This window comes from Microtus pennsylvanicus, chromosome 1, assembly GCF_037038515.1.
Source record: "Microtus pennsylvanicus isolate mMicPen1 chromosome 1, mMicPen1.hap1, whole genome shotgun sequence".
Lineage (NCBI taxonomy): Eukaryota > Metazoa > Chordata > Mammalia > Rodentia > Cricetidae > Microtus > Microtus pennsylvanicus.
Genome location: NC_134579.1, coordinates 39,362,720 through 39,484,615, shown reverse-complemented (window position 1 = coordinate 39,484,615; position 121,896 = coordinate 39,362,720). Strand labels below are relative to the sequence as shown.

At 43.3% G+C, this 121,896-nt stretch overlaps 4 protein-coding genes across 12 annotated transcripts; 1 reads left to right on the top strand and 3 right to left on the bottom strand.

Annotated features, from left to right (window-relative positions):
• Positions 1–1,063: 1,063 nt before the first annotated feature.
• On the top strand, positions 1,064–22,472 carry Fbxo40 (F-box protein 40). Of its 4 annotated transcripts, none has more exons than XM_075962120.1 (6): positions 1,064–1,160; positions 1,275–1,390; positions 11,787–11,814; positions 13,462–15,378; positions 18,026–18,240; positions 19,426–22,472. In XM_075962120.1, the coding sequence occupies exons 3-5, from the start codon at positions 11,812–11,814 to the stop codon at positions 18,236–18,238; spliced, it is 2,133 nt and encodes a 710-aa protein (XP_075818235.1). In that variant the 5' UTR covers positions 1,064–1,160; positions 1,275–1,390; positions 11,787–11,811; the 3' UTR covers positions 18,239–18,240; positions 19,426–22,472. The 4 variants fall into 4 exon arrangements, with proteins under 4 accessions (XP_075818235.1, XP_075818219.1, XP_075818228.1 ...); XM_075962127.1 differs by adding an exon at positions 13,008–13,082 and having other exon boundaries at positions 1,066–1,160; positions 18,026–22,472; XM_075962104.1 differs by having other exon boundaries at positions 18,026–22,472.
• Positions 22,473–22,592: 120 nt separating this feature from the next.
• Hcls1 (hematopoietic cell-specific Lyn substrate 1) lies at positions 22,593–48,289 on the bottom strand. Its single transcript, XM_075962142.1, has 14 exons — positions 48,181–48,289; positions 45,815–45,898; positions 45,217–45,290; positions 34,160–34,289; positions 32,088–32,198; positions 29,456–29,510; positions 27,435–27,545; positions 26,860–26,915; positions 25,830–25,899; positions 24,685–24,896; positions 24,191–24,307; positions 23,578–23,779; positions 23,367–23,429; positions 22,593–23,172 (listed from the first exon to the last, which is right to left on the bottom strand). The coding sequence occupies exons 2-14, from the start codon at positions 45,896–45,898 to the stop codon at positions 23,039–23,041; spliced, it is 1,419 nt and encodes a 472-aa protein (XP_075818257.1). The 5' UTR covers positions 48,181–48,289; the 3' UTR covers positions 22,593–23,038.
• A 1,882-nt stretch (positions 48,290–50,171) lies between these two features.
• On the bottom strand, positions 50,172–68,521 carry LOC142843931 (golgin subfamily B member 1-like). Of its 2 annotated transcripts, XM_075962084.1 has the most exons (9): positions 66,805–68,521; positions 66,530–66,700; positions 65,249–65,380; positions 63,361–63,487; positions 62,710–62,847; positions 58,552–58,646; positions 57,894–58,025; positions 51,037–51,189; positions 50,172–50,863 (listed from the first exon to the last, which is right to left on the bottom strand). In XM_075962084.1, exons 6-8 carry the CDS (start codon positions 58,602–58,604, stop codon positions 51,081–51,083), a joined length of 294 nt encoding a protein of 97 aa, XP_075818199.1. In that variant the 5' UTR covers positions 58,605–58,646; positions 62,710–62,847; positions 63,361–63,487; positions 65,249–65,380; positions 66,530–66,700; positions 66,805–68,521; the 3' UTR covers positions 50,172–50,863; positions 51,037–51,080. The 2 variants fall into 2 exon arrangements, with proteins under 2 accessions (XP_075818199.1, XP_075818208.1); XM_075962093.1 differs by lacking the exon at positions 62,710–62,847.
• A 13,233-nt stretch (positions 68,522–81,754) lies between these two features.
• Positions 81,755–111,688, bottom strand: Tfg (trafficking from ER to golgi regulator). 5 transcript variants are annotated; one of them, XM_075962063.1, is made up of 9 exons: positions 111,552–111,688; positions 106,847–107,078; positions 103,760–103,843; positions 99,537–99,683; positions 94,286–94,453; positions 86,719–86,859; positions 85,179–85,268; positions 83,292–83,332; positions 81,755–82,561 (listed from the first exon to the last, which is right to left on the bottom strand). In XM_075962063.1, exons 2-8 carry the CDS (start codon positions 107,028–107,030, stop codon positions 83,298–83,300), a joined length of 849 nt encoding a protein of 282 aa, XP_075818178.1. In that variant the 5' UTR covers positions 107,031–107,078; positions 111,552–111,688; the 3' UTR covers positions 81,755–82,561; positions 83,292–83,297. The 5 variants fall into 5 exon arrangements, with proteins under 5 accessions (XP_075818178.1, XP_075818187.1, XP_075818159.1 ...); XM_075962072.1 differs by having other exon boundaries at positions 86,731–86,859; positions 111,552–111,652; XM_075962044.1 differs by lacking the exon at positions 83,292–83,332 and having other exon boundaries at positions 106,847–107,064; positions 111,552–111,682.
• Positions 111,689–121,896: the final 10,208 nt, after the last annotated feature.

Sequence of the window (121,896 nt, the reverse complement as noted above, 5' to 3'; positions counted from 1 at the left end):
TTCCCCTCAGGAAAGAGGTGGAAAGAACGGTTTTGAAGTGGCTAGGATAAAGAATACCAGGCTATCAGAAGTCTTTCCTTTGGCTCTGAGCCTTGTGATTATGGATGAGTGTTTACCTTGCCTGATCCTGCATCTTCTTATCTGTAACAAGAGGGAAACATAGGAAATGATAGCCAGGCTGCCTACCACCTCTAATGCTCTCCCTTGAACTTAACTCTGTGCTAGGCTTCTCCTGACAAACGTTCCCTTCTCCCAGCCACCTGGGAACGGCAAAGGCCAGAGTGGGCAGATGCTGAGTGGTCATGAGAAGAAAGAGAAACAGGAGCACCAAACCATGTCACTCACACGAGTTGCTCTTGAGGAATATTAATTTAAGATGTGTTCCATCCTTTTATGCTGTGGAACATTTGTTTAATGATGCAAAGATGTGATGCATTCTTTAATGTTGCATTTGTTTAACTCTACAAAGCTGTGTTACTTTGCCAGCCCTAAAACACCTGATTGGTCTAATAAACAGGTGAACGGCCAATAGCTGGGCAGGAGAGGGATAGACGGGCCTGGCAAGCAGAAAGAATAAATAGGAAGAGAAATCTGGGAGGAGAAATCAAGGAGTGAGAGAAGAAAGAGAACCCCAGGGATCAGCCACCAAGCTACACAGCAAGCCACAGAATAAGGAGTAAAAAAAGATATACATAAATAGAGAAAGATAAAAGCCCAGAGGCAAAAGATAGATGACATAATTTAAGAAAAGCTGGCTAGAAATAAGCCAAGCTAAGGCCAGACATTTATAAGAAAGAATAAGACTTGTATAATTTATCTGGGAGCAGGGTGACAGGCCCCCCAAAAGAGCCAAAAAGCTAAAGACAAAAACAAACAAACAAATAAACTACAAGTTGGGACTTGGGTGAAAAACAGGGTTATAATTAGAGTAGGAACCTGGCTGCTCCCCACTCCACCCCCCTCCACCCCCAGCACAGCTGGACCTGCCTATGGCACACACAGGATCGTGGCTGTGCTGGACTTGCACTGGCTCTTCTTCCAAAGACTTTCCTCCTTGCTCTGGTGAAAGAAAGTCCGTTGGTACAAAGATCCACTTCCCCTGGGCTCGGCTCTGCCCCGCTAGCCCTTAGACACCCGAGTGTTGATAACCTACAGGCGAAGTAAGTCGTAAGCTGAGCCTGGTCACATTGCCCTTGTGATATAGTTTTATTTTTAACTTTGAAACACTTGAACTATGTCAGTTGACGTTTTCTCCCTTTCACTGGCCTTTGCAGCAGAGCTCGGGACTTCTGCAGCAGCAGAGGCATCAGCAGCCACCTCCTTGAGACCTCCTTGTTCACCATCCAAGAGCACGTTAGCTGCAGATGCTGAGCCGGCTTGGACCACTTCGGTAAGATTTTCAAACGTGGGCAGGTGCGTCCCAGATCATTCCTTGTGCCCTGGAGACACGGGTTGTTAAACAAACTTCGGTATGTGTGGGTGATGGGGGAAAGGCTGGTACTAGAAATCCTCAGCCCTGTGTAAACTGTTTTGCATTTAAAATCCTACGGCAGCTTGCGGTGTCAGCAGCCCTCTGCAGGCTTAGGCCGGCTCTTCCGTAACCAACCAGACAGTTCAGTGTTTTCTTAGTTACAGAGCGGCGAGAGGAGAGGGCAGTGTGGTAAGGAAAGAAGTGGAGACCCAGAGTTAGTTCAAATGCTGCAACATTTTCTCCGACCATCTTTGCTGCTCTAACTGCAAGTCATCGCCACCAGGCTTAAATTCCATCGACTGTGGCGCACGGCACGCTAACGGACCGCAGCTGTATTCCACTGCTCTAGCTTCTCATACTCTGCCTGCCAGCTGAAACCCGGTGGTTTTGCCTAACAAAGCTGCGACTTCTCTTCTGCACACTCTTTTTTATTTTAAATTTTTATTTTTAATCCAAAACGCAGCCATGAAAGGGACAGTGTTCTGTAAGCTGAGAATCCTACACAGACTTATGTGCCTGAACTCACAGCGGTGACTGACCTGAATGTGCGCTCAGAAGAGCAGAAGTGAGGTGAAGAGAACCATCTAGGCTCTTAAAAGCTAGGAAGGCAGATAAATCACTCCTAGCTCCTGAAATAACTATACCGTTGTGTGTGAGAAAAACGTTGGCAGCAGCAAGGGGGCCCTGTTTATTTTCTTCTATTTCTTCAGTTCAGAGTTCAACTGAGGACAACCTGGGAAGTGGCCTGAGCAGAAAGGGATCTGGGGTGCTTGGGTTCAAGCCGCCAATGCTGAGTCAAAGGAGATCGAAAGTGACTACTCGGATGCCCTAACTTCTGGCTCCATCTTGTCACCGTCTGTAACCTCCACTGTACCCCCAAGTCTGTAGAGCAGTCTATGTTAGGATCATACCTATTTGCTTAGGACAACCAGTCTCACTGTGGCCTTGTTTAAATGCATTTAATTTGGTCAGGGTTCCTTTCCCATGGCACGGAGGCAGGAGTGTATGTTGGGCTGCCGTCCTCATGAGACTTGGGTGTGATAGCTTTGAAGTCTTCAAGGGAAGAACCTACCGGTTTTTTTCCCCCCACCTCCAGCAGTTCAGTATCGACTGTGAGAATTAAACGCTAATAAGTAAAATACTTTAGAGTGACTTCTAGAGATGAAGGCTGTCAATTGCAAAACTGACAGGATCTGGGGAAACTCATTATATTTTAGTGTGTGGTGAAGTTGTTGGAAATACAGTCTAGAGGACTGTGGACCATATGTGGGATTTATCCATAGATACCTAGGTGAGTTAAAACTTCAAGGGACAGGGAGATGAATTGAATGGTTAACTTTACACATTTTCTTTCTCTTGAGTGAAATATCTCCACGGCAGGGAATTGAGTGAACAAGGGATCCCTATGTGACTGGTTGGCGAGTGGTTAGGAGTTAAGGAATACATTTGATCTTCGCCTTTTCTCTTTCCCACTTTCACTGAGGTTCGAGGTCAGAAATCAATTGTCATTTTGAGTGCTGGCCACAGGAGGACCCAGAAGAGCCACAGCGTGTAGGGTGGCCACTGAAAGGGCCACTTGCCTAAAAATACCTTCCTGAAATCAAACCTCTTTGTCACTAACTTTAAAACCATAGCAAAACGTGTGAAAATTAGTGTTAATCCCATTCTGGCTCACTTGATATAAATGCAGCTGCTATATGTGACCTTATTGTGACGTTGTGGTCCCCGTCTCCTCCAATCCCACTTTGCTCTTGGCACACCGCGGCCATCTCCACTCGGGGGCTGGCTGTGTGGTGCTGGGGTGTCTACAGACTTAATGGCATATCTAAGTGTAGTGAGAGCAGAACGTGTGACTAAAAGCACAGTGTGTCGGAACACAGGCGAGACACGATCCACCTCAGAGCCTCAGGTTCTCCTCTGAAAACTGAAGAGGGAAACCTTGGACCATCAGCATTGCCTGGAGCTTTATGGGAAAATTCCAGGCTTCCCTCCAGCCCACTGAACCACAGTCTGTTAAAAGACTGATCTAGAGAATGGTATATGCCCTGAAGTCAGACAAGCCCTGGAAAAGGGGGTTCCTGGTTTTCTGCCTGGTATGGAAGTGTCTGGATATACAGCTGCAGGGGTTCCAAAGAACACGGCCTGGTAAAAATTCTGGCAGTGCTCAGCCTGTGTGTTCCAAGTCAGGCCCACTCACTCAGGGCAGGTTTCATTTACCATAAGGGGTTGAAAAGCTGTCTTTGCCTGCCCCTCTCCTCTTTAATAAAAGACCTTAAAGTGACAAATATCCACCATCACTATAGTTTCCCCCTAAATTTGCTTCATTTTCAATTCAGGGCTTTTTTAGAATGCCACTTACTTTTAGGTTCTTTCTGGTGCGCTACAATTCAGTCCTATTCCATAAAGATCAGTTGAGGAGGCCACACAGCCATCACTTTACTAGACCAGCATTATCACTAACTGCATCCTAAAGACAGAGCTACTGAAGTACATATGCTACTACTACACCCTAAGGGTTATCATGCCATGCTGGTCATTATTGTGGTTCATTGGCACCATAGTATTCCACAGTGTAATGTAGCACATTATCATTCTCCAGTTGTCAGCTCGAGGACATCTAGGTTGTTCCCATTTTTCAGCTATTGTGACTGGAGTAAGCAAGTGTTTGTGGAGTAAGATGTCAGTTCCTTGGCCATTCACTAAGAAGTATAGCTGGGTTGTATGGTAGATTTATATGGTTTTTGAGGATTCTCCACACTGATTTTCAGAGTGGCTACAACCCCACCAGCAGCGGACGAGGGTTCTCCTTTCTCTACCTCTTCCCCAGCATTTGTGTTAGTTATTCTGTTGGTCTTTGGTGTCCTGACTGGGATTGGATGAAATCTCAGAGTTGTTTGATTTGCATTCCCATAACTGTTAAGGGTAGCGGGTGTTTTCTTAATGAATAGGTCAATATGGATAAGCTCTAAAAGCTGCAAACTTCAGCCGAGGAAAGAGAGAGAGGGTCCTTGAGTTAACTCTGTGACTTCTAAGTACCTGATCTTCTTTCTGATGACAATGGGAGACCCTAGACACAACACATCAAAGGCATGAGTGTACTATCTGCGGTCCTTCAATACTTAAGGAATGTTTTGTGGTGACCTATGAGGGAGAGGACGTGAATTTCTATTCTTTAAAAAGCTAAGTAAGATTAAGTGGGGTTTAAGGATTATTAAGTGGGGTTTAAGGATTTTTAAGTGGGGTTTAAGGATTATTAAGCCACCCCCGGTCTGTAAAACATTGGAGCAAGGAGGTCCTGCAAACTGAATGAGTAGCCAAGAGCTACAGAGATGATGCAATGAGCAAAAAATAACCTTCTCATTCATGATGGATTAAAAAGGTGACCCGGGCATGAGAGTGGCCAACAGAAATATCAAACGAGGATCAGGTCTGGAACCCTAGAGAATGAAGAGGGGAAGGGGGTGTGATTTTATGTTTTAAGACACTTCTTCATTTTGTCTCGGGTTACCTCCTCGGGTTCTGTGGGGTGCTGAGATCCACTTGTTGGATAAATAGAGTAACCTTGGGAACATCAGATAAGCACGTAGGTAACAAGGGGAGCACTAATTGGTTTGTCTGGCACTAGAGCTGTCCCCTAAGCTTCTCTGCAGAGGTGACATATTCACTGAAGTACAAACACCAGGAAGGGGCTCATGATACAAGTTGGGATGAGGGGAGCATGGTCCTGGTAGAAAGAACAAAGGTGGTCCCTTGCTAGAATCAGTGACAAGCCAAAGCAAAAGGTGCAAGATCAAAGGTGAGGTGAAAGGGTCAGAGACAGTTCATGCAGGGGCTTGTGAGCCACAGAGATAGCTTGGCACTTTCTGCCTTGTCTTGGAATGACTGAAGGCATTAAGCAGAGGAGTGATAGCATCGTGTTATAGGTTGTTAAAGTCATTATTTCTGCCGGGAACTCTGGATTATGGGATGCAAGAAAGAGAAGTGACCCCGATTATATAGCCATGGTGTTAGAGCAGGTAAGGATCACAGACTTTGGCAGTGGTGCTAGACACAGAGGTGAACAGAGTGCCCACCGCCTTTCTAGGTCTTTCATGAAAACCCTTCACCTAGCAGGCCAGCCTGGGCAATATTGCAAGACTATCCCAAGAAGGAAAATATAAGCCTTTCTGCTTATTTCCACAAACTCAGCAGTGGCTCCCTTGTGTTTTAAGCACTGTATTAAACTACCTATAATTCAATGCTTATCAATTTGAATTTCTATAAAATTAGTGAGAATAAGTAGGTCTGATTCAGTAGATTTGGGTTTGAAACTCAAAAGAGACTTCTAATGAGTTCACAGAAAATGCTGCTGCTTCTGCTGCGGGGACCTCTCCTTAAAAGCCTTAAGAGCCCCTGCTCTACTTCCCTTGCCTTGGCTTAGCAACTTTGTCACTTTCTAAGGGATCTATAGAATGCCACCACCAGCACCTGGTTAAACTACTGTCCCTGACCCCACCAGCCAGGTTCTATCTATCTATCTATCTATCTATCTATCTATCTATCTATCTATCTACCTACCTACCTATCATCTATCATCTATCTATGTCTATATATCTATATCTATCTACCTATCTACTTATCATCAATCTATACTCTTTATCTATCTACCAATCATCTATGTCTATATCTATCTATATTTGCCTATCTATATATCTATTATCTATTATCTATGTCTATCTATATCGACCTATCATCTATCTATCATTTGTCTATATATCATCTATCTATATCTATCATCTATCATATATCTATCTATCAACTATCTTAGATAGGGTCTCTCTTTTTAGCTTTTATTGTCCTAGAACTCCCTCCATAAATAGACCAGGCTGATCTCAAACTCACAGAGATCCACCTGCTTCTGCCTCCTGAATGCTGGGATTAAAGGTGTGCTCCACCATGCTCAGCTCCTGCAAAGTTCTAAATGCTCCATTTCTTTATAGAGCTACTCATCCTTTAACACACACCTGCTGCCCTCAACCTCACTCAGATCATATCCAATAGAGCCAATAAAATTGAGTGTGTATGTATCGTTGGGCTAGTAAAGTCTAAATCATGTTAGTTATTACCTCTTTTGGAGAGGGGAAATTTAAATTCCATATTTGATGAAGGCACATTGCACACATTTTGACTAAATTTAGTTTGTTAGAAGGTCGACTAGAGAGTTTAAGGGTGAACACAAGAGCATAGAAAGGGAAGGGGTCAGGGCCACCTGGAAGTCACTGTCTCGGGTGTATCTTTTTTATCATCACTCCCATAGTGAAGAGTTTCTATTATATACATAATTGATACAGCAGGTGTTTCACCTCAAGTATCAGAACCAATATTGTAGTGTAGCATTTTAAAGCTGAAAGTTTCTCTTTCACATCTGTGTTCTCTGAAACACGACACCAGCAGACATAGATCATTCTCTTGTTTGTTCTGCTCAAAGGGGATACAATGTAAGATCTGATTGAAATATCTCCAGGGAGACAGAGACGGTTCCTAATAAGGATCGTCTAGCTCCCTTCTACTCTGGAAGGATTACACATGTAAACACTGTACTTGACTCAAGCGAGAGTCATCAGAGAGGAGGGAGCCTCAATTCAGAAAATGCTATAAGCTCCAGCTGTAGGGCGCTTTCCTTTCTCCCCCCCCCCCTTTTTTTTCTTTTTTTTTGTTTTTCGAGACAGGGTTTCTATGTGCAACAGTCCTGGATGTCCTGGAACTCACTTTGTAGACCAGGCTAGCCTCAAACTTAGGAATCCACCTGCCTCTGCCCCCCAAGTGCTGGCATTAAAGCCATGCATCACCACCACCTGGCTGTTGGACATTTTCTTAATTAATGACGGGGAGGACCCAACCCATTGTGGGTGGTGTCACCCTGGCTTGGTGGTCCTGGATTCTGTAAGAAAGCAGGCTGAGCAAGTCAGTAAGCAGCACTCCTCCATGGCCTCTGCTTCAGCTCCTGCCTCCAGGTTTCTGCCCTGTTTGAGCTCCTGTTCTGACTTCCTTCAATGATAGACAGTGATGTGGAAGTACTGGCCAAATGACCCTTTCCTCCCCAACTTGCTTTTGGTCACATAGTGTTTCATCACATCAATAGAAACCCTAACTCAGACACTTCGCTTGTCTTCAGCCGAGGTAAATCAGACAAACTCCAAACAGAAGCATCTAGGCTCTGAGCCCTGAATCAGAGGATGGGATGAGAGCAGCCTTCTTACATCACAAGGAAACCGATGCTGTATCTAATTTCATTCATTTGGGGCCAAACTCCCTGTCTGAACTCAAGGTAATCAATTCACTGTACAAATCTGCCTGCCCCTTCGGGGGTTTCCTGGGATGTGTGACTGTCAGTACTAAACCAGGAGAATCTCAGGCAATAATTTAGACTCTCAAGAGTTCTGGCTTGGCCTTTGTCCCAATGAAAAGAATCTCCCCCAAGTGTGTAATGAAAGGTTGAGGTGTGACATAGGTGGGCTACGTCGGTCTTTTTCCTTTCCTTTATGGCCAAGCTTCTCCAAGGTGACCTTTGCTCAACAGTACTCTTATCTCAAGGCCACTCAGCTGGTGACACTCTAGGGTTTGGAATGAGGTCTTTAAATAGTGCCATTTAAAAAGGAAGGGGAGCATCTTTTTTGGCAGGTGTGCTGTTTTCTCTTAGAGATATTTTCAAAGAACCTCACAGGACTAGAGAAAGACAATGTATATTCCCACCTTCACTGATGGCTCCTCAGAACTCTAAAACACTTAAGGGGAAGGGTTGGGCTTAGAGCCCATCACAATGCCTGTAGTGGAGGGCATCCTTGGTGGGGAGCATAGTTCTTATGCTGGGCTCCAGTAAACTAGCCAAACTCTTTGCTTCTCTTCCCAGAATTCGAGCTCGGCATCATGACTAACGACATTGCTAACAAGTATTAAGTATTCCTGGTGTTAGTGGTTTTATACACCTGTCCTCCCACCCTTTGTGATCGACATTTTTTTCTACCGATGCAGGGTGTTCCACACTCTATCCTTACTGACCAGCTGCTATTCGGAACAGGAAAGAGATGGTGCCGTTCCTCCTGAGAGGCCACAGTCCTGTCACCATCGAAGTATATGCTGCTCCCCTTTCATCAAATACCAGTTTCAAATGGGCGAGGGTCCCACAGCTGAAATGCCACGAGAACTGTTTGGGAATTGCTCATAAGCACATGTAGTCATGGCTGTCACCATTTTTTGTTTGTTTTGTTCTGTTTTTTTTTTTTGCAGTAGTATAGGTGGCATTACTACATTTCTTTAATATCTAGGACAACATAACCCTAATTTGCTGAACATTTGGTCTCTCCTCTATCTGCCCTTCTTCCTAACGTCCCCAAAGTGGTCACATGTGGCTGGTATTAATACTTGATGTCTCATATCTATTCAGTGTTCTCATTTCCCACTTAGAGCTTTCTCTCTCACTCGGGAACTTCCAACATCGTCATCTCTGCCTCCAAGTTCCTCTTCTCGCTGCAAGATTGCCATCACCTTGAACAACTTACATCAAACTTGTTGGACTCATCTTGCCTCCTCAAGTAGTTTCTTTCTAGACTTATATTTTTCTCACAACATGTGGCCAATATCCCTTTCTCTTGGATTAAAATCTTGACATCAACTTTAACTCATTTCCACATCTCCAGTCAGAAATAAACCAGAGTCTCCTTTGCAATGCCTTTCCTCTGATTCATCTTCCTGTTTCCATGGTCTTCAGCCCCACTGTGCAACTACGGCACATTCTCGACAATAGTTTCTAAGTCTAGATCCTCTTACTCCATCCCACTTAGCTCCCAAACCACAAATAAAATGCTGCTTTATTGTGTACCAACTAGTTTGATTCCTTAGTCTAATATCTAAGAATTTCCACATGAAGTCTGCCATGGACTTTTCCCTCTAGAAATGATCCCAAATATGGCAGGAATCAACGACCAGTTAGGTAGACAATTGCATACAAAAGGTGTGCTCTCTGCACAGTCTCTCTTCTAGCTCAGTCTATCATAGTTCATTTTGGTTACTATGACAAAACACCAGGGGCTAGGTAACTTATAAAACAACAGCAATTTATTTCTCACTAGGAAGTCCGAGATCAAGATTATGGCAGATTTGCTGTATTTTGAAGACCTGCATGCTGGTTCACAGCTATCTTGTTTTTCTGTGCTGATAGGACAGAAGTCTTGAGGGTCCTTTCTCTCAGGCCCCTTTTACGAGGGCACTGATTTCATTTATGAAGACCCAATCACTCTCTCAAGACTCAATCACTTCCCAAAGACTCCACCTCCAGATGTGATCACAATGGTGATTAGATCACAACAGTAAAAGCTTTGGTGGACGTAACATTCAGGCCATAATGAAGTCCAACCCTCTCAGCCCTCTGACCCCACCCGGCTTCTCTCATGCCTTTGGTTTTCTACTACTGGGCCCTGAACCCATTGATGTTCTGAGCCATAGCTTCTTACCTGTTCCCTGGCTCGAGGTGATAGGAGAATAGAGCACTCTGGGATGATCCCCCTTCTGGATTGCCAGTGTGCCTGAACAAAGGTGCAGGGGTAATCAGATGGAAGTGTGTTGCCTTAGTTTGGTTTCTACTGCTGTGATTAACAGCAGGGCCAAAAGCAGCTTATGCAGGAAAGTGTTTATTTAAATTTGTAGTTGATAGCTTATCACAAGGAGAAATCAGGGCAGCAACTCAAGACAGGAAACTGGAGGCAGGAACTGAAGCAGAGACTATGGAGAAATGTTGCTTACTAGTTTGCTCCTCATGGCTTGTTCAGCCTTCTTTTTTACAGAGCCCAGGACCATCTATCCAGGGGTGGCCCTATGCATAGTTTGCTGCCTCCCCACATCAATCATCAATCAAGAGAATGCCCTATAGATTTCCTATAGGCAATCTATAGAGGCATTTTCTCAGTTGAGGATCCTCTTTCCAGATAACTCTAGCTTGTAACAAATTGACAAAACAAAACCAAACAAAAATCCTGAAAGAACACCAGGACATGTGTTGAGGGAATAATTCCAGTATTGATCCCACACGCAGCCACAGGGGCAGTCAGATTCTACAGTAGCACAACATAACTCTCCGTGAACATGGAAATGTCCTATTCTGTGTCATCCAACAGAGTAACTGCTTGCAGATGTGGCTACTGAACACTAAAACACAATTGGCATGAAGGAGGAATTAGTCCGTTTTATTTCATCTTGATCAAATTGAAACAGTCACATGTGGCTGACTACCAAATAGAACAATGCAGATTTACAGGTCCACGAGGGTCACAGCTGATTCTTATTAAAGTGTCTGAGACTCTGTTTGAAATCAGCTTGTGTGACTCATGGGCATTACTGACTTATAAGGTACAATCAACAAATATTTATTGGATGGATAGACAGATAAACAAAAGCAAAAAGGAAAGTCAAAGTAAAAATTCCTTGAAAATGTAGGGGATTAATGAAGACTAAAGATAAAAAAAAGACTTCCCCAAGTTCAATACATTGGTACTGAAAGGAATTCTGTTTCAAGTTAGGTGCAGTGGTGCATACTTTAATCCTAGCACTGGAGAGGTAAAGACTTTTGATCTTTGTGAGTTGAAAGCCAGCCTGATCTACATAGATAGTTTCAGGACAGCCAGGGCTACATAGGGAGATCCTGAAACCCTGTCTTGTGTGTGTGTGTGTCTATGATGTAAGATGGTTGTTTTTAGATTTTTTTTTTGGATGAGATAATGGTACCATAAATTCCAGAGGCAAAGGTCCATGCTGAAGAGCTTAGGGATGAAGTATCATTAGCATCTTATTATCATGTGGGGTAACTCTAGCCATTCAAGGAGGAGACACAAAAAATGTCAAGATTCTAGCAACTGTTACAGTGGCGTAGGACTGCACAGAACAGAAACTTCCATCTACACCCTCCATAGACAGGAAACTCCGTGGGGCAGCAGAGGAGATTGGGGCTGGATGGACGATAGAAGGCAGACAGTAAAGAAGGGTTTCAAGAATCAGAAGTCACAGGTTCCATGGTTGGAACCCCTCAGAGGACGTGTGGGTCAGTGGAGAGACCCTGGGCTAGCATGGCCTGACTTGGAAACCTGACTCCATACTTAGAAGATGAGTGACCTTGGGTAAGTTAGCTTCTAAGTCTCCATTTTCTTAACTGTAAAATTGGACAGCTCCTCCAAGGCGGTGAGCAGAATTTAATGAAGACCATGTGAAGTCTCTTTGACCCTTGATCATATAAATAATTACAACACATTTCTTACTAATCATTCATATTTTCATATTTCCTCTACAGCTAAGAAGCCAGACGTTGGGAAGCCATGGTAAGTATCAGGATCTTGTTGGAGCTTCACTGTTGGCAGGTCCAGGTCCAACTCTATTTATCCTGGAGCCCTAGTCAATGGTTATAGATGTGGCTGTGTGAGTTAATGATATTTGTTATTGAAAAGTGGACACTGATTAAGGGGAAAGATGAGAAAGATTTGTGAGCAAAGATTTGGTTAAAAAATGAAAGTGAATTGCTCAACACATAGAAATAATGAGCAATGAGATAGGAATATTAGTTACTCTGATGTGGTAACTAATATTAGCCATTGTAATATATGTACATAAACAGAATTATTATGAAATGTCAATGAAATTTAAAAAAATAATAAAATATAAAAAAGCCAAAAAGAATCTAATTGGCTAACAGTTGTTCCTTCATTCAGGAAGTATTACAGAATACCTTAAGTAGCTTATGTCAAGTGCTAGATGCCAGAGAGGAAAATGTAAGCAAAACCAGATTTGGTCTTGGCCTCTGGAATCGTTGGCTGAATGAGTAACCTCATATTCAGGAGTGTTACATGCACCACGGTTATAAAGAAAGCTCACAAGGAATAAATACTATTTTGGTGTTGAATTAAGTTATATGCAAAATATAATCTCAATATATTGTAGATCAAAATGGAAAATAAAAATAAAATAAAGACTCTCAAAGCTACATAAATCTATATCTCCATGACCCTTAGGTAGAAATTTATAAATAATACCTTCATTAATTCTTAAAGCATTTCATACAACATATCTTCATCATGTTTAGTGTTCCCCATCTCTTCCTACATCTACCCTCTCCCCTTTTCATATCGTCTTTTCTTTGTCTTTAAAAAGGGTTATCACAGAAAAAAGTAATAAGTATAATGAGAAATATAGGTAAATTGGAATCCAGCCTTGTGTCTAAAAAGCAGTGTTCAAAATCATATTGACAATTGTGCTGGCTAAGACTCTCAACTTGGCACAAGCTAGAGCTATCTAAAAAGAGGGAACTTCAATTGAGAAAATGCCCTCATAAGATCCAGCTGTAGGGCATCTTTTAACTAGTGATTGATATGGGAGAGCCCAGGGCCTTGTGGGTGAGACCACCCCTGCTCTGGTGGTGCTGGATTCTATAAGAAAGACCAAGCAATCCATGGGGAGAGGCAAGCCAGTTCGCAGAGGCAAGCCAGTTCGCAGCACTCTTCCATGACCCCTGCATCAGCTCTTGCCTCCAGGTTCCAGCCCTGCTTGAGTTCGTGTCCTGACTTCCTTCAGTGATGAATTACAATGTAGACATGTAAGTCAAATAAACACTTTCCTCCCCAACTTGCTTTTAGTCATGTTGCATTGCACAATAGTAACCCTAAGACAATAGTATTATGAATGTGTTACAAATCACCCCTAATACATGGTTTGGAAATAACAGTTGTCAAATGTAGTCTGTCAGGGCCCAATCTTTGGGATCTGTTTTGAACATACTTACCACTTACACAGCATAAACTACTGCAAAGACTGTTCTGGACTGCTGTGTTTCCGATTGCCTCTGCATTAAGAGGTTGCCACAGAAGTCTTAAAGAGACATGAGATAAGTGCGTCAAAAGCCACTGCAGGGGTGTATTCTGTTCCCCCTTCCTGCAGTCACCTGTCTCCTCTGCCTTTGTCCCCACTGTGTCCAGGGCTGGGCGCGCAGGCCTGCACCTGAGCAGCACAGACATTGTGAAGGATGCATCAACCGCCACTGCCATGTTCCGGTGGAACCCAGCATCTCCTGCCCGGTGGTAAGCTGCCACCTACTCTGTGGCGCTACCTTCCACATGTGCAAAGAGGCAGAGCATGCACTCCTCTGCCCTCTAGAGCAGGTTCCGTGCCTCAACTCGGAGTATGGTTGCCCACTCTCCATGGCGCGCCACAAGCTGGCGAAGCACCTGCAAGTGTGCCCAGCCAGCGTGGTCTGCTGCTCCATGGAATGGAACCGCTGGCCCAATGTGGACTCAGAAACCGTCCTTCATGAGAACATCATGAAGGAGATCCCCAGCGAGGAATGTTTGGACACTGCCCTGGCCCTCCGGGACCAGAACGTTCTCTTCAGGTCCTTGAAAATGGTAGAGCTTTTCCCAGAAACCAGAGACGCCACCGAGGAGGAGCCAGCCACGAATGGTGACACCAGTTGGGAGGAGACCGGAGGTGCGGTGGGGGGCGTGGATGCCAGGCCAGTACCACACTGTTGTCTGCCAGCAACCAACGGGCAAATGATGGAACTCAGTCAGGAGGAACGAGATGCACTGGCGAAAACCAAAGAAGGGATGGACCTGGCCAAGTTTGGCAAATGGGAAAGTATGTTCAGCAAGGAGCATGCGGCCTCGGTTTTAACGGGTTCCTCGGGGAAGAGCGCAGATGAGGGTGGGAACGTGACTGGGAGAGAGCAGTGTTCCCGTGATGGTAGCACGGGTGATGCAGAGGCATCTTCAGGAGGAAGAGAACCACAGGAAAGCCCGCAGCCCCAGGATCTTCCCGCTGCCTTGGAGATGACAGGGCTTGCCCCCTGGCAGGATGGTGTTCTGGAAAGACTAAAAACGGCCGTAGATGCAAAAGACTATAACATGTATCTGGTGCACAACGGGCGGATGCTCATCCACTTCGGGCAGATGCCAGCTTGTACGCCCAAGGAGAGAGACTTTGTTTACGGCAATCTCGAGGCTCAAGAGGTGAAAACGGTTTACACCTTCAAAATCCCTGTGAGCTACTGTGGGAAGCGAGCTCGCCTGGGAGATGCCATGTTGAGGTGCAGACCAAGTGAACACAAAGCCGTGGACACGTCCGATTTGGGCTTCTGTGTTGGAGACCTGCCCAAATCCGATCTCATCAAGACCACCCTCCAGTGTGCTATGGAAAGAGAACTCAAAGGCCACGTCATCTCGGAATCCAGGAGCATCGATGGGCTCTTTATGGACCTCGCCACCCAAACATACAACTTTGAGCCAGAACAGTTTTCCTCAGAGACAGTGTTGGCTGATGTCCTGAGCACTGCCCAAGCCACAGGCCTGCACGTGGAGCTCCACAGTGAGTGCGTGACCCGGAGACACAATAAAAGCAGCTCGGCCTTCACGTTCACCTGCAACAAATTCTTCCGGAGGGATGAATTTCCCCTGCACTTCAAGAACGTACACACAGACATTCAGTCGTGTCTCAATGGCTGGTTCCAGCATCGATGCCCTCTCGCCTACTTGGGATGTACCTTTGTCCAAAATCACTTCCGCCCCCCTGGACAAAAAGCCAAAGTGATCTATAGCCAGGAACTGAAGACTTTTGCCATCAAGCCAGAGGTTGCTCCGGAGCTGAGTGAGGGATGGAAGAGCGACCAGCTCTCGGGCCATGGTAGGAAAAGCAGGAATTCTCTAACCAGTCTGCCCCTGGAAGTTTTGCAATACATTGCTGGGTTTCTGGACAGTGTCAGCCTGGCCCAGCTTTCCCAGGTGTCGGTGCTGATGAGAAACATCTGTGCCACTTTGTTGCAAGAGAGAGGGATGGTGCTCTTGCAATGGAAGAAGAAGAGGTATTCTCATGGAGGCTCCTCCTGGAAAGTTCACAGTCAGGCAAGTAAACATTTGTTTTTCTTTTTCATTCATCCAATAAATATTTATTAGGAGCTCTCTTGGGGACAAGCACTATACCAGGCACTGGGACAGCTGTGAAAATAAGAATCACTCAGAAAGTTCAGTCCAGTAGGAAAGTGGACATAAACATGTGTTCTGCAGTGTAGTGCCAATGCCACGTCTGCTTATATACAGGCAATGTCTCTCATTGGCTCGCCCATTCTATACTGGTTCTCTCCAGTCTCCATCCTTCTCGATCCAGGTCTATTCCAGAGACTTATCTCTGCAGCTTGCCTCTGCTGCCTCCCCTGCCCTCCTGCTTCTAGTTAGGCTGGACCAGTGTGAATGTTTCAGGAGAAGGGAGGAGGGGGAAGTGCTGACCGAATCACTCTTTAGCATGCCCTCCCCTCCCCTTCAGGACACCATGAAATGGCTGTGTCCCTCCTCTGAAGGTGGCTACACCAGGTGACTTGATCCTCACAGCTGTTTGTTCTGAGTGTAGTGACCAGTTTCCCTCTTTCCATGAAACTTTAGGCTAATAGCTTTGGATATTGCCCCCAAATTTGCAAACCATGCCTCCCCAACCCACCCAATTCTAGTGTACCACTTGCTCCCAGCTTGGCTCTGATTGGTGTAGTAGACAAACAAATTCCCCTCAGTCTCATGCCAACGGACTTTTAAAAATAGATTTTATTTTGTTTTTTTTTTGTTTTTTTTTAAAGATTTATTTATTTATTATGTATACAACATTCCTTCCATGTATGTTTGTATGCCAGAAGAGGGCACCAGATCTCATTATAGATGGTTGTGAGCCACCATGTGGTTGCTGGGAATTGAACTTAGGACCTCTGGAAGAGCAAGCAGTGCTCTCAACCTCTGAGCCATCTCTCCAGCCCCCTTTATTTTGAAGTTGTACTTGAGTTTAGTCCACCCACTTCCCATGGTCGAATTGCTTATTTAATATAAAACACCGACCGCAGTCTATGAATCAAAGACTCTTTTCCTTCTGAAAAGCTATGTTCCTTTTCTCAGTTGAGTCATCTTCACTGACTTACTTCTCCAGAAGTTAGGCTCCTAATTCATCATATTCAAAGTGTCTGTGATATCTTTTATTATAACAACTGTATATGAACCATGAATGTATATCTATTGAGTTCACTAACACCACTGCTCTGTTTGTCCATAATACATGGATGTTCTCAAGTGTATGGAGGAACTAGAGTTTTTGCATCTATTTTTATTGATTATGTCCAAAGTATTATGTATCTACTCCCTTAATTTTTTTCTTTTTTTTTAAAGATTTATTTATTTATTTATTATGTATACAACATTCTGCCTCGATGTATGCCCGCAGGCCAGAGGAGGGCGCCAGATCTCAGTACAGATGGTTGTGAGCCCCCATGTGGTTGCTGGGAATTGAACTCAGGACCTCTGGAAGAGCAGCCAGTGCTCTTAACCTCTGAGCCATCTCTCCAGCCCCTTAATTTTTTTCTTAAACAGTATTTCTGGAAAAATAATTTTAAGACCCCTTTATGTATCTGTGCCCACATCCATGAAACCACGTTGGTGATAAACATTCATGAGAACAATACACTACTCTAGGAGTGCATCTGAGACCAGTAAACATATCTTTCTCTATAAAATCAGGTGTCAATTGTAGCATGACTAATAAAAACCCAGAGACAGGCATTGGGGTTCAACCTGAAGGTCAGAAAAACAAAATAGCTAGCCACTGGCTCTTACCTCTACCTTAGTCTGAAATGGCGATCCTGCCTCCAGGAATCCTCAGAATGAGACAGAGCTGTCTCCTTCCATTTTCTATTCCTCTCTAGTGCTGGGATTAAAGACGTCCACCACTACCACCCAGTTTCTATGGCAAACTAATGTGGCTACTGGGATTAAATATGTGTATCACCATTGCCTGGTCTATAGTGCTGACCAGGGTGACTGTTTTACTCTCTGATCTTTAGGCAAGCTTTATTTATTAAAATACCAATGAAATATCACTACAGTCAATAATTAAATTTATATACTAAAAGAAAATCTCATTTTGAGGGGCTCAATTTTGCCCCAAATTCAAATATGTCTGGTCACTTTTTTAAAAAATCAAAAGGCTTCAGGTAAGACTTACCCTGGCAGCTCAAAATGATCTTTTTTCTTAACCCCACTTCTGGAATATCGGCTATATTCTTAGGCAGTTCTCCCTCAGTGTTCCTGGTAGCTGCTGGGGGCTCCTGGGACCTCAGCTTCCTCTTAGTGCAAGTACAGACAGAAGGGAGAATCTGCTCTTGGTGCCTCACTCAAAAGTCCCAGAGCGGAACCTGTTAAGTGCTATGCATCACCATCTGTGTGCAGACCCGCTTTTCATTGCTCAATAGGGGTACTGGGGAAGGTGCCTATCAATTGTAGGTTGGCATCAGGCATGATGATCAACCGAAAGGCTGGCTGGGAAGATGATTAATTAGCAAGGCATTGGGCATTAGATGCAGGAACAGGAAATAACGAATGTCCAAGCAGACACTGAGCACCGTGGAAGCTGGACACAGAACGGGGCCAGCTACCCCACACACTGCGCAGAACCACTCAGCCTCGAAGCACTCAGTGCTCATTGCGCATGTTCACCTTTGAGCTTTCTCTTTCCCGGCAGACCTGGCAGTTCAGCAGCCTCTTCTCCAAAATCAAGAGCTGGGAGTTTAACGAAGTCACCTCCATGTCTGAACACCTGAAAACCTGTCCTTTCAATGTCGTGGAGCACAGGACTGAACCGATCCGTTTGACCAGCATGTGTCAGTCCCAAGAGCAGACCCGGGAGAGCTTGGTGTCCATGTTTAGGGCCCGACCACGGGGTAGACGCACCTAAAGGTTTGCATGCCACTGCTCCTGGCTTCTCAGGGTAACGGAAAGTGGGACACTACGGTGTGAGGACATCCCTCTGAGGCCCACGTATCTGCTTCACTGGGTCGCGAGAATGTGTGAGATCCTTCAGGCTTTAGCGACTGCACTAGGACACTAGCTTTCTGAGCTATGGCTTGTATGATGGTGCCTTATCTTAGCTCTTTCCTCTTTTCATTTCCTAAAACAGGTCAGTCTGAGAGAAAATAAGTAACTGAAGGCCATTTGAAAAATGAACCCATCCTTGGTTGACTAGAGGGTCAGGAAATTCTGCAACCATCATAGTCTAGTGATTCTACACTGTGCTATCTAGTTTACAAACCACCTTCAAGTTCTTGGAGCAGGCAATATGGCAACAGGGTCGGAGGTACAATGGCCTCAGGGTATCTCAGGTGGCGGGAACCCAACTGGAAGGTTCTAGAGTGTGGTCTTTCTTGAGAGTTAGTGGCCATTTAGTAACTCTACTGCATCAAAGCCCAGATGGTTCCAACACAACCCAACAGGATGGACCGCACTGGGTGAGCATGGCTGTTTCATGGAAACCACAGGCCAAAGCAAAATAGTCAGTTGCGTAGTGTCTTGTGTAAGAAAGAAAGTCCTTAAAATGAAGGAAAGGCCAAAGGTCTCCGAGAACAAAGTCACTGCTGGTTGGCAGCCACTGTTCTAAAGGATGCTATACCAGCAATGCTAAGTCAGGACGTGCTCCCCTTTTAGTGGGACAAATCAGATCTCACGTAGCTACTCAATGGCTATAATTCAATGCGACTCTTACTTGTTTACAAAATAAGTTTTAAAGATGTGGTGATGCTAAATTGAGAACCACATGGGGCTGATCTACTCAAGATGGCTTTGTGTCCTCTGGCCACAGTGAAAGAATATAGTCTCCCTCCCTGGCCTATTTAAGGAAACTGGAAACCTGGAACCAGAAAAGTAATTTATCTTAGGTTAAGTTCCTATTCCCTTAATAGGTGCCATTTCCCAGCAATCCTAGAAGTTCTCAAGCTAATGGAAAACAAGGCAAAGGGAGGCCAGAAATCACAGGGAACCGGCCAGGCAGCACAGGGAACCACTAGCCAAGAATGCAAATAATGGAGACTTGCCAACCTGTGAGCTTGTTGTCTGAGCATCTGTCTGTCTGACCATGGTTCGAATCAGGGCAGAGGAAGAAGCTGGTGCAGAGGAAGAAGCTGTGCAGATGAAGAAGCTGTGCAAATGAAGGAGCTGGTGTAGAGGAAGGAGCTGGTGCAGAGAAAGAAGCTGGTGCAGAGGAAGAAGCTGGTGCAGAGGAAGGAGCTGGTGCAGAGGAAGAAGCTGGTGCAGAGGAAGGAGCTGGTGCAGAGGAAGAAGCTGGTGCAAATGAAGAAGCTGGTGCAGAGGAAGAAGCTGGTGCAAATGAAGAAGCTGGTGCAGAGGAAGAAGCTGGTGCGGATGACGGAGCTGGTGCCTCTGCAAGGGGTCAGGCAGGCAGCAGCAGAGCGAGCCCAGACTGAAAGTGTGCTCACTGTTCACTATGTTCCTCTCATCCCATTGTTAGCACGATGCTAGGACTCCTAATCTTTATAGTTCGGTTTGGATTTCACCACTTTTTTGTGAGTCATCATTTTCTAAAACTGTATCTAGAGTGTTCTCTTGATACTTTGTTCAGTGAAGACGAGTAGCTGAAAACAGCTAAACAAAAAGTAGGCAAAAAGAAAGCAAGGTCTTCAGGCATCAGTTCTGGCTTCTTCCCACGCAGCGGAATGGAGTTCTCAGAGAAAGAGAACTACAGAGCTTGGAAACAAACCCAGAACTCTATCTCTATGAACTAGGAGCTGCAGAGAGACAGAGAGGCCACAGGACTCTGACCTGACAACGTGCACTGTGGGAGGCAACCTGGCCAAGGAGAGCAGTCAGGGCCCCCACCCCGATTGGGGTGTGGATGGGTCAGCCACACGTTCCCCCCACCAATTCCTGTCTCAGAGCAGTACAAAGATGACATCATCAGACATTTTATAAGGGAATTCATTGTTTATGTTAAAGGAAATCAAGATACCCCAGGCATTCCGTGATCCCTAGAGATACGCTCACTTGGTAAGAAGAGGGAAGACATAGCAAAAAGGACCTTTTCAGAGGCACCAGGCTTGATGAATGGACATGAGCGGTGGGTTCTCTGTGGTGGAAGCAAGGCAGCTCCATGTGGCTTTGGTTTAAGCAGCAGCTGAGGAGGAAGAGGGATGTATAGCAAGCATAGAGCCTAGGCAGGAAGACATCCCTGAGCAGAGTCTTTGATGAACATCACCCTTGGGAAAGACAACTGAGAGGTGGAAAGTAGCAGAATGTGGGGGAGGGGGGGTAGATAGAGCCACAAATGACTTGTTCCCTGAGCAGCATAGGGACTTGAGAAGGAAACTTGTCTAAGAAGAGAAGGTCAAATGAGAAGCAAGGTGAGAATTAGAGGGAGATTTAAAGCAACAGCAACAACACTGCACAGTCTAATGTATGCATGATGCCAAATCAACTTGAAATGGAGAACACAGTTTTATGTATCTATGGTCACTTCTATACACCAGCAAACCCACAGTCTCTCTATTGGGAAATAAAAGCTGCTTTGTACTCTGAAAGGGGTTATGGGAATTTAACTGTATGAAGATGAGTTATGCTTGTTTATACTGTCAAATATTACTTTAACTGTGTAAAGATGTGTTCCATTTGTTTATGCTGCCTTTGTTTAACTATGTAAAGATGTGCTGCTGTTTTACCTTGCCTGCCTAAGGCACCTGACTGGTCTAATAAAGAGCTGAATGGCCAATAGCTAGGCAGAGAAAGGATAGGTGGGCCTGGCAGGCAAAATAAACAGGAGAAATCTAGGCTTGAGGGAAGAGAAGAGAAAAAAGAAGAGAATAAAGAGAAATAAAGGGACACTCCCAAGGCAAGAAGCCAGGCAGTCCACCAGCCAGACACAGAGATGGCAGGATGCTCAAGGAGTCACTTTTTGATGATCGTGGCTGCCTGGGTGTCCTCATCTCTTTTCCTATCCATTCTAACTCTGGACCGCACAGACTGTCTCTGTCTACCCTTTCCTGGACATGGGCTCCAACGGTCCTGGTACCAGGGAGTCTGGACCTTTCCCCAGTCACACTTCAGCTCGCTTGATTTTGTTCAACTCACTCTCCTTTGGTGTTAGTCTTTTCTTTCTTTCCTATTTTCAATTCTCTAATCTGAATCTGTGCTTTTGCCTCAAGAACTCACCATGTTCCAGGGGGTGAGGGAGATGGCTCAGCTAGTGAAGTGCTTGCCTACCAAGAATGAGGACCTGAGTTTAATCTCCAGAACCCATGTAAAATGCCACATGGTGGTGGCATTTGCTGATAATCTTAGAACTAAGGAGGCAGAGACAAGAGGATCCCTGGGGCTCCCTGGCCAGCAGAATCTAGCCTAATTGGTGAGCCCCAAATCAAAGAGAAATCCTTCTTTAAAAGAAGTGGGTTACATTCCTGAGGACTAACAGCCAACGTTGCCCGCTAGCCAACACACACCTGTATACACTCGAACCCACAAGTGCACCTGCACATATTTACACACTTACACACACGCATGCACGCATGCACGCACACACAATCACCATGAGCTGGAAAAGCCTGGTTGTTTTCCCAGCTGGGAAGCTAACTTCATACAACTGCTAAAGCCTTAATCTGGATGTCCCCTGACCCTGCTACTCCACATTGCTGCCATTGGGTGTGCTGGTTTTTCTCAACTTGACAGACTTAGACATACCTGGGAAGTAATGTTAATTGAGAAAATGTCTCCATAGGATTCCTCCATAGGCAAGTCTGTAGGACTTATTTTCTTAGTGGTTGATGTGGGCAGTGCCCCGCCCACTGTGGGCGGTACCATTTCTGGGTGTGTAAGAAAGCAGCCTGGGCAAGCCATAGGGAGCAAGCTAGTAAGCAGCATTTCTCACTGGTTTTTCCTTCAGTTCTTACCACTAGGTTCTTGCTCTGAGGCCCTGTCCTGACTTCCCTCAGTGATGGAGTATGATTTGAGAATTGTAGACTGAAATAAACCCTTTCCTTCACAAGTTGCTTTTGGTCATGTATTTTTATCACAGCAGCAGAAACCTTCAGTAAGGCAGTAATAGGCTTGTCTGTTTTGGACAGACTAAGGTACAGCCACATAAACAGGCCTAGCTCCTGACCCCTAAGGCACAGGATTTGGGCAATGGTAAGAGCACCACATCCTAAACACAAGACTAGAGGGAGTCTTCTGTGTTCATGTGGATGAGGGATGTAGAGTCAGGGCCAGAGAGGCCTCACTAAGAGCACCACTTACCCCAGTACAAAGTGTTCAAAGCCACAGTCTTGCTTTATTCTCAGTTTTATGTCTAAACGGAAAAGACAGTTCCAATTTCTATCTTATGGGAAAAAATGAGCAAAAAAGCACAACCAGGCAAAATCAGGCTGCCTAGCAAGAGCTTCCCTGATGGCTAGCATACAGGGGAATGCCAGCACTCAAGAGGGAGGAGAGCAGAGGGCGGTGTTGGGAGGGAGGCAGGACCACAGATGATGCTATGAGTTATCCCAGGGAAGAGTGGATGCAGAGGGAAGGCCCCTGCCTTGTGCTGCCTCTACCTAAAGCTCTTAATAAAGCAGGAGAGGGAGGTCTGTCTGAATCCAGGTGCTCCATGGCATGCTATTAGGTCCTTTGCAGCAATCCTGTGGAATGGGTAGGAGGAGGCAGAGCCGTTTTGAACCTGGGGAATTGGAGTAACAGAAGACAATGGGGCTGCTCACTAGAGGAGCTTGACATAGTTTGCAGGAAAGAGTCCAAAGTAGCCATGGCAACGGCCCCGCCACCAGCCTTCATCCACCATCTCAATGTCAGTGATGATGTCATCTGGATCAAAGGAGAGCTCATCGCTTCCCTCTGGGGAGGAAGTTGAGGAGACATTAGGATGGTTAGACAGGAATCCCCTAGTGCCTGTCTGTGCCAACTCTAAGCCTCAGGGAAGGAAACAGGCCCAGTCTTTTAGGCTCTTCCTTGACCCTCAGAACCCACCATTTTTCCTATGTATCAGGGGACACAGGTGTGCCAGGCCCTTCAAGGGGCTTCACGCTTACCTCCTTGGTAATCATACAGGGCTACAGCAGAGGTCCCTGTACCACCAGCCTCAGCAGATGATTCTGAATAATGAGAAATATAAACATTACATGGAGAAAGCAAAAAGACATGATCTCACTGGGCAGAAAGGGGAGATTCCCCCTCCATCTCTGATGCCCAGAAACTGACCACATTTTGGAGCTGCTTTCCCCTCCCCATTACCCCACTCACCAGCCTGGTAGGACAGAGAAGGGGTGATCTCGGGCTCCAGCACATCCTCATAGTCTCCCTCTTCCTCCTCCCGCGGATCGAGCTCCCCAACGTCCTCATAGTCGTTCTCAGGCTCCTGCTGAGGCTCCGCTTCATACACTGGCTCTTCCACCACCTGGAGGCCTTCGGGAGTCCTAGGGGGCAGGGCTGGAGGCTCCTCGTCCTGAGGAGAGATGTGTGAGCCAAGAGGATTCAATGATGACCTAATGGGGTTGCCAACACCCTTGCCACCCAACCTCTTCCCTCCTTTCCTCAGAAACGGTCTGCTCTTCATTCCCAGTCTCCTAAAACATTTGCCCTCTCAAAGGAAGTGACAGGAGGGAACTCAAGGTGTGAGGTGAGGGGTATGGAAAGCAAGGCAGAGCCTTTGGAAAACCAGAGGAACATCAAAGCAAAAGCACACTGTTGGCCTACCACAGCTAAGAGAACCAACTGTCCAGGTTTGCTCGGGACTAGGGAGTTTCCAGAATGCAGGACTTTCAATGTTAAAACCAGAGTAAGATTGGCTGCCCCTATACAGTCCAAGACATAACAGGATGGTGTAGGGACAGACACTCTCTGGGACACTGCTTACCTCCGGGGAATTCTGTGGTGGAGTCTGCATCCTGGGCAGAGAGGGAACGGGGTGTTCTTTTCTGCTTCTCATGGGTTCAGGTTCTGGGGGTGGGTGACTGTCTGCTGGAGGCCAGACCTGAAGAACAAGGGGATGATGGCTCCTTCATCTTTAGTTGGTCCAGCAAAGGGTACCTATTGCAGCTGGTAACCACTTGGCACAGCAAAGGCCACCGGTTGTTGCTGGTGACCTGCTATCTGTTAGACTCTTATTACAGAGACTCTAACGGGTAGAGTCTATAAATCCTGATGGCTTTGTTGTTGTGTTGTTGTTTTCTCTTGACCTTCTGCTACCTGGGACCAATTACACACATGGAATCTTCGCAAAGACAAGCACAACAGACTCTGCTCAGACATCTGCCTTCTATTTATTTATTTATTTTTTGCCCATCACTTGGACACCTGGGACACCAGTCAGGTCAAGAGATCTTGGACCCCCAATAAGCATGCACTCACCTCTGAGGAGATCTTCTTGGGCACTGGGGCTGGCACTGCTGGCTCTTCCACAGGCCTCGGTGGCTGCTGAGCTTCGCGGCTCATCTTCACCACAGCCTTTCGCTCCTGTTGCTGCCTGGCCATCTGCTGGGCCTTCTCTTCTTCCTCTCGCTTCCTCTTCTCCTCAGCCATGGACTCAAATTTTGCTTTCAGCCCACGGGCACCACTGGAAGCTGCAAACACAGATGAGGAAAATTAAGGGTGTCTTGGATTGTGAGTGGAGAGAGGAAATAGAGCTTTTAAAAAAAGAGAGAGATCTGTTAACTATACAGGAGGAAAGAAGATGAGGAGGTGACTCATGGAGGGTGTTGGAGGCGGCAGACCCCTGGCCCCTTGACTTTCTTTGCCTGTCTCAGACCCTTTGCCTGCTGGACTGAACGGAGTAAACAACTTGTTCTCCTGTGCCTGCAGCCGCTCTGAGCACGAGACCCTCACGAGTTCCTGATGGCAGGGGAAGTGGCTTCTGGTGGGTTTTACAGCTGGAAATCCCAAGAGCTGGGGCGTGGCTACCAGTTAAGGATCCCAATGGAAGCTTCCCTGGAGCTAAATAAAGTTGGCGTTCTTGTATCACAGATGATCCATGTCTCCATGTCTCTGCATGTGTGCATATGTGTTTAAATCTCCAGCCCCTTTCCTGGCTCGTATAAGGTCCTGTAGTGCAGGTGCTACAGGAGGGGAAGGTACAGAGGTTTTGAGAGGACACTAGGACTTGGGCATCACATGGCACTGAAGCTCAGGTTCCCTATGACCAAAGCACCAGCTGTCCTTTTAAAATTATGAGTTCCTGAACCAGCATCTTTCTCAGCCCATAGTCTTTAAATCTATGTATCTCCACCCGCCACCACCCTATCCCCCATCCCAAAGGTCTACTCTATCTGTATTCCCCAGCTAACGCCTCACTCTTGTCTCTCTGTGTCTCTGTCCCTAGTTTCTTCCCGAATGCCGCTCCTCTTGCCATCCAGTAGGTCTGGATTTTCTCGGAGACAAGACCCTGGACTGGTGAGAGTAGTGCTCTCATCCTCCTTGGCTTATCTCAGTGGCCAAAGGAGGAGAGAGTCAGAAGAGAAAAAACACTGAAGGGCACTGAGAAGGGAATTAAGACTAACCGGCTTCTATGGGGGTGGTCTTCTTATAGGCTGTGGTTGGGGCCTCCATTTCATTGAAGCCAACGGCACTCTGCAGGCAGAAGAACAGTGTATATAGTCAGGGGAAGCAGAAGGGTAGTGATCCATGAGCCAGCACTGGGGGAAAGAGCCACCCTGGGAGGCATCCGTAGCCATGTAGTAGGTAACAGTTGGACTGGGTCTGCAATATTATCTGGTGGGAGAGTGATATAGGAATAGGCGTCATTCTGTAGTAATAGGAGCGGCGGGCCGCTTCCCGCCACCTGGCTCCCGCACTGGCTAGCTTTACCCGAAATAATTACACGGAAACTGTATTCTTTTAAACACTGCTAGGCCCATTAGCTCTAGCCTCTTACTGGCTAGCTCTCACATCTAGATTAACCCATTTCTAATAATCTGTGTACCACCACGAGGTGGTAGCTTACCGGTAAGATCTTAACCTGCATCCACCTTGGAGAGGAGAGCTATGGCAACTGCCTGACTCGGCTTTCTTTCTCCCAGAATTCTGTTCTGTCTACTCTGCCTACCTAATTTTCTGTCCTATTAAAGGCCAAGATAGTTTCTTTATTAACCAATAGACATATGACCCTCCTCCATCAGAGAGAAGGGTAAAAAACTCTACTGGCGAGCTCAGCTCCCCCTTTGAAAGCTCAATGGACTTAGAATTGCAAGTTTCTGAGCCCATTTATACCCAGAATGGAGCAAGGTCCTTGCTCACACAGGAAGAGGAGTCACTGAACATACAGTATGGTAACACAGAGCAGGAAGAGACCAGACAGGACTAAGAAATGCCTGAAATGTCATGTCCAATCTCCCTAGTATCTCCCTTTCCGTGCTAACTCTCTGCCCCCTCCACTCTTCTCAGATAAACCTCAGGTTATAGAATTCATGCTCCTTGGTGACCCAGCTCCAAGAGTTCCATCTGGCTTCTGGCTTCTCCTTTCTCTTGCTATCCTCCGTGCAGCTCCTTTACCACAGAGAGACTCCCGAGACCATGGTATCCTCTGTTTACCTTATCCACTCGGTCCTTCTGGATTCCATATTGGCCACCAAAGCCCTTGGCATAGTCTGTGGGAAAGAAAATTCTGAGAGTGAAAAATAGGAGATTAGAGTGTTGGGAATGGGTCTGGGAGAGGGAGCAGACGGACAGGGAGACAGGAATGTGGAAGGCAGAGAAAGAGGAAGAAATGTCAGAGAGAGACAGGGATGCCAGGAAGAAAAGGAAGAGTTGAGGATGGAGGTGGGGGACTCGGGAGAAAAAGAAGAGAGAGATGGAAAAAGGAAAGACAGTAGAAGTGACAACTAAGGCAAAATACAAGGAAATAAACAGGAAAACAAAGCAAGCCCTCCAGCCATAGCTGCTGAGTCCCAGGGAAGAGCTCTCTGTCCCCACTAAGGCTGACTGGCTTGTGATCCTCACACCAAGCAGCCCATTACCCTGCCTGGCTCCACTCCTTCCTCAATCCCTTTCCTCCTTGCCCCATTCTCTGCCCTGCTTCCAATTCTGCTGTCCTTTCCATCCGTGTTGACTCTCCTTGTCCCTCTCCTTATTCTGGGACCTCCCTCCTCCCAATCCAACCTACTTACCTCGCTGAGACTCGTGCTTCTCCGTCTCTCCCTTGTAGTCATATCCTAGAGCTGCTTTGTCCCGTTTATCCTTCTCTACTCCATAGCGGCCACCAAAGCCATGAGAGTAATCTGCAATAGACAGGGGAGGCCTGAGAGCCTGGCCTCAGCCCGCTGGAAAACGCGCGCATGCGCGCATAAGAAGTCTACAGGAATGAGCGCAGGGTGGGAGGGCAGGGAAAGTTCGGAGCTCAGATAGTGGTGAGCTAATTTAACGGGGACCACGCCCTCACCTCCATCCCAAGACAAGAAGATCCCCTTGATGTTTTCCAGGAAAGGCTGTGTATAGAGAATGTGAGAAGAGATCTCTCGGATAAAAGGCAGACATGGGAGATAAATGCTGTCCCTCCACCCCCATAGAAACCGAGAAGTCTCAGCCAAATATAGTAACTTTAAAGTGGTGAAACTCAGAAAGAAGAAGGAGGAAGAGAGGGAAGAAAGGAACAGATACAAGAAAAGGAGGAAAAGAGGAAAGATGGGGGAGGATGAAATAATTCTAGCTCCAGAAAGAAATACAAGAATTGGAGCTACATAAATAAGTACGAGAGTAACAGTCAGCGCACGTCACAGAAGCCCCAAGGGGTTTTCAGTCAGCGCTCAGCGAAATGGGATTAAGACCTAGGGTCTGTGGTTCTAAAATCTACTCGAGTGGGCATGGGAGCTGGAAAGGAGGTTCTGCCCAGTCCTAAGAAAAAGATGTCTAGAAAAATGCTGCTCACTTGTACACAAAATGGCAAGGTATCTTGTAGTCTGTTCAGATTTGACAAGAGGAGATTTTACCAGTAATATTTGGAACTCTAGTTCTACATCTGAGCGTGGAATGTAACTACTCATTTTTTCCCAATTAATAGGATTTAGGAATTCTAAGGGAAGAAAATAACTTAAATACTGGTCTCAGAAAATACATACTGAGAGGGAGGGTTCTAGGAGGTGTGTCAGTCAGTACAGTTCCATGTAAATATGAGGACCCGCGTTCGAGTCCCAAGAGTGCAGATACAAAGCTAAGTGTGACAGTGTATGCCTGCGACTCCAGAGTGGCAGAGACAGGGACAGGCTGTCTGGAGCTTGTTGACCTGCTGGTCTTGTCAAATCTATGATCTCCAGGTTTGGGAGAGACCCTGTCTCAATAGATAAAAGTGCACAGCGATCAAAGAAAATAGCTAACACTGACCTTTGACTTCTGCATGCCCCAGCACATACTTGCACTCACACACATGAGCAAGCACGCACAGAGAGAATATATATGCGGAAAGAATCTCATAAGAAAGGTAGCGTGAACACAACACAAAGTAGACTTCAAGAAAGAATGCATTCTAAAAGGCAAGGGGGACAGCATCGTCCATCAGGAATAAGTACAGTGGAAGAAATCTAATTCATGAAGCAAAACCTGAGAGAAACAGTAAGATAGATAGACAAATTTATGGTCATTGTTGAAAATTTGAACCTCCTGAGCAAAAAGAGCCATCAGTAAAGTTATAGAAGATCCAAACAACTTTGTCACTAAGACCTAGTTGGCTAAATGACTAAGAACACTCTGTCCCAAACTACACAATCAACTCTTTGATCCTAATGCACAGAGGTCATGTGCAAGACGGAAATACTGGAAATCATTTTTTGATCTCAATAAAATTAAAAGCCAATATCAATAAAATGATATGGAAAATTTCCTCAACTTAAGAAATAAAAATACATAGTTTCAGTTTACTAGACACATGGCAGGCTCCATGTTCTAAAGCCAACACAAGTTGGATTCCATGGTTTTGTGTATGTGTGGTTTTGTATTGTTTGTTTCAAGAGAGAGAGCATGAAGTTGGGTGAGCAGGAAGGATCTGAGTAGAATTGGGAGGGGGAAAGAATATGATGAAAATATAGTTTGCCATGGCCAAAACAGTGGGGGGCTGGAGGGAGCCATGATAAGCTGCTGGAAGGGAGCTGTGATCAGGGGAGCGACCCTCCAGGTGGCCAAGGCACTGGGTACTCACCTTTCTGAGATGCGTGCTTCTCCACTTCTCCTTTGTAATCAAAGCCCACTGCTGACTGAGGAAGAGAGAAATGATTGGTCACCTCTATGTGCTTCATACCCTTGCCTTCACTGCAGTCCCAGAGGCAGTGTTGGGGACCCGTGGCTAAATTTGGAAGTTGAAAGTAGGAACAATGCTACAAAGCAGTCATCATGGCCTCTGGACCAGACCACTCCAGATCCAAATCCCACTTCCCTCATTTATAATTGGTTAGCTTTGGGATTATTCAACACCACTGAGCACTGGTCTCTTTAAATGATATTAAATGTGTCATACCCACTACAGTGGCAAAATTGAGAGAAATGCTCTCTCTTCATTTGGAATAATATGACAGCTCCAGAGAGCAAGGTATAGTATCTGCTGAGTTAGCAAGGAATCAGCATCCCCCCCCCCCCCCCACGTGAGCCTCACAAACTAAGATGAGGCAATAGGTAGCAAAGACCCTGCAAACTAAAAGCTATGTGTGCCTCTGGGCGCCTATGGGCTAGTCACCTCACTCCCCCTGAACTGTGCTGATCTCAGCATGGCCTCACAGGGATGCAAGGCACAGATTTTGGTGGGATGGGATCCAAGTTGGTCCCAAGACCTAATCCATCCTGGGACCTGTGTCCCCATCTGCTCAGTAGCTCCAGGTTTCTAAGCAAAGCTTGGCTTTGTATCTTAAGAACTGGTCTCTTGGTTTCTCTGCTCCCCTCTTCCTTTCTCTCCCTCCCTCTTTCTCGGGGTCTCCTATACCTGAGGCCGGCCTCAAACTCCCTCTGTAGCAAGGATGACTTTGGACATGAGGAAGACAGAAGATAGTTAATTCTTAGATAACCAGAGACAGAGGGAGCGATCAGGCTAATGCCTGGGGGCCTCCACTTTAGATCCAAGGCAGTTTACTCCAGGACTCTTGTCCAGAAGAAATCCCCCTATTGCTGAGGCTTTTCCTCTCTGACAGGCCACTGGCCTCACTCCCAGCCAGTAGGCTGATTTCCTCCTTACCCCACTGTGGGCCACAGATAACCCACCAGGCAGGTTTGGCTGGGCAAACTCCATGTCAGGAGGCTAACTGCACTGTGGGTTGCTGAAAAGGAGGCCCTGTAGAATCCTGTGGGGTTTATTCTCTGCAGTTTCAAAGGTCCCCAAGAGTGTCACACCTAGTCAGGGTTGTGATGTTAATAAGACACAACCAGCTAAATGCATCGTGCCGAGACCAGTTCAGGCAGAAGTGGAAGCAGCTTTGCTCCACACCCAGTTGAGAAGTAAATAAACCCAGGCTCCCTGCACATCAAGCCGATCATGTTCTCCCTCTAGACACACACCTATTCATCATGCGGGGGCTCTAACTTAGTGTGTCCTATGCTGTCTCTGCTGCAATAAATCTTACATATGACAGACATGGCAGGCATACTTCTGCTGTAACTCTTGATGGACAAATGGACTTGTGGGAGGAGGGCTAGCAGGCAGCGCATTTCTGACCCTCTACTTCTACCTGGGAGTGAGTATGTCCAACATCCCTGGTTTATGAGGCACTGGGGTGGTCCCCATACCCTAGGCTAGCAGCTACCAACTGAGCTACTTCCCCATCCTCTAGTCTTTCATTCAGGGTTTATGGACATGTGAACTGCTTAGGTGATGCAATTTGTGCTTGTAAAATAACAACTAGCAATAAGGGCTGGGCAAAGACCACCAGAAGGAAGCCAAGACCCAGGAAATCCTCCCTTGTTTCTAGCACCACATATGCTGCACGTGACATTATCGTCTTTAATGTGTTTTCTGTACTTCTTTTCTCTTACAGCATGTTTTGAACTTTCTCAGTTTTGTTCGGGGTGTATTTTCTCCTACAGTGCAAACAATTATCATCCTAACACTTTGCAGCTTGGATTCAGGCCTACCTGCAACAACAACAACAACAATAAAAATAAAAATAATAAACCAGATGTGAAGATTCTCTAGCCCATTCCTCTCTCCCTCCCCCTCTACTCTCCCTCCATAGCTCCCTTCCCCTTTCAGATGAGACTCTAACCTGTGCCGTGAAAGGATTCAGCTCCTGATATCCCAAATTGGAATTTAAAGCATTGAGGATCGCCAGCCTTGCTCCTTCCACAGAATGAGCTGCACCCATTTAGAACTGCCTTTTGTTCTCTTTAAAGCTACCCTTGTACACAAAGGAGTCTCCATCAACACCCCAGCTTCAGGGATCATTGCTCAATCCTTCCCCTTCTCAGAGCATTGCCATCCTAATGAATTAACCGGCTTACTTGCTGATTTGAGGAATTCTTCTCTGCTAATGCCTTGAGACATTCTTACTCGGAATCTTTGCCTATTAACTGACTAAAGGAGGCTTTGCTGATGAACCCTGGGCCTCTCCTGGGCGAGGCCAGAGCTGCACTGCAACCCCAGCCCTAAGGAACTTAAGTGGATGATGATGTTACACACACAGCCTCCCCACCAGCTGCTGAGACCGGTCATGAGATCTGTCCTGGACTCAATGCCAGTACCAGACACACGTGGCCTCTGCTGAAGAAGCATGGACCTACATTTAGGACTGAGTGTTGGTGAGGCCCACATAATGTAAGGGCTATGGCAGAGGGGGAACGTTGTCACTTACCTTGTCTGCCCGGTCCCTTTCAACTCCATATTTGCCCCCAAAGCCTCTGGCAGCATCAGTCTGAGAAGAGTGTTTCTCCACATCAGCGACATATTCGTGGCCCACGGCACTCTAAGGAAAATCAGGAATGGTGTATAAAAGATCGCAATGACCTTAAGAAATCGAGATGGCAAATGGATGTCAGGATACAAGAAATTCCCTTCCGGGTCAGATCTGTAGCCTTTGACAGGGCCGCCAAGGAACCGATGATGGGGGACACAGTAACTTTCTCTAGAGCGGGGCCCATCCTAGAATCCTTTTCACATCACAAGAGAGCCATTGCTCAGAAGCCTCCAGGAATGTACTGGAAGTCAGAAGATAGAGAAGAGATGGCCAGAGCAGTATTGAGCCAAAAGAAGCGAGAGGAGAGCTCAAACAGGGGCACTGCAAAAAAGGAGCAAAAAGGAGCAAAGCTTGGGTGCATCTAGAGGCACTGACTAGATGCCCTGACCGAATGACGTCTCCACTCCAGCAACCAGGTATCTCTGTCCTAGATCTTTAATCATTGGAACAACCAAAGTTCAGAAGTGAATTCTGAAGTTTTCAATGTACATATAAAACATTGCTAAACTGGGCAGTGGTGGTGCACACCTTTAATCCCAGCTCTTGGGAGGCAAAGGCGGCTGGATCTCTGTGAGGTCAAGGCCAGCCTGGTCTACCAAGTGAGTTCCAGGACAGGTTCTAAAGCTACAGAGAAACCCTGTCCCAGAAACAAAACAAAACAAAAGATTGCTAAAGGTCTGAGCAGTGGCTCAGTGTATAAGAGTCCTTGTTCTTCAAACATGAAGACTTAAAATCAAATCTCTGGCACCCACCAAAACAGTGAGGCATGGCTACATGTACCTATAACCCCAGCATGGGAAGGTAGAGACAGGTGAATTTTGGGAGCTCCCTTCCCAGCCAGCCTGGGTGATGTGATGAGCTTCACACTCAGTGGGAAATCCTGCCCCAAGGCACTAAGGCAGAGAGCTGCAGAGGAATACATTTGACATCTTGCTTGTGCACATACAAGTGCACTCACTGCCCCCACAACCTGCATGCACGCATACACCACATACAACATATGCATACAACACACATACACACATAATCACATAATACACTAAGGCAGTGGTTCTCAACCTTCCTAATGCTGTGACCCTTTAATACAGTTCCTTGTGCTATGGTGATCCCAACCATGAGATTATTTCATTGGTACTTCATAACTGAAATTTTGTTACTGTTATGAATCATAATGTAGGTATCTAGTATGCAGGATATCTGATTTGTGGACCCCAAAGTGTTGTAACCCACAGGTTGAGAAAAGAAAATAAGAGAAGTTGCAATACAGACAGAATACACAGCATTTAAAGGCAACAAATAAGTCTATAGCTTATTTTCCCTCCTCCACTAATGTTCCCTGCTTCCTCAGTCTGAGTATGGCATAGTTTCATTTTGTTTCTGTGATTACAATAGCTTCCAAAAGAAGCTTTAAAGGAGAAAGGTTGTATTTGGCTACAATTCCAGGTCAAGGCAGAAACTTAAAGGAAACAGTCACATTCACAATCAAAAGCAGAGAGAATAAATGCATGTAGAATTGCTGATTAACTCGCTGTTTCTATTCTTATATAACACAGGACCCAAGCCCAGAGGGTGGTGCTGCACACAGTGGGCTTCTCACATCAATTAATGTAATTAAGACAACCCCCAACAGACATGCTCAGTCTGACCTAGACCGTCCTTCACTGATGCTCTTTTCTCAGCTGGTTCCAGATTGTGTCAAGTTGTCAATTAAAACTATCCATCACCCAGGGTCACAGTATACCTGGAGCTGCAGAAGGCAGCTGCTCTAATGTCTTGACTCTCTTTCTGCCTTCTGTATTTTGTGTGTTGAGATGGGGGGAGAAAAAGATACTAACAGCACATAGGTCATTCTCCTTTAAAGCCCAAATGGACATCATATTTGGAACAAATTTTTAATCAAAGCCCCAATAAGATAGTACTTTGCTTTTGATCAATTTTTCTCTAAAACAGACCTCTCCTTTTCTACTCACCTTGTCCATCCGGTCCCTTTCCACTCCAAACCGGCCTCCATAGCCATGGGATGCTTTAGGCCCCGACTCCAATTCCTTCTTCTTTAGAATGTCATGCTCCTCGGACACTTTGTTCCTCAGCTGGTGGATGCTGCAAGTAACCACACACTTGATGCTCACTCACCTCGTACAGGGAGGTCAACAGTCCCTTTCCCAGAAAAGTGGAAATCTTTTATAGCAAAACTCTTGAGACCCCCAAATGTATGAGTGACAGGTTTGGAGTAAGAAGTTGGTATTCTCTAGAAGCCAAGATCCTGTGATCTCTTATCTTTCTCACTAACATAACCTTGTCATCTTTAGTCCCATTTTTCATGTTCTCATGTAAACAGATGATACCTATATACTTACTGTAGGAGCCAGCCATGATAAGCTAAATATGAACATATCACTCAAAGGAAGTTCTTTACTTCCAACCATTATCACCTGCCAGAGTAGTACTCAGCCATCCATAAGTTTAATAAGAGGCCTGAGCCTCAGTGGTTTACCCTGAAGCAATGTCTAGCTGCAGGAAGAACCAAGAACTGAGATTACCCACGCACCACCCAAAAACAGACCATCCAAAGGAAATGCCTAACATTTCGACTGCTGTAGATAGTATTACCTACCAGCACACTCTCACCAGGACGTCCCTAGACAAATGTCAGCCAATCAGGGGTCCTGAACTCTAGGCCCATATTTCTATATGATATGGCAGCCAGGCTCTCAAGCCATAGTTTGTACCTGAAGTAGTCATGTAACCTTCCAGACTGGCTGTCACTACCCTAACAAAAGGTTAGGATGTTGTTTTGCTCCTTCCTTTGGAATTTGGAGGATTCCTGAAAAGAGGTGCTAATTCAGCCTAATTCAGAGCTGGGGGCTCTCCATTTATTACAGTACGTTGGACATGTGGGGAGACCAAGTTTGCAAGCTTGCATAAAATAAAGGCTCTTTGCTTTTACATACGAGACTGGGTCTCCTTGTTGGCTTTTTGGGGGACTTCGCAGATTTGGGCATAACACAACTGAGAAGTTATCGCTCTCTCTGAAAAGGCCAGCCTTCAATCACTTAGGTGGTCTGTCTCAAGAAACATAAAAATATGCAAATGCATTTAGACCATGGTTCTAAGAATCTACCCCAGAAAAACATTTTTAAATATGGCAAAGCTTAAAGTCTAGTGATTGAAACATTACAGACAGTAGCAAAAATAACTAATCCATATACCTAGTAATTGGGAAATAGCTAAGAAAATAGAAATGCTATCTTTCAAACAACATAATGGAAGTCATTAAAACTGATGCTTATAAAAATGTAGATTTGAGTAAGTTTATTTATTCATTAGTATCAGTGTAGTTTTATTAGTGTATTTTTTTTGTCAAGCAATAACATTCTGCAACCTAAGCCTGATAATTTTTGAGAATAACAAACTCTCTTAGAACAGTTAAAGTTTGATGGAGGAAGGTCATTGGCTAATAAAGAAACTGCCTTGGCCCATTTTATTGGTTAGAACATAGGTGGGGGGAGTAAACAGAACAGAATGCTGGGAGGAAGAGGAAGTGAGCTCAGACTCGATAGCTCTGCTCTCTGAGACACACGCAATGAAGCTCCAACCCAGGATGGACGTAGGCTAGAATCTTCCCGGTAAGCGCACCTTGGGGTGCTACACACATTATTAGAAATGGGCTAGTCCAGGTGCGAGAGTTAGCCGAGAAGAGGCTAGATATAATGGGCCAAGCAGTGTTTAAATGAATAGTTTGTGTGTTGTTATTTCTGGTGTAAAGCTAGCCGTGCGGGAGCCAGGTAGGATGAAAAGCAAGCCCGCAGCACCTTACAACAAAAGGTCCCATAGTTTAGGACCAGAACTCCACCTCTGACAGTGACACTGGCGGGGGAGGGGGGACAAGGGCACTCACTCCTCTACTAAGTCCATGCTCTTTTCTATGTTTACTACCATGGAGGCTGCAACACCGAGGAGGGAGGAAGCCACAGTCTGTTTAGTCTGAAGATCTGAGCTGATCGATCAGCACTATGCCAACAAACAACAGCAAGAGCTCACAAATTTGGAAAATATGCAAGGACCCTGGACCATATAGAAATATCTGGGTGTCCAGGGACTCCACAGCTCAGACCCAGCAGAGACTGGTTTCAGGCAGAGTGACTGTCTCACAGTGGAGATGTTCTCCTTCTGTGGAAGATTAGACCCATCTGCTGGTCTAGCGGGATAATCTTGCTGAAGCCTTTGTAAAAGCCTTTCAGCCTTAGCCACGGTTTATTTTGGAGAGCTGGCTAGGAACCAGATGAAATCAATCCTCCCGGCCCACAGGCACCCGGTGTTCCCATGCCTCACCTGACCTCTTTGGCAGCAGTGAAAGCAGAGATCCAATGAGCCTGCAAAGGCCTCAGAGCTGCCTGGGTCTGAAATGGATGGACGGGGCTTCAAGAGGCTCCCAACTGAGGTATTCAAGGGAGAAATGGAGGGCTGGGGACAAACATTGTTTGCAATTGAGAAAATATGCAAATCTGCCTACTGAATGGCTGGCTAGTTAGGGGAATGTACCAACAGATGACCTTATTTGAATGAAATTTTTTAAACAACAACAAAAATATTTACAAAATTGGTTTTGTTTTGTTTTGTATCTCATTTTTGTTTGTGAGAAACAGTTTCACGTAGTCCAGGCTAGCCTCTACTTCAGGTAGCCCAGGTTAGTCTCTACTCCCTGTGTAGCCAAGAATGACCTTGAACTCGTGAGCTTCCCACTGTTTCCAAGTGTTAGGATTACAGGCATCTGTAGCCACATCCAACTGAAAATCAAACTTTTTATAAATTTCTTTACCATATAGCTGAATCTATCTGAGTGGGTCTTAATATATAATCATTTTATTTGGTAAATATCAGTTAAACAACTCTGAGTGTAAAACATTGCCAGGCTCTAAGAACACAAAAGATCTCATGTATGGCAACAGTGGACAGATGGAAGAGACACAAAAAAGCAAAACGTTACAGCCAGGGTGCCAAGTGTCACATCTAAGGGGCTTTTGACACGCTGTCTCCGCTCCAAGCTTTCAAATGACTTGTATTGACAGTGCAAGAGAATCAAGCAAAAATTCGGGACTTCAGAGGTAAAAGGGAGAAAGGGCAGCACTGTTGAGTTTTATAAGGAAATGAAAATAAAGGTATAAAGCTGAAATAATTCAGACCATAAAGTCTTTATTCCCAAACAATATGAACATGTGCTTAGGAAAGCCTAAATAATCCACAAAGTTACCGAACTATTAAGTACTTACAGCAAGGTTACAGGATGCAAAGACTATCAAGGTCAACTGCATTTATCTACCAGCCAAAGACATTTGAAAACTGAAAGTCAAAAGTAAGTTATACTCATGACACAACACGAAATGCTTTAGGGGAACTTTAACAAAATATGAGTAAGACGGGAACATTAAACAATACTTCTAAAAAAAAAAAACACCCTCAAAGAAGACCTGTATAAGTAGAAGAATAGCTCAGGTTTGTAGATCAGAAAACCCAATACGACCAACATGTGCATTCCCCCTTAAATGACCTCCACCTCCAGTGGAATCCCAACAAAATCCCAACAGGCTTCTTCTTTTTCCAGGAGCTGACTTGCTGGTTCTACATGTATAAAATTATAAAAGTCTGGGATAAACAGGTCCTTCCTCTCATAGTTCAGGGAATTCTGAGGAAGAGAGGAAGGAAGAATTGTAGGAACCAGAGGTGTCAAGGGCACCAGGAGAAGATGGCCCACAGAGTCGACTGAGCAGGGCTCACAGGTACTCACAGAGACTGAAGAGGTGATCAAGCAGCCTCCACAGGTCTTAGCTAGGCCCTCTGCATAAACGTTCTGACCGTGGAGCTGGGTGTTCCTGTGGAACTCCTAACAGCAAGAGTGGGGAGTGTCTCTGACTCTTTTATCTGCTTAGGGCCCTTCTCCTCCTGCTGGGTTGTCTGGCGCAGCCCTGAAGTGCGGGTGTGTGTCTAGTCTTACTGTATCTTGCTATGCTGTGTTCCCTTGATGTCTCTGGGAGGCCTGCTCTTTTCTGAAGGGAAATGGATGAGGAGTGGATCTGGGGGAAGGGGAGGTGGGAGGGAGAACTGGGCAGAGTGCAGTCAGGATATATTGTACAAGAGAAGAATTAAGAAAAAAAAAGACTAAATAGGAATTACGTTTTTGTATCAAAATAAAATAAGATAACATAAAATCTTGGGATAGTAAGAAAATATTTTTAAGGAGTACACTGTTGGAGTCCGGTTTGGTTTCAGCGACCTACCACACAACTACAACAGTCCCTGCACTGTGGTAACTACGCTGCCAGGGCAAACACACTGCTTAGTGAGGCAGAATCAAGTTCAGAAATCAACCACACAGAAGGTCAAAGAAACCTGCTAAGTCAGTGGGAAAGGGACAGTTGGAATTTTGTTTGGCAAATGGATATCCATAGAAAAAGACGAAACTTAATTTCAACTTCATATTGCACATAAATAATAAAAGATAAAATCTTAAATAGAACCAAATGTTAGAGACAATCTTCACACCTTTTTTAAATAGTTACTTTTTTAAAAGATTTATTTATTTATTTATTATATATACAACATCCTGCCTCCATGTATGCCTGCATGCCAGAAGAGGGCACCAGATCTCATTATAGATGGTTGTGAGCCACCATGTGGTTGCTGGGAATTGAACTCAGGACCTCTGGAAGAGCAGCCAGAGCTCTTAACCACTGAGCCATCTCCCCAGAAACTTTAAGAGAACTTTTTTCTTAGACAAAAAGACAACAACAAATAAAAAAACTAACCCAGTAATTATAAAAATCTTTTAAATAAATTAGACTTCCTCAGAATTCAAATCTTGTGCCTATGAAATAATGCCATCAGGAAATTAAAGAAACAATCATTACTCTTGGATAAAATATTTATAAAACATACATCTCACAAAATATCTATTTCTAAAATATATAGAGAACTCAGTAGGAAAATAGTCCATTGTAAAGGTGAGGAAATATTTGAACAGACACTTTATAAAGAAGATGGAAAAAGAGACATTCATGACATGCAAAAAGCACTTGATGAAGTTTACTTATCCAAGAAATATAAATTAAAAATACCGCATACCCACAGAGTGACTAAAATTCAAACTACCAACAATAATAAGTGTTGACAAAGACATGGACCATGTGAAACAAATACATTTCTGGCAGAAATAAACTTGGTAAATTCCTATTGGAAAACAGATTGGCAGTTTCTCAAAAGTAAACACACACTGACTATATGAATAAGCAATTAGATTTTTAAGAATACCCTGGGAGATATAAAAATATATGTCAACAAAGAGATTTGTGTTCAAATGCTCATAATATGTTTGTAATAGACTTAGAAGTCCAACAACAGAGCAATGAATAAACCAAACTATAATGTAGGTACACAGCAGATACTATTTGACTACAAGAAATAAAAGACCAATATATACAAGGCTCTAGCTAGATTCCAAAAACATTATAAGTAAAAGAAGACCAACACAAAAGAGTATAGTCTATGTTATCCATTTACTGAAGCTCTCGAGACACCAGGCTAACCACCCTACAAGATACAGGTCAGTGTTTATGTGTGTACTGGCCAAGGAGACCCTGACTACGGAGACACGGAGAAGTTTCAGTGGTAACTGAAATCTTCTATGTTCTGACCGTACTGGTGGTTACTTGTAGTATTATCAAAATTCATCGAACCATTTGTTTATAATCATTACACATTACAACAACAATTTCTTTTTAAATAATAAAATAATTAAATGAATGATAGCTTTTATGTCCTCATAAATAGGCCGCTGCTTATGCGGTGAGCACGGCATGTCAGGAAGGCCAGACTGTTTTTGTGAGATCGTTGATTATACTGGGTAAAGATATGTCATTGTGATTGTTTAATAAAAAGCTAAACAACCAACAGCTAGGCAGGAGGTATAGACAGATATTCAGGACAGAGAAAGCTCTGGGAAGAAGAAAGAGGGAGTCGCCAACCGCCAATGTAGACGAGGCGGGACATGCAGGAAGAGAGGCAAAGCCATGAACCATGTGACAGCAAGGAGCTGAATAGAAATGGGCTAATTTAAGTTATACGAGTTAGTTAGACACCAGCCTAAGCTGAGGCTAAGATTTTATAATTAACAAGAAGTCTCTGTGTTGTCATTTGGAAGCTGGCTGGTGGGCAGAGGAGACTTATTACAGACTATAATGTACTTGGCTGCTTTAAACAGAACAGCAACCTTAGGGAAAGAGGTAGTGGTCGTGGGAGGTCACATTCCATTTTAAAAAGAGAAATGTGGGCATGACAAATTAGGTCTATGAGAAATGATATGACATAGGGACTAAGGCCCATAGACCCAGGCTGAGCTGAATTCAAAGCATTTGTGTGTGTGTGTATATGTGTGTGTGTGTGTGTGTGTGGTGTGTGTATGTGTGTGTGTGTGTGTGTGTGCGTATGTGTGTGTGTGTGTGTGTGTGTGCGTGTGTGTGTGTGCGTATGTGTGTGTGTGTGTGTGTGTGCGTGTGTGTATAATATATATATATATATGTCTACATCCTTAGACAGATTGTGAAGATCAAGAATGAATACCTTACTTCTCTGTGCTATGAGAATGATATCATCGTCTATTAAAGACAGGCATGTCTGCATGATGGGTCTCAGCTCAGTTCATGTTGCCATTTATTCTTATCCATAGCTGTGGTTTTCTTCACAGGAGCCCTGTGAGGTAAGGAGGCTGGTACTATTAACTCCAGTCACATGGTTAATGCCCCGAGTGCTGGCATAGCCGAGCTGGTTGCCGTCCCTGGACCTCCAGGGTTCTACTTTGAGGTATTGTCATTCTTCATTTCTACTCAGCGTAGAATGGTAGGACCCAGAAATCAGGTAAGCCACTGAGATGGGTACCTCTAGCTACTTCTCAGGAAGCACCGAAGGCCTTGTCCAGTGCAGTGCTGCCCACAGTACTGTTCATAGTACGTTCTGGGAGCTGACTTGTTCACAGTGCATTTTGGGAGCTGACCTGTTTCTTTTTACAGCGAAAGAAGATAAAAATCAAAAGTTTGATTTTAGAAACACAAGCAAGAGTTTTGCACGGTGACCTCATATCTGTTGAATCTAAAAGTAAAAACTGTGCTTATATCTTTGATGTCATGGCTTTTCAGTTGTATTTTATTTTACAAAAGTGTCAATATGTTACGAATTTGATAATAGACACGCAGAAGACAAAACCCTCGGTCCTCTCCCGCAGTGAGTTTAAGAATCACTGTCTGAGGGTGATAAGGATGCTTTACTAGTCAAGGGGTAAGACAGCAGGCAGAGGAGCAGGCAAGCATAGGAATGGGGAGACAGCCCTTGACCACTGGGCCATTTCTCTACACAGTTGATGAGGGACGGAAAAATCACTTAAGCTGGTCTCTGAATTAGAAAGCCACCCCCAGACTAAACTAATTCAAGGCTGACCTGAAAGATACGAGTGGTGAGGGGGGTAGGCAGCCCGCCTACTAAGAACCACAGTCACTTCCTGTTCCTGTTTTGAGTCAGCTCAGTCTGGCGAGCCCTCTCCACTCCAGTTTCCCCTCCGCTCCCAGTGTCTTGGTGATTCCCACTTGACCACGGAAGGTGGCTCAGTGGGCCCTGTCCAAAGAAAGAGGCTTCACATTGGCATGTTCCCTGGAGGACTGTTTGATCTGGGTAGGAAGACTGAAGATCAGAGAGGATAAAATGTTTGCCCAAGATCACCTAGCCTGTTCCTATAGGGGATCCAAGCTTCTGTACCTTGAAGGCTTTAACAAATGCACACAAGTAAGCCTTTGGGGAAGTATCTCCAGTTATTCCAGTGGTTATGGATCCAGTTAGTTGGATATGTAGAGTTACCACAATGTACGGCCTCAGGGACCCAAGTCAGAGCTATATGTACAGTGCTATGCCATGTAGGGAGCCATTTAGGGAGAAGGAAGTCTTGGCTGTTGCATAGTTGTATTAACTTTGCGGGCTGGGACTCTGATAAATCTCTATTAACGGAGCATAGAGATAATATCACCAACATGCTAAGAAGTGCTACGTACCAGCAGACGCTCAGGTAGACAACTCAATGAACTCTCAACATGAACCTTCGGGTAGCTGCTATCATCCCCGTGAATTAATAAAACGAGCTAACTAAATTCATACTGCTAGTAATGACAGAGCTGTGAACTGAATCAAAATCTTCCAAAAGCAAGCTCCTGGTGGCAGGACTCTAGAAGTCCTTAAAAGGCTCTGCTCTCACTGAACATGCAAGATGCAGGCTCCGGGATGGGAAAACAGCGGGATACTGTTTCCCCATCTCAGCAGGTCTCAGAACACCAGGACAGGTGGCTTTCACTCAGAAAAGGAAAAGCCTCCCTCAACCTTCTTAAATCTGTGAGCTTTCAGGGGAATGAGCATTAAAGAAGCTTCTGGAAAGGCCCTGTTCCTATTCTTTTTCTTTGTCACACTGTGTACTTTCCAGACTTGGTTGATTTGTTAAATATTCAGTTGGGGCTGGAGAGATGGCTCAGCAGTTAAGAGCATTGGCTGCTCTTCCAGAGGATGTGGATTCAATCCCAGCACCCACAAGGCAGCTCACAGCTATCTATAACTCCAGTCCCAGGGGATCCAGCATCCTCTTCTGGCCTCCATGAGCACCAGAACCACACATGGTACATGGCCATACATACTGACAAATGACCCTTACATATAAAAGTAAATAAAATATAAAAATAATATTTAATATAGCTACTTAAATCAAACCATTTATGTCTGAATGGTGTTCAGTAATATTCCAGATCTGCCCAAATGTGTGCCAAGTTTCCTAAGACTATGGCAGCTGCAGTGTGGCCGTCACTGACACCTTTAAAATCCAGGGGGCCAAAATATTGTTAGAGTGTGGGTGGAGGAGTTGGGAATGAAGCCGAAAATCGTCTTAATCTTGCCAAATTTAGGAATGGCATTGATTAATTATTTTTCAGCTTTTTTTTTCTTAAAGCATTGCATTTACTTTGCTACTAAAATATGACAGCCTAGTACTACAATGCAATAGTCCTGGTGAGATGGTCTAGACTAGTCTGTGGAAGAGAAGTATGTCTCTAAAGGGCCAAGGACAATAGTCCACAGAAAACCCTAGCTATGCCCATATTTGCTTCTCTCTTTTTGAGACATAAGAGTCTCATGTATTGTGGTGATACGATATTCTAAAAATATCTCCTACATCTTAAGAGATTAAAACTTTTGCTGGCCCTCACAGCCAAAGTTAATAGGCCTTGAAATCACTTAACACTTAAGACTGCAAGCCTGTTAAACCTGACTCTAGGAGAACAGTGTAACAACCAAACTTACTTGCCATCTGATCAATTCTTACAACCTAAACTAATGCACAGTTGCGATCTTAAATCATGTCCTCTTCTATGCCCCTGACCCAGATAATGCGTGTGCATCATTTGCTGAAAGCAGCAAATACAGAAGTTGAAAGCAACTTCCTGAAAAATGCCATAACGGTTGAAAGTAACCATTGTGGATATTGGTTGATTAACAATGATATTTGTTTATCTGGGTCAGTTGGAGCCAGAGACTTAATCCCATGTTAAACTCTGTTAAAGATTTTTGCCAGGTGTTCCTCATTCCTTTCCCCACGTAAAGCTTTCTATGCAGTTCAATTGAGATAGAAGAGAGCTTTTAGTGAGGGGGATCCAGAAACCAGGTACACAGTCACAAGGCAATCATCTGCGAGACAGATAGACACACAGAGACAGGAACACACAGATTCACAAGTCAGCCTTCACCCAGTCTAAGGGACTGAGACACATACAGCAGACCAACAGAGGAAGGAAGACAGAGAGAGCATGAAGCAGGGAATTCAAATCTAGACTCTCTGTTGGTTAAACAAGGGGAAGTGCTTTTATTTCTTTCCTTGATGGGATACCAATGCATTATTGGTAACTAACACACAGTGTAACCTAGCCTAGCCTTGACATTGAACTTCTGACCCTTCTGCAGAAACCACTCCACCAGCAGCCACCTCCCTCCACCCTTCGGTGCTAGGATTACAAGCATAAGCTATCACGCCTAGTTTCTTTGGTGCTAGAACCAAACACGGGCCTTCGTGCATGCTAGGCAAAATTGTTTCCACTTGAGCTACATTGCCACATTTATTTCAGATAAAAAGAAAGTTGGATCATTGTCTTGAAGACTAAACATCATTACTAAAGTAGGATTAATCATGAGTTTCCAAATGCCTTGTTTCTTTATAGTAGCAGTAATGGTTCCCAATTTCCATCGTGTAGTCCAATGCAAATTTGTTTCTCAAGTCACTGCCCCCACTATGACAGCAGATATTATCTTCACTATAGAATTTATGGGGGAGTCCTTAACCTTGACATTTTACTGATGCCTTCTCTTTTTGAAACAGGGTCTTATTATGTAGTCCTGGCTGACCAGAGATCAGCCTGCCTCTGCCTCCTGAGTGCTGGAACTAAAGATGCGTAAGACCACACCCAGCACTGAAGTCTTCTTAACTGAAGTCTTCGCAACCCATTGGCAGTCACCTTACACTCTAAACACATGTTCTACATTTATGTAAAGGGATAGGTGAATGGCATTTTATAGATAACTGATAGAGATAGATGGATGGATAGATGGATGGATGGATAGATAGACAGACAGATAGATCTTCAGCATTTGTGCCTCTTCTCTGACTATCTCATGTCTGATTGAAGGAAGGGAGATAGCTAATACAGCAAACTGCCGGGGGGAGGTGGTTCATAGAGCTGTCATACATAAAAGACAGATAATAAGACAGATGATAAGAAGAGAGAGATGAAGCAAATACACATGAAGACATAGAAACACACAGAGACTGATTCTAGAACAAACAAATAAACAGAAAGATTCCTAGACACGGCTATTTTCTTGCTGCACACTGCCCAGAGCCCGCAGGCTTTTCATCAGCTCTCCATAGACCACCCCTCCCTCCCAGTCTCCCAGCACCTACTTGATGTGCTCTGTCCGTCCAGAGCCCTCGATGGTCTTGGCTCCCCACCGCTGCTCCTTCTCGGAGATGTCATTCTAAAACAGACAGCAGGCAATGTCGTCAGCAAGAAACGGGCTAGACTGCAAGGAGCCTCCCAGCTGACCCTCCCCATCTCCGTCCCCTGCATTAGATGCTTCTTCAGAGTCTCTACTGTCACTCCCAGCTGCATTTATCCTATCTCAACCCGCATGAGAATTAAAGTTAAGCTAATGATCCTTGGCTTACTCTGAATCACCCACCCTTTCCTCCTTAGATCTCTCAGGACATCTCAAATCAAGCACCATAGGCCAGAAGAGTCCCAGGTTCAACTGATCTTCAACTTCAGGATGGAGTGACCTAGTCTCTCAATTTCACTACCAAATACACTCGCACCTGGGCCCTTCTATGTTCAACACCAGTGATCACGCATTCCTAATAATGTCAGCTAGTGGTTCTGCAGATCTGTCTCACCACGAAGACTATCCTAATCTCAGATACTCCTTCCTAATCCCTCTCAAAGGCCAGAGTGGCTGAGGTGTCCCACACCCCATTGTCCCAGTGAAGTTTATGCCCTACTCACCACAAAGTCAGGGTCTGTATCCCAGTCATCACCCTGGGTCTCCACGGAAACAGACACATCATGCCCCACTACAGACTTCCACATCTGAGGGCGACAGACAATGGAAATAATTAGGAATGATGGAGGAATCAAGAGGAAGGATGATCAGAATGCTGAAGCAATCAAATGTTTCTCGCCATTCTTAGAAGGAAACAAGAGCTGAAACAAGCAGATAGAAGTTCTAGGGAGAGTTCTTAGAAGAGAAGGGAGCGGGAGTTATTTAAGATTTCAGAGTGGTCTGAGTCCACCCACATCTGGAGGGAAGTCAGTGCAGATGTAGGCAACACTGAGCAACCTCTGTCAACGCGCCGTGACCACTCACTGCATCCACAGCTTGTAGTACTTGACAACACCTTCTGCAGGATTGGGGTGGCATTTCCCTCAGATTTCTCCATGGTTTCCTTTCTAGTTGTCAGAACATAAATGAATCCAGGGTGCCTGCTGTCTGTAATCTGCTTAGCTACATTGAAACTGTTTCACCTGTCTATGGGATACTGTCCTACGTTCACTCTAAGACACACTCACAGAAGAGCAGTCGGGACAGTTGGCTGAAAGACCCACACTAGTTGATGCAAGGGGAAACATTGACGGGAATCTCAGTTTCCTAAGGGAGAAAACACCGAGGCTTTATGTTTTAGCACTCAATTGAAAACACTGTTCAACTGCATTTAAAGATATACATATTCAAACACCGCATGTAACAGATCCCCTTTTGGAACACATGTGGGATTTACCAACCAAGTAAGCAAGCGTTGCGGGGGTCTTTGGAGAAAACTAATTTGGCAGGGGAGCAATCATTCCTCTACTGGATACCCGTGTTTTCCTGAGCCTTGCCAAGGGAGTGTGAGGAGGAACTGCCTAGTCACACTGTGGACTTCTGAACAGTGGCGTGGCAAGGTAACAAGGGGCAGTGCCCACCTGCTCTGGTAGTCTTTGGGATTTCCTGGCTCCGCTCTTCCCTACTGGCTGGCAAGTCCCTGCTTACCCTTCTTTCTCAGAGACTTCCACCACCGGGAGGCCGTTCTGCTGTTCATCACTGTTTCCCAGAGGAGACACTCTTCAGTTCCTATCTGCAGGACTCTGTCCATTTAGGCCCCAAGTCTCCACTGAAATGCACCTGGAAACTTCCACCCTTGTCTCTGTTTCCTAGCAACCCCCAGAAGATCATCCCTGGGGAATCTGAGGAGGGGAATTAAAGATCTGCTAAGGGGCAGTAAGGGAAGTGGTGAGCTAACCAGGCCAAGGGTCACTTGAGCTGCTAAGAACATTGCCTTCCTTACTTAGCAATAGCTACTGATAGGGCTTAGCACAGGTAAAGATGACCTGTGAACCACATCCTATGGCCTCTCTTTGACATGACCTAGCTCTTGCGCTGTTCTGCAACAGAGTGAAACTGGAAAGGAGAAGTCAACTGTATTCATAAGCAATAAGGAAGCAGTGAGGTCCGATGGTCTCATCTTCTGTCTTATCCCCTGCCCCCAGGCCTCAGCCATCTCTCCCATCAACCTCACATACCCATTTTTAAGATCAAAATAACTTAATATGCTCGTACTCTTGATGACTCATCAGTAAGGTTGCTAACTTGAAGCAGAAGGCTGGAGAATAACCCAGTGAAGGACAGAGAATGCCAGCACATCCAGTGCCTGAGGACTGTGTTGACTTATGACAATAGTCTACAGACACCTCAATAATGTAAGAGTAATGGGACCACAGCCAGTAACACAACACTGAGTATGTACCTCTTAACCAGATACTAGACTAAGCCCTTCACAAATATTAAATACTTTGACAACTCGCTGATTCCTGTAATTTTGTTCCCCAATGTTAAATAATGAAGGGCTTAGCATAGCTGTTTGTCTCTGACACTCTGGGATTCCCACAAACACAAAGTTACCCCAGCTGAATAATCATGCCTGCATTTGTCCCCTAAAAGCACTTGGCTCAGCACCAGTGTTCACGTGGGTTAATTCCTGTTCCCTTACATTTCCCATGTGCCGTCCCCATAGACCATACAACAGTCTTCATCTTCTGTGGGACTCCTTTAGCTTAGTGCCCGGGGCCAACCGGCCCTTAGAGTGGGATTTGTAGATCCTCAATAGAAGCCAGGGTATACTTAGCTGGGCCCGCGGTCCTAGATGGCTGATCAATCACGTCCCTGAGTGCAGGCCATTTCCTTGTTCCTATCTTCCCATGCTCATTGTCAACCACTGCACACAGACCTGATGGCCGTCACAAGTTCAGCACCAATTAGCAAACTAAGGGCTGTGTGGATTTCTATTCCACACTTCCCTGTGTCCCCCAAGTCTCCCAGAGCTCTGAGTACCCACCTTCACTACTGTTTGTTCAAGCTCCCAGCTCCGGCTCTTCAAATCCACACCCGGCGGCCCCCGCCAGCTGCTGCCACTTCAGGGCAAGAAACTGAGCAGCGGCTTTAGTTCCGTTTTCAGGTTTTCTGTCATTTCCTGCCACACTGTCCTCACAGCTACTTCCTGAAGTTTGAGTCAGTTCCTTAAGCTTTAGGTACTTAAAAGGGTTAAGTGTTTCTGTGTCTAGTATTTTGAAAAGTTTTTGCAAGTCATGGGATAGTTATAAAAGTGACCACATCAGAGCCACGTCCCTAAACAGTTAAGACACGTTCAAGAATGTTGTAGAACTGCTCTGTGTCCTACGTAGGACAGTTGCATCTAGGATAGTAAAAGAATTCAGAACAAACCAGAGGGGGATGTGGTAGCAAACATCTGTGATCCCAGTACTCAGGTGAAGCCTGGGCTACAACATGGTTTTAGAGGTCTAGTCTGAGAGAGGAAAACAAAAACAACATTTGATGTGGGCTGGAGCAATCAAGAGAGGCTTCCTGGGAGACTGATCTGTATGTGAATCTTGAAGGGCAAGCCTGTAAAACACCTCTTCATTACCTGTAGCACACACAGAACTGATGTCAAAAGGATAAGTCACGGGAAAGGAAGGAGGAAGTCCTAGCTTGTTGGGAAACTGTGTGGAGCCTGAGCTCACTGACAGAAGTCTGACTCCAGATGAATTCCTCCAAGAAGCAGGAGCTGTGAACTCTGACACACTCCGTGCTGTTAAGATCTGTGGCCCTTCCCTTCTATCTTCAAGTTGGACATGCTCAGGTGACTTGTTTGGGCCAATGAAATAGACCCTTTCTGAGGTGAAGGCCACTGAGAGTTTGGAGGCGTTTACAGTTGGCTGCTTTACAAACAATCCCCCAGGGGGACTCCTCTGGCAGCCTGAGGCCCTCAGTGACAAAGAGGATTCAAAGAAACTCCCAAGATCATCCTAAGACTTTGTTATAGAATCTGACCCAGGCTCTTCTTGGAATTGTGACCTGATTGCCCTAGAGATAATGAACCCAGAAAGGGTCCCAGATGGGTTTCTCCGCTCTTGGACTGTAGAGAGCATTTCTACAGAAGAACAGAGCGTTTCTACAGGAGGACAGAAAGCTCCTAAGGTCCCTTCCAAATGGACGCTAGACTCTGGACATTTCATTTGTTCTGTTAAAGCTGTTTTAAAGTAGAGACAATGTAGAAAAAGGAAATCTTCTAGCTAACCTGGAATTCTAATTCAATGTCGGAATTAGAGTATCAGAGCAGACATTCTAGCACATCATATGGCAATGCAGTTCTCTGGAGAAACTGTAGAACTTTAGAGATGAGACCGAGAAAACTCATTTCCCCTTTACAGATACCCCACGTTCGTCCCTTGAGTGGAGTGTAGCACGCAGGAATAACTTTGAAACCAGAGTGTTCGGGTTCAAAATCCACTTGTTCAATGAGATAGCCAGCCAGCTTTTCCCAAGCAGCAACTTCATACAAATGCGTAATTATACCCACCCTACCTGCATGAGCTACGAAACCCCCACACTGCGTGTCCTGGGAGACTGATTTGCTGTTGTGTTCTGTTCTCCTGAGACAGAGTCTCGCTATGTAGCACAGGCTATCTTCAACTTACTATACGGACAAGACTGACCTCGAACTTACGATCTCCGGTCTCAGTCTTCTGAGTGCTGGGGTTATAGGCAAGTGCCCAACGTTTTCCAGTGTTCTCTCAGCACTATACACAAGGCTTCAGGACTTCACCCTGGCACTCTGCTCCTTTAACTCAGTCTCGGGATGGCTTTCTTCACCTTGGCTCCATCAGCTGAGGCTAGAAGGATGCTCACAGCCCTCTGAGGCTGGTCAGTGAGAAGGGAGGATTTTCAGGACTCTAGTACTCCGGGAACTATCCCTCCACCCTCCACTCTCCAGAGTGCAGACCCAGGTACGTAACAACTGTGCCGACAGACAGCCTCACACAAATCTCCATTCCGAAAATAACGTTTTATTATTTTACAATAGTTCAGGAAAGTCCTTGGGATGTTGTGACTAAAATGTAATCACCATAGACGGTAGAGCTGATCAGTGAACCACCAGTCCTCTCCCTTCTTCAGGTGATGAGCACAGAAGGGAAGACATCATGTCCACAATGAGAAAGCGGCGGTTAGCAAGGGGAGGACAGGCACAGTGATGTCACTCGTGACCACTGCTCTCAGGTCTGGATCAGCTGTTTTGTCTTCTCTTCCCATTGCCTCAGCCCTGTTTGCAGAGGCAGGTGACAATGGCGTTGAAGACAGAATAATTCACACCGCATGCTGTAGCTCAGGGGGTTCTCGGGGCTAGAAATTGTGATGCTCTGGCTCCCTAGTGGCTTCAGGACCCCTATGGAGGGATGCACTAGGCCTTGTGTTCTAACCTGTCCTCACAGCCACCTCTGTTGTCATGGGAACTTTCCAAAAAGATGCAGATGGATTGGAAGTGGGAAGGCTGTTCTAAAAACTACAATTCTGACATTAGAGATGAAGGAATTACAAGTTCTGAGAGCTGTGGTGGAGTGAGGAGTTTATAGATGACCTGTGAAACACAGGATGAGGAGGACGTGAACCATCAGGAAGTAGATGGTTGCAAGCAGTGGCACTCGGGTCCGGAAATGGCAGAGCTTCCATCCACTCCGGGTCTGAAACAAACAAAACAACAACAAGATGAGGAAGTCAGCTCCACCTGAAGACACTTTCTCTTCACCAGTAATTCTGCATCTCAGCCCATTGATCCCACCCTCACAGCAGAGGGGCATCCCGGGAGAAAGTTTCCTCAGTGGCTGACCACCAATAACACTGCCCATCTCCGTACCTCAGCCCGTTCCCACCGCAGAGCTCTCCCTGCGTCCTTCCCTCTTATCCTTCGGCAGCTACTGCCAGGATGTCTATCCACATTGACGTCTCCTGAGAGCCACGGGCACCAATGATAGGAGTCCAGGCCAAATTCCATTCACTCGGCTCCAGCCTGTGTTGAGAGAAAGATACAACACGGTGTCTGCTGCATGAGAATCTTCCCAGTTGGTCTAGTCTAGATAGGTCTATACTGATCTGAACCACTTGAGACCAGTCTAAACCGGTCTGCTCCGGTCTGGACCCATCTGAACTGGTCTGAACCAGTCTAAACTGGTCTGGTCCGGTCTGAGCCGGTCTAAACTGGTTTGAGCAGGTCTGGACCGGTCTGATTCTGTCTGATCCTGTCTAAACTGGTCAGGACCGGTCTAAACCGGTTTGAACAGGCTGAGACTGGTCTGATCCAGTCTAAACCAGTCGGGACTGGCCTGAACTGGTCTAAGCTGGTCGAGACCAGTTTGAACCAGTCTAGACCTGTTTGAGCCAGTCTGAACCGGCTGGGATAGGTCTGATCTGCTCTAAACCAGTTTGAACAGGTCAAGGCCAGTCTAAACTGGTTTGGACCGGCCCAAACTGGCTTGAACTGGTTGAGACCGGTCTGATCCGGTCTAAACCGGTCAGGACCAGCCTGAACCGGTCTAAGCTGGTCGAGACAGGTCTGAACGGGTTTGCACCAGTCTAGACTGGTTTGAGCAGGTCTGAACCAGTTAGAACTGGTCGAGACCGGTCTGTACTGGCTTAAACTGGTCTGGTCCCATCTAAACTGGTTTTGAGCCGGTCGAGACTGATCTGGTCTAAACCAGTCTGGTCTGGTCTGAGCCAGTCTAAACCAGTCTGGTCCAGTCTAAACTGGTTGGAAACGGTCTGGTATTTGGCAGAGCTTTTTGCAGGGAGGAGGTGGTGGTAGATGAAGATTCTCAGCTGTGGGGGAGCACAGGGAGCACTATACCCAGAGCCACATGAGTTGGTCTGGTAGTGTCACTCCCTTTTGGACAGCCTATAGAAAAGCACTGTGTCACTGACAGCCTCACAAGGAACTCCAGAAGGCAGTGACATGCACAGGAGTAATGCAGACCAGGGTTTGAAGCCATAAGGATCCATCCCCGGTCAGAAAAGCTGCAGATGCAAATTTCCAAGCCAGTGGGTCACATCTGGAGCAAACTCAGTGCGCATTATACGACAGGTTTGTTTGTGTTGTTGTTATGAGTCTTCGGAGCAGTTCAGCTTTGCTTCTGTGGAAGTAAAATCAGTGGCTCTCTGTTCCTGTGAGTTCTGTGGGCCAGAGCGTCTGTCGATTGCTGTAACTTACTCACTCCTTTAGGACTACTGAACACTTACACAATTTAACATGCAATTTCAGTGAATTAAAAAAAAACAGTATTAACTGGTGTGTAGGACTTGGCTATCCCTGGGATACTTTGTATCTCCTTTTTCCTTAGGAGATTTAAAATTGACTCACACACAAAAAATCCTTCTCAGCTTTGCCCTTTCCTGTCACAACTGTGATAGCATCCGCAGTACTCCAGTTTCAAAGGGATTAAACAGGCATCTGAGGGCTCATTTGAAAACTGCCTCATTATTTACATAAATTAAAAAAGATCTTTCCATGGGACATGGGAGAGGAACATTGTTGCCTCAGAAATGGCTTCTTCCAGCCAAGGTCACAGAACTTTCTGGCCTGGAACAGGAGGAAAAAGGGAATAAGTTGGTTGAGCAGATTGTCTCAGGGCTGTGCAGTCATCCATTGTGGGACCCGCAGAGGGCAGCTGGGTGCTGGGGAAGAGAGGTGTGAAAGAAAGCCCTCCCTCCCCAGGGCCATGAAAAGATAGAACTATAGGACCATATCCACAGATGTCACAGATGCTGACTGTGTTCGGGACTGTGCTCTGCAGACAAAGTCCAGCGGGATTCCAGCGTCTGGAGTAAGGAATTGAGCATTAGCAGTAAAGAGGCTGATGGTACGTACGGCAGAGCCACTACTCGAACCAGAGACAAAGCATTAAGTTTTACAGTTGTATCCTGGTGTCTTAGTTTGGCTGGTGACTTCCGAGAGCTCAGCAGTTAAGAGCATTTGTTCTTACTGAGGACTCAGGTTCAGTTCCTAGCACCAGCACGGTGGCTCACCACCTCTGTAACTCCAGTTCCAGAAGATCTGATGTCCTCTTCTGACCTCCAAGAGCGTCAGGCACACACATGGTGCGCATGCATGCAAGCAAGCACAATACTCACATGAAATTTAAATACATATGTAAGTTTAAAAACAACTGACCAAAACTAACTTGGAGAGGAAATTTGGTTTACATGTCTCCATCACGGTCATTGAGGGAAAACCAGGATAGGAACTCAAGGCAGGAACTGAAGACTATGTAGAAACAGGGCTGCATATCAGAACCACTGGGGAATCCTGCAAAGGCTGGTGGCGGAGTCCTGAACATCTGCAGCTGCCTGTGAGCAGCCGCGTCTCTGGAGCTCCTAGCTCAGCCTGAGAAACATTGCCCAGACCTAGCGGTGTGCAGCATTGGTTTCCAGGTGTCCATCACACCGTCCTCAGCAGCTGTTGAAATGGATATGAGTGTGCGCATCTCAAAAGTAAACTTTCATCTCACTTAAAGTGTAGATTTACATTGTAGGGTCTGAGTGGGAACCGGCTATGCTTCTAACAAGCTCCTTGAGGTGCTATCCCCATCTGAGAGCAGCAAAGGCCTAGACCAGTGTGGTTCCCAACCTGGGAGTCATGACCCCTTCCATGAGTCATGATATGGGGTTGCATATCAGATATTTATATTGCGATCTATGACTAACAAAATTACAGTTATGAAGTAGCAACAAAAATAATTTTATGGTTGGGGGTCACCACAACATAAGGAACTGTATTAAAGGGTCTCAGCATTGGGAAGGTTGAGAACTACTGTCTTAGACTAACAAAACGTGTTCCACCATTTGTAATTTTCTCCTTGCTACCGAGACACACTTGTCATATCGGCATGTCTTTATTCTAGCCTAAATTGAGTGCGTCTCCTGTGCCCAGTCTTTTATTTTCCTCTCCCAGTTCAGCATTGCGGCATGTAAGATAACTTCAAATTCTCTGTAACTACTTTCGAATGAAATATCAATACATAACATCTTACGTAAGTATTAGGTAAAGACAATATGCTATGAGTTGTTGTTGTTTGTTTGTTTGAGACAGGGTTTCTCTTTGTAGCCCTGGCTGTCCTGGAACTTGCTCTGTTGACCAGGCTGGCCTCTAATTCAGAAATCTGCCTCCCAAGTACTGTGATTAACTGTGTGCCCCTGACTGCCTGGATCCTCACTTCCCACCCCAACCCCCACCCAAGTAATACTTGTCGTGAGTCTGTAAACAGACTGTGTCAGCTGTCTAGGACATTGTAGAAGCATCCATCCTCAGGTCCACCCAGATCTACGTTATGAGAAACTTGGCAGAGGGATCCAGCAGCTTTGTTTTTGTTTTGGTTTTTTGGTTTTTTTGAGACAGGGTTTTTCTGTGTAGCCCTGACTGTCCTAGAACTCTCTTTGTAGACCAGGCTGACCTTGAACTCACAGAGATCCACCTGCCTCCGCCTCCCGAGTGTGAGAATTAAAGCCCCCACACCTCTTGAGAACCTCTACTCCTAGAAATAACCAGCAATGTGCTCATCAGAGCCTTCTGGGCAACCATGAGGCTTCATTGGACTTCCTGCTAGGGCTCTGGGGACTGAGCTCTGGTCAGCCAGGGACCGACAAGGCTTCTCGTGCACCGACAGGGTTAAAGGGCTGTTTTTCTTTTGTTTTGTGTGTTTGTAATTTTGATCCACCAGAGAACAGAAAATTTCTGTCCTGGATATCTTGGGCTATGTGTTTTATCTCTTAGGGACCAAAAAGGAAAGTCTTAATGAAACTTGGCTTCTTTGTGCTCTCATTTTGATTATAAAATCAAAACAGTAGCTCACAACTGTCTTCAGTAGTAGTGACATTTAAAAATTATTTTTACACTAGTCTGTTACATTTCTAATATGTGTAATTGATCATATGTTCATCAGCATTTATCCTTTGGAGAAGTAGAAGTTACTGACCTAGTGTGAAGTAGCAGTGAGGAAAGTCGGGGAGATGTTTCTGATCTAGGTCTTCAAACCCCAGCCCCACTTTTGTCCGGGGTACCTCTCTGGTCTCATAGTCTCTCCCATCGTTTACCCCCTTCTGCTTTCTCTGGCCCCTTCGTGGTCCCTGAAGCTACAAGTAACATTCTCAAAGAGACTTTCCTGACTAAAGTATCACACACTCATTTCAGACACATACATGTCGTGTCCCAGGGTCCTCTTTCATTTATATTTTTCCTTTCTGGCACTTAACTTCTGACATATGTATATATGTATGTATATATATACACATATATATGTATATATGTGTGTGTGTTCACACTAGAATGTAGGTCATAATGGCACAGATTATTATCTGTTCTATATATTGCCGAAAGTGTCTTGTACATACATACACATAGTATATTCTTTGTTACTATCTGCTGGGTGAGTGAATGACTTTCTCCACATGCATTTCTGTTGCTGATAACTGCCAAGTACTCCATAGGCTGGTGTTTTTGCTTTTATTATTACTGCTGAACTGTGTGAGTGGCCGTCTGTCTTCTGTTCTCTTTGGAAAGGAGCTGCTGAGGAAACAGTTGCTGCCTTTCCCCCATTTTCCGTTTAGAGAGCAAAGTCTGTCTAGTGAGCTCCACTTAACGTGCTCCAGTCTAGCCTTGCAAAGAGTGTGTCCTTATAGGTCACTTTAAATCAGTGGCTTCCTGGTTTAACCAAATCTACTTGGTACAGCTGGGTCAGGCACTTAAAAGAGGTGAAATGGCAAGTTTAATGTTATATATATATATATATGTGTGTGTGTGTGTGTGTGTGTGTGTGTGTGTGTTTTATATATGTAAAAAATGAAATTTAACATATGTATATATGTGTGTGTATATATGTGTGTGTATATATATATATATATATATATATATATATATATATATATTTGGTTTTTGTTTGATTTTCAAGGCACGGTTTCTCTGTACAACAGTGCTAGCTGTCCTAGAACTCACTCTATAGACCAGGCTGGCCTCAAACTCAGAGACTGCCTACCTCTGCCTCCCGAGTGCTGGGATTAAAGGCATGAGCCACCACTGCCCAGCATGCTCTATAGATTTTCCCACCACTGGTAGAGGTGGGGTACTAGATTCTCAAAGCACAGTTCTGCCAGCAGTGCTCCTACACCCTAGGAGTTGTTAGAATTGTACATTTCCCATGAGTATGCCAGTTCATTCTGCTATGCCAGCACTGAGGGGTATTGCTGTAAGTTCACAGTCAGTGTGGGTTCCATTATGAGACCCTGTGTGATAAGAGAGGAGAAAAGAGAAGAGAAGAAAAAAATGAGCGGTCACTAGCTGTGTAGTATGTTTCAAACAGGCCTGCAGCTAACTCGGGTTCCACTGAGCTTTGAGGATCTGAGCAGTGTGTGCTTTTGTCTGTCCGATGAAGAAGAGAGCGACCCACAGAGAAGTGTTCACTTGATGGAGATTCCCTGTGTGGGGAAGAAACATGAAGAGAAAAGGGGCTTTGCATGCTCCCCACTCCAGTTAAAACGTCTGCCCTGTGGGCAAATGAGTGACGAGACACGCCTTATCCTGTTGTTCTCAGAGGCCACTGAGTAATGGCAGTTTCTCCTTAGATGGAGAATTTCCAGAATGAAGTAATAAGCACATCAGTAGACATCAGAGCAGAAGCTGCAGCAGCTGCAGCTCAGCCCATGCTAAGAGCCTGACAGAATTTCTTGAGTTCTTTTGCCTATTATAAATTGAAAAAAATATCGAGTGTGATGGTGCATACCTGTAATCCCAGCCCTGGGAAGTAGAGCCAGGAGAATCGTAAGTTCAAAACCAGTCTGGGCTACATAGCAAGTCCCTTTCTCAAAAACAAACAAAAGACCAGGGTGGGGTGGAGAAGGAAGGGGAGTGAGAAATGAGTTTCTGAATGAAATGTGATGGGGGAGGGGAGAATATGATGCATAACGGGCACTGGGGTCTAGGTCTGTTGATTGTTAGTCATGCTTCCATGGGTAAGACTCTAACCAATATCCCAGCTGGAAGCACCCAAGCCAGCATCCTAGACTGGTCCAGACTAGACCAGAATGGTCTCCACCAGTTCAGACAGAGCAGAATGGTCCTCAACTGCTCAGACCAGACCAGAACAGACAAGTTTAGACCGGCTTAGGCCAGTTCAGACTGGACCAGACCAGTCTTGACCGGTTCAGACTGGTTTAGGCCGGATCAGGATGGTCCCGGCCAGTTCAGACTGGTCCTGACCGGTTCAAACTGGTTTAGACTGGTCCTGACTGGTCCAAGCTGGTTTACATCAGTTCAGACCAGTCCCGACAGGTTTAGACTGGATCAAACCAGTTCCAACCGGATCAGACCAGTTCCATCTGGTTTAGACCAGATCAAACCAGCTGAGACCGGTTCAGACTGGTCCCAACCAGTTTAGACTGGCTCGAACCAGTTTAGACTGGTTCAGACTGGTCCTGACTGGTTTAGACTGGCTAAAACCGGTTTAGACCAGTTCAGACTGGACCAGGCCGGTTTAGACCAGACTCGACAGGTTCAGGCCGGTTTAGAAACTCCACAGGTATCCTGCTTCTTGGTGATGGCTCTCAAGTTGCTCCAGGACCACATCAAGAGGAGATAAGATCTTAACTCACCCTGAGCCTGATTGCAGAAATGTGCAGGAGCAAGGCCAGAAAGGGTGAGAAGTGAGCAGAAAGAGCTTCCCCACACCTTACCATCTGATCTGCTCCTCGGCCAAGAAGAGCTCATTCTCAATGGCCAATCTTTGGTCTCGCTCTTCTAGCAGCTTCTGTAACTCACTCACTTCTTGTTTCATGCTGCAGAGCTGCTGCTGGACTTCAGACAATCTGGAGGGTGAAAGGCAGGCAAAGGGCATCACTGGATGTAGTACACGATCTTGAATACATCGTCACATGGCTGGAAGCATTTCCCCAAATAGGAAAATTAACTAACATAGAAGTACAGCTACAGCACAATTACAGCGGAAAATACCTATGGGGAGATGCGAGCCCGTCGGAGCAGCTGTAATTCTAGCATTTGTAGTGCTGTGTGTGTGCACTTGTGTTACAAGTACTGTTCACTTCTTGCACAACATCTGTTAGGTACTGTTGCATTCAATCTTTACATCATTCTGTGATGCTAGTCAGATACTAGGACTCACTAAGAGTATATGGTGAATTCTGCTCCACCAAGATTGCAACCCAATTTCATTAAGATAGCATACACTGGCCATACACAACAATAGGTTTCATTATGACCTTTCCATACACGTAGATAAGATCTTTTTATCATATTCTCCCATCATCCTCTCATGTCTACCACCCAATTTCTTTGCACACAGTGTATGTGTGGAGGAGAATCCTGCTCCTCTACCTTGGTTGTGGCTCCCTTGTGGCCTCTGGATCCCTCTTTCTCTTTCCATTCATTTCCTAGGGCGCTCCGGGAACATCATCTACATTTGGTGGCCCCTAGAAGAAACAACAGCGGAGCAGTTGTGATGGAAGCTCTTCAGACACCTTGTGTGTGTGCAAACTGAGAGCCTGTAGGGAAGCGACAGTCCCTAGCTATCACTCTGAGCACTTCCTGCAGCTGCCTTGCTGCCTGCAGCTCCTGCACCTGCTTCTCCAGGACACGCAGTGCTTGGAGAGGTCACTGGAGTGATGCTGGTTCTCGCGGAGACTCTGGCTGGCGTCGCTGAGCTGGATGGAGAGGGTGTTCTTCTCCTCCAGCAGCTGTGAGAACTGCAGCAGGGGAGAGGATGAGTACCACCCCAGGACCACATCACTGGAAGCAGTGCTTAGGCAACTGGCCTGAACTTGTAGGACCTGCTTTGCAATATAGAACCTATCTTAGAATCCTACCACAGTATGCTTCTTCAAAGGGAAACATACCTAAATGTTTCAGGCATGAAAGGAAACTAATTCTGGAAGAATAGCAGGAAACTGGTTTATTTTTACTGGTTCCAAGGTCTATGAACTGAACAACGATTAAACAGAACACCCTAACAAAAATTACAGTAGAACAGGTTATTCCAGGAATGTCAGCAGAGAGCAGAAGGTTGGGTCTATGCTTAAATTACTAATAAATAACAAGCCCTAGAACTCAGTATGGACAGAGAGCAAGCTCACACTTAAAAATGTGTGTAATAGTATTACTGGGTGGACATGTTTCCAAGAGAGCAGACAGAAGTCATATGTGTCTATGTGGACTTGAGAAGCGGGAGTGGGAGCCCAGATGCTCACCAAGTAGAAACAGTACAGTCCCAACGCCAACCTTTCCTCTAGGTCCCGAGGAACAGGCAATGATCAGATCTGTCCCTGTACAAGTTCAGTGTCAGGGACAAAGCGATCTAAGCCTTTGGTTTCTAAACCAGAAAACCTTTTTACGATGAGTGAAAACATTTAGCTGCTGTAGCTTCTACCAGCTGACTGGGGCTGGACTCCTCTGGAACCAGAATTGGGATTCCTCACTTGTGAACTGTCATTTTAAACTTTAGTCATGATTAACACCCAGATACATTGGTAGCCATGGAGACGTCCTCCTGAGTACCCACCACGGAGACACGAGAAGGCCTGGGTCACAGGGAATGGATGGAGTTTGCTAGGAGTCTTGTGTTCCCTTGAGGATTCTTTTCTAAGAGTTTGTGTAAGAAAGTTCATCAATGCTTCAGAGAAAACAATTTTCTAGAGACATCTGGGAAAACGCATTGGATGCACATAGATAGCACACATGATCACAACGTGCTCCGTAACTGAACATGGCTCCAGATGACTTTGTGTGTGGTTGTGACTCTGAAGATCAAGTTTCAGTTTACAAAACATTTGGACATTGTTCATTGAAAGAAGCAGAGAAAGGACCTCCCTCCTTTTTTACAAATGGAAAAAAGAAATAAGCTTACATTACTCCAGGCTATGGCACCAGCAACTCCCAGAGCAAGACTCACAGGTATGGGTCTCAAATGTTGAGTCCCACTTGCTTTATGATGTGGCCCAATCTGGGGAGGCGTGGGTGTGGGGAGAAAGGCTGTCACCGAAGAAAAGGGTGTGAATTTTTGGGAAGCCAAACTTATTTGAGGGTGGCTGGCTGAGTACAATAGGAACTCCAGGGTGAGGACTAACACCATGCTCTCCTATCACAGGAAAAGCGTTCCTAGCTGGAATAAACAGCCCAGGGCACACCAAACACAAGCAAACACAAACAAAACAAATCTCCCCAGTGTTTAAAACTGTCTTCTCATTTTGTCTCTAGTAAATCTAGAAACAGAGGGCAGACCCATAAACTTGTTGGAAGCGAAGGCTTATGAACTACAAAGACAAATAGTTGATCACTAATCAGCCACTCGTAACCTGTCTTGGCTGTCTGCATTCTGTCTCGGTTTCTGGGGTTAGGAGCAGGCATAGGATCCAGGGGCACGGCCCTCCCAGTGTCCATGGAGTCTCACTGGAGCAACCACTGCTCATAGGAATGGCTGCTGTGGGGCTGCCACCACAGAGATGTGCAGGGCACAGACGACTTAGGCTCCTCAGCTTCTGTCTCTACTTTACTCACAGGCTAACTGAATTCAGCCCACTAAAGCTAGACTAGCACTACACCATTGGACTCTCAGCAGGCGAATGACAGTCACTTGTTAACTAGTGGATGAGCGGGCTAGGGAGGTGCCTTCCTCACAGCCAGATTCTAAAGAGAACTATTTCTTATCCCCAGTGACAATGGCCTCTAGCAGTGTGTTCATACTGCAAACGACTCCACTTAGTTCTCAGGTAGGTATCTGTGACTGGAAGAGGAATGGTGGACTTGTGGGGGTGTGGGACATCCTGGTTTTCTATCTTGACCGCTTGTTATACAACTCTTTGTGAACATGTAGCCTGCTATGCCAATGATCTGTTACTTTTATGTGTTAACTGTTGTAGAATATTACTTTAAGGTGTGTGGCTTTTGTTTATGTTGCATTTGTTTAACTCTGTGAAGCTGTGATTCTTGGCCTGTCTAAAACACCTGATGGTCTAATAAAGAGCTGAATGGCCAATAGCAAGGCAGAAGAAAGGACAGGGGGAGCTGGCAGGCAGAGAGAATACATAGAAGGAGAAATCTGGAGGGAGGAGCAAGAGAGAATAAGGAGAGGAGGATGGCAGAGGCCAGCCCCCAGCTACGCAGCAAGACACGAAATAAGAGTGAAAGTAAGGTATATGGAAGTAAGACAAGGAAAAAGCCCAGAGGCAAAGGTAGTCAGAATAATTTCAGTTAAAGAAAAGCTGGAGAGAAACAAGTCAAGATAAGGTTGGGCTTTTATAAGTAATAATAAGCCTCCATGTGTGTATTTATTTGGGAGCTGGGTGGTGGGCCCCCAAAAGAGCTAAGCATAAAAAGAGTAAAAGACAACCAATTACATTTTACTTCAATAAAACATTTAAAATTTTTAGCTCTTATCATCTACAAAAATTATTTATTTCATCACCTATAAACAGCTGTTTCAGTTTAAAATGCTGTCACAGAAGGAGAAGCCCCGACAGAGCCACAGACTAGCATTTAGAGAAAAACAAGAACTGAGCTGTGAGCGGAAGGAGTCACTGGGTCTTCACAGCCACAGAACAGAACCTCTGTAATAGGTCGGTGAGGGGAGACCCCTCCCCACCAAACAAAACTAAGCCACTTAGTTCATCAATTCATTTGGATCCAAAGCCAATGGAGTCTCTGACGTTCTAGTAATGGTTGAATTTATCATCTAATGAGTCCCTTCTATGTGTGGTAAACACACTAGTCACACACATGACCAATGACTTCAGAATGACTGCAGCCTTGAGCAAGTGGGCTTTTCTCCTCATCTGGGAAAACCGTCTCCTGATTTTTATGATTTTGAATCACAATGTTATTAGTATTTGTGTGTGTGCATGTATGTAATACACATGCACGAGTGTAGGCATGTTCATTCTATAACACACATGTAGAGAACAGAGAAGAACGCTCAGGAACTGGTTTCATCTTTCCTCTGCGGGATCCAGAGATGAAACTGAAGTCATCAGGATTGCAAGGCAAGCACTTTCCCCCCTGAGCAGCCTCAATGCCCGTGTTCCGTGACTTCCTGTGACAAGATGCACGCATCCACCCCACACTGTGCAGACATTTGCGGGCATTCACAACTCTTCTCACAGACCCCTGGACCCACTATCCACTAATCTTATGAATGACGTCTAATTTTGGCAGACACTACCTATCTAGGTTTCTCTGAAGAGGGCAGGACTGGGAGGAGCCACTGAGAACACTTGGACCAGTCAGAGCAGCAGGAAGACAGTGACTGATGGAGATGCTGACACATTACTAACACGTGATAAGATGGGGTGAAGTTTCTGCATGGGTTTCCCCAAGTCACTCTCAAGGGTGAGGGGAATGTGGCCCGTGTCCTCTGCCATGGAATAAACACTCGCTCTTATAACTTCTGTTCCTAAGTTCTGCTGGAGCTGGTGCTTGTGCTGAATCTTACCTCCAGGAGGAGAAAAAAAGAAACTGAATTTCAGTCTAGCACAAAACACGTACCTTGCTGTTCAGCTGCTGAATTCTTAATTCCTTCTGGTGAATTTCCTTTAAGCTGTCATTGAGCTGAGCCCTGAGAAGTTCTGTCTCATAAACTAGGTTTTGTGAGCCATCGATGGAGACTGATGTTTCTGGGGATGCCTGCCAGGAAACAAACATCCCTGACATTGTTTCCTAAGACGGTTCATACTTAACTCCTCCCCCTAGAAGAAATCATGTCCACCCCAGAAGAAGTTAGGAGGAGGCTTGCCTTATAGTTGCAGATGGGTGGTTAGTTATAGGAGGATGATGCTTTTTTTGGATCATGGCACCCTGAGTAGCAAACTCTATGGATATCCTCACCTGTCTCTGGTACTGTGCAGAGAGACTCGTGTTTGGGAGGAAGACCTCAGGAGACTCTGCAGATGACTGAGCTGCTCATCCGTATATGAAAGAATACACTGAGTGTGTGTAAATACCAACTGAGAAGGCCACACACACATGCAAACTAATGAATGAGTAGATGTGGAAGTAAAGGAGAGAGGGAGGGGCAGGCAGGGAGAGGCCGACTGATGAGAGATCGCTACTGATTGTCTAGAAAGAGGCATTGACAGTGGATAGCCGTTGGCTCGTAGTGATTTGTTAAGCTATAATAACGAGGTGACTCACTCCTACCTTCACGGCCTGTTCTGACTGCGCCTGGTGAAGCTGGGCTTGCAAACGGCTAATTAATTTCTCCTTCTCCTGGAGTTCACGTTTATTTCTTCTACGTTATCTCTTCTTCTGTGGAATTCTTATCATGCTGAAAATTGCAATAGATTGAAGTCGCTTACTTAAGAGTTAGAATTAATATATATTTTATCTTTTACACTATTTGCCTTTTAGAGACATTTAATTACAGCTTCACTGAAGTGATAGCACTCAGGAGCCAGAAGCAGGATGATCTCTCTTAGTTAGAAGCCATCCTGGTTTAGAGTCCCAGAACAGTCAGAACTACATAGAAAGCCTAACTTGTATCAAACAATAAAACCAATCAACCACCACAACAAAATTAAACAACAACAACAGAATCAAGAAGAAAAAACTAAAAAAAAAAAGGATGAATTTGGGCTGGGAAGATAGCCAAGTTTAAGAAAGCTTGTTCTACAGCCGCGAGGACTAGGGTTTGGATCCTAGAACCCACAAACACCTGTTACTCCAGCTTCAAGGGATCTGTCACACCCTCTTCTTGTCTCTGATACCCTTCTCTATCTGTCGCTGTCTGTCCATGCCCCCTGCCACACAAATGCACGCTGTGCTAAGCACACCATGGCACACCATGGGTACAGGGCTGCTGTGACTGACAGCTGGAGCAGACTGGGACAGCTGGACATCATTTATTGAACATGGAAAGGAAATGATGATGTAAGATGCTGGCACGTTTAAGGCCTGGGGGCTAAGTAGTAAGCTAAAGTGAAATGCAGAATAGAAAATGGGTAAATAAAAAAAATCTAACAACACGACTCAAGGGAAGTCTGAAAGAATCAACATGAAAAGGCAAAGGTTAGTGCCTGCCACCACAGCCGGGGAAGAGAGTTGCCATAGGAACTATAGAGGAGGAAAAGAATTCAAACAATGAAATTACTTGCTTTTAAAACCAACTTTGAGATGCTAAACAACCCTATTCTATACCCCTCCTTCTTGTGCCCCTGCTGTAGGAGGGGCTAAACCTAGGGCCTTATCCACACTGCATAGGTGCTCTACTCCTGGGCCACATCCCCAGGGCAGACAAGGAACAGCAGTGTCCCTGAAAGGTAATAAGCAGGGCACTGGGACATAACAAGTGCCCTCAAAAGCTCCCCTCAGAACGAACATTTCTGATAACGTAATACCGGGGGCAGGGGGAGTCGAGGCTGACGTACAACCGCTGTGAGCCACAGTGGCCCAGCAGCACCAGCGTTATCTGCACACGACCCCAAAACCTGGCGGTCCCTGCTCTCTACATAGATACCGGAGCGAGGCTCCGAACAGAAAGGCCAAGAGGACACCTGGAGCAACACCACACTCCTCTAAAGACAGCTTTAGTCCCTCTGCATCCCGACTAGACGCTGCTCTGTCTTCTTACACACCAGGGTGGACCAGGCAACTCAGCTCATAGTTCATAAAACATCAATGAACCATTATTCACTTACAGAAACAGAGAATATTCTTTATTAGTTAAGCAATAAAAGGATTTCAGAGCTGGGGAAAAACCTTAGAGATCACAGTTTTAATGTTCTAACCAATAATCAAACTCATCCACAAAGTATATGTTTCTCCTCTCTGTCTCACTCCAGGACTCATGTCTGCCTGTCAGCCCTTTGAGTTTCGCTTTTGCATGAAGTTTTATTTTTTTAATTTTGTTATCAGCAGCTTCACGCTCCTCCTGCCGTAGAGCAATGAAGACAATAAACAAGTTTACCCAGCACACAACTTGCTCGCGGCAGGCAGCGCGATATGGCACTTAGGAATAAGAAGCAGGGCTAACGCTCTGAGCGGACGACCTGTCTTTATCAAATGCTCAGCAAACAGCGAACGACAATACCTGCAGAGCTTCGTCCTTCTGGCTGATGACGTCTTTCAGCTCCACCACTAACTTCTCGGCTTCAGCCAGGCGTTCCAGAGCATCACTTTGCGTGCTGTTATTCAATTCCATGCCAGATTCCTGGGGTAATTCCTGGGATTTGGACAGAAAGCAATAAAAATAATGCACAGGGGAAAGGCAGTGACTCCCCGCAGGGACTGCTGCATCCTCACCTCAATCACTGGCCAACTCCTCTCTTCTGAAACTGAGCCCTGACTAATCCCACAGCAGTTATCCTTGCCCTTACAATATAGTGTTTTGTCTAACTTACAGTATTTGTTTCAAAACTTGATTTATTTCTTATACATGAGCACTGTGCATGTACACCTGCAGACCAGAAGGGGGCACCAGATCCTATTAGAGACGATTGTGAGCCACCATGTAGTTGCTGGAAATAGAAAACTCAGGACCTCTGGAAGAGCAGCTAGTGCTCTTAACTGCTGAGCCATCTCTGCAGCCCCAGAACTTTTATTATCCTAATTTTATCCAAGAGGAAAATAAAGGGAGGCCAGGATTACATAGTAAAAAGTGGAGGGCTGGAGATGTGGCTCAGCTGGTGGAGCGAAGGCCACGCTTGCACAAGGCCTGGCTTCAGTTCCCGGTCCTGCATCAACTGTCATAGATGGTATCCCACACCTCGGACCCATCACTCAGAAGGCAGAGGCTGAGAGATCAGGAGCCCAAGGTAATCTTTGGCTAGCGACAGAGCAGGTTGGAGGCCAGCCTGGGATACCCAAGACCCTGTCTCAAACAAAACAAATTAAATTAAAATAAGTTATTTGAAAATTAAAATAAAACAAAAACCCTTAAGTATTTGGCTTGCCACTTGTCTTTGAAAAAGTTAATGGACTTCTTTTGAATCCTTAAGGGTTGGAAAATACAATGCAAACTACAAGAAAGGCAGACAGATTTATAGAAATAAACAGAGGTTTTCAAACAAAAATGATGCTCCAGTCCCATATACTCTTTACACTTTCCCATGGAACAGGAGCTGTGTCCCTAGGAGGAGGAAGGGGAGGAGAAGGAGGAGGACGGGGAGGAGGAAGATGTTAACAATAACTTCTTAAGACAGTTTGGTACTAAACTGGCTAACCAGACAACAGAGACCCATCTTTCCTAGCTCATCTACACTTGGTTTCTGTCCCCACAGCTCTCAGACTAATAGTCCTTAGCAGAGGATCATTTACAGAGTGGCAGTGTTTTCTTAAACATCACTTCTCGTGCACGAGGGAGGCTACTCACATCCCTCTAGCCGAAGGTATTCTCCTCAGAAGAACACACAATGGAGGTCTTGTTATTCTGGATCTGGACAAAGTTACAGCTTCTGAGGGAGATGTCATATTCTGGTCAGCATTATATCCGATAATTCACGTAAAACAACATTTGCTAATCCTGATCATCGGCTCAGCATCTCTGAGAGTGAAATAGAAAAGAAAATGCAAAGATCAGTAAAAACAGATACAGGCTGCTGGAGGGCAAGTAAGCAGACAGGTGCAGCTAGACATCAGTACCCATACCATCTCTGCGAGAGGAGGGACTGTCACTGGATTCGGGGTGCAGCCAGCTGTGTGCATGGGGTAGCCACACCCTGTTCTGCTCGGGAGTCGTATTGTAAGCACCATCACTAGGGTCAGCTTGAAAAATAAAATGCAAGAACACAATCTTTAAATACAAGGACGTCATTGTCAAGGATGTCTTAAGGGCTGTCTTTAATGCCTTATTTTTTTATTGAAAAACAAAAATCTTAAGTTTTCCTTCTCCCAGATTGATCCTTTTCTGATTTTCGATGAAACCCCAGACTCAACAAAATTTCCCTTTTCATGTGTTCCCCGAACCCTTTCTTTTCATGCAGTTCTCCTGACAAACCATGTGGTGTCAGTGGAGAGTCACTATTCAATATGGCGTATAAACATTTATAGTAGTAAATGACTGCAATCAGTATCCTTCGCTTGTTAGGAGCAGAATTAAAAAAAGAAAAGAAAAGGCAACCTAAGCAGAGAAAAGGAGATAAAGCCTAGAGCAGATATCAGAGAATTAAACCCATGAAACAAAGGCTGCGCTCAGAAGAGCTTCCACCAAAGCCCCTAGGCTGAGGATTCAGGGCCTGTGCACCCGATGTAGTCCCTCTACCACTAATCCACACTCCCAGCCATCTTGATCCAGGATCAAGGAAGTAAAAGCAGTGTTACGAATACACATCGCTTCAAGCCTGGCCTCCTGGAGGCAAGAGTTCTACCATTTGGGTATACTTCCAGCCCCTGAAACTTTTGAGTTATTTTCCATTTTTCTCCCTACCTATTCCAAACCGTTTCGCTTTTTCTAACAGAACATTTCCGGAACCTGACCCTTTACAGCCATTCCGACCATCCAAACCTTATTAACTCATGTTCTGGAAAGGACTCTACCCTGTTAGAAACTCTTCTGCTGTCACCGTGCTCAAATCTGGAAAGCCGTCCTTTGTGTGCTTGGAGAACTTCCAACTATCTCCCAAAGCGAACGTGTTTATTATCCATTATTTCAAATATCTGTCCCAGCCTCAAAACGGTCCTCTCTACAAAGACCAACTGCAGCGCTTTAAATAAACCAGGCAAATACTTTCTCCAGTCGCCTAGGGCTCACTCTCCTGTTGGCATCCCTGCGTTGGAGCGACAAACACACCCCCACACTGCCAACCCCAGGTTTTTTCCTCCAGAACTCCCTTCGAGGCTCCTTCTCCTGCGAACACCTCTGACTCCTGGATCAACTCTCTCTCCTCATCTTCCCAGCCCATTAGCACCAGCAGGATCACGCGTGGGCCTCCGACTGCGGCAACAGCGTCGCCCTTTGCCTAGCCTGAGTCCCGCTGCCCCCGCGGGGCACAAAGTTTGTTCGGGGCCCGAGCTCAGGGCTGGGGCAGGCTCCTTCCTCGCGTCCTCGGTAGCGTGCCCAGGCTGGCTGCCACCGGCCGCTCGGACACGGGGCTGTGCACACGGGGCTGTGCACGCAGGACTGGCCTGCTCGTCCGCATCCGGGGCTGCCCCGGGGAGACACGACTCTGCCGGCCGCCCGGGTGTCTGTGCTCCCGGGCCGCGTACGGCGGCGGGCACCAAGTGGGTACCGAACGGTCACCTAGACTGCGCAGGTGACGGCGGCGGAGCCCCGAGGGCCGGGGCGGCCGGCTGAGCGTCTCTGCCCGAGGTCCCCGGGCCAGCGGTCCGCGGAGGGGCCGATGCGGAGCTCCCCGCGAAGCCTGCCGACCACACTCACCTGCAGGTGGGCGCCACCGGCAACACCCCCGTCCTCCCCGCCCTCCCCACCCACCCCCACCCACCCCCCGCCCGACCTAAGCGGCCTCAGCTCGGGAATCCCAAACTCAACGGCTCTGCCGCGCGCCCCTCAACCACCACCGGTCTCCGAGGGTCGGAAGGCGGGACTGAGACGTTGGCCTATCGGAACTGTGCACCGGCCGTTACCATGGCGACCAGCCACGCCTGTCTGTAGCCTGTAGCATCACGGTGACAGACACCGACGCCCTAAAACCTTCCGCTTCCTCAAAGTCGGAACCAAGGGATTCTAGGGAGGAGAGGCATGGCGGGTGATTGTGTGTTGGGCTGTGACGTGGAAGAAGATCCAAGAAGGCCGAGAGGGTGGGTAGTCTGCAAAGATCAGGGGTTTGCTGTGTAGTTACGGAGTTCCGGTTTACCCTAATTCCTACCTATTGCTATGGACCATGGCCCAGGCTTTTGAGGAGATTTTGGACCAGGGTCACCAGCTGCTAGTATTGGGATTTGTGTGAGAACCAACCCGGAGTAGAGCCTGAAACTTGGTTTAGTATGGCTTTTTAACTTTGTGATGAAAAAATGAGAACCAGAGATACGGCTAGCCAAAGACAACAGCAATTTAGCAAAGGTCAGACTACAACCTGACATCGCAAGGCATCCTTTGCTGGTATCGCTGAGGATGAGAGTGTAAGAGACAGTGACGAGTTGGGAAGTGGCGCTTCAGCTGGGATAGCGGACAGAGATTTAAGGGCTCAGGCGCTGGGAAGAGTCAGTGAGGAACTCCAACAAAAGACAGATAGCACTCAAGTGCTCCTTCACCCTAAAAGGCCGCCTGGCCGGCGGCGGAGGGTGCAGCCACCTAGCCAATTCCTAATGATTTCAGACATTCTTCGTAAGAATGTTACTATGAATTTATGGAATCTCATTATACACCAGCACACAGCTAGCCCACTATATTTGCAATCTCAACCTAAGGATCACACAATCTTGAGGCTCAAATAGTAGCTCGGTAAGGCATATCTTAGCTGCTTATTTAAAGTTGTATATTTGCTATATATGTTTTGCAACCTAATGTAACTATCTTATTGCCTTATCACAGTTTATTATAAGAAATCCTGAGGTTTTTGTCTCTTTTGATCTCAGTTGTATCTCCGGGTCCCAGAATAGTACATAGGGGGTACTGAATGTCCCTTGAAGCAATGAAGCAATATTATGTGTGACTATCTTTAATTTAAATGCAATATAATAAGCTTCAAAACACTGGCTTATACAAGGTGTTTGGGGGAGGGACAGAGCCAGAATAAAAGGTGTATTTTATCTCTTTGTATACATACCTACATTTGGCCTTAGATCTTTCGGTTTTAAGGTCTCTCCTTGCAGAAGTTATAAAGTTATCTAGCAGGCATGTCTCCACCTTCTCTTGGGTGGGTCCAGACTGGTCATTCCCAGAGAACTGCAGTGAATACACAGGGAGTGGAATGAGGAAATGTGGAGAGGGTGGAGCTGAGCTGAGCTCCTTAAAAGCTCCTTCAAGCATCACTGAAGGATGGGGATGGTTTAAAACGCAACCCAGCCTCAGCACCCTGACTCTGAGAGAGTGACTGGGATGGCAAACGGTAATTTAGGAACTATCCAGGTGTGTGGCACCTGACTTTAACCCTAGCACTTGGGAGACAGGCGGGCAGATCTCTGAGTTTGAAACCAGGTTCGTTTATGAATGGAATTCCAGGCCAGTCTGCTGAGTGAGTCAGTCTGTGTCTCCACTGTCTCTCTCAAAAGCAAATAATTAGGAATTGGCACCAAATGGGAGTGAAGACCAGTGGGGCTTCAGCACCATGTGTGGATTGACTGAGATATTTGACAAAGGTGATATGAACCGATAGGCAAGGAACATGTTGCCTGTATAATCTGGTGTGCCATTTTATGCAAAGACATTTGAATATTATTCTGAAACCAAAGAGGTTTGTATCACTCACGTGTCTCTTGGAGAGTGGGCATTTTGGGTCCACAAGATGGTTGCATAGGAAAAGCTCTTGCTATACAAATGTGATGATCCAAGTTTGATGCCTGGAACCTGTATAAAGGCAAAAGGAAAGAAACAAAAGTTGTCCTATGACCTTCACTTGTGCTGTGGAAGTCATATGCACACATCATACACAATGATAATCATTATTTTAAAAAAGAATGAAAGTTTCCCTAATTCCAAGTAAAATGAGGAAAAGTTGAGGGCAAAAAAAAAAATGTCCTATCCTGCAGCACACATGTAATATCGGAGAAGGAGGGCTGAGGAGGGAAGGGTAAAGTGCAGGGGTGGAGATGTGTGTGGAGGAGAAATAATGGAGGCAGAAAACCTATGTGGAAAGGGGGATGGGCATGGAGATGTTAGGAATGGGTCAGGAGACAGCTAACCACACTAAGATGTATGGGAAGCCTGATGGAACCACTACTTTGTAAGCTGATTTTTAAATATATTGTTTTTCTAAAGTGCAGTTTAAACAGAGATACTTTGTGTGGTGGACAATGCTGTTCACATACCCATGGGTTCTCCAACAAATCCCAGTGCTAGGTCTGGGATAGCTCCCTGCCCAACACGGGTGCTGGAAATCAAAGTTATGTGTTCTTAAAGAACAGGAAGTGCTTTAACAGCTGAGCCGTTCTCTAGCCCAAAGACACCATGATCTCATCTTTCAGCAAGTTCAGTGACCAGATGGCAGAAGTTCTCAAAGCATTTGGGGATATGGAATATTAACTAATCTTGTTTTATCACAGTGGAAGAAGCTCTGTTAGCCAAGGAGGGCCCAGAAACCCAGAAAATCCAAGCCACCGCAGTTGTGCTTGGTTGTCCACCAGAACTCGATGGTGAAACCATATTGTAGAACATACACACTTTCATCACAGGACAGAGGAATCAAACTGGGTCTGAACTGGAAAGCGGCTAAAGTCTGCTTACAGCTACCGGGGGAGAAAAGTTATCATTGGTCGCAGCCTACAGTGGATGGTGCATGTTCCTGCTATCACAAATCTGACCTAAAACTGTGCAGCAGCAACAGTGAACCAAATAATAAAACCCCTTTGCTTTTGAAGCTGAGGAATTGGAATTTGAACCTAATGCTTATTTAAGTTACGTTCCTTGGATAGTTTTCTTTGTATTAAATAAAAAGCTCAACCTTAATGTCTGCATAATTTTCACTTCAAGGCAGGTTCTCTGAACTTTCAGGGCTTACTGATCAACAGGGTAAGGCCTTCACAGTAAGAGAATCTGACAAACGTGCTGACTTGTTTCCCTGTTTCTCACTTGGGAATTAGAAGAATGGCTGTCTCTGTTACCTGATTTAAACGTAGAATGGTTTTTTCAGGCACATTTAAAGCCAAATTTGTTTGACAAATCTCGTTTCCATTTAACTAATGTTTATTAAGTGTTGCAGGGGCTATAAATGACAACCAATGTGGTGTCTGCCTTTGAGCTCACATCTAGCAGGAAGGTTAATTCATAAGCATAAGCCTTCTACAAAGCATGGGGAGAGTTCTGGAAGTCACCTCTGGGAGTGCAGGTGGAAGCTGGGGGAAGAACACTCGTCAAAGCCTGGGAAAGGGAAAAGGTGAGCGTTGGACTGGGCCCCGAAGGATGCAGAGAAAAGCACTACGTGGTGATGCTGGTGGGGAAGAGAGCGTGGCAGAGAACACACCACAGTGCGTGACAGTGCAGAGAAGCAAACTGGATTATAGTTTAGAATACTGGATTTTACTTAAATGTATAAACATTGTCTTTAGTAGGCTTTCTATTATTTGACTTGACTTTTAAAATCTGAAACCTGAAAAGTATCTAGTAGCCAATCTATGCACACCCCATGGGTGGCATAAAGGTTAGTGTTGATCAGTGAACCAGAGAGAAAGAGGTATAGAAGCAGAGATTAAGGATTTACAGACTGGCTTGGGCTAGAAATTCTATTCTAGAAGCTCAGTAACATTGGACCACACACTCCTTTCACGGCCAGCTGTCCCTGCTGGTTCTGAATTACTTCGTCATTGTCAATCTGCCATGCAAGAGCACACTTTTTTACTTTCTCTAAGGGGTCACCCAGCAACTGTTTGCTGATGAGAGGGCTTAACTCCATACCTGGTGCCAGATGTTCCTCTCTCTGGGCTGGTGCCCCATGGCCACAGCCTGCTGTAGCAAGGGACTGTGATCTCAAATGTGCACAGGGATAGGGAGCCATCCCTTGAAGTAGGGGAGGCAAAATTGAAGACAAATGTTATCTCTTCTTTTGAAGAGAACCTATGCCAGTTACTACTTCAAAAACAAAAAGAATTCTTGTTGACTTCATTTTAATCAGTGTCATAGTTAATTTTCTATTGCTGTGAAGAGAAATGAAGACCAAGGCAACTTGCAGAACAACTTTATTGCAACTCACTTTTTTAACCAGTAGGAGTTATGTAACTAAAAGTACATTAAACAGTGAAAGCTGGGACTCGGCTCTAAGTTTATGTCAAAACTGCAATCTAGACCAAAGGGATGAGGGGGTGATGGAGGTGCCCAGCCCTCCTGCAGCTCCTGCAGGTGGACATCCTGCTTCTGAGAGATTAGCTCAGGAACTGCAGACCATACTTTCTGGGACCACTTTTTCACTTTATTTCAGTAGCTGATTTTTTTTTTAACTTTACCCTTCATTATCCTTTCCCATTAGGGTAATTCATAGATTTTTTTTTAAAGTCTTTTAATGTATCATAGTCTTGCCACCGCTTCCTAAGAATCAAATATTGGAAAAACAGTATTATAAGTCTTTACATATCTTTGTTTTGGGCTTCTTGTTTAGCTGAATGTGGATTTTAAGATAAAATGATGACCTTCTAAAAGCTTTTGACTTTCCCATCACTTCTAGTCCTGCTGTGCGACTAAACCACCATTACGATTCTGGTACCTCAAATAGAGCCTATTATTTCACTCTCAGTTTTGGGTTTGTTTTTTTTTTTTTTGCCACAATACCTTGGTACTCTGAAAATTTGTATTTTTTAAAAATTCTTTCACATCTTCTTGTGCACAGAGTAGGTCTTTTTAATCTTGAAAACAAACATCTTTACGTTCAGGAAAATTTCTCACACAATCTCTAGGATTAAAATCCCCATTTTATAGTTTCTGCCAGTTGGGTGTTCATTAATCCATTTTTCTATTTTGTTACTGACTCTTATGACTAGTTATCTGTAGATTGTCAACCTCATCTTCTAAATGTCTAAAAACTAAAAAGTTTCTATGTTCATTCAAATAACTTGCTAAAATGTTGAGGTGGCGCCCTGTATTTATACAATCATCATTCTCTGAGACTTGACTCCTAGAGGCATATAGTGTCATTCAGGTGACAAAATGTGCTTTCTGGGAAAGATTTTGCCACCACAAGTATTTTTTATGTATATAAGGCTTAGCCAGCAAAAAACATGCCCTCATGTTGTTAAGCATAGTGTAAAATTATTTCTTCCAAATTTGTGTCATAAAATATTGGAAAAAATTTTGAGAAAAAGTACGTTATGAAAACTTGTGTCCACGCTAGAAGTGGAGATCAAATGGAAGGAGCTAAAATAAAATGACATGGAAAGGAGTCCAGTGGTCAGATCTGGACACGGCACGTGGCCTAGAACAGCTATGGCATGCACTCCTACTCAGTGAAACTGCAGATACGTGTGACTCTGTCCCCCAACTGCCTCCCGTACTCAGCTCACCAGTGCTGTGAGGTTTTGTCATCATCGGGACTGTTTGATGGCACCAGCCTTAGGAAAAACATAACCTTGGAAATACGTATGACTGAAGCAAATGGCACAGGCGTTTTCAGATCAGCATTGTTTATATAGCTGTGCAATCATGTGTGTTCATGCCATGATACACTGTGGAGGGCAGAGGACAGACAGCTCTAGGTCTTGGGCCTCGCTTTCTACCTTTTTTTTTTTTTCTGAGACAGGGTTTTATGTAGCTTTGGGGACTGTCCTGGAACTAGCTCTTGTAGACCAGGCTGGCCTCAAAACTCACAAAGATCCGCCTGCCTCTGCCTCCTGAGTGCTGGAATTAAAAGCATGCACCACCATCCGACTGACTTTCTACTTTGTTGTTTCCTGCTATGTGGCTATGCAAGCGGGCCTGTGGGTCTCTGGAGATTGTCTTCACCTCCTACCATGCCACAGAAGTACTGAATTCGGGATTACAGATTGGATACACTGCCTCCACCCCCTGCCCTGCTCGATATGGGTTCCAGGGACTGGAACACCGGTTCTCACACTTGCATGCCACTCTCCCAGCCTGGCATTTTCTATGGCAACGGCATAGCTACATGTAGTTAAGAATTGAAAGGGAAGTTTGAATTCTATTTCACAAATATTTCAAGTTTGGAAAAGTTAAAATATTACAATAGTTACATCACTGGCCTGAGATGAGACTTGGGGGGAGTACCTCATAGGGTTTGTGTGCTGATTACTTTATAAATGCAGAGCGACCGTGTATGACACATGGTAGGGATTTTAAAAAGTGGTTCCCATCGTGTGCACACTGCAATCTGTTCTACTACACTCCAGAAGTGACCTACCAGTACAGAAGCTCACTCCACGGAGCCTCCCGCTTCCCTTGTAGCACCATCTGCACCCCACTGGTTCTCACTTATCAAACACTTACCTTGTGTGGGCTGCATTCTCACTTTGTGGCAAACTTCTCAAAGATGACCTTTATTCCTCAAACCTTGCAAAGATCACAAAGCGCTACCTGCTGACTTGGGCCAAGTCAGCCCGAGAGCAAATGCAGCTGTGTCCTCTGCTGCAGGAAGTAGTTTCAGACAGATGTGCACTGCTTCCCAGCTCTGGGCTTCTCAAGGGGATTTGCAGTTTATACAGCCTGTGAGAAACATCTGTCAACTATGCACAATTTTATGACTCACTCAAAAGGATGGAGCCAAAGCAATTCTACATTTTCTTAAAAGACCTGAACACTATGAGCCTGACTTACTAAGCAGAGGGAGAACAAAGTCCTGCTCTCAGGACACTCGTGGGCCCATTTTCTGGACACCCTGACTCGCTGTGATCTGCAGCAGACATTCTCATGTGCCTCCTTTCTGCATTTCTCAGAACCAGGGGCCACAGAATTCATCCCAGTAACCCAGTCCTCATTTTCAGCAGCGGAGGCAGGACAAATAATGTGCATTTAAAAGAAACTTCCCCATTACCACTCTGTGTAGTGACTCCAATACCACACGAGGAACACTGGGCTGGCAGGTGACATCTGCAGCAAAGGGAGGCTCCTTGTCGTGGGTGAGAGTGGTCACCACAGAGCTTTCCTAGAGAAACCTGCCTGGTGATTTCTAACTTTTGTTAATGTTTTTCTCAAATGAAGTATTAGACAAGATGTTGAGAAAGTAAAACCTGAAATTGTCATGATTTAAAAAAGAAACAGTAGTATTGCAAGAAAATGTCCTTTCTTGAAGCCCTCAGAGATGTTACTATTATTTTCATTTCTCCTTATGCAGCTATGAATGCCAGGTAAAACCCAAAAATCCACTTGGTGAAGGCCATGCCAGCAACATGGTGGCATTCAATACTGAATCAGGTAATCATGTCAGTAGTGGTCCACACGGATGTGACCGGACACATTCCCAAGTGTTGGCACAGGAGGAGCTTGTCTGAAACCCAGAGTGTCTTGAATTCTGCAGCCCTTGAGAAGAAGCTAATAGATGTACTTATTATACAGTACTCAAATGTTTCCCTGCATGCCCAGAATAATGTCCATCATGCACATCGGAGAAGGAAAGTTATGAGTTCTGGAAAACTATCGGCACAGTCCAAGCTCCAATTCTCAATAAAAATCTGTATGTGCAGACAAATTTGCATAATTCTAAACTATATCAGATCTTGGTAACTTGACAATTAATAGTTTTGTAGAAAACTAAATGAGAAGGCTTTAGCAAGCACCTGTACATCATGTAAACATCCCCACCTTCTTCACCATAATACTGTAATACTAAGACTTTAAACAACTCTTCCGTGTGTGTTGTTTCTCCTCAGCTGACCCAAAAGAGTGAGCAAGCCAATTTCTGGTAACTACCAGTCTCAATGGCGACTATACATTCCAAAATTAGGTAAGCACAGCAAACTTGAGCTGAGCATCTTTCTATCTAGAGAGATAGAACAGGTATCACTCTTAAAGATATCAACATTTAGAACCCACTGGGGCGGTGCTGTGCTGAAATTTGCTTTAACTCATACACCAGTTCACTTAAAATCTGTTTAATTTGCTCACATTAAATTTTATAATATGTTGAGCCAGGCACAAACATTAAAAATGCATACCTTTGCCGGGCGGTGGTGGTGCACGCCTTTAATCCCAGCACTCGGGAGGCAGAGGCAGGCGGATCTCTGTGAGTTAGAGACCAGCCTGGTCTACAGAGCTAGTTCCAGGACAGGCTCCAAAACCACAGAGAAACCCTGTCTCCAAAAAACCAAATAATAATAATTGTTGAAATAGGAGCAGCGGGGCTGCGTCCCCGGCACCCTGCCGCCCACATGGCTAGCTTATGCCCCGAAATAATTACACACAAACTGTATTATTTTAAACATCGCTTGGCCCATTGTATCTAGCCTTTTCTCGGCTAACTCTCGCACCTGGACTAGCCCATTTCTTATAATCTGTGTAGCCCATGAGCTGGTTTACCAGGAATGATCTTAACCTGAGTCTGCTTGGAGTGGGAGAATCATGGCGACTCACTGACTCAGCTTCTTTCTCCCAGCATTCTGTTCTGTTTACTCCACCCACCTATGTTTAACCTATGAGGGCCAAGCAGTTTCTTTATTGCTTAACCAATGAAATCAACAAATAGAAAGATGACCCTCCTCCATCAAATAATAATAATAATAATAAAAATACATAACTTTAATCCTGGCACTTTTGGAGGCAGAGACAGAAGGATCTCTGTGAGTTTGAGGCCAGCCTGGTCTACAGAGAGTGTTCCAGGACAGATTCCAAAAGCTACTGAGAAACCCTATTTTGAAAAACAAAAAACACCCAACAAACAAACAAAAAATCACTTCTACTATGTTGCAAAAAAGAGCCCAAAATGTGTCTACAAACCAGCACTGCAGACACTGGTGCAATACCTAAGATATTACTGAGATTTACTTCACTAGTGACAGAAACGTAGACTGGAGTTTGTTAAACCCTTTCAAACCAATATTTAATATTTAATTCAGCCCCCAATATTTAATGCACTAAAGAAATAAGGTATCAGGAAGTGGGCAAAGAAGTCTGCAGGCTGCTTCTGTTGTAAAGCGTTTAGTTCTTCAGAGTTAAACACTGAACCCAAATCATGCGTTTTCCTCATGTAGCAGGAAGAGAGGCCATCTGGACTGAAAGATCCTTTAATTCAGACTCTTACTCCAAATGCAAATAATATGTTAAAAGGACACAGTATAAAAAAATTTGTTAGAGTTCAACTGTGTAACTCTCAGATACAAGATTTATTTAAGCGACTCTCTCACAGGTATGTTCCAATACCCTAGCCTTTCTGTGACGGTTTCAGACTCAGCACTTTATACAAATCTCTTTCAGAAAATGTTACAGACATAGGTAAAACAATCTTAGAAATAAGGCTTTAGAGCTGTGATTCGGAGGCAGACAATGAAAATGCAACAGAAAATAGTGATACCATGATGAACTTGAAGGCATAAGCAGGTGCTTGCCCAGCAAAGCTCAGTACTGTCGCAACCACCCAAGAACTAAAATCCTACTACTAATCATGAAAGGAATGTGACATCCTTAAAATGCCAGAAGGGCTCAAACCCCTGCACTATGTTTATGTCTTTTCTAGAATAGTCATATAATAAAAACCTTGTGGTCCCTCATTCATCCATCAGGTTGTATTCTGGGTTTGGTGGGTGACAAAGTACCAAATGCCATATTCCTGCTTTCATATAGCATAACTCTCCTTCCCTTCTGTAGGAAGGAGAGACACATTAAATAAATATTTAAATTACCCAAGACAGAATGGCTCAGCAGAAACAGGGGCTCCTTTAGTTGAACAGTTTTAGGGAAGGTCTGTGTGCAAAGGTATCATGTCTGCTTAGAATAAAATTTGAGAAGAATTCATCTACAGAAAAGTCTAGAACAAAGGGTCTTTGGTGAGGCAGAGGAAAAAAAGTTCAAAGGCCCGAGGCAAGACATACTGTAGTTTTGGCTGAGTTAGTAAAGAAGCTGTATTCTGACAATAACGGGAGATTGCTGGGGAGAATTATGGAGGGTTAATAATTTGCATTTTAAAAGTCTCTGTGATCTGAGGGGGAAAGGAGAACATTAGGAGGTAAGAGTTAAGCAAGGACATCAGCTGGGAAACCTTTCCTAGTGCAAGAGATGCTTGTGGCTTTTCCTCTGGGAAATAAGGGAAACGGAAAGTAAAACTATTCTTTGAAATAATCAATTATGGAATTGCCATACACTAAAGAAAAGGACATTGTTTCATTTCTGGTCCTTCAGCCCGCCTCTGACCCACCAAAGAAGGTATGCTTTCTGACCATCCCAACCAAGTAAAGGGTTTTGCAGATTAGCAAGGAAAGCAATCAGTTGACAGAAATGGCTACAGAACTGTTACTCTGTCACTAGGAAAAGAAGCTTGACTCTCAATTCAAGCTCATCTCTAGAAAAATTATATATTCTGAGAAAACTAAAATCTTTCCCAAGTTTCCAGCCTTCCTGTTATCCCAGTTAGTGTCCCTCACAGCTCCAGTCATATGGAACATGCCTAAACATCTTTGCTCCCTTAAAAATTGTTTCTACCATACAAGAAAAACATAGTATTTTCCTTAAAATGATCTATATAAAACAATTACAGTAAGTCTGAGAAGTGAATATACTCAGCAAATTGCTAAGTACATATTAGCAGCAGCTGTGTAGGGAGGACTGAAAATTTAATTCTTGCCTCAGCAGAGCAGAACGGTGGACAGTGTCCAGATCACTCAGGAAACACCTAGTTGAGGTTTTTAGTAACACATTTTGTCCACGAACACAAAAATACCAAGCGTCTTAAAAGATGCTGTACAAGACACGTGGATATCAAGAGGCTGCTGAAACTACTCTTATAGTACTGACTTGCTAAGACACATGCCAAGCTTTTAAGTCCTAGGGTCACTGTGTTTCTGGGTAAGTATCAGATCCTCTATAATTTCTAGTTTTCTCTATTGCTTTGCTTCACTCGGAGTAACCTTTACACTGAACAGCCTTCTATCTGTGAAGGGTGTGAACAAGGACATGAAAAATAAACTCTTTTTCCTCTTAGGCTACTTCAGAGCCGTTTGTCAGGAACCTGTCCAGTTTGGCGAGATAGGCGGGCACACCCAAATCAATTATGTCCAGTGGTACGAATGTGGGATCATAATTCCTGGGAAATGGTAGCTGCAGCACAGCTGTTTCCAAAGAAACAAAGAACCCGTTGAAATCCTAAGGTGTTTGTCACCCCCACTCCAAGCTATTGGTTCACTGTGTATAAGAGTCCGCAGCCTGACAGAGAGCAGCACTAGATGTTCATTATTAGAAAAGATTACTCAGACTATTAGGTTTACAAAGTCATTTTAAGAAAGCAAGATATTAACATTAACAGAGTAACATTTTTAGGGAAGCGGGCTCTCTATTCGTGATATTTTAAGAGAACGTTTGTATATTATTTATCACAATGTTGTAATGTTTTCAGATACTTTTATAACAAAATTAATGTCAAAAATCTTTAATATGCTTTATAGAAAGTGTATGTGTTGTTGGTGAGTTAATCCCATAAATCTCTACTTGGTTTAACTTATTGGATCAAATAATCTTCAGCATAGAGATGTGAAAGTAGTTCTAATATTTAAAATTATGTAAACTTCAATTTGTTAGCATCAGATGAACAGATTTTTGAGTTTAAATAGTTACGTATTCATGCTAACTTCTCCATAACCTACCAGCAAATTACTGAAAAGAAAAATCTATATAATTTTATCTCAACCAAACAGCTGATTGATGGAGGAAGGTCATTGGTTAAATAAAAAGAAACTGCTTGGTCCTCATTGGATAGAAGATAGGTGGGAGAAGTAAACAGAACAGAACGCTGGGAGGAAGAGGAAGTGAGCTCAGACTCCACAGCTCTCCTCTCCGGAGCAGATGCCTCAGAGAGATGCCATGCCCCAGCTCCGACCCAGGATGGACTTAGGCTAGAATCTTCCCGGTAAGACCGGTGCTCACAGATTATTAGAGATGGGTTGATCGGGATATCAGAATTAGCCAGTAAGGGCTAGAGCTAAAGGGCCAAGCAGTGATTAAAAGAATACAGTGTCCGTGTAATTATTTCGGGGCATAAGCTAGCCGAGCAGGCGGCTGGGGTGTTGGGGACACAGCCCCGCCGCTCCTATTACTACAGCTGATAATCTGACACGTCAAATGATAAATTTTAATTTTTTATTCTGTACCCATAATATTACATCTAAAAATACTTTCGCAAACTCTTCCTTTTAACATTCTTTTGAGCGGCTCTATGGTTCTTTTCAAGCTGTATGTAGAGACTGAGTGTACAGTCAGCATGAAAGACAACAATAGCATGTGAGATGCTATTGTTCTAGAGGATAGTATATATTTATACAGTAAGACAACGCATGTGAGATGTTGTTCTAGAGGATAGTATCTATTTATACATTAAGACAACGCATGTGAGATGTTGTTCTAGAGGATAGTATATATTTATACATTAAGGCCATGAATGAATGTATCAGAGGTTGTTTTGTGACACTGTTTACTCAACTTGTAACGAAACTCACTCATTTTCATGAAAAGAGGGGCACATATTTGGGAGGGACAAGAATATTATTGCCTGCCCTGAAAAGACTTTTCTCTATGTGTATCTTTCAATATGCTTCAGTTTTATCAATGCTACATTTTGTACTTTCCAAGCAAATATAAACTCTGCAATAAAAAGATGTAGGTTTTTAAAAAGTGATTTTTAAAATGTTCTGAATAGTTTGCCAATATGTAAATATACCTTTATCTGCATAAGGAAAATCAGAAAATTAAGAGCTGCCAAACCCCTATTGTGTTTACATTCTAAGTCAATGTAATATGCCATATACATTTTTCCCTGAATGGAAATCAATTTCATAAATTGTATTTGAAGACCATATACCAATAAGATGTCAAGTTTTCTTATGTCTGAAATAAATTACAAGACCATTATTGGATTCAATCACCTTTATTAGCCTATCAATGTTACATTTATACATAATGTCTAGTTGTCTTCTCAAAGGGCTCTACTTTTAGTACATCATGTTAATAGTAAATAGCCAAGTGTGATGGCTAAACCTTAGCCTAGCTTTTTAATATCCTCTGGGAACTAGAACGCCAATCATTTTATACGCAATAGTGTCCCAAAATAACTAGGAAGCTGCTACAATTTTAAGCAGGGGAGGAAACAATGTTCATTTTGGTCTTTTTGTGTTTGTATTCCAGCAAATTATATTTTCAATTAACAGCAACAATGATATCATAAAAATTGCTCTGCTTTTTAAATTTTTGAACTTCAATACAGTACAAATTGAAACAAAATAGTATTGTAGTCTTTTGGGAGGCAATTAGCCATCAAGAGTGTAGCTGAACCTCCTTATCGATAACCGGGTCCAGGTTGGGTATAGCCCTGACCAAAAGGAGGACGGTTACGTGCATAAGGGTTAGGCCCACTGGAAGGAGGGGTCATGGTACCCGCAGGAGATGGTGTAAAACCCGGTCTGGGTTGGTAAGCACCAGGCTGACTTGGAGCCATTCCAGGCTGAGCACCAGGGGGCACATTGTAATTAGCAGGCTGAGATGTTTGAGTAGTGTAAGTTTGTGGAGGGTAAGTGCTCGCCTGGTACTGTTGTGGTTGAGCAGGCAGTTGTTGTGGTTGACCAGAAAAGGAAGGAGCCGGTGCCTGGGAAGTTGGTTGTTGGCTATATCCCTGGAACTGCTGAGGTTGTTGGGGTCCAGTCTGCTGGCTGTAACTAGCTGAAAAAGCAAAATAAGTAACATATGTCTTGGTTCTTTAGGTGAAAGTTTTCCAGAGAATTAGTCTTACTGCTATGGACCAAAAATGATTAAAAATTTAATAAATGTATTCACAAGCATTTACATAATGAGTCCAGCACAAAATATCAAGGCCAAGTAGTTATATAAATTTTCCAGATAACTTTTAATCCTATATTCTAAAATTCAAGTTACTGTACACATCTTTTACAGTTGCTCTGAAACTAAATAACCCTTAAGCAAATTCCCATTTGCACATAATTCCTAGAATAGATTCTCAAATAATAAGTGAAAGAATTATGCTTTATAGGAAGACAAAAATCATAAAAGCAAAGTTCTAACTAATCAGGGCTGGAGGGAAGTCCTATTTAACAGTACTACATGAAAACATTAGAGACAGGAACTTTAGAAATGAAACAATGCTACAAATACGCCACATAAATGAAGTGTTTTGAACTGTATTCACTATAATACCTATGAATAACTTAAGAATAATTACTAAGTACCATTTTTACAATTCTTAAAATCTTTTATTTTGGCATCTGATACTTTGCGTTTACAACTCAAATTTTGACTTAGTATGGCATAACAAACAAAGAAACATACCACATTACCCCACAAAATCAACATCTATATTCATTATTTACTAGGATATAATTAAAAATAAAATCTGCTTCACTGAAAAACTTTTATTCTCTACCATGAAACACACCTGCAGCTACTTGCAATGAAACCTCTCCATTGACTGGAATCCTGTCAGCATTAAATACCAGATACATAAGACAATTATTAAAATATGTACAACCCTGCATTTAAGAAAAAAAAAAGGATTGAATGAATTTGAGTACATTCTGAACTCACCTTGAACCTGGGCTCAAAATTTACTTATGAAAGAAACCTTTATGATATAGTCCATGAATAAAACTGGAAAAGGTCAGAGGGAAAACTGGCAAACCAAAAGTGTCAGCGATTGGTCAGTGTCACTACCACCAGCACTAACTAGTCTCCATGCAGAGAAATTAGCTGGTTATTTCCACAGTTCTCAAAGTCAAGGGAATAGGACTAGTGGATCAGAAATAACAGGAAATTTGAAAAGTACTAAATTTAACTCAGTGAAGACTCTGACTAAAACTTCTAAGAGAAAGCTTAGAAATCAAGTTTCTAAAACATTTTACTCATGGTAACACCTGAATACTGAATTAAAATAATTTATGGTAGGACCTTAAATATCATGTAACTTCCTTCTCCTTTCTTCTATGCAAAGCTTTTAGAATTGTGTGTGTATGACCCATCCAGAGGCCAGAAGAGGGCACAGGACTTGCTGATTTCGGTGGTCATAAGCTGCCATCACCGTGGTCGCCAGAAAGTGAGCTCTGTTATTCTGGAAGACGATGAGTGCTCCCAACCTTGAGCCAACTCGCCAGCACCCATAAAAATTTTCAAGTGTAGCTTTTTACTGTAAAATTTTGGGGAACATTTTTATACTGAAAATGACTAACCCATTTGAAGGGGAAACAACAAAACAACTGTCTTTTCATTCTGCAACTGGAATCTAAATTTTTTCTTTAAATTGAATCGGGAAGCACCTGGAGTCTTCTTTATTGCCCAGGAGAGGAAACAGTAGTAAGTGCTAACAAGGCCATGTCAGTAGCAGTCTACTGAGTCCATCATAAAACAGTAATATTTCTCTATTACATCTACTTGTCTCCATTGCTGCACCCCCAAAACTCCCAAAAATGAATGTAACGTCAGGTGAATACTATCACAAATTAGAAGATATAGTTTTTTTTTTAATCAATAAAACAAATAGCTACAATCACCCCTAAAATATTGATCACTCTGCTCTATATTGGAGAATATAAAATGGTCTAAGTCAAGAGAACAAGGTTCTGTTCCAGCTCCCTCAATCAGTATCTCATGTCTTGAGTGAGGAGGATAAAACCAGTGGTCCTCATCCTGGCCATACAATGACCTGTGATGCTTTTAAAATAACAAAGCCCAAGTCCATTCAAGCAAGATAAAGTCAAAAGGAGTAGGACTCGGGAAGTCCTGAAGCACAAAGAGGGTTGAAAGGATCTCCTACATCAGATGATGACACCGTTTCTTCAGCTCTGGCAGCCTATTATTTCTATACATATATAATTTGTCCCACAGACTTTATTTTTAATTTAAAAGGACAACACTAAAAAAAAAATGACATTTTGCTTCTGCATGTGTTGTTATATTATTGATATATCCACAAATACTTAATAGTACCCTAGAATTATTGAGTGATGCAGATAAAGAAAATCTTAATTTTTTTCTCAATTTGAAGTTCTCTAAGAGATTAGATTATTAATGTTAGTAAAACATTTTTATACTACTGATTATTGCAGAATCACCTATATTACATCATATTTGCTCATTGGAAAAAATGCTGATTTGATAAAAACACAACAATTTAAATGTAAATAAGTACTGCTTCCCCTAATAAGTACTTATCACCTATTATGACAATGTAAGTATTATAGATCAAGTACTAATAAGGGAGAACTTAAAATTTAGTGAATATAGAAACAGATCAAAAGCTGCAAATTCACTCCCTTTAGCACCTGCTCACCTGAATACTGAATACCATACTGTTGAGGAGGAGCCTGAGGTTGCTGTGCCCCGTAGCCAGCCTGCTGCTGGTATTGTTGGTACATCTGACCTATGAAAGAAAAAACAGACAGAAAACGAAGATTTAATTTGGAAGAGAAATATTTGTAGGGCACCTTTACATTTCCTCCCGATTATAATACATAAGCACACTGAGTAATAATATACAATATGTATGCTATACTTTAAACGTCTATGAAGACAAGAACGAGTAATTTAAGGAGTGACTGCTTACTCTGCAGTAGGTAAACTGCTAAGACTGTTAGCTGGTAGCAAGGTTTTTTCTGTTACTCTAGTGACTACCACTTCATAAACTCCAGAAAACACATTTTTAAAACAATATACCATCAGGTAAGTAATCAGAGAAAGGGAACCAATACATTGCCATGTAGTTTCACTTATCCTTATGTTAGCAATACCTATCTGAAGATTCATAGCACTTTTCTCATTACAAGTCATTTAATTTTTAGCATTTATCAAATTATACAGAGGAAGAAAAGCACTGGCTTTTAAGTAACATTGTTCTTTTATTTTCTTAAATTATTTTCAACATGGTCACTCACTGTGTAATACACTATACTGCATCATCTAGTGATGTTGGTGCCACCTTAGTTTGTATAAAGATGCTCTAAGGCAGTATTTCTCAACCTGTGGGTTGCAACCCCCAAAGGCAGTAGGAAAACATGGCTATTTACATTACAATTCATAACAGTAATAAAATTACAGTTATGAAGTATCACTGGAGGTCACTAAAACACGAGGAACTGTACTAAAGGGTCAAAGCATTAGAAAGGTTGAGAACCACCACTCCATGGTGTTTACACAAGGCCAAAGTTATCTAATGACACATTTCTCAGTAAGGTATGTTCTGCAGAATTCTGTGTTTTTCAGTGAGGCGCCTCATTTGCTGATCTGAGATCCTTCAAACATACCAATCAGCCCATTTAAATACTAGGTTTTCAATTTCATGATTAATAAGCTATTTTGAAACTATTAGTTTAGTCCAATTTTCACATTTTTTTTTTGGATCAGTGAAAAGAAAAAAAAAATCACAACCCGGAGATTAAATTACTTATTGAAGACACATAACTTGGAGAGAAAGAAAATTAACCTAAAATGCACTGCTAACCAAATAATCAATCTAAAATTAAATTAATTTAAACTAAAATTATGCCTCATCATCTCTATTTAAAATCTTTCTAAGTGACAGAAAATATACAGTTTTTGGAAGGCAGAGTATAAAGTCATTTCACCCCACCATCTTTCACTTTGTGTTTATATTACCTTAAACATTTTCATCCTCTTTTTCTAATTTTCAATAGTCAGAACCATATCCAATATATTATTTGGTTCTATGACACCAAATCACACCATATCAGTGAAGAAAAACTATTTTACGTTTCTGTAGACAACCTATGAATATGGATTGCCATTACCAATAATGCCTCAATAAATACATCTGAACATGTCCCTTCTGAACATGGCTCTGAAGGCTATTTTACCTTCAATCTGACCTGCTTGTGTCTGAGCTCCTGTATATGGAGGCTGCTGTGGCTGAACTGCTGGCGGGTGCGCTGCTGAGGAGGAAGAAGCAATACTGTCAGGAGTCCCAGAGCGGTCTTCTGCTGGAGCACTGGGTGGCCCTGGATAGTCATGAAAAGTCAGTTAATTATCCTGTCCAAGGCCTTTCGCTAACAAGCACAGCTAAAAGTACAGGTTAATAACATTAAAAATAAAATCACTACACAACAATCACATTACCAAGAATACATTAGATTTATGTGCTCTTTATTTTTCACTTTGTCCAGTCTTTAGGATGCAAAGTCAAAATAGGAAATCATTCTCTACAATGTGTGAAATGCTAAATTCCTGAGTCCTAACCACCCATGTCAAAATCAATACCTCCTATCTACAGTCAACCAAAAACAGTACTTCTTTTTTAAGCAGGTCTCTACTGTCTATTAAGTCAATGCAATCATCCTGTTTATATTCAGGGATCCAAACATTCACTTCTCACATGTTCCTCTTTTACTTAAAATAACCCACCCCATAGTTTCATAAGATATCTAATGTTTTGGCCTCTATTTAGTGTAGCGAGCTGTGTGGAGCCACATCTGATAATCAGCTCCTAATTATGGTTAAGACCTGACTTATGCTGTGATCATGCAATGATTGTCAGCTGCTTGCATATGTGTGGTGGACCTATGGGCAGTGCCCACCAGGCAATCTGGGGTTGGTAGCCCATGCCTACTTAAGGGCTGGGAGAGGTTTGCCCATAGAGAGAGAGAGGGGAAGAGAGAGAGAGAGAGAGAGACAATTGTTAAAAAAGGTCTTGAATAAACTGCTAGCAAGAAGAGCTCCGGGTGTTGCGTCATCCTTGCAGGTTGAGGGTGGACGTGACAGTGACAGTGACAGTTGGTGGCCCATACGGGGAACCTCCAAACCTCTCTCCATGAAGCCCAGAACTTGCTGCAGTCAGGGGGTGCACCGGTAAATCCTCAGGTAAAAATTGGAGAGCCGCGCAAAAAGCGGGTTTTCCGCTCTCGCTGGTAGAAGAAGGGAGAGCAGGGGTAATAGGGCCGCGACAAAAGCGGATGGGTCAAAGTGAAACTAAAGGAAAGAATGGGATTTTAGAATGGGTGCTTCAACATCACACCTGATTTTTCTGGCTCTTAATGAGTTGTTACGGAGCACATTGAAGAGGTTTTTGGCTGAATGTGACACAACTGCACCTTGGTTTGCCGTCTCTGGCAATCTTAATGTGTCATCCTGGGACAAGCTTGGTAGAGATCTGGATTTTGCCACTGAACAAGGTATGCTAAGGAAGGGAGTGATATTTATGTGGTTTGAACTACCGAGACCTTCTGAGTGTGCAGTGGAGTGTGAGCTGCTGCAGCTCCAAGGCCAAGCGGCTCCAGGCGGTCTGTGATGGCTGCAAACCCAGGGACCTGCCTCAGGGTGTAGAAGCACAGCGCAGCACAATCCACAATCATGGTAAGACCTGGCCTGGACCTCTGTCCTAGCCTGGGGCAGCCAGCAGGGATGGGATCCACCCAACCCAGATGGGGTCCGGCAGGCAGCTCAGCCACGCCTCCATCTTCCAGCTCGGTGGGGAGGTAGAGTCTCCGCCTCTCCCCTGCTGCCACGACCTGAGTCCAGGTCCGAGTGACAATGAGACACTCTGCTCCTGGCAGCACCAATCTACTTAAAGAAGAAGACGGGCATCGAAGAGGATCCTTATGAAGTTTGATAGCCATTTGGGCAAGAAAACTGCTCTTGCCTGGACTATTGCATAAACTGGACACAGAGAACCCACAGAGAGAGGACTACTGAACTTGCCTAAAGGTGAGATGATCTATTGGGGTTCCTGATTCATGCAAGAGTCTGCAAGACATTCTTCAGGACAAGCAGATAGTGACTGCCTTTGAAATTTCCTGCTTCATGGAAATGTCTGCTGGAAACTATGGGCCTGTAGGCCGAAGATGGATGCCCCGACAGTACAGAGAAACTTTGGGTCAAGGCAGCGAGATGTCTCTGTCATTTCGAGAGTTTGAAAGTTGCTTATTTCTTGTTTGCTTAGGTAATATTGTATCTTTCTGGAGTCTTTGATGGAGTTGAAGAATAGTTAGCTATAGTTTTCCTTAGTTATGATAAAGATTATTGTAATTTTTACTTGATAACCGTTTTGTTATATGTAATTTTGCTATGTTAAGTTAAAGCCTTCCTTTTTTTTTGTTTAAACAGAAAAAGGGGAAATGATGGAGGAAGGTCACTGGCTAATAAAGAAACTGCCTTGGCCCATTTTATTGGTTAGAACATAGGTGGGTGGAGTAAACAGAACAGAATGCTGGGAGGAAGAGGAAGTGAACTCAGACTTGATAGCTCTGCTCTCTGAGACACACGCGATGAAGCTCCGACCCAGGATGGACGTAGGCTAGAATCTTCCCAGTAAGCGCACCTTGGAGTGCTACACACATTATTAGAAATGGGCTAGTCCAGGTGTGAGAGTTAGCCGAGAAGAGGCTAGATATAATGGGCCAAGCAGTGTTTAAAAGAATACAATTTGTGTGTTGTTATTTTGGGTAAAGCTAGCCGGTGGCGGGAGCTGGGTGGCGGAATGCAACCCACAGCTAGAAAATGGCAGTAAATTGCAGTAAAAACCCATAAGAATGCAATGTCCCCGCTCAGCAGGAAGTAGCCAGACAGATTGACAATGCCCAAATTCCCTAAAACAGTTTAAGCGGGGCCCTTTCAGAGCTGAAGCAGGATCGGCTGGGCTGCTAGGGAAGCCAAAGAGGTGCACGAGGGAGAAGGTGTCTTCCATGCACTCAGCTGACAAGAATGAATGTGCCACAGGGGTATGGCAGCTGGGGTATGTTATTTAAGGGACTGCTGAAGGAGCAGTGGTTTCTGACTGCTCCTGGGGTCATGGGGTCATGGCAAAGCCACTCCTAATAACAAGAGCAGGCAGAGGAAAGCTAGGGAGGGGAAAGCAAGATTGCCTCCCCTTCCTCTCCTCTGTGCTAGCCCCTCTGCTACCAGTTCTGACTGCCCTTGCTGCTGCCGCAAGCACAGCCGCGGCTGTGGCCATGACTCAGATAGATGTCCTCTGGCAATTGGCTCAGCTTGGCTGTAAATGGAAGTATCTGGGGCTGTGTGTGATATGAAAAATTTAGAGAATTGTCTAGCTGTCTTTTAGGTAATTGGTCTGGTAAATTCGAAAAACAACTGGAAAAGCTGTGAGTGGTGATAGTGGCTGCAGATTCCACAAGCATGGATACCAGCCTGGCAGAAGAACTATCTTCCTGGATCATCTAAGGGAGTGGGCGGGAGTAGGAGCCCTAGCAGGCTTGGTGGTGCTTGCCTCCCTGGTATGCCTATGGTGCATTTGTCACATAAGGGTTTCACAGCATCGCAATGCAGTTATGATCATTCAGGCCTTCACGGCCATTGAAGCAGGACAGTCTCCCCAAGTTTGGCTAGAGATGTAAGTGAGCACAGGATGCGAGGCTTGTGTACTGCACTTGAGGTAAGCATACATCAGCCTCAAGAAGAGCAAGTCTGATTGCATGTGGGTTGGTGTCTAACTCCCACCTCTGTAAAAGGACACCAGATAGGGCTAGTGTTCTCTGAGTGGATGACACCTGGACAGACACTAGTACATGTTCCATTTTTAACAGAGATCAGACCTCTACAAAACAAAAGGGGGAACTGTAGCAAGCTGCGTGGAGTCACATCTGATAATCAGCTCCTAATTATAGCTAAGACCTGACTTATGCTGTGATCATGCAATGATTGTCAGCTGCTTGCATATGCGTGGTAGATCTATGGGCAGTGGCCACCTGGCAATCCGGGGTTGGTAGCCCATGCCTACTTAAGGGCTGGGAGAGGTTTGCCCATAGAGAGAGGGGAAGAGAGAGAGAGAGATACAATTGTTAAAAAAGGTCCTGAATAAACTGCTAGCAAGAAGAGCTCCGGGTGTTGCGTCATCCTTGCGGGTTGAGGCTGAACGTGACAACTTAGCGCTATTCCTCCACTCTTCATGATTAATTACAATAGTCACATACTTAAATGACATTCTTTAAAATCTAGTTACAACCCTAACAAGCCTACTGTCTTATACTTTATTCCCTAGTCAATTTCTCTATGGCTTTTATTATGAGCCACACTGATTTCTACTTTGTTTTTCTATACAGGCTCCAGTTTCCTGAAGACTAAGAACTTTGGCCATGCTCTGGTTCTTCTGTGCTTCCACAATGTCTAGGACTCTGCTGACACGTGTTGTCAATCAAATTCGGCTAGAATAAGGAACACAGAAGAGAATACAGAAAATCTAGATTCTCTGTACAGCCCTAATACTATGACAGTCAAAGAGCATATTATTCTGAAGACAACTACAGATGGTTTACTCCTTTAAGTCATGTTAGCAACATAGAGGAGTGACTTAAGAGTTTGTGGAGTTCAATTGCTTAAGCTGCATTGCCAGAACTAATGGTGACTGCTGGTTTGGGCAGGTTACAGAATCTCTCAGTGTCACGGCCTTTTAATTATGTAACACACACTAATTCTGACTTCAAGGCCACTTGAAGGGGTTATGAGTTAAAGAGAGCTTACAGTAAAATCTTCTAAAAGCAATTACCACCTTAAAGCTTGATTTAAATCCTCACTATCATTTCCTGAAAGCAGTCTCTAACTGCTCTAGTGTTATGTCCTCAGAATTTACAATGGTTTAAATCCAAAAAGTCACCAAAGACCAAGTACTAAGGCTGATGAACTTTTGATAAGTGTCTGAAACAAAAGTGCTTGGATCTCATACCTGGATTACCCCCACTGACAAACTGACAGTTGAGTGGGCTATTAGAAGGTAAAAAGGGAGGAGGTTCTTAAAACAGGTACTTTAGGAATTTATCTTGTCTCTAGTCCCCCTTTACATGTTCATTTGTCTCCTGACCACCATAAAGTAAACAGCCTTCTGTTATACACACTCAGCACCTGTGGTGCTTTGCCTTGTTTCAGGAACAAGCTAATGGAGCCAATGGATCATAAACTGGGATTACTGGGACAAAACAAACCAAAATATATTCCTTTCCCCTAAGTCAGTGGCTTTCAATCTTCCTAATGCTGTGACCCTTTAAAACAGTTCCTCATGTTGTGGTGACCTCCAACCATAAAGTTATTTTGTTGCTACTTCATAGATGTAATTTGGCTACTATTAAGAATTAAAATGTAAATATCTGATATACAGGGTATCTGCTATGTAACCCCAAAAGGGGTTGTAACCCACAGGTTGAGAACCACTGCCCCAAGTTATTTTCTCAGGTATTCTGTCACTCAAGACAAAGCTAATATACCACCATTTTAGGCATATGATTTGCTGCTGTGGGACAGCGGCCTCTTATCCTGTCACTGTATTATTTTTTTTTAAAAAAATGCTGATTGGCCGGTAGCCAAGCAGGAAGTATAGGCAGGGAGACCAGGCAGGAAGTAAAGGTAGGGCAATGAGAACAGGAGAATCTGGGAAGAGGAAATCTCGGTCTACAGTAGTGACCCAGCTGCAGAGGAAGCAAGATAGCAAGATGTGACTGCCTCGCTGACAAAGGTACCAAGCCCCATGGCTAACACAGACAAGAGTTATGGGCTAATACAAGCTATAAGAGTTAATAAGAAGCCTGAGATACTAGGACAATCAGTTTATAATAATGTAGACCTCTGTATGATTTCTTTGGGACTTAAAGACTAAGGGAACAGGGCAGGACAGAAACCTCAGTCAACAGTTTGCCCCTTAACAGTCATGTACTAATGAGATTACTCTGGGCTTTGTAGTAATGAAAAAGCTGATTACCAGGTTAAAGTGTATGACTGACTGGTTTACCACCACTTTACTTGTGTATGTGCGCACACACACACACACACACACACACACACGCACTTTCCCTTAGAAGATATTATGCTATTAATCCTAAACAGACTCAGTGCTTGGCTCTTCTTTTCTCTTTTGTATGTAGCTTCCGACTGTCATTCATGCTGTTTCTCTAACACGTCATTCTCTTCAATTCTACATTACAGTGGTAGCTGTTTCCTTCCTAACCATATCACACATGAAGAATTAAAAAAATACTCTGGTTGCTGTCCATGTGAAGACAACGAAGTGTACAAATCCACATGAAAATGGTCTTTATATAATAGAAATCACAATCATGATATTCTGTCTGATCTATGACATTCATTTCAAGTTTCAAGGCTGGCTTTTATATAACATTTTCTAACATTTGAAGTAGCTGGAACTGTAGTTCTTATTCCAATCCTCTACATGTTTTTCTGATGTATCATTTGTTTATCTTTTGCCAAGAACAGGTAACATATTCAACTTTCTCCTTAAAATCTAACACAATATCTTCAATGAATAATCTTACAAAAGTTTCCAAGGAAATTAAAATGAACAGACCAAATAAATTCTCTATCTCCAACTGCTAAAAATGGCAAAGTAAATAGTCAGGTAAACCCTGCGCCAGGTAGCAAAAACTTGAATAAAGCCGAAGAAAAGTTATTTAAAATAACTACTAGTCAATCAAATCTCACAGAAACCAGAAGAGTTTACCCCAGGAGAAACACAGTGAATTAAGAATTTCAAGACTTGACCTCTGTAGCTTCAAAGGCAGAAAACCATCATGTTAACAACTTCATGGTTGGACAAGGAGCTGGAAATGAAGGTGAAACTCCCTGTCACTGAAGAGGTAATTCCTTGCAACAAAATAATTAATTATAAACTAGCCACTCATCTGTTCCAGGAATGGAGGTAACTCCAAGTGGGCATGGAAAGAAAAATAAAAGGGAAAGAAAGAAATCAGAATCTGCTGCTTAAAAAAAAAAAAACAAAGTCACTGTACCCCAGCAGTTTAAGTCTGGAAGGGCAATCACAACGTTCTCAAAAAAGACAATAAAAACATCAGAAAAGCACAAAGATACACTAATGAAAATGCCCACTTTACAACTAAAAACTCCAAGATAGACATAAACAAGAAAATCTGACATATTTTATAAAACAGGAGAGCAGACAATAAAAACAAAGTGCTCAAACAATAAATGTGTGAGAAAGATCCCCAAAGAAAAACAGAAATAATATTGACGAAATGATAACCAGAATGTAAGAGGAAAAATAAATCACAATATAAGTACTGTTTTAACACTAAAAACTTATTTGCATAAAGAAATTATCCAGCAATCTGTTTAATTTTAATTTCCTAATTTCAGGAGACAACAAAACCTATCAAACGAAACTTAAATCCTATTTAAACTGAGTTGTTTTTTTCCCCCAAAATCTGAAAACACTGCTGTTAATGAAATTTAGCTAAAACAAACAGTGGTTATTCATTAAGGTGGAAAGAGAGTGCTACAGACTGGAAAGGGTGAAAGAAATCACTTAGGGGGTGCTGCAATCATGTATTTCTCCATTTTCTAGAAACTTAAATACGTTTAAAAATATAACTGGCTGAACCCTTAAGACGTAGTATTTCGCTGTATCCAGGAAAGAAGGGAGATAAGAATACATAGGAAAAGGAATTGACCTACCTGAAACCTGGTCATCTGTTAATCCAAATGCTGACATGACATTTTTGTTGATTTCATCTTGGTTTTTCAGAGGATCAAAAGCTGACATACTTGCTGCCATAACCTGAGTAGACTGTTTTCCAGAAGAATCAGAAGCAGCAGTCTTCTCTTCCCTGCCATCCACAGCATCTGTAAGTATAAAGGAGTAAGCATGTTTATCTCATATACACTCAAAAAGACATAAAATTACATGTGTATAAATACTGTCAGGAATATTAGAGTGAGAATTTGTGAATACAGAACTATAGAATGTTTTACTTTATATTATGTGTATGCTTAAGGAAAACTGAGTAAAAGGAAATACAAGATAAAGAGCAGTTTTTTAAAAAGAATTGTCTCTTCCCACTACCCCCTTTTACAATTACTAGATGAAGGAAGATCAAGAGTTCTAGGTCAGCCTGAGCTGCACAGCAAGACTGTTTAAAAAACAAAAGAAAAAAGAGAAAAGGAGAAAACTATCATTATTATTAATTTTAAAGCTCTTTAACAAACACTATCATTTTTCATTTTACTTTTTTTTGGAGTCCATGCTGGCTAATCTTTATATCAACTCGACACACAAACTATAGTCATCTGAGAAGAGGGAGCCTCAACTGAAAAACTGCCTCCCTAAGATTGGCCTGTAGGAAAGTCTGGTAGTCCTGGGTTCTAAAACAAAGGCTGAGCAAGCAATAAGCAACAAGTCAGTAAGCAGCACTCCTCCATGGCCTCTGCACCTGCTTCTAGATTCCTGTTTGGTTTGAGTATCTTGCCTAGAAGTTCATCAGTGGGCTATGATTTAGGATACGTAAGCCTAATAAATTCTTTCCTCCTCAAATTACTTTTGGTTACGGTGTTTCATCACAAAGTCATAACACCAATTCATATGTGTGTGTGTGTATTCACGAACATGCATGTGGCAGTCAGAAGACAATCTCCAGTGACATTTCTAAAGAGCTGTCCAGCTTGCTTTCTGAGATAGAATCTCTTACGGCCTGAACTCACCAATTGGCTATCTGTATATCCCTGGCTAGCCAGTGATCCCTAGAACTGCCTGTTTCCTCCTCAACAGTCAGTGCTGGGTTAGTAACACACAGCATCATATCAGGAAGTTTTCTGATTTTTTTATAACATGAATTCTGGGGACTGAACACAGACACTATGTCAAATACTTTACCAACTGAGCTATTTATCCAGCCCACATCCCAATGACCTGCAAGCATATGGAAGATACCCAGCAAACAGAGTAACAAATGTTTTATTTTGTAAATCTTATCTAAATTTAGGATCTCAACTCTTATGTTTTGTCTACTGCTCTACTATTAAAATAGAAACCAAGCCATTTAAAATTCCTTATCATCTATAAAACAACACAATTTTGCTATGTATCTTATTTATTAAAATACTCATATAAAAATGTGTTTACAATGTTCTTTAAAATAATACACAAAGTGACAAAGTATAAATGACATGATTCTAACTTAAGGGAATTCTTCACAGTGAATTTGGATTCATTAGTGTTATGTCTAGTTTGATAGATGCATTTGTACTATGCCCTTGTGTCTTTTGTTCTATTGCTATGAAGACAGACATCATGACCAAAGCAACTCTTAAAAAAGAAATTGTTTAGCTGGGGGCTTTCTTTCAGTTTCAGAGGGTTAGTGCATGATCTTCAACAGCAGGAAGCAGAGAGGCACAGCACTAGAGCAGTAGCTGAGAGCTTTTGAAACCTCGAGGCCCACCCACAGTGACATACTTCCTCTAACAAGGCCACACCTTCTAATCCTTACCAAACAGTTCCACTAACTGGTGACCAAGCATTCAAGTATGTGAGCCTATGAAGGCCATTCTCATTCGAACCACCACACTTTGTGAACAGAAACACTTGAGAATAACCTGAATTTTCATGAATAATAACCTGGGATTAAGAAACATGATACCAAAAGCAAAGCCGATGTATATGTACACTGAAAATATGTTACTTTTATTGGCTCATAAATAAAGCTTCTTTGGCCTATGGAAGGGCAGAATATAACTATGAGGAAAAAAAAAACAAGCTAAATACAGGGTGAAAGAAGGCAGGGTTGAGAGAGGCACCAGCAGCAGTTGAGGGGAAAGATGTTAGAGCACTTACGGTAAGCCACAGGTCACATGGTGATACAAAGATTAATAGAAATGGGTTAATTAAAATGTAAGAGCTAATTAATAATAAGCCTGAGCTAATAGGCCAAACAGTTTATAAATAACATTAAGCCTCTGGGTGGTTATTTTAAAAGTGGCTGCGGGACCAGGTGGTACAAAAAGCCTCCAGTTACACAAAGCTTCAAAAGAGTAATCATTTCTAACCATTTACTTAATTAACAAAAAATTATTATTTTTTGTTATTAAGAAAACAATCTGAAAATATTATAAATTGATACAAAACTTACCTAAAATTAAGATCTTTTAAACTGCATGTGTTCCTCAAACCCCAAGGCATTACATCCCAAGAGCAGCATTCCACACTAACCTTGCAAATGAATCCCCTTCATGCTACTACTACCTCTTCTAATCTACTTCCCAAATAAGCCAAGCCCACCAGGAAATACAATATAGCAGAGTTCTATTTCTTAGAAAGGAATGTAGGACATTTGGGCAACTGCTACATGATAATGGCTATGTTGATTGAATTTTGTCTGTCCTTTATAATCTTTGACATGGTTATATAAATGCTATGTAAACTGCTGCATGAATTCTTTTGGGAGAATGGTCTAAAAAGTTTTTATTTGATCCTTGATTTAAAACTGGGACTTTCAGTTTGAAAGGCAAAGTTCATGGCTGGGGAGATAGCTCTGGTAATAGTACTTGCTTTATATGGAAGAGGACCTGAGTTGGAAACCCCAGAATTCAAGTAACAAGCTGGCCAGGTCCTGTAATCCCACTGTTCACAAGACAGGAGGCCAAAACAAGCAGACTCCTGGAAGTTCACTGACCAGCCAGACTAGCCTACTTGGTGAAGTTCCAGGCTAAACTAAGAGACTGTCATAAAGCAACAGGTGGAAGGTACCCGAAGAATGACACCCAGGTTACTTCTGACCTCCATATGCACATGCACACACATGCTGCACCTGCAGGCACACCATCCATACACAAATATGTACACAAAAACAAACAAAAAAGAGCAAAGTTCAGAATAAGCAAACTGATTTACTCTGAAACATATAAGCCTTCATCACAAGTGTGCAGGATCATAAAGTATTTTAGTAAGTCTCATCATAGTCTGAAAGAGAGGTAAGATTAGAAATTACTAACCATCAGCAAATATTTATTGAGCATTTAACCATTAACATAATTCCATATGGCTAGAACAAGACAAGAAGGAAATTATAGAAAATGGCTTATTTAAAACCTAATCAAATTATACAAAGTCAATCAAGGAGATGGGTCTATAACTTAGTAGTGCGTGTCAAACCCTGGGTCTACTCCTCAAAGGAAGGAGGGACAAGGACCTAGAGAATCCCGAAGAAATAAGGGAAATCGAGGATGGATAGAATTGAGAAAGGTAAACTTCCAAAATTATTGAATCCCTGAGTCCAAGACTTTTGAGAGAGTATAACATGCCACTTCTCCATATTCTCCTTATGACCCTTACATATAGCTAGCCTGGCTTCATAACAAGTTGCCACTTTGTATTTTAAACTTTTAAAATTATGAGTAATCATTTACAAAAACATTTTTAGTGAAATAGTTAAGAAACAAAAGTTGAAGAAAACAGTTGATTTTTTTAAAAAAAAAACTTTAAATCTATGAAATAGTTTTAATTTCAAGCCATATTTTAAAATACATTTTGGTGCATAAACTACATCAGCTCCAAATATGTCAATAAGCCTTAAATTATCTTTACTGTTTATACATAGTACATGCCACCAGTAAATATAAGTTTTTCCTTTGCATATTTTTCAAAATTGTATTTAAAATAAACTCTAATTACTATTTTAAAGTACTAATCTAAATTATTTTGTACTTGAAACTTAGGTTTTACTGCATAAAAATCATAAAATCATTTCAATTCCCAAGATTCATTAGTTATCACACTACCAACAACTACTGCATGAACGAGTTTGAGACACGCTGTAAGGAGTCATCACAGCAGCACTACTGACCGATGCCCCCACCTGTGCGTGCTCATGTTATTCAGCACTGGGGACTGAATCTGGAGCACTGCACATGTCAGGAAGTGCTCCGCCACCAAGTGACTTCCCCAGCCCTAGAGAGTACTGTAAAAACGGGGTTCCAGACCCTGTCCTCCTGCTGTGGAGTAATTCTGTACACTGAATATGTATTACTCTCATTGGCTAATAAAGTATGGACTGGCCAGTGGCCAGGCAGGAAACATTGTGAGGGAATATTATTTTAAGGTGTGTTGCTTTTGTTTATGCTGCATTTGTTTTAACTCTACAAAGCTGTGATTCTTTGCCTGTCGAAAACATCTGATGGTCTAATAAAGAACTGACAGCCAATAGCAAGGCAGGAGCAAGGAAAGGCAGGGCTGGCAGGTAGAGAGTATAAACGGAAGGAGAAACGAGGAAGAAGAGGAGCAAGCAACAAGAGATCAGGGGAGGCCCTCAGGGGCCAGCCACGCAGTCACCCAGCCAGTCACAGGGTAAGAAGGAATGTAAGAAGTGAAAAAAAGGAAAAAGGCCAGAGGCAAAAGGTAGTCAGGATAATTTAAGAAATGCTGACAAGAACAAGCCAGGCTAAAGCTGGGCATTCATTAGTAAGAATAAATCTTCATGTGTGATTTATTTGGGAGCTAGGCGATGGGCATCCCCAAAAGCCTAAAGAATAAAACATCTCACAACAACAACAACAAAAATAGGTGGGATAAGCAAACTAAGGATGCTGGTAGGAAGAAAGGCAAAGTCAGAGAGTGGTCAGGGAGAAGATGAGCATGCTGTATTAAGACAAAGTACCAAGCCCCATGGCAGTGAGTAGACATGAACCACAGGTTAATTTAAATGTAAGAGTTCGCTAGCAACAAGCCTGACTCATAGGCCAAACATTTATAATTAATATGAAGACTGAGTGGTTATTTGAGAATGGCTGCTGGCACAAGAAAACTCCACCAACATCCTGCCACAGCTCTATGATCCAATCCAAGAAGTAGTATAATGCAGCTTCACAGTGATCCTAACAGTTGTTGGATGCGGAAATGTACAGAAGCAAGAACAAGAATAAAATAAATTGAGTTTACCATTTTCAGGAATACTTGTGGAAGGTCCTGGTTCTCCAGGTGGCTCTAAGCAATCCAATAAGCGATTCACTTTATTTCGAAGTTCTATCAGTTCTCGACGAAGGTATTTCACCTGACTTGATTCAAGGGGTCTTGGTTGGCCATTAACTAAAAGAGAATCATTAATTTGCTTAAATTTAGGAGATAAAATTAGAAGAATACACATGCCATTAAAATAACACACACTAAAGAAAAACAAGCAGCAGAAACGAGCAGCAGTTCTACTTTCCTTCATTGATTCTAACTGTCTGTGCATGTAGAGCATGCGTGCTGTGAGTGTTCCCATGGAGGCCAGAGGTTGGCGCTGAGTATTTCCTCTATGGCTTTTTAACCTGACTTCTGGAGACAGGTCTCTCACTAAACAAACCACTCCTCACCAGCTGGCAAGACTGGCTGGCCAGCAAGGCCCTGGGATCTACCTGTAACTTCCAAATTATATTTTGTAATATGTTATATTCTTGAAATAATACAAAAACACAATATTCTATACATTAGTATTAGGACAAAATATGACTAACAAATGTTATCCAGCGTGCCTATATATGACTTAAGAAACAAACAGTTGCACTCAAAAGTAAGTTAGGTATGGTGATACATTTATTTAATCCTAACACTTGGAGGGAGTGACAGATGAAATCTTTGAGTTCAAGACGAGCATGGTTAACACAGAAATCTCAGGCCAACCAAACCTACTTTGTCTCAAAAACAACAGTAATCCATTAACAAATTATGCAGAGCTTATGAGTCAACATAATCCCTCTAACCCTCTGCTTGCACAGGTACTAGGCAGAGCCACAAGTTAATTACTTAATAATCATCCGGATTTTTTTTTTTAAAGAAGGCAACATTGCATTTAATTATCCATTCTCTCAAAATAGTGTCACAACTTGGAAAACACAAATTTAATTGTATTGCTTCCTCATTTCTAGATATTCAAGATCCAGCCTCTTTCCAGATGTTTTCAGATTTTGTCTACAACCAAATTTGATCCTATTTGAACTATCACTTTCTGAGAAAAAAGAGTTCTCCCATACTGATTCTCTGTAGCGCAGGGTTCCCTGAGGCTTAAGGATAATTCCTCTGCCCCAGACTCCCAAGTTTTCTGATTGACAACTTATGCTGGAGAGGATGTGGGGTAAAGGGAACACTCCTCCATTGCTGGTGGGAGTGCAAACTGGTACAACCCCTTTGGATGTCAGTATGGCAATTTTTCATAAAATTAGGAAACAACTTTCCTCAAAACCCAGCAATACCACTTTTGGGTATATACCCAAAGTATGCTCAATCATACCACAAGGACATGTGCTCAGCTATGTTCATAGCAACGTTGTTTGTCATAGCCAGAACCTGGAAAAAACCTAAATGCTCCTCAACCAAAGAATAGATAAGGAAAATGTAGTGCATTTACACAATAGAGTACTACACAGCAGAAAAAAATAATGACATCTTGATATTTGCAGGCAAATGGGTGGATCTAAAAAATATTATATCGAGTGAGGTAACCCAGACCCAGAGAGACAATTATCATATGTGTACTCACTCATAAGTAGCTTTTAAACATAAAGCAAAGAAAACCAATCTACAATTCACAATCCCAGAGAACCTAGACAATAATGAGGCCCCTAAAAGAGACATGCATGGATGTAATCTACATGGGAAGCAGAAAAAGACAAGATCTCCTGAGTAAACTGGGAGCATGAGGACTGTGGGAGAGGGTTGAAGGGGAGAAGAGGAAGGGAGGGGAACAGAGAAAAATGTATAGCTCAATAAAACCAGTATAACCTCTTAACTGTCAAACTTCATATAGGATAGACATTTAGTTAATTGTATTTTTAAATTTTTTATTTCCAGCTCCCATAAGAAACTACTTTTGTGTGTGTGTGCATGGAAGCCAGAGTTTGACTCTGCTGTCATCTACCACTTACTCTTAGCTGTAGTTTTGGAACAGGGTCTCTTACTGAAATTGGGGTTCACACTTTGGGTTAGGCTTGCTGGCTTCGGAGTCCCTAAGCTTAATGCTGGGGTTACAGGAACATACCACTACATCTGGTATTTTGTGGGTGCTGGGGTACCAAATTGGGGTCCCCATGCTTCTAGGAAAAGCACTTTATCCACTGAGCCATCTCTGCAGCCCCTGACACTGCTTCTAACTGGTATATTGATCAGTTTATACATATTTTGTATTATTTATTTCTCTGTATCCTTTCTCCTCCTCACCTTTTAGCATGCTCACTTTACTACCTTTTGTCCCATTTATGAAGAATTTCAAAACTTTCAATAGTCATTCTTAAAATATAGACATACTTCAGTAAAACATTCTAAAGTTCACAATAAATTTCTTTCCAAACCAGTCCTTAAAATTTTTTATTCTTAGGGGCTGGACAGATGGCTCAACGGTTAAGAACACACTGCTCTTCCAGAGGACCCAGGTTCTCAGCACCCACGTGGCAGCTCACAACTGTCTGAAGATCAGTTCCAGGGGATCTGACACCTTCACACCAGTGCACATAAAACAAAGAAAATAAACAATAAGAAATATTTAAAAAAATTTTTTATTCCTTTCATATCTTTCTTTACATAAAATTATTGCTCATTATTTCTGCCCTACTTGTTTTCCTATTTCTAGATCTATTATTTTTTGAAGATTAATGTTTGATCTGTGCGTTTCACCCACTTGTTGAAGACAACATTAAAAATTCTAACAAGTATCTACTAGTTTAGCAATCTCTTTGAAATGTTTTCACTTCTACTTTTTGCTGGAGTTTAGCAGACTATAATTTTTTTTCTTAATCATAGGAAACATGTGATTTCTATTACCAGATTTAATTACTAAATAACACATCTAGTTAGGATTTTTGTTTTTTCTTCCTCAAGACTTAATGTCTCCTGAATTTAAAGCTTCATTTATTTTATATAATCTTGAAAATTTCTTTAGCCATGTTTTAATATATTTATACTCCATTTGACCCTTTAAGTTCTTAATATAAAGTGTATGTTTCATTCTCATCATCTCCCATTCTCTAAGTCTGTAGGGTTATTATGTATGTACACTTCATTCTTTCAATTTTATTTTTCATTTCTAAAAAATTATCAAGCTATGTTTTTAAAACTAAATTATTTTTTCATAGTTTCTTTTTCTTATATACAATTATCCTTCTTTTAAGTTCTTAATAACTTTTGACACACATCAATTCTACTGACTGAAGTTTCCATCTTGCTTCAAGGTGTGTTCACTGCTTCTTGCTTACATGGACTACATTGTGTATCTTACGGATCGGATCACCAGTATACTCTGGTCATCTATGACTTGATTTGAGATTCAAAAAGTTTTGCTTTTCTTGTGCTTTTTCTTTTTTTGGGCAATATGCAGGCTCTAAAGACTCAAAACTACACAGATACATTAGATTTAAACAAAGTCCACCTAAGGACCGTGGTAATAAATTCTTAATGGACTACTCCCAAACTGCCAACACCCCAGTGTTTCCTTGATCTTTCCCGTATCAAGGCAAGAGTTGTTTTCTACAATATTCTTTTTTTGAAAGTAGAGCCTACTGAAGGATCTAGAATCCTTGACCTACACTGCTACAAAGACATGAAATGGTAGGTCTTATATAATGCAAAGTAAAAACTTCATCACAGCGACCAAGAATACTCCCAGTTTCAGGTTTTTATATTCAAGTATCTCCCACTCTGTCTCTCTCTCTCAGCCTCTCTCTTTCTGTTTGTCCGCTTCCCTCTGCCCCCAAATTTCACCTATTTTCTTTTAAATATTTATTTTATGTATGTGTGTCTGTATGCTATGTGTATGCCTCCTGGTATGGTACCCATGCAGACCAAAAGAGGGTGTCGAATCCCCAGAGCTGGAATTACAGGTGACTGAGCTGCCTAACACAAATGCTAGGAATAGACATCAGGTCTTCTGAAAGAGTAGCAAGCTCCCTTAACTGCTGAGTCATCAATCCAGACCCTTAGAAATCTCTACGTTACATCTTATTTCAAAAACAAAATAATCTTGTTTTGCCTGAATTAAACTTTTACCACTTTTAATACCTAGTTTCAAGTAATTCAATGTCTCCCAAGAATGCAAATATTTTTATTATGTAACTCTGAGACATTAAAAGTAAAAAGCCAAAGCAAGTAAAAATACATCAGGAAATAAATTCATTATAAAGTCTGCCACTCACCAAACAATGTCAGTTTCAGTATTCTACTACACTGAATTGCAAAGGAAAGGTCAGAACTATCAAAAATGGTTATAAGATCTCCATCTGAAATTAAAAAGAAAAATAAATTCAGATTTGCAACAGTAGTAAACCAGATCATACAAAAAACTTATAAACAAAAACGAAACTACAGAGCACAATTAGAATCTCTCACAAGAATCAAGTATCATGTAATAAAGATTTTTTTTAAAAAATACTAAATCAACTTTGCCTACAAATTCTATAAATATTTATCATATAATCATGAGAAAATGTAGTAAAAGTTAAACAGGGTGTGGTGGTACACACCTTTAATCCCATCACTAGGGACTAGGGAGACAGAGTCAGGCAAATCTCTTAGTTGAGGATAGCCTGGTCTACACAGAGACCTCTGTCTCAAAAATGAATCGAACGTATCATTTCTTTGCTTAAGAGGTATAACAATATTACAAATTACTAGATTAGACTGAAAAATCTTTCCATTCTAAAACACTTAAATAGATTTGCCAACTATGAAAACAAGGATTCTCAAGGTTCAAATCCTGACTTTTAATAAAATACAGTATCACAAATCTAAGGAGATTATATAAATCAGTCACAGAGCTGCAAAATGGTTGACAGGGACCACTTCAGTACACCAGAGTGAAATCTTCTAGATCACTGACCATACGCAAGATGATTTTCTACAGAAAAATATGTTCCTATGTAAATATATATAAAATAATGCATGCTGAAGAGTGAGATCATCTAGGACACAAACAGTAAAACTACTCTATCAATTCAAAGTTCCAAAAGCATTCACAAAGCTAAGGGGAGGATGAAATGAGGTAGGGGAGCCAGCTGCAAGAGTCAATCAAGGGTGCCTGCAAAATACTGGCGATGAATTCTGTCCTGAAGCACTCTACTATACCAATTTTAAAACTTGTTAGGCATATTTATTTAGAACCAATATGCCAAAATCCAGGCATAAACTAGGTACTTTGTAACTGTTTTTAGATCTTTATAAGCAGATCCTTGTACATACATAAATATACATATATAGTACTCAATTCTCAGGGATTTTGCTCATAAATACATCTTAAAGAAAATAATCTACAGATAGATGCAAAAAGAGCGAAACTTCAATACCCAGTCTTAGTCTTTTTTTTTTTATAGCAGTAACAGAATGAGTATTTCTGTTGGAATGCCATCTACGTTGATATCTTATGTAGTGGCCAATATGGACTACGAAACAATATGAGCAAATTAAAAGATTTTTTTAAAACACTACAAAAAAAAAAGGAAGGCTAGAGGGAGGCAAATAAATGTGGTAACTGCATATGGGGGACAGACTTCAATAAGGAGAGATCCCAAAGTGGGAACCAGGAACTACAACCCAACACAACCACTCCTATTTTTACAGGATAATGAACTATCAATGTCTTTTACATTTTTTAAGTTGTCAAAAATGACGGTAGCATGACAGAGGTGTTCTATGATATGCAAAGCTACAGTATTTATTATCTGATCCTCCAGTTTGCTGACCTTTCGCCAACATGAGAGGGAGACAAGAGAAAGCAGTCAATCGTAAGGTCAATTCACAATGTGCTAAATGTGAGGCAAGAGTAGAGGTCTCAGGTTAAAATGATTATTAAAATACTGAGTTGTGTATGGTATTGGGCAAAAGTCACTGGTAAAGTGCTTGCCTAGAAGTCCCAGATTTGGTCCCCAGGCCAGTAAAAAAAAACATACAATTTAAAAAACAAATTGAGCTATAAATTCAAGAAAGAGAAGGAATTCACTCAACAAAGGAATATATCTGAATGGTATAGAGGTGAAACTATGTATTTATAAACAGAGGCAATTGCTCAACAAAGTAAAAAGGCCAAACGTGATTCTCAAACATTGGTTTGGGTACTCTCGGATCAAACATACATCAAGGAGAATTTACACACGACCAGCTCAGCTGATCACCAGTTGATTTATAGTATGTAAGTTGCACAAAATAGGTGCCAAGAGAAGAATAATTTCCATTTGTAGCCCAGCAAAGCCGTGTGACCTGGTCCTGATCCCCACTTAGTATACAAATGGACATCATCTCAAACTCCATCCTACTGTGTTATCTGCACGCTGGAGGGCAATGCTCAGGGGAAGCCACAGGATGGGAGATAACACTTCTTGATTTCTTGAATTGAACCACTGAGAACTAAGGTTTCTAAAACAATAACCATCACGACTTAAAGCCAGTCCCCATAGAAATGCAGGTGTGAGTGATAAAAAGATAACCGGGAAAAGCAGTGTTAGAGGTATTAAAGGGTGACGCTGTTTCAGCAAGGACAGTACAAGCAGCAATGCTAAATGCTAAGCCCAAGATGAAACAGACGAAAGATAATGGTAACAGGCACAACTGGCATTGGTAACAATCCGATAAAATTTCAATAGTAATGCTAACAAATTTGTAATGCTAACAAAGAAGCCTGATTAAATAGTCTGGCAAAGTTTATCTCTGTAAAAAACAGCCATGGTGAAATGAGTCTAAGAGCACTGCACACAACAGACAATCACATCAGCATAGTGCACTACTGCACACTGAGAACTCCCGCAGCAAAGAAACTCCTCTAGACAAGTGTGGAAAGCCTCAAGGCCATGTCAGTCTAGGACTACATAGTTAAGACCTTGCCAAAAGAAAAGAAAAAGAATAAAGAGACACACCTGCCTCTGTTTAGGCCAGCTTTCCCATATTTAGTTAGTAAAGAAATCCTCTCAAAAAACAAAACAAAAAAAAAAAAAAAAAAGAAATCCTTTCCCGTCCAATACAGTGTAAGAATCCTTTCAACTTTGAATATACATGTGGAAATCTGAGCAGGAAGTGAAAGAAAATATTTGTAAAAATGTCATGTGAATATGTCAGACACTCCCTCCCAAGAAAAAATTACATTTTTAATGAACAAAGAATTGTATAAACTTTGCAAACAGTAAATAAAAGTAGTCAGTCATGGTGAATGAATAGTCCACTGAAAAAAAATGGGTAAAAGAACTTAATAGAACTATAATACCTAGACCTAAATCTAGCCTTAAATATGTTCTTACCTTCATCCTTATACTTTATTGTAACTTCATCATTACTCAGAAGTTTTCCTCTGAATACTCGCTGCATCATTAGCACTAACTCATCATAAGTAATATCTTCATTATGAATGGGAATTCGGCGGATATCTTCTCCAAGTTGAGCTTTGATAATTAGCTTCCCACTTAGGTCCAACTGTCCGTTCATGGTGGACTCCAGGATGCTCTATATACACACAACTCTAGGGGAAAAAAACTGAAGAAATAGTTTTGATGATTAAACAATGAAACAAGTGAAAAGTACAAAGCATTAGAATGTTACCCCTTAAGAACGTGCATAACAGCCGGGCACTAGTGGGAGGCAGAGGCAGGAAGGTATCTGAGAGTTGGAAGCCACCCTGGTCTACAAAGGCTGTCACACAGCTGTCACACAGAGAAACCCTGTTTTGCAGGAGGAGGGTGTATATGTGTGCTAATCTTGTTAATATATGTTCTAAACGGTCTGGAAGTATTTTATTACTAATGTAATTTCTATTATTATGTATAGTATTATTTTACTCATATACTCAACTACTTAACAAACAATACCAATACCACCTATCTAAAAATAAATTCCTAATTTTCTACCCCAAGCTGCCTCTCTTAACCTTTCACATCTGTTAGTGGCAACTCCTTTCTTCTAGTAACACAACATAAAAAAGGCCTTACGGCTTCCTTTATCTCAACTTACATGTAAAGTAAGTTGCTACTACCACCACTAAAATGTTTTGGGAATCCAACCAATTCAGTATCTTCACTATCATCAACATCTGTTTGACTTATTTTAGAATGCCTCCAACAGTCTGCTCACTTACCTCCATCCACGTTCACTGTATTTTCAACAAATAAATTTGTTCTGTTAAAAAATCTAATGCCATTCTACTTGGAACCTTCCAATGAATTCCCACAGAAAAAGGAAAACTTGGCGTCCCCAGCCTCTGGCCTAGTGTTTAGCGACATTTCCGACTTCTTTCTCTTACTTACATCTGCTACACCAGTGTTTAAGACTCCTCTCCCAACTCAAGGCTTTGTGCTTACTGTGCCCTTGCCCTGAACTCTTTCACACCCCTCACTGAACCAGATTGCTAGTTCCATGTCACCTGTTGGAAAAAAAAGCCTTATCATCACTATCTTCTCACCTGCTTTATTTTCCTCACTGCACTAAACACTATGAAACATTTTTTATTATATAAAAGTTACTATTTTGTCTGCTACCTTCCTAGAGTCTAAAAGAGGCCTTGTACACAATAGTTATTCAGACAGACAATGGCTACAAAATTGTCAACTTGTAACTCTAACCTGGGAGAGGAGGCATGTATGAACATGGAATTACAATCTCCTATTTTTTTTCTAAATATGATCCTAAGAATACTTTTTCTAATGTCCTATTTTGGAAACTCAATGAGAAAGGACAAATGAGTAATATTCTCCTGAGCTTTCTAACAAAACTATCCATGATCAAGCTACACAACTCCATTAACCTGCCAACCCACATTCCCACCAATCAGAGTGGGTGTGTATCATTAGACTGCAGGCCTTCCTTTTTTTTTTTTAATTTTTTTTTTAATTGTGTGCTGATGCTCCAGAAAGTCAGAATGTTGGGGATTGCCAGGACCTGGAACCATAGGTGGTTTTGAGCCCCCTGGTATGGGTACTGGAAACTGAACTCAGGTTGTCTGCAAGAGTCATACATGCTCCTAACAGCTGATACGTCTCCCCAGCCATGCACTCTTTATTTTAAAAAGAAGAGAACTAAGTGCAGGGTGGGCAAGATCAGGATCTCAAGGACGCCTCAACTACAAAGCAAGTTCAAGATCAGTCCAAGCTACTGGTGATTGTCTCAAAAGAAAGAAAAAGGGATATAGATCACTGGCAAAGTGCTTGCCTAGCACACATAAGGCTTTGGGTTCAATAAATACCTGGTACCACATAATTGAAAAAACGTAAGTGACAGAATTAGCTATTAAATACTAGTTTGCTAGTATTAAGAATTCTCCTTTCTTGGGTTTTATTTTCCTCTTACTACCTAACTTCAGGTACTCAGTATGTCTTCTGTTTTTATAAACTTAAATTCTAAACACTAAGACTTTTAATAATTCAAATCACTACTGTAAAAGTGCATATTTAGGCCGGGCGGTGGTGGCGCACGCCTTTAATCCCAGCACTTGGGAGGCAGAGGCAGGCGGATCTCTGTGAGTTCGAGACCAGCCTGGTCTACAAGAGCTAGTTCCAGGACAGGCTCCAAAACAAGAAACCCTGTCTCGAAAAACCAAAAAAAAAAAAAGTGCATATTTAGGATCATATAATGGGTTAATCTCTTTTTCTCAAGGCCCAGTAATCCCTGAGCATGCTTATCTATCTACACAGAATGTTCTTCCCATCAGCTTTCATCTGTTCCAAGTCAATGACCACTGAGAGCCATTTAAGCTGTCCTAAACCTCCTGCTGGCCATTTTGATTTCAATCTTGAACTTTCACTGCTGGCAGCTTTCTGTTTCCTTCTCTACAACTTACTGAATCTCCAACATCACACTTCTCTTGCAATTATTTTTGCCCTGCCCCTTTAATGTGGAAAAGCCCTCACTCACCAAATCAAACTATTCAACTTGGGAAGTTTTAAATCAATCCTAGCTTATGTCATGACAATTAAATATAAATCTCCCAATACTCACATAAATACTCCAGTTTTTTTCATCTAACCATCCCATAAGTGAAAAAAAACCCCTTCACCATCCTGTGGGAAGATTACATTTTTACTAGTAACTCTTTAATGAAATGGGGCAGCAACCTAAACACAACATTACAAGGTCAAGGTAGAACAGCATGAACTGGGCACCACAATCTGGATGCCATGCTTATCTTAATACAAAGAGCACACACAGTTTTTTAGTCTCACAGTGGAGTTCTCATAAGGACTGTAATGACCTGAAACCTCTATAGAATTAACTCTTCACTTGTTGGCCAAACTGGTTCTCTACCTTTAAGAAATATTTACAGAACATCTACTACAGCCCAGGTAAGTTAACTTTAACAAGACAGTAAGTACACCATGCTTTCACTGACAGCCTGAAAGGAAAGATCTTTCAATAAATCTGCATTTACTGCCTTCTATCTACAGGCCATATAAACCAGCACTTTCTATAAAGGACCGGTGCTTAGTTTTAGTAAACGCCATTATATACTCTTAGAAGCACCTAAAAGAGTACCTGACATACAAATGCTACTTAAGGATCTGTTTCCTGCACAGAAGGGCCAATGAGCAAAGACACTTGGAGAAGAAAGCTGGAACATTCAGTCAGTTCCAGGTGTTTTGGCCACCTTCTTTAGGCCAAAGGGGCCACCTCATAAGTCCTAGCACAAATACACTTGATAATATGCCCTCTGACGGGGCTGGAAGCACAGATCCCAGGAACCTAAAATCTAACACTGAATATCCTTAGCATCTGCCATGATGGCCCCGACTCACTTCCAGTATTCCCTACTGACTGTAAACTCCCTGCAGTCTTTGAGAAAGCTGTCCCCCACTGGTGTAGTGATCGCAGGTAAATACACAAACATCACAGTTATTTCCTGTCCCAAGAGAAAACCTCTTCCACACATCCACAATGTCAACTGCGGTACTGCTTTTCACTAATAAGGTAGAAATGAACACGAGATCCCGATGACATTTTTTAAAAAAATCTATTTTGTTGCCATCTTACTACTTGTGAAGTCCAGAAGTGACTCAAACACTAACGTGCCTCTCCAGCGTGTAAATTTTCTGATTACTGGGATAAATTGATGTGCCAAGGACATAAAGCCTGCCCCCTGCACTAGGAAGTATAGAACAGTCAAGCCCCAGGTTCCTCTTCGCTTATCCCCAGGGTAACGCCTTCATAAAATTCAGAAGCTTCTATGGAACACACCCTCAAAGGAAAGCCGTTTTCTTTAAGGAAAAACAGTCTTGATTATTCTTAAACTGCCTAGAGGCCTCAAAATCTTTCTGACACGCATGTGGCAAGAATGGTAACCATTTTCACCAGTAGCTATGCAAGCTCAAATTCTCCACGTTGTACTTTCTTTACGTGAAAAAGCAGAGAAATGGTTAAATTTGTATCATCTTTGAGATCAGGCATCTACGATTCTTCCTACAGTGCCCAGCGGCAAAACTTACCAAAGTTAGGAATTGTCATCCGTAAAACTGGGTAAGGCCTCAAGGGGACACTAAGCATGACAGTGTAGGACCGACGGGGGTTCCTTTTTGTGACCGCGGTCTAGGCATTCCCTCGGGGTCCACGCCCCGCCATCCAAACCACTCTAGGGGTTAGGTACCAACCGGGCCCTCCTCAAACCCCTTTTCTCTGCCTTGAACGGCTCACTCAACTCTCCACCGCTCTGGAGGGGGAGGGACCAAACGCCCCAGGCCTCCTCAACCCCCTTTCCTCTAATCGGGTAATTCGACCCTCCGCGGCCCCGAGAGACCAGGAACGGGTTATCAAGGGACCCAAACGCCCGCCAGGCCAGGCCAGGCCGGCTGCCCTCCCCTCCCCCTCGCGGCCGCCCCTCCCCCGCGCAGGGCCGCTCGTCGGCCTCCCCCGGCCTCACTCCCATCCTCTACCCACGGTCCCCGGCCCCACCCTCCGGGCGCCGGGAGGTTCCAGAAGCCCACCAGCCCTCCCGGGTCCCCCGGCCTCCTCGGGGAGCGGCCGTACCCGCTTGCCGAGGCCGCTGTCTCCGCCGACCCGGCCGCTGCGTGGCCGCCGCGGACTCCGCACTGTCGCAGGGAGGCTTCGGACCCCGCTCGCCCGGCCGCCCTCCGCCGAGCCTCGCCGAGCTGAGAGCTACGCGTGCCTGACCAATCGCACACACCCAACAAGCCTAGCGAGAGCCGCGCTCCCGTACGTGGCAGGTGGGAAGAGCAGGGGCGGGAGCAGAGGAAAAAAAACCCCAAAAGCCCTGTCCCGTCGCCCCGCCTCGAAGCGGCCGGGACAGCCCAGAACGCATGCGCAGCGGGGTGAGGCGCCCGGCGGGCGAGGACCCGGCTGTAGCGGGTGCGCGGCCCCGCGTCCTCACTGGATGACCGGGTGTAGGAAGTGCGAGCAGGGGCGGGCACGCATGCGCGTGGGCTCACCAGCGCTTCCGGTTTTCCAGCCCCCCCCCCCCCGTACTTCCTAACTCTCTCCGGTGGGCGGGGCGTGGCAGCAGAGCTGCGCTGGTTCCGAGGGAGCCTGGTTGGCAGTGGGCAGCGGTCCAGGGACGCTTTGGGTCTTCTTGTTGTTTTGTGGCAGTCGTAGTCAGCGAGTCAGTCGGATCCCGAGAAAGCGAACCCCGCCTGCTTTCTACAAATCCTTTCATTCATTCACGGTCGGGCGCCTACGCTTGGCCCAGAGAGTGCAAGGAATTCTGATGAGTCAGTTCGCGAGCTAGGAGGTACCCGAACGTTTAGGAAGGCCACGGCGTGCAGAGGACACCCCTACGGAGGGAAAGGACGAAAAGTGGAATTAACACCAAGGGTTCAGGAAGGTTTAGGGAGGATGATAAAGGATTGAGCATACCCTACAATCGCTTAGGTTCATTTTTACCTAGGGCGTTTGCTTTGGGTGGATCAATCTCAGACTGATCCCTGAAGTTTGTAGTTTCCTTCAGAGTGTTTTGCCACTATAAATGTTGTTTTTCACAGTTGCATATAATGCTGTTTCAGCAGTTGCCTTCAGGGATGGGGAAGCAGGGCGCTGCTGAAGGGATAAAAGATTTCCCTATTTTCTCTAGAAACTGTTACTCAATGTTTCCCATTTAAAACCGAATAATACAGATTCAGAGAAGTGTGCTGCTGCCGGTAATAGCATTCTGTCTTTCTGATGGCTTAGCGTTATAAAGCCATATTTCTATGCATAGAGGTAAAATTCCTTCTACCACTCTTCCTAGATTTAAGTCAGACCCTAGGACAAAAGGATTGTCGCAGAGAGCCCTGGCACATGAGAACATGCATACCCACTAATGTTTTCTTTTCAAGAGAAAAGGTGTAGGACATTGAAAAGAAACACACATATATAGTTAAACCTCAAAAACATTTTGAATGCACAAAGAAAGTCTCAAAAAGCTATCTAGGCATGCCAAAAAGAGTTACCATAGTCGCAAAAGATTTCAGGTTTTAGAAAAGACTGCTTACAAGATTGGCCCCTGGCTCCTATCTGAGCAATTAGAATTCAAGAAGGCTTCCACTATTCTTTATTAAGAGCAGTGCCTTGTGTCTAAAGTGTTTGAATAAAAGTGTTTCACGCTGAACACATCTGCTTGCATTCTGAGTGCCCGGGATTTCAGCACATGGCAACCAGTGGATACCCACTGCCATCCAATAATCTCTTTAAACAACAAGAAGAAACAGAGCAAAGTGGAGTGGACTAATCTAACCCTGCTATCTCTTACCAGGTACTTCCAGCAGATGATTTTTCACAGGGTTTGGGGATTTGTTGCTCAAAGAATTAAGTGTGTCCAGAAAGAAAACTTAGATTCACACTCTGGTTTCATTCACACTTCTCCCCTACATGATGTGTTCCTTTGCTACCTTTCCTTCTTATCCTTTCTATGATGCCACATTTTTGGAACTTCACAGTGGTCCTAGACGTGCCACAGTTCCCTATACAGCGATGTTAAAAACATAGCATGATTATATGTATATAATTTGAGTATACCTTTGTAAAAAAATCTAAACGAAACACCGAGATCTCATTACCAGAATAAACTGGAGAGAAGCAGGCTGTGAATTTAATAGCTGACCCAGAGAGGATTTAGCTCTGCCTTTAGCACTGTTCTTTATGTGTTTTAAGGACAATATACTTACTCATCGATTACTTAACTGGGGGTAACATTTTATTAAGAATAATTTCAGCCACATTAAGAATTATTAAGAATAATTTATGGTCACAAATTTTAGTGGTGGTAGGAAAATCGGGTCTGGCTTGTCTTTCTTATTCCTTTATTTTATCTCAAATCACATGACTTGTAACTGAGGTCCAGACTCTTAGTCTGGAAGAACAGTTCCCTTCTTTGTTGCTGCCTAGTGAATGCTTGGCGGGAGGCATCTTCGTTTATTATCACCAGGGTCCAGAAAGTCTCAGTTGTGATGTTACAGCTTCATGCTAACTCATATCAAAGTCCAACAAATTGTTAAGATCCTGCCTCCACACGTAGCAAAGTGCCACTGGAGGAGCAATGCAGATAGGAGCTGTACCATAGGTCTCTGGGAGTATCTTGTAAGAGATAGCAGCATTGGGTCATGCCACCTGCTGTACCACACACACACACACACACACACACACACACACACACACCTCGCATCTCCACCGAAGAGCTGATATTCAGAAACATGATCAATGGGATAAAAGCGAATGATAACTATTTCTACTTTCTGGAATAATTTAAAGATCAGAACCTTAAAAGTTCATGCTAAATTTCTACATTGCTGTTGGCTTGGTAAAATAAGTCAACCGACTTAGAAAACAGCTCAGCTGTTGTTGTTTGTTTCAATAAAGTGTTTTTAAATAAAGTTTAAAAATCAAGTTTCAATTACTCTGTGACCCAACAACACCACGCAATATTTTAAAAGAAAATAAAATTAACATTTTATTTAGTTTTATTTTAAAATAAAATAAAATTTTATAGTTCAAAGAGTTGTACAAAAATGATGTAAAAGTTTGATTCATAATAGTCAAAACTAGATGAAATGTTTTCATCTTACATGAAGGAACAAGCCCAAAAATACTTAAGTAGATGAGGGCTTCAATGGATGAAGTTGATAGGAAAGACGTATCTGGATGGGAAAGAAGACGGATAAGCAGAGCTGCTGTGGGCCTGCTATGTTTGCAGGTGGCAGGGGTCTCCAGATGTTCACTGCAAGTTTACCTGGCAGTGCGGCAGTGTGCGAGGAGGTGGGCATCAGGACGTTGAAGAGACAAGGCCTCGTGATGGGCCCTTGGGTTCTGAGGGAAGCTGCCCTCAGAAGGGATTCAAGTCTTCTTCTTCTGGAGATCTCTGAACTCTGCAAAGACTGGGTTGTTTAAGAACAAGCCCATCCCCAGAATTGCTAAAGACATGTTAATACCTTTCAACACATTTATCTGTCCTGAGAATTTATCTTAAGGAAATCATTTAAATGAAGGAAAAATTGTATCTGTGCCCATTTATTCATAGCTTTTCCTACAAAGTTAAATATTGAAATCAACTAAATAGACAATAGGGAAACAAGTTAGTGATTCAAGTCATATGCAATTATTATTATTATAAGGACTACATTAGTATGTGATGATAAGTAAAATCATATACAATTTCATTTACTGTTAAAGTTACGACAAGGACTGTAAGGAAAATGTAAATGTAGATAATAGTTTTAAATGAAGACATTTTATATTTTGTTTTTATAAAAATATTTGTGAAGATGATTATTCAATAGTTTATTAAAGTATAAGATACAAATTACATATCTAGGGTATAAAGTATGATATTGACCTAGGCAAACAACTACCGCAATCTTGCTAACTTATCCATCTCCTCACCTGATATGTGTGCAAAACCAAATGCTTGAACATTTGAGGAAAGCACTCTGCGATGCCGTGAAGTCCACTACCATTAGCTATAGTGGTCCTGCTGCAGTCCGGTAGAGGACCGAACTTGGCCAGCCCGTGGCTGAAAGTTTGCGGCACACAACCCAGCTTTCACTCTACCACCCAATCCCTGGTAGTATTCTACTCTCACCCTGTGTGTGGCTGTAGTGTAGAGGCCACACAGACCTGAAACTACATAGAGTATTTCTGCAGCTGGGTTCTGTGGAATAACTCATGCTGCTGCAAACAGCAATGCAGAGTCTCTCTTTCCAAAGGCTGAGCAATATCACACTGTATAAGCAATATATAAAATTTCAATTTATGATCTCATTCAACTTAAAGTTTCTGATTTTACTGGTGCAAAAGAGATATGAATCTAGTAGAAATGGCACTTCAGATTCGATCGTTTCTTGGGTAAGTGATATGTGGTCATGACAGTTTCAAAATGTTGGCTTCACCTTGCAAGTCACAGCTCCCAGTCAGCCACAGAGTCATGACAATAAATAAGTGAAACTGTCCAGTTTGTCCTACATTATTCAATAAACTATATATATAAAATCTTTATTATAAAACCAGCTCTGTGCTAGATGATTTTGTCCAAGTGTCAGCGAATGTACGTGGTCTGCGTATGTTCCTGTAGGCTAAGCTATAATGCTTGCTGTTCATTTTATTATGGTATTTTTAATTTACAATCAATGAATTTACCTGGATACAAACTCATAAGGTAAAGAGCATCCTTATATGTTGCAACTACTTTATCCAATCCCCCCCGAAAAAAAGATCGTTAGGCTATTAGTTTCATTAGCTTAACTATCATGAATAACACTCCATAAACATGGAAGGAGACATACATACACACATACTTACACACACCAAGGAGAGGGACTGCTAGATCTTATGGTATTTCTGTTTTTAATTTTTGAGGGATATTCTTGCCATTTTCAATCATGGCTGAACTAGTTTACACTCCTATCAGTAGTGTATATAGATTCTCTGTCCACATTCTGCCAACCTTAGTTATCTTTCAGAACCCTTTTTGGAATTGCGAATTTAGCAGGTGTGCATTCATATTCCACTGTGTCCTGATTTTCATTTCACTAGTATTTCCACATGTTAGCTCTTGGGGAAAGATCTATCTAGGTCCTTTGTTGATTTGTTAATCAGTTTGGGGTGCTTTGGGTGAGTGTTTGATTTTACAATTCATGTGTTTGTCAATGCCTTTAAAATGGATACTGTTGAATTTGGTTCATTGTAACCCAGCTGCCGGCAGCTCCTTCATCACATTAGAACTCATCCCTGGAAACAGGAATGGGAGTATGTCTTATGTATTACATTACACTGGTGAGGTTCCACAGACATTCCCAGTCGTTGACAAGCTGATGTATCAGCTGCTACCTTTTGATACCAACTTCTCAAGTGTTAAGTATGCCTAGGTCTTCTAAATGAAGCAATGAGTTTGAGAGGGATTACAATTTGCTACTGAAATGATCAGGAGAAAAAAAATGCAAGATGGAAGAGGTAAGAGAAAAAACAAGATAGACTGACAACTGAACAGCGAACTTTGATCTGTCAGTTAAGATGCAGGCAAGAAAACACAAAGGTCAATCAATGATTTGTTTACCTGACACTGCCAAAAAAAAAAAAAAAGCAACCAGGAACTGTTACCACACAAAAGTAACCAGAAAAGAGAAAATTAGGAACTGTTCATACACATCAGCAACACCATCTTCCTTATTACACATTTTATTTCCTTTAAATTCACACTTCACAGTTTTACTCATATCCAACTCTACCTTTGGATTCTACTGATGGTCCATCCAAACCCAGTTCAGACACAGATGACTGATCCGATTGGACTGGCTTATTTGGCAGCAGATATTCATGTCCTGTCAGATGCAGTAGATTTTTAAATTGCTGTCAGCGTCTCTTCTGAGATGTAATTGTCCATTCTTCACGGTGTTTAATAAGCTTCTGTCACCCAAATCATCCCCAATCTCTCCTTCACGTTGGGCACTGGATGGTCGCTACACCAGCATTCCTAACAGACGCACATGTCCTGGGTAGGACATGCCAGCTCTGGATCTGCTGGTCTTTGATTCTCTCTGCCCACTGTACTCTTGCAGAGGGCATCCTGCGCTCCACAGATCCTGTCTTTGCTGCCTTTTTGCCGATTGCATCCAGTGTGAGATGTGCTGGGAAGCTGTGGGGTCGGAGGAGGTGACAGCCAAGGTTCTTCTCTGCCGGTTTGCTACAGAAAGCTGGCTGATCGTCTCCCGCACACAACACTGGGAAGAGGTGTTTACAGCTCCAGCTCACAGCTTCATGTCTCTGGCTTAAGAGGAGAATCGTCTTCTCTTCTTACTTCTTTGCGGCTGCAGGTCTCATTTTGTATGTACTTTCTAAGTGCCGTAAAATAAATGGTCTGTCCTTGAGTCCCTCTATTTTAAACCGTTCTGCTTCCCACTGGAACAGTAAGTAGAATTAAAGCCCAGTAGAATTTGGCTTGTTGTTTGCCAAGAGGAATGAAATCCCTCTTCTTGTTAGATCTTAAGCTGTAGGGTTAGGAGTGCCCGTTAATAACCATATTTGAGAACAGTGGTAAAGAAAAACATGGAGCCGGGCGGTGGTGGCGCACGCCTTTAATCCCAGCACTCGAGGAGGTAGAGGCAGGCGGATCTCTGTGAGTTCGAGGCCAGCCTGGGCTACAAGAGCTAGTTCCAGGACAAAAAAAGAAAAGAAAAAAAAACACATGGAAACAGGAAGAGAGGAAAGAATCCTGACACATTGCCACTATCCTTTCTTCTAACTAGATCTGGAGTTACTGTTACCATGCACTACTGTGTGTCTCAAGCAGGGACACTTGAGAGTTAAAATAGCTGTTTTTAATATATAAGCCAGGACAAAACCTGGGATTTCCCAAGACAAATGAAACATATAAAAGTTATCTGAAGCCAACGTGGCCCTTGGACTTTACATTTATTAAGCCAGTAAATTCCCTTTAACCTTTAATCTAAATTTGAGTTTCATTTGTGTCACCAGACTTCAAGATTGCTGACTAGCACCCAAGGTAAAGGTTCAAACTAAAGGAATGGTTTCCTGACGGTAGGATTTCAGGTTTCGTGTGAATTAGTCTCCACCATTGCATGTGGACATTGCACATTTAAAGGAAATTATATGAATTTTTTTCCCTGGAATTATACTCCCAAGATACTGAAACAAAACAAAGAAACAACTATAGCCATCAAGGAAAAGTGAAATCCTATCCTCAAGCTGAATATGGTTTTTGGTAATTTTTTCCTCACATTAATAGAACTTAAAAGATATTTTCATCTGTTCAAATTTTGGGTCAATCACATCTTATCATTTCTCTCCCTGTCCAGCCCACATCTAGGTGTAGCAGTATAATAGCACTGAGAGTCCTGCCCTTCAGAACTGCCTTTCTAATGTACTTTCTTCTCTTTACTTGTCTGCTCTCCCATAAATGTCTCATTAATGCTACAGATCAAGTAAGCTTGGCTTGGTTTGCCTACGAATCCAATTGGCATTTGCAACCGTTTCTGCAGAGAATGCACATTCTTTGAGGAATGGTAAGAAAGATTTACATTTAAGAGCTCTGCCAGCTCTTCCAGAGGACACAGGTTCAAATCCCAGCACCAGTGTGTCTGCTCACAACTGTCTGTAACTCCACTCCCAGGGGAATCTGAGCCCTCTTCTGACTTCCACAAACAATGCATGCACATGGTGAATAGGCAGGCATGGAGGCTAAAAAAAAAAATAGATATTTAAAAAGTTAAATAAAATTAGAGAATGTAATCTTTAGGGAATGACGAGAAGGCTTTGACAAGCTCACATGAAATTTGTTAGTCCCTTAGTTCATACGCTCGCACCAGCTGCCTGGTTTGTGGTAAAACAAAAAGCAACAATTCAGAGATGGAATTCCCCACTCCAGGGGAAGCTGTTCACAATCTAAAGGCTTCAAGTTCTAGGAATATCTGGAGCTTCTAAAAGCCATACATGTGATTGTCACTACATTTTTTTCATTTTCTGAGTCCCAGTGCCACTATATCAATTACACACACACACACACACATGTGCACGCACACACACACTCCACACACACACACCCACCACTTATTGATAAGGGGTTTCTGTGTGCAGTAAACAGCTAGATGCTTAGCAGTCTACTAAGACACAGTGTTGCCTGTTTATTACAGAACTGATTATTTTGGTCACAAAACTTTTATTTTTTAATTAAATTTTTTCATTTATTTTACATTCCACCATAGCTTCCCCTCCCCCCATTTTCTTCCACCACCTCCTCTATATCCCCAACCCACCCCTCCTCCACATTTGTTCAGAAAAGAGCAGACTTCCCATGGGTGCCAACAATGCATGGCATATCAAGTTGAGGTAGGACTAAGCTCCTTTCCTTGTATTAAGGCTGGGCAAAGCAACCCAACATTAGGAACAAGTTCCCAAAAGCCAGCCTGAGTGTTAGAGACAGGCCCTGCTCCCCCTGCCCAGGAATTCCACAGGTAGACCAAACCGTCACACATATGCAGAGAGCCTAGGCCAGTTCATACAAACTGGGCATTGGTCCATAGTCTGTGAGCTCCCATGAGCAGGCCAGTTGCTTCTGTGGGTCCCCTTTTGATGACCACGACCCCCCTGGCTGATACAATCTTTCCTCCCTCTCCTCGACAGGATTCCCCAGGCTTAGCCCAGTGCTTGGCTGTGGATCTCTGTATCTGTTTCCGTTAGTCACTGGATGAAGGTTCTCTGATGACAATGAGGGTAGTTACCAATCTGTAACTACAGTCTGTAGTTACAGGAGATGGCCACTTTAGGCTACCTATCCACTATTGCTTGGAGTCTTAGCTGGGATCATCCTTGTAGATTTGTGGGAGTTTCCCTGGCATCACCTGTATTTTGCTAATGTTATAGCAAAAAAATCCCTTAAAGGATTTTATGCTAAATTTTACAAATGGCTTTTCCAATGGAAAAACTGCATATATGGTTAAAATAAAAAAAAAATTGTGGAGCGTAACAAGGCTCCTTGAAAGCAACTCATAAAAAGTTGCAAGCAGATCCTGATGCAAATGGATCTGGCGTGATAACACCAAGCTAACCTTTGCTAAGGCAAGGTGGAAAAGCCCTTGCAATGCATTATGAAAAAACCCGACCTATTTATATTTGGGGTCGAGGATATGTTTATGCTTTTTTCACAGAAAGAAAATAAAAGCTGGATCTGATGTCGAGGCTGCAGATGCCCAGAGAGGAGTTCCAGAGGCAACTGGGGAGAGGTCCTTGGTCCAGCCTTTCCTGCCCCCAAGGAGAGGAGTGCCTGATGACAGAACCCGCTACACCACTCTGCAGGGTGTCAATTCTGCCTCTAGAGAGTCCAGGGAGACCCTCCTGAGATAAGTGCCAGGATGTGCTTCAGATAGCTGAATCCAGCTCACCTCATTCAGGAATCCCACCTGCCCTAAAGCACAAACGCTAAGCTGCTTCTGATGCGTACTAAACATCAGACAGTTTTAATCTTTGGGACACAAAACTCATTTTAATTAAAATATTAACCTCTCTTCACTTAAGAAGGGGGAAGATTAGGGTTCCTGTCACTGTTGTTCAGAGACTGGAACTGGTGGTATTTGATAACAACAATGTATATCATTGTGCTCTTACTGCAATTGATCTAATGATATTTATAACTGCTTATAGATATTGGAAAAGGATTGACACACGCTGTAAAGTGTTTGGGTTTAATGCATATGTTAAAAATTTTAGATTTAGATCCCTTTTACACTGCCCTAATTGTTGGCAGGCAGCACTCATAATCTTATTGTGGAGTAGGCATATAGGAAGGAGGATACCTAAGGCCAGATAAAAAGGTGAATACTGGGTTTGGAAAATGCCCTTTCTTCTTGTCTGGAAGATGGAGTTATTGGTGCCCAAAATTATATCTTTATGAAACAGCCCGCCTACACTTCCTGATCAACCTACAGGGCTACACTGCCCGGTACCTCCTCTCTCTTCCTATCCCATCCAGCTTACATCCAGATCCCCCCACCCTCTGTTTCTCTCCCCCCTCCCTTCCCTGGGGGCAGAGAGCCTCCCTGCTCTGCCTGCTTGGGCGCTGGGTCCTAACCCCAAGCGTAGGGTAAAGGGGAGCTCGGGGGTTCTTTGTCCCCATAGCCCGCCTGCAACAAGCAGGGTGGGCCCTTTGTCTGCGAGCGAACCAAGCAGCACGGAGTTTCGATCAGGGCACCTAGTGAGACATCATTGTGGTGAGTGAGTGCTGCGGCACCCGGGAACAGCCCGCCTACACTTCCTGATCAACCTACAGGGCTACACTGCCCGGTACCTCCTCTCTCTTCCTATCCCATCCAGCTTACATCCAGATCCCCCTACCCCCTGTCTCCCTCCATCCCTCCCTTCTTGGAGCAGAGTGCCTCCC

Coding starts and splice junctions, on each gene's coding strand:
- Fbxo40 (XM_075962120.1), top strand. Junction 15,379..18,025: donor CCTGGAAAGTTCACAGTCAG/GCAAGTAAACAT, acceptor CTTTCCCGGCAG/ACCTGGCAGTTCAGCAGCCT.
- Hcls1 (XM_075962142.1), bottom strand. CDS start 45,898: ATGTGGAAGTCTGTAGTGGGGCATGATGTGTCTGTTTCCGTGGAGACC. Junction 25,900..26,859: donor AGAAGGACCGAGTGGATAAG/GTAAACAGAGGA, acceptor TTCTGCCTGCAG/AGTGCCGTTGGCTTCAATGA. Junction 23,780..24,190: donor CACCACAGAATTCCCCGGAG/GTAAGCAGTGTC, acceptor ATCTCTCCTCAG/GACGAGGAGCCTCCAGCCCT.
- LOC142843931 (XM_075962084.1), bottom strand. CDS start 58,604: ATGAATGGAAAGAGAAAGAGGGATCCAGAGGCCACAAGGGAGCCACAA. Junction 58,026..58,551: donor ACAAGGGAGCCACAACCAAG/GTAGAGGAGCAG, acceptor TTCACCCTCCAG/ATTGTCTGAAGTCCAGCAGC. Junction 51,190..57,893: donor GCCGAGGAGCAGATCAGATG/GTAAGGTGTGGG, acceptor CTCTCAACACAG/GCTGGAGCCGAGTGAATGGA.
- Tfg (XM_075962044.1), bottom strand. CDS start 107,030: ATGAACGGACAGTTGGACCTAAGTGGGAAGCTAATTATCAAAGCTCAA. Junction 94,454..99,536: donor CACAAGTATTCCTGAAAATG/GTAAACTCAATT, acceptor TTATACTTACAG/ATGCTGTGGATGGCAGGGAA. Junction 86,860..94,285: donor AACAGATGACCAGGTTTCAG/GTAGGTCAATTC, acceptor ATGACTATCCAG/GGCCACCCAGTGCTCCAGCA.